At 42.6% G+C, this 144179-nt stretch overlaps 2 protein-coding genes across 2 annotated transcripts; one reads left to right on the forward strand and one right to left on the reverse strand.

Annotated features, from left to right (window-relative positions):
• Positions 1 to 21836: 21836 nt before the first annotated feature.
• On the reverse strand, positions 21837 to 23275 carry LOC119775035 (hyphally regulated cell wall protein 1-like). Its single transcript, XM_038272889.1, has 3 exons — positions 23245 to 23275; positions 22614 to 23126; positions 21837 to 22558 (listed from the first exon to the last, which is right to left on the reverse strand). The coding sequence occupies exons 1-3, from the start codon at positions 23273 to 23275 to the stop codon at positions 21837 to 21839; spliced, it is 1266 nt and encodes a 421-aa protein (XP_038128817.1).
• Positions 23276 to 23649: 374 nt separating this feature from the next.
• Positions 23650 to 94432, forward strand: chrm4a (cholinergic receptor, muscarinic 4a). Its single transcript, XM_038272898.1, has 7 exons — positions 23650 to 23947; positions 46585 to 47183; positions 56294 to 56448; positions 59050 to 59251; positions 65958 to 66041; positions 81776 to 82042; positions 94187 to 94432. Exons 1-7 carry the CDS (start codon positions 23893 to 23895, stop codon positions 94430 to 94432), a joined length of 1608 nt encoding a protein of 535 aa, XP_038128826.1. The 5' UTR covers positions 23650 to 23892.
• The last annotated feature ends 49747 nt before the right edge of the window (positions 94433 to 144179 follow it).

The following is a 144179-nucleotide window of genomic DNA, read 5'->3' on the forward strand; positions in this document are numbered from 1 at the left end:
AAACCCTAAAGAAATGTTTTTAGCTTCTTTTCAGCTTCAATATTTCTTTTAGTTTTAGATTTTTTTTAATATATATAAAGTGCTGAACCCTTTGTAATTTATAGCTGATGTTTTTCCTTAGAATAGACCATTTTTTTCTCTGAGAACCGAAAAGAGTTTTCCTTAAAACTGACAGTTTTTGTGAGAACTGACAATGTTTTGTTTCCTGAGAACTGAATTTTTTGTGAGAAATTACGTTTTTCCTGAGAACTGAAATATTTCCCAGGAACTGCCCATTTTTTTCTCTGACAACCGACAACTTTTTTCCTCAAAACTGACAGTTTTTTCTGAGAGCTGACAGCAATTTTCCTGAGAATTTATGTTATTTTCTGGGAGAACTGACACATTTTTTTTTCCAGAGAACTGATATTTTTCCTCAGGACTGAACTTTTACGCTGAGATCTGGCAGCATATCATCAGAAATTATTATTTTCCTGAAAACTGGAATTTTCCCTGAGAACGTTTTTTCCTAATGCCTGAAAAATACCGTTTTTTTTTCCAGAGCACTGACAGCCACCGATCACTATTGTCCTTTTGCACCTTCAGCGTTATCTAGATGAATTAATTTGCAATAACTTCAGAGGAAACTAAAGTGCTTATCTTTTATTTCCATTCCTTGTTGCACTTTACGGCATCAAAATGTACAGATCCGTGTTTGATATGAGAAGCTTGTAGAATATGCTGGAAAGTTCTGGCTAAAAAACAAAAACCTGAGCTTGAATGATTTAAATTTGGAGTACCGCAAGGTTCAAAGCTCGGCAGTATAAAGTTTTTATACAAATGTGATCATCATCCGTCTCAGAAAACTTACAGTTTTTTCTGTTTTGGTTCCGTATACTGTATGTATTTTTTTTACTAATATTACGTCTATTGTTTAAGTGAATAATTTCTATTCATTTGATTTTATTTATTAATCTTTGTTTTTAATAAATAGACCTATTTGAGCCTTTAATAAAGGGGTGATGCTGACTTCAACATGATCTTTTAATGCATTAATATGACGGATTGTTATAGATCATATTATTAGAGATGTAATTACATCTCTGAACAGTTTTCTGTGATTTTTTTACACTCATGACCAAAGATTTTATTATATCTGGGCTCAGAAACAAGCAGGGAAGCAGATGTGGTGTAAACCCTCTGAATTCCCAGCCTGTCTTATCAACCGTTCCCACATTCAGCCCCTGAAGGCGGAGCCACAGCTGGAGTCCATCGCGCTCCGGACAACCAGAAGCTAAAGCTGTGTTTGGACCAGTTCATGGGTTTAAAGAATGATAGTTTAGGACAAACAGCATGAATAGACTACTATAATAATGTTATATTGCAAAGAATCAACAGAAACACCTAATGGACTTTGAATCAGCTGCTAATCCATTGCAGACATGAAAATCTTCACTTACTTACAGACTTTAACATCTAGCAAACATACGGGAGCAGTATAATAATATAATAATGATAAAAACAATCATTTCCTACACTGAACATCTCATTCATTGAGAATAAATCTTCTGTTTAGGGTCGTTCTGAACCAAGGAGGTGATCTTTCTACACTTTTACTACTAAAGGAGACTTTTTGACATTGTTTGATCCGCGGTACTTTATTCTTCATGGATTAATCTACATGTTTTGCAAAAAGGAAAAAAAAGCATTTTAAGTTTTAACAGAATTTAATCCAGTAAAGGAAAACAGAACATTTAATAACGAGAAAATCAAGCTAATGAGAAAAAAGAGGCCAGTATCAGAATTTAAGAAACTTAGAAAAAATCTCTCTTATTATTTCGGTATTTAGCAAATAATGGATGCTAAAACATTGTAGGGAAATGGTTTTAACGTTTTGTTCGGTCGTTAGCATCCGTTCTTTCTGCTCGTTTTCATCGTTTATCCTGAAATGAGTTCAGTAAATAACTAAATTAAATGAAAATATTATGCAGCATGTTCGCTCTGTCATTTTAAGGCTACGTTCCACTGCAGGCCTTAACGCTCAATTACGATTTTTTTTTTTAAAGAAATCCAATTCTTTTGCATTGCCATTCATATTTCCAAATATATGCGACATGTATGTGATCTCCTGTGGGAACTGCATTCATACAGCTAATGTGTCCCGCATGCGCAGGAGAGGACGCCATGATGTCACAGGCTCTGTGTTTACGGAAGTAAACATGGATGATGGAGCGCATTTAGCGATCTTTCCAAATCCGAAAAATTGCTAAATGCAAATGGACACCAATCGGAAACCATGTTTCCAAGCGATACAAGGCTTTGTCTACATAAAGACTCAAACTCACTGCGGATCCAGACATTTGAATGGAGAAAGCTTCCTGGAGAGGTGGAGAAGCGTCTTCAAATCTTAGAACCAAGTCCAGTGGATTTTTTTTTTTTTTTTTTTTTGAACTTTTACGAAATCTGTGTAGCAAGACGCAGAATAGTGATTAATGGTGTTCAGGTCGAAAGAATGCGACCTGGCCGCATTTGAAAAGATCAGATTCGGATCGGATTCAGGACCACAGAGCCAAGTGGCCTGGATCGCATTGGAAAAAATCGGATCTGTGTTGTTAAAACGGCCATGAAATGATCGGATACAGGTCGCATATTGGCAAAAAAATCAGATATGGGTCACTTCAGGCTGCTGTGTGAACGTAGGCACCATGTTGGAGGTCATGGTTGCTGTAGAATCTGAGTGGGAGGTGAAGCATCAAAACAAACAAAATCCAGAATAAATGTTTCTGTGACTTGATGAAATGAATTCATTCCCAATCTTTCATGTTTTATAATTGGATTAGTTCTGTAATTCAAAAGACGGCAGCAGGACACCTTCTAACCGCCCCTCTAAAGGTTAGAGCTGGGTGAAACAAAACTCCTTTTTTTTTTAAATAGATGTCACTTCAATAAAAAAGGAAAGCTGCTGGAGCAGAAAGGAATGGATTTAATTAGGATGTTTATTGAAGCATTGAAAGGAAACGCTGCAAGACGACTGATTTCCAGGATTTAGTGGCTTTGCTGCTGGGAGGCGGTCTCTGCATATCAAGAACTTAATGTTATGAAAATGTCTCCCGGTTAAAGTAAGACAGTAATACCACATGGAGAGTCAGAGAAAAGGAACTTCATGACCAAAAATAAACTGGCAAACAGAGCCTAATGCCGTCAGTGTTGGAGAGTATGTGATGAAAAATCAGCTGCTCATTTCCATATTTTAATGAAAGCCGCCTCAGTGTAAAATTTTACGCGGCGAGACGAGTTAATTTACCACTATTCAGACATGTGGGCAAACAAAGTGCTTGACAGAAACAGGCGGTAAATGAAAAGAACGACACATTAAGGGATGGAAAATGGAGGGAGGCGGCACCACTGAAATGTTCAACAAGTAAATAATGTTTATTTAGGCGTAATAATATTTACTGGATTCTGTTAAACATTTTGAAGTTTCTCCTTTTAATAAAAACAGAAGAGTTAGTTTTTACTGCCCAGTAGTTGCTCTGTTAGGAAGAATAGAATTCAACTTTATTGTCATTCCACTATCACAAGTACAGAGCAACGGAATGAACTCTTCAACCCCTCCCTTTGGGGAGCAGTGGACTGTCATTGTGCAGCGCCCGGGGAGCAGAGTGGGGTTAAGGGTCTGACTCAGGGACCCAAAGTGGCAGTCTGTGGGAGTGGGGCCAGAACTTAGAACCTCTGGGATGCAAGTGCAATGCTCAACCACTAGGCCTCCCCCTCAGTAAGGCCACCCCTCCCAAAGGCCTCCCCTCCCCTCCCATAGGCCACAACTCCCCTCCCAAAGGCCTCCCCTCCCCTCCCATAGGCCACAACTCCCCTCCCAAAGGCCTCCCCTCCCCTCCCATAGGCCACAACTCCCCTCCCAAAGGCCACAACTCCCCTCCCTAAGGCCTCCCCTCCCTAAAGCCACCACTCCCCTCCCAAAGGCCACAACTCCCCTCCCTAAGGCCACCCCTCCCTAAAGCCACCACTCCCCTCCCTAAGGCCACAACTCCCCTCCCTAAGGCCTCCCCTTCCTAAAGCTACCACTCCCCTCCCAAAGGCCACAACTCCCCTCCCTAAGGCATCCCCTCCTTAAAGCCACAACTCCCCTCCCAAAGGCCTCCCCTTCCTAAAGCCACCACTCCCCTCCCAAAGGCCACAACTCCCCTCCCTAAGGCCTCCCCTTCCTAAAGCCACCACTCCCCTCCCAAAGGCCACAACTCCCCTCCCTAAGGCCTCCCCTTCCTAAAGCCACCACTCCCCTCCCAAAGGCCACAACTCCCCTCCCTAAGGCATCCCCTCCCTAAAGCCACCACTCCCCTCCCAAAGGCCACAACTCCCCTCCCTAAGGCATCCCCTCCTTAAAGCCACAACTCCCCTCCCAAAGGCCACAACTCCCCTCCCTAAGGCCTCCCCTCCCTAAAGCCACCACTCCCCTCCCAAAGGCCACAACTCCCCTCCCTAAGGCCTCCCCTCCCTAAAGCCACCACTCCCCTCCCAAAGGCCACAACTCCCCTCCCTAAGGCCACCCCTCCCTAAAGCCACCACTCCCCTCCCAAAGGCCACAACTCCCCTCCCTAAGGCCTCCCCTTCCTAAAGCTACCACTCCCCTCCCAAAGGCCACAACTCCCCTCCCTAAGGCATCCCCTCCCTAAAGCCACAACTCCCCTCCCAAAGGCCTCCCCTTCCTAAAGCCACCACTCCCCTCCCAAAGGCCACAACTCCCCTCCCTAAGGCCACCCCTCCCTAAAGCCACCACTCCCCTCCCTAAGGCCACAACTCCCCTCCCTAAGGCCTCCCCTTCCTAAAGCTACCACTCCCCTCCCAAAGGCCACAACTCCCCTCCCTAAGGCATCCCCTCCTTAAAGCCACAACTCCCCTCCCAAAGGCCTCCCCTTCCTAAAGCCACCACTCCCCTCCCAAAGGCCACAACTCCCCTCCCTAAGGCCTCCCCTTCCTAAAGCCACCACTCCCCTCCCAAAGGCCACAACTCCCCTCCCTAAGGCCTCCCCTTCCTAAAGCCACCACTCCCCTCCCAAAGGCCACAACTCCCCTCCCTAAGGCATCCCCTCCCTAAAGCCACCACTCCCCTCCCAAAGGCCACAACTCCCCTCCCTAAGGCATCCCCTCCTTAAAGCCACAACTCCCCTCCCAAAGGCCACAACTCCCCTCCCTAAGGCCTCCCCTCCCTAAAGCCACCACTCCCCTCCCAAAGGCCACAACTCCCCTCCCTAAGGCCTCCCCTCCCTAAAGCCACCACTCCCCTCCCAAAGGCCACAACTCCCCTCCCTAAGGCCACCCCTCCCTAAAGCCACCACTCCCCTCCCAAAGGCCACAACTCCCCTCCCTAAGGCCTCCCCTTCCTAAAGCTACCACTCCCCTCCCAAAGGCCACAACTCCCCTCCCTAAGGCATCCCCTCCTTAAAGCCACAACTCCCCTCCCAAAGGCCTCCCCTTCCTAAAGCCACCACTCCCCTCCCAAAGGCCACAACTCCCCTCCCTAAGGCCTCCCCTTCCTAAAGCCACCACTCCCCTCCCAAAGGCCACAACTCCCCTCCCTAAGGCCTCCCCTTCCTAAAGCCACCACTCCCCTCCCAAAGGCCACAACTCCCCTCCCTAAGGCATCCCCTCCCTAAAGCCACCACTCCCCTCCCAAAGGCCACAACTCCCCTCCCTAAGGCATCCCCTCCTTAAAGCCACAACTCCCCTCCCAAAGGCCAAAACTCCCCTCCCTAAGGCTTCCACTCCCCTCCCAAAGGCCACAACTCCCCTCCCTAAGGCCTCCCCTCCTTAAAGCCACCACTCCCCTCCCAAAGGCCACAACTCCCCTCCCTAAGGCCTCCCCTCCCTAAAGCCACCACTCCCCTCCCAAAGGCCACAACTCCCCTCCCAAAGGCCTCCCCTCCTTAAAGCCACCACTCCACTCCCAAAGGCCACAACTCCCCTCCCTAAGGCATCCCCTCCTTAAAGCCACCACTCCCCTCCCAAAGGCCACAACTCCCCTCCCTAAGGCCACAACTCCCCTCCCTAAGGCCACAACTCCCCTCCCTAAGGCATCCCCTCCCTAGAGCCACCGCTCCCCGCCCTAAGGCCACCCCTCCCTAAAGCCACCACTCCCCTCCCAAAGGCCACAACTCCCCTCCCTAAGGCCTCCCCTTCCTAAAGCCACCACTCCCCTCCCAAAGGCCACAACTCCCCTCCCTAAGGCATCCCCTCCCTAAAGCCACCACTCCCCTCCCAAAGGCCACAACTCCCCTCCCTAAGGCATCCCCTCCTTAAAGCCACCACTCCACTCCCAAAGGCCACAACTCCCCTCCCTAAGGCATCCCCTCCTTAAAGCCACCACTCCCCTCACAAAGGCCACAACTCCCCTCCCTAAGGCCACAACTCCCCTCCCTAAGGCCACAACTCCCCTCCCTAAGGCATCCCCTCCCTAAAGCCACCACCCCCCTCCCAAAGGCCACAACTCCCCTTCCTAAGGCCTCCCCTCCCTAAAGCCACCACTCCCCTCCCAAAGGCCACAACTCCCCTCCCTAAGGCATCCCCTCCCTAAAGCCACCACTCCCCTCCCAAAGGCCACCACTCCCCTCCCAAAGGCCACAACTCCCCTCCCTAAGGCCACCCCTCCCTAAAGCCACCACTCCCCTCCCAAAGGCCACAACTCCCCTCCCTAAGGCATCCCCTCCCTAAAGCCACCACTCCCCTCCCAAAGGCCACAACTCCCCTCCCTAAGGCCTCCCCTCCCTAAAGCCACCACTCCCCTCCCAAAGGCCACAACTCCCCTCCCTAAGGCATCCCCTCCTTAAAGCCACCACTCCACTCCCAAAGGCCACAACTCCCCTCCCTAAGGCCTCCCCTCCCTAAAGCCACCACTCCCCTCCCAAAGGCCACAACTCCCCTCCCTAAGGCATCCCCTCCTTAAAGCCACCACTCCACTCCCAAAGGCCACAACTCCCCTCCCTAAGGCATCCCCTCCTTAAAGCCACCACTCCCCTCCCAAAGGCCACAACTCCCCTCCCTAAGGCATCCCCTCCCTAAAGCCACCACCCCCCTCCCAAAGGCCACAACTCCCCTCCCTAAGGCCACCCCTCCCTAAAGCCACCACTCCCCTCCCAAAGGCCACAACTCCCCTCCCTAAGGCCTCCCCTTCCTAAAGCCACCACTCCCCTCCCAAAGGCCACAACTCCCCTCCCTAAGGCCACCCCTCCCTAAAGCCACCACTCCCCTCCCAAAGGCCACAACTCCCCTCCCTAAGGCCTCCCCTCCCTAAAGCCACCACTCCCCTCCCAAAGGCCCATTGTCAAACATTTCCTGCTATATCCTCTTCTTTATTTGAGTGAGTTTGTGAAAATGCAAATTTAGAAGGAAATAGTAGTGTTAGGATTCCAGTCTGTGTGGTTTGTGTTTGTCTTCCTTCCTCCACCAGGTGGCGCCTGGTTCTGGTTCGCCTCCTCACACAACTGCGGAGGATTACCTCATTAACGTAGTGCTCTTTAGCTGCTGACTGCCACTACCTCGACGCCAGAGTGTTTACCAGTTTTGGGAAGTCATCCTGCAAACTGGATGTTTCTGACCTTCTCTCCCCTGGAAGGATCTACTGAGAATCAAACTGAGCTGAGGATTCCAGTTAGTGGTTCTGGTCAACCATTTTCCCCAAGGATCGTTTGGGGCTTTTCTCTGAGCAGGGGATTCATCTCCACAACAACCCGTTGAAGTACCGTAGGAAATCTGAGTGGCAGTCAGCTTCTCCGTTCACCAACGTACAACCACTTTCTGGGTGAACCCTGTCTGCCCTCCGTCGATCTAGACAAACACTGGAACATCCCACACCGACTGGAGTCAATAAGAAACGCCATTTTCTGTAAACGTGAGTCAGTTACCTATTTCTCCTCTTCAAGTTCAAGATTCAAATTTCCCACTGAGCCTGAACTAACCGCAGTGTCTTCTCCTCACTTTCCAGTTCCGGTTGAACAGTGTTCAGAGCTAAACTGGACTCACCTCATCCTTATAAATAAACCTGTTAAATTTTTCCCTGTTCTCTCTGTATTGCTTCTCTGCATGTGGGTCAAAATCATCACAAGTCGGACATTTCTGAGACTAAAATGCAAATTTACAAGAAAAAAACATGAGATTCTAAGCATGTAAATTTAAAAGAAAAATGTAACAAATATACGAGAATAAACGTAAACTTACAAGAAAAGACTTGCAAATTTAAGAGATTATAAAACATGCACATTTTGAAGGAAACAAGTAGCAAATGTAGGTAAATAATAAGGCAAATTCGCGAAAGAAACATGTAAATTTAAGAGATTATTAAAATGCTAATTTACACTCACCGGCCAGTTTATTAGGTACACCTGTCCAACTGCTCGTTAACACTTAATTTCTAAGCAGCCAATCACATGGCGGCAACTCAGTGCATTTAGGCATGTAGACATGGTCAAGACAATCTCCTGCAGTTCAAACCGAGCATCAGTATGGGGAAGAAAGGTGATTTGAGTGACTTTGAATGTGGCATGATTGTTGGTGCCAGAAGGGCTGGTCTGAGTATTTCAGAAACTGCTGATCTACTGGGATTTTCACGCACAACCATCTCTAGGGTTTACAGAGAATGGTCCGAAAAAGAAAAAACATCCAGTGAGCGGCAGTTCTGTGGGCGGAAATGCCTTGTTGATGCCAGAGGTCAGAGGAGAATGGCCAGACTGGTTGGAGCTGATAGAAGGGCAACAGTGACTCAAATAACCACCCGTTACAACCAAGGTGAGCAGAAGAGCATCTCTGAACGCACAGTACGTGGAACTTTGAGGCAGATGGGCTACAGCAGCAGAAGACCACACCGGGTGCCACTCCTTTCAGCTAAGAACAGGAAACTGAGGCTACAATTTGCACAAGCTCATGGAAATTGGACAATAGAAGATTGGAAAAACGTTGCCTGGTCTGATGAGTCTCGATTTCTGCTGCGACATTCGGATGGTAGGGTCAGAATTTGGCGTCTACAACATGAAAGCATGGATCCATCCTGCCTTGTATCAACGGTTCAGGCTGGTGGTGGTGGTGTGGGGAATATTTTCTTGGCACTCTTTGGGCCCCTTGGTACCAATTGAGCATCGTTGCAACGCCACAGCCTACCTGAGTATTGTTGCTGACCATGTCCATCCCTTTATGACCACAATGTACCCAACTTCTGATGGCTACTTTCAGCAGGATAATGCGCCATGTCATAAAGCTGGAATCATCTCAGACTGGTTTCTTGAACATGACAATGAGTTCACTGTACTCAAATGGCCTCCACAGTCACCAGATCTCAATCCAATAGAGCATCTTTGGGATGTGGTGGAACGGGAGATTCGCATCATGGATGTGCAGCCGACAAATCTGCGGCAACTGTGTGATGCCATCATGTCAATATGGACCAAACTCCCCGAGGAATGCTTCCAGCACCTTGTTGAATCTATGCCACGAAGAATTGAGGCAGTTCTGAAGGCAAAAGGGGGTCCAACCCGTTACTAGCATGGGGTACTTAATAAAGTGGCCGGTGAGTGTAAAAGGAAATAGTAGAACATTTGCGAAGCTAAAACTCAAGTTTACAAGAAAAAACATGCAAATTTACAAGATTATGAAAATGCAAATTTAGAAGGAGACAAGTAACAAATGTAGGAGAATAAAAAGGCAAATTCACATATAAAAACATGCACTTCTGTATTTTTCTCTCTCGCTGTTTTATGGTTGAAAACGCAACAGGAAATTACCGTTGAAGATTTGCAGGAGCGAAAAAGGTTTCAATTAAATTTTCAAAATGATTTGATTTGAAATGAGGAGCTTTTAAAAGTGGACATTGTAACAGAGCTCAGATTGGTTCCCTTGTCAAACATGTCCAGCTATATCCTCGTCCTTTTGTCTCCAAAAGAGACTCTAAACAAGGACAATTTTAGCTCTAAACGATGAGGAGAAACAGGCGGAAATGTGAAGGCATGAGATTCCTTTGTGGATCCATTGAATGGATGTCAATAGCAGCAGAGAGATGAAATGTGTGTGTGTGTTTTCCAACCAACAGGCTTACATAAGAAATTCTCGCCATGCCATTATGGGTTGAAGTGGACTGATTTTGGCTCAGCCATTATTCTCTTATACAACCCACTGCAGTGAGAAGGGTCTGGGTGTGTGCATGAGTGTCTCTGCAGACCCAAATTACTCACCTCCTTCTCTGCTAATTCGATTCATTTTGACAACAGGCTTCACATCGCGCTGTTAAATCATCTGCACCACGTTTTTCACTACACCTGCAAATTTTAAGGTTACCAAGTCCTAACAGGGAATTTTATGTTAAAAGATGCTCAGAAATGCATGAAAACAGGCAGTTAATGTGTCACCTTGAATTTAATAAAAGTGCTAAACATGTAATTGTGTTACACTGGAAGAAATGATCCAGAAATAAGTAAATATGTTTTAAATGGAGTGTATTTCCCCTTAATTTGAGCAGTTAAATTCGGTTATTTGCCAACGGAATGAGGATGTTTTACTCTTAAAATAAGATAATTAGATAATATGCACTTGAAATAAGACAATGCAGTTGTTTTTTTCTTATTTTAAATGAAAATAATCTTGATTTAATGAAAAAATATATGTTTTATCTCCTCGATTCAAGAATTAATGCCTTTATTTTAAGAAAAAATGACTTTCTTAAATTAGATTTTTTCTCAACCACACTGAGCCTTCACCTTTAAAATCTAATTATTATTTTTTCTTCCAAATGATTTTATTTAATCGGTCCCAGAACATGTAATCCCTGTCAAATCCTAAATTAACGGCATGATATAGGAATGAAGTTCTATTTCTGTAGACACGCTCGGATCTGGTCGTTAGAACCGGTCTGACTGCATGAAGTAGGTCTTCAAAGTCAAATCATCAAGCTTCAGGCTAAAGGAGACAGTGAGAGCAACGATCCACACAGATAACAGTAAGGGAGAGTTTCACTGCTGAGATCTACATCAACCAACGGGTTCAAATGCACCGCAAACGGTGACGCTCATTAACGGAGCAAATCCTGAAACACCAAAAATATAAACAAAAAAAAAAAACTTTGATTCACCAGTTTATTATCAAAAACGATTTATTGAGATCATCTTTCGTTTTCGCCTCTGCTTTGCAGACATTTTGTTGCCCTTAATCGTTTTTTCAGCAAAGTTTATCTGCTTCTAAAGTCCTTAAACTTTACTTCTTAAACGCTGTTGGGGAAAAATGTTTGTCATTAGTGGCGGCTGGCCACTAGAGAGCGCTAGGGCGCCGCCCTACTCACCCAGTGACCTGCATTAAGACATAAAAACAAATGAAAATCAAATTAAAAAATTTAAAAATAATGTATTTTTAACATGTGCCAGATAAATATTTAACCTTTAATGATGAGTAAAGCTGTATTTACATCATGGGAAATCGCAAAACTCTTTGGTTAAAAGTTGTCCAAGCGCAGCAGCTCCTCTCCTGTACGATGCGTGTTAGGGCTGTTCAAAGATGAAAAAAAAATATTTAAATTTTTGAGTTTAAAATGGCATATTTATGCAAAGAAACACACATTTATGAGTATAAACAAGCACATTTAGACGGAAACAGGTAGCAACATACATACAAACTTACGAGATTTAAAAAACAAACTAATTTGGAAGGAAAAAGTAGGAAATTTATGAGACTAAAATGCAGATTTACAAGATAAAACACAAAAATTTCTGAGATTATAAACATGCTAATTTAGAAGGAAACAGTGGGAAAATAAGTAGGCAAATTAAATGAAAAAAATAAAAAAATTATGAGATTATGAAAATGCAAATTTTGAAGGAAATAGGAAATTTCTGAGACTTAAATGCAAATTTACAGAAAAAAAAACAAATAAACGTGCATATTTAAAAGGAAACAAGCAGCGAATGTGGGAAAATAAATGGGCGAATTCACGAAAAAAACACAAATTTACGAGATGAAAATGCTAATTTAGAAGGAAATAGTAGGAAATTTATGAAATTAAAATGCAAATTTACAAGAAAAAAATAGATGCACATTTTCACATTTACGAGATTCTAAGCATGTAAATTTAGAAGAAAAATGAAGCAAATTAACAAGAATAAACGTGAATTTAGGAGAAAAAAAACTTTTTTACAAGAATATTAAAATGCTAATTTAGATGGAAACAAGTAGCAAATGTAGGAGAATAAATAGCCAAATTAATGAAAACAAACATACAAATTTATGAGATTGTGAAAAAAACAAATTTAGAAGGAAATAGTAGGAAATTTTTGAGATTTAAATGCAAATTTACAGCAAAAAAAAACAAATTTATGAGATTAGAAACATGCATATTTAGAAGGAAACAAGCAGCAAATGTGGGAAAATAAATGGGCAAATTCACGAAAAAAACACAAATTTACAAGATTATGAAAATGCAAATTTAGAAGGAAATATAGATGCACATTTTGACATTTATGAGATTCTAAGCATGTAAATTTAGAAGAAAAAATGAGGCAAATTAACAAGAATAAACGTGAATTTAGGAGAAAAAGCTTTTTTACAAGATTATTAAAATGCAAATTTAGAAAGAAATATCAGGAAATTTCTTAGACTATAATGGAAATTGAAAAGGAAAAACCCGTGCACCTTTACAGGATTCTAAGCATGAAAAAAAACTTGCAAATTTATGAGATTATAAACATGCAAATTTATTGTAATTCATATTTACTTTAAAACTTCCATGAGGAGGTCATTGTTCCGTTTCCTTCTATCGCTAATGCCCCCCAGTTAATGATGCATCTGCTTTATCTCGCATTATTCTGCAAATTTGGTGCTTTTTCTCCTAAATTTGAACGTCTCTTATCAATTTGCTACTTTTTCTGTTATATTAGTGTATAACAGTGATGAAAGTTTTGGTCTAATCAACCTAAGCTTTCGCGTCCCCCATGCAGTACCTCTTTGTAACCCCTAGGGGACCTCCATAGGTGGTGGAGAATGACCGAGCTAAGATCCTGTGGGGCTTCCAGATACAGACGGACCAAATGCTAAAGGCAAACCAACCGGACATTATGGTGGTGGAGAAAAACCAGAGGAAAGCTGTTATGGTTGCCATAGCGATACCAACATCAGGAAAAAAGAAGATGAGAAACTAGAGAAACACCAGGAGCTCAGAGAAAAGCTGGAGGAAACCTGGAAGGTCAAGGCATCAGTGGAACCCGTGGTCATTGGGGGCCTCGGGGCAGTGGCCCCCAGACCGGAGGAGTTACAGCAGAACCCTGGAAATAGATCAGACATCTGGGTCCAGAAGATGCAGTTCACCTGAGTGAAACTGGCCCCCACTACCTTCTTCAAATCAGATGAAACTGGTGTCAATTAACTCGACTCCATTGGTGCTGATTTGGCTTTGAAGATATTAATGAAAGGTTAAAGGTCAAAAGGTCAACCAGCCCCCCCACTTTTATAAAATCACACAAAATCTGTGCCAATCGTTTGTGCTGTTTGTGCCACTATCCTTTTTCTCCAGGTTGAAATTGAATTATTCATAATCATCGGTTAGCAGCTTATAATTTATATGAAATTCCCAGTTTCTGCATGAATAGATGTTCACTGACCTTTGACCTCTACTAACTATTATTATCATCTAAATGATAGCAGTACACATTAAATTGTTTTCTATACAAAAATAAACGTTTTAAAATATAAATTTTGAATCTAAAATATTTAAAATAAACACAGTACAGACCAAAAGTTCGGACACACCTTCTCATTTAAAGAGTTTTCTTTATTTTCACTAGTGTTCTGCCGATGCCATTTTTTGGCCCCGATACCTGGCTGTGCAGTATTGGCCGATACCGATACCACCATTTTAGGGCAGTATTGGGGCCCCGTCCGATACTGGTATCGGTGCAACACTAATTTTCATGACTATGAAATTCGTAGATTCACACTGAAGGCATCAAAACTATGAATGAACACGTGTTGAATTATATGCTTAACAAAAAAGTGTTGAAATACTGAAAATGTGTCTTATATTCCAGGTTCTACAAATTAGCAACCTTTAGCTTTCATTTCGCTCACTCTGGGCGTTTTCTAGATGAGCTTCCAGAGGCCGTCACCTGCAGAGGTGTACAGATACTTCGTTACTGTACTTAAGTACACTTTTTAGGTATCTATACTTTACTCCATTACTTATTTTTCTTCCTACTCCTGACTTCTACTCATTACATTTTCACACCAGTATCTGTTCTTTCTATTCCTTACATGTTTAAAACAAACGCTACTCGTTACTCTTGGCTTCGGTTTAATGCAGAGGTCACAGATTAGCGGATCCAGACCCACCTGCTGTCTAATCTGGACCCAACCTGATTTAAAACATTTATAAATTACTGCATGTTGTCTGACGACAGTCTCTAACTTCACTTGCGCCGCTTCTTCTGTTACCCTGAAATCCACCATCCTCCACTCCACCCCGCTGCGCTCCAGACCTCCTGCAAACAAAGCCTACAGCCTCTGCTGTTCCTCCCGTATCGCTGAGCTCAGACTGATCCTCAGAGCTCGAGGAGAGCATGCGCAATATTATCATTAAATTCATAGGAGCAAAACATGCAGAAATGAACGCTTAATTTAATATGACAGATTAAATAATCCCCAGCAGGATCCAGCAGATGTTCAGTTTCTGATGGAGATGAGAAATCTGCTTCCTGGTCTGTTGAAGGACCAATAGTTTGCATCCAATGTATTAAATAAGCGGTGTTCGTTTTTTGAAATATAGAACAATTATGCTCTAATTTGAAGTTACCGATCTGTTGTTACTATATTTTAATTTGACAAACCGGATCTTCTCGCCGTTGTTTTTCCTGTTTGGTGCAATTGCAATAGTGGATCCTGACATGGCCGGACCGGAGCAGAGCCTGAACCTCAACCTGCTGCTGTGAAGCAGGATTCTGTCAGGAATCCAGTTTGTGTTTTTTCACCACCAGGAGGTGCCCTGTCTTCCCTGCCCCTCCCTGCACACCTGCGGCTCGTTGGATCATTATCTGGAGGAGTATTTGAGCAGTGGACTGTCACTACCTCGACGCCAGGGTGTTTGCCAGTCTTGGGTACTCTAGCCAAGCTGAGTTTAGCTGAGTCTAATCTAGCTTTGTCTTTGCTCTTTGGCAGGAAGCTTTCCTGTGTTACTGGAAACCTGGACCTTCTCCCCCTGGAAGGATAAACAGAGTCACACTGAGCAGGGCAAAACCTCCACATGTTCTGTTCAAGTTCCCATCGGAAATCCCAGTGACAGTCCGCTCCATGACTCCTCCGGGTCCAACGCTAGTCAACCTGCCCGCCCTCCAACGTGTGAACCTGACTCTGGATTCACCACACAGTCTGGATTAACAAGGACTAACAAGGCCCCCCCTCAAACGCGAGTTCCCAACCATGCTAAATATCTTAGCTTCCAAGATTCCCACAGAACCTGAACTAACCTTTGAACTTCCAGTTCCGGGTCACCAGCTCACTGAGTTGCAGATCCACACCTGTAACTCCTTCAATAAACCTGTTTAACTGTTTCCGTGCTCTCTGAGTGGTTTCTCTGCATGTGGGTCAGATTTGTAAAACCGATCATGACAGATTCTCCACCATGAACAGAATCAACAATAAATCTGGATCCAAAATGAGCTCCTTGATATGTGCTTGAGAATGGCTTAGTCTCCATTCAAACCCAGGTTTAAAGCCTTTAAAGCCCACTGCCAACATTAAGACAGAAAACAGAAAGAAAATAACAAACGATCTCAAAGAATTTCTTAGAAATATTCGAGAAAACTGTATCTTTCCATTCATATAGTGGCAACTGGCTGTTTTTATTAAAGGTCACTTTATACTTTTGTACTTTAAGTAGTTTTTGGAGCACATACTTTTTCCCTTTTAGTTGAGTAAAGAGGTCAGGTTGATACTTCAACTTTTACCAGAGTGTTTTTAAACTGCAGGATCTATACTTAAGTAACAAATGTGTGAACTTTTGACACCACTGGTCACCTGAAATGGTTTTCACTTCACAGGTGTCTCCTGTCTGGTTTAATAAGTGGGATTTCTTGCCTTATAAATAGACACATTCTCTTCATGTTGGCTCTGTTTGAATTCCTGGGCTGCGTCCTTAGAAGGCCAGATTTGAAGTACGATTACGTCATAGCGCAGCGCTGAGGTCTGGTCGGATTCCAAGAGTCCTCGTTATGCGGCCTTAAAATGCGTCCTTCTTTTTGCCCGATTTGAAGGACGGGTCCGATGTATCCTTGGTATCCTTCGTTTTCCCAGGATTCATTGCGAGACCAAGCAAGCCATGATCAGAGGAAAGGTTACTTGGCGCCGAACAGTGGTGAAAATTGGAAGTTCAGTTTAATATAATACAAGTCATTTAATAGTTCTGTCTGAGATTAATAAAAATAGTTGTTTTAATGGTTATAGAGTCAGATATGTGGCGGTAATGTTTGTTTTATCTAAAGGTTTTTATCTGTTACTGTGTAAATGGGTTTGGCTGTAATTTAAGGACAGATTCTAATAGATCTGCAGCGTGGGATGATAGGATGATAGGAGTTTAATTTTTTTATTGATATTTTGCACAATATGCTTAACTGTTTTTTGTTGTTTAAAATAAGAGATATATTTTTTATACTTACATTGTTTAGATTTACTTATATCTTATTCTACCCCTTTTATAGAATAGAATAGAATAGAATAGAATAGAATAGAATAGAATAGAATAGAACAGAACAAACTGAGCCTGGTTCTGCTGGAGGTTTCTTCCTGTTCAAAGGGAGTTTTTCCTCTCCACTGTCGCTACAAGCATGCTTAGTGTGAGGGATTGCTGAAGAGTCAATGAGTCGATGCAATCAGCTGGTTTTCCTTAGATAGAAAACTTTGAATCAATCTGACTGGATGATCTGGTGAACTGGAAAGTGACCTGAGATGACAGGATGTGAATTGGAGCTATAGAAATAAACTGAATAGAACTCTGATCCGTCCATCCTTTGTATAGTTCTTGTATCAGTTACCTCCTCTTCCCCTTTTTATTTTATTTGACCTTTTTCCAGTAAGTAGCGCCAGTAAATTATTTACTAATTTTTCCTAATGTATAGAAGATTTCCACCCCAGCATTTTTGGTCTTAGCCAAAGAAGTTATGTTCATAACGTTTGTATTTCCGTAAAAGTTCTGTAAAATGTTTGTATGTTAATGTTAATTGAAAATAAGAATAAAAATACAATAACATAAGCACTTTATTACTTTGTTATTTTTTGTTTTTGGAATTCATATGAATATATATTGGTGTGATACCATAGTATTCATTTAACTGGTTTTTGGTATTCGTCTATTTCAAAGTCCAGCTGCTGTCCAGCCTTCTTTCCTTCAGTCTAGTGACCAACTGAACGCTGCTCTCCATAATCCTGACGGTCTTATATCTGTGGCTTACATTAACTCCTATTCTGCATGGATTCCTTTATATGTTCTGCTCTAAAACTATTTCATCACCTTGTTTCTGATGCCTTCTATTCTGCTGAAGGCATCCGCTGTGTTTTGTTCAGCTAATGACTCAGTTCTAGTTTGTTTTCTTTGGATCTCAGCGAGGTGCCGATGACTCAACATTTGTGTTATGAGAGCAGATTTTATTCTCTGTTGGGTCAGAACACATAGAAGCTGGGTTTTTTTAGGAGATGTTTCTTTTTCTGTAACTTTTCTCATCCTTGAAGTAATGAAAATAGATGCGCATTTATCCAGGTGGCTAGTTTTGTAACCGATTATGAGCTCGGCACTGATTTCTGCTCTGATTACTCATTTCACACACCTGCTTAGCTTCACCCAGTTCCCATTAGCTGCTCATCTGATCCACCTGCATTAGTCTCTATTTAGCCCGCCTTCAGACCAGTCATCAGTGCCAGATTATATGGAGCCATTGGTGAGAATTTCTCTACAGAGAAAATAAGAATGAGAATAAAGTCGTAACATTACCAGAATAAAGTTGTAACATTACGAGAATAAAGTTGTAATATTACGAGAATAAAGTCGTAACATTACCAGAATAAAGTCGTAATATTACCAGAATAAAGTCGTAACATTACCAGAATAAAGTTGTAATATTACCAGAATAAAGTCGTAATATTACTAGAATAAAGTCGTAATATTACCTGAATAAAGTCGTAATATTACCAAAATAAAGCTGTAATATTGTGAGAATAAAGTTGTAACATTACTAGAATAAAGTCGTAATATTACCAGAATAAAGTCGTAATATTACCAGAATAAAGTCGTAACATTACGAGAATAAAGTCGTAATATTACCAGAATAAAGTCATAATATTAACAGAATAAAGTTGTAACATTACGAGAATAAAGTTGTAACATTACGAGAATAAAGTCGTAATATTACCAGAATAAAGTTGTAACATTACGAGAATAAAGTCGTAACATTACCAGAATAAAGTTGTAACATTACTAGAATAAAGTTGTAATATTACCAGAATAAAGTCGTAATATTACGAGAATAAAGTCGTAACATTACCAGAATAAAGTCGTAACATTACGAGAATAAAGTCGTAATATTACCAGAATAAAGTCGTAATATTACTAGAATAAAGTCGTAATATTACCAGAATAAAGTCGTAACATTACGAGAATAAAGTCGTAACATTACCAGAATAAAGTCGTAACATTACGAGAATAAAGTCGTAATATTACCAGAATAAAGTCGTAACATTACGAGAATAAAGTCGTAACATTACCAGAATAAAGTTGTAACATTACGAGAATAAAGTCGTAATATTACGAGAATAAAGTCGTAATATTACCAGAATAAAGTTGTAATATTACCAGAATAAAGTCGTAACATTACCAGAATAAAGTCGTAATATTACCAGAATAAAGTCGTAACATTACGAGAATAAAGTTGTAACATTACCAGAATAAAGTCGTAACATTACCAGAATAAAGTCGTAATATTACCAGAATAAAGTCGTAATATTACCAGAATAAAGTCGTAATATTACCAGAATAAAGTCGTAACATTACTAGAATAAAGTCGTAATATTACCAGAATAAAGTCGTAATATTACCAGAATAAAGTCGTAACATTACGAGAATAAAGTCGTAATATTACCAGAATAAAGACGTAATATTACCAGAATAAAGTCGTAACATTACCAGAATAAAGTTGTAACATTACGAGAATAAAGTCATAATATTACCAGAATAAAGTTGTAACATCAAGAGAATAAAGTTGTAACATTACGAGAATAAAGTTGTAACATTTCTAGAATAAAGTTGTAATATTACCTGAATAAAGTCGTAATATTACCAAAATAAAGCTGTAATATTGTGAGAATAAAGTTGTAACATTACTAGAATAAAGTCGTAATATTACCAGAATAAATTCGTAATATTACCAGAATAAAGTCGTAACATTACTAGAATAAAGTCGTAATATTGCCAAAATAAAGTCGTAATATTACCAGAATAAAGTTGTAACATTACGAGAATAAAGTCGTAACATTACCAGAATAAAGTTGTAATATATTCAGAATAAAGTCGTAACATTACGAGAATAAAGTCGTAACATTATGAGAATAAAGTTGTAATATTACCAGAATAAAGTTCGTAACATTACCAGAATAAAGTTGTAATATTACCAGAATAAAGTCGTAATATTATGAGAATAAAGTCGTAATATTACCAGAATAAAGTCGTAATATTACCAGAATAAAGTTGTAACATTACCAGAATAAAGTCGTAATATTACCAGAATAAAGTCGTAATATTACCAGAATAAAGTCGTAATATTACCAAAATAAAGCTGTAATATTGTGAGAATAAAGTTGTAACATTACTAGAATAAAGTCGTAATATTACCAGAATAAAGTCGTAATATTACCAGAATAAAGTCGTAACATTACCAGAATAAAGTTGTAATATTACCAGAATAAAGTCGTAATATTAACAGAATAAAGTTGTAACATTACGAGAATAAAGTTGTAACATTACGAGAATAAAGTCGTAATATTACTAGAATAAAGTTGTAATATTAAGAGAATAAAGTCGTAATATTACCAGAATAAAGTTGTAACATTGTGAGAATAAAGTTGTAATATTACCTGAATAAAGTCGTAATATTACCAGAATAAAGCTCGTAATATTGTGAGAATAAAGTCGTAACATTACTAGAATAAAGTCGTAATATTACCAGAATAAAGTCGTAATATTACCAGAATAAAGCTGTAATATTGTGAGAATAAAGTTGTAACATTACTAGAATAAAGTCGTAATATTACCAGAATAAAGTCGTAATATTACCAGAATAAAGTCGTAACATTACGAGAATAAAGTCGTAATATTATGAGAATAAAGTTGTAATATTAACAGAATAAAGTTGTAACATTACTAGAATAAAGTTGTAATATTACCTGAATAAAGTCGTAATATTACGAGAATAAAGTCGTAACATTACCAGAATAAAGTTGTAATATTACGAGAATAAAGTTGTAACATTACTAGAATAAAGTTGTAATATTACCAGAATAAAGTCGTAATATTACCAGAATAAAGTCGTAATATTACCAAAATAAAGCTGTAATATTGTGAGAATAAAGTTGTAACATTACTAGAATAAAGTCGTAATATTACCAGAATAAAGTCGTAATATTACCAGAATAAAGTCGTAACATTACTAGAATAAAGTCGTAATATTGCCAAAATAAAGTCGTAATATTAACAGAATAAAGTTGTAACATTACGAGAATAAAGTCGTAATATTACCAGAATAAAGTCGTAATATTACCAGAATAAAGTCGTAACATTACCAGAATAAAGTTGTAACATTACCAGAATAAAGTCGTAATATTACCAGAATAAAGTTGTAACATTACGAGAATAAAGTTGTAACATTACGAGAATAAAGTCGTAATATTACCAGAATAAAGTTGTAATATTACCAGAATAAAGTCGTAATATTACCAGAATAAAGTCGTAATATTACCAGAATAAAGTCGTAATATTACCAGAATAAAGTCGTAATATTACCAGAATAAAGCTGTAATATTGTGAGAATAAAGTTGTAACATTACTAGAATAAAGTCTTTACATTACGAGACAGAAAATCTTAATATTACGAGAAAAAAGCCGTAAAATTAAGAGAATAAAGTCGTAACATTACGAGAATACAGTTGAACTTTTTTTCTTATAATGTTACGATTTTATTCTCCTAATTTGACAACTATTCGCATAATGTTACGACTTTATTCTCATCATTTTACAATTTTTTTCCTCCTAATACTATGACTTTATTATCAAAACAAAAACATAAAAAAATCTCTAACCTGGCCCTAATACTCCATCATAGTCTCGAACCAACAACCTCAGCACTGAAAGTCAATGCTCTACAGCTGATGCCACCAACATTGATAGCGGTTCAACAAACAGCAATGCTAGCAAAACTAAAGCTTTCGGAACCACCTCCTAATGCGATAATTTTTTATCACGGTATCCAGGCGTCATTAATTTTGCCCCCTCCCCTAAATGAATCACGCCTCCACACGCCCTCCATTACTGACACGCCTGGAAGCCATGGATCATCTCATATTATCACTCCCTTCTAGCCTCCTCTATTCACACCTGCTCCCAATCTACTAATTAGCCTGGTCTTTGTTCCGTCTCCCATGTATACACCTCATCTTCAGTCACTGTTGGCTTTTTCCTCCTCTATTGTTTTGTTGTCATCTCCTTGCTGTGTTCACCCTGATGTTACTGGATGTTGTTTTGGTTCTCAGTATTTTGTATTTCTGATTTTTTTGCCTTGGACGTCTAATTAAAACCTTTGCCCCCTAACTGCTGCCCGGGTCCTCACTGCTGCCCGCCCCCTCACTGCTGCCCGGGTCCTCACTGCTGCCCGCCCCCTCACTGCTGCCCGGGTCCTCACTGCTGCCCGGGTCCTCACTGCTGCCCGGGTCCTCACTGCTGCCCGCCCCCTCACTGCTGCCCGGGTCCTCACTGCTGCCCGCCCCTCACTGCTGCCCGGGTCCTCACTGCTGCCCGCCCCCTCACTGCTGCCCGGGTCCTCACTGCTGCCCGGGTCCTCACTGCTGCCCGGGTCCTCACTGCTGCCCGCCCCCTCACTGCTGCCCGGGTCCTCACTGCTGCCCGCCCCCTCACTGCTGCCCGGGTCCTCACTGCTGCCCGGGTCCTCACTGCTGCCCGCCCCCTCACTGCTGCCCGGGTCCTCACTGCTGCCCGCCCCCTCACTGCTGCCCGGGTCCTCACTGCTGCCCGGGTCCTCACTGCTGCCCGCCCCCTCACTGCTGCCCGGGTCCTCACTGCTGCCCGGGTCCTCACTGCTGCCCGGGTCCTCACTGCTGCCCGCCCCCTCACTGCTGCCCGGGTCCTCACTGCTGCCCGCCCCCTCACTGCTGCCCGGGTCCTCACTGCTGCCCGGGTCCTCACTGCTGCCCGCCCCCTCACTGCTGCCCGGGTCCTCACTGCTGCCCGCCCCCTCACTGCTGCCCGGGTCCTCACTGCTGCCCGCCCCCCTCACTGCTGCCCGGGTCCTCACTGCTGCCCGGGTCCTCACTGCTGCCCGCCCCCTCACTGCTGCCCGGGTCCTCACTGCTGCCCGCCCCCTCACTGCTGCCCGGGTCCTCACTGCTGCCCGGGTCCTCACTGCTGCCCGCCCCCTCACTGCTGCCCGGGTCCTCACTGCTGCCCGCCCCCTCACTGCTGCCCGGGTCCTCACTGCTGCCCGGGTCCTCACTGCTGCCCGCCCCCTCACTGCTGCCCGGGTCCTCACTGCTGCCCGGGTCCTCACTGCTGCCCGGGTCCTCACTGCTGCCCGCCCCCTCACTGCTGCCCGGGTCCTCACTGCTGCCCGCCCCCCTCACTGCTGCCCGGGTCCTCACTGCTGCCCGGGTCCTCACTGCTGCCCGCCCCCTCACTGCTGCCCGGGTCCTCACTGCTGCCCGCCCCCTCACTGCTGCCCGGGTCCTCACTGCTGCCCGCCCCCTCACTGCTGCCCGGGTCCTCACTGCTGCCCGGGTCCTCACTGCTGCCCGCCCCCTCACTGCTGCCCGGGTCCTCAGAAAGCTCCACCTAACCTTGACAATAACTGAAAACAGAAGGAAAAGGATCCCACCACCATGATCACCTGTATCACATCTATATGCTGTATTTCTGAGCTGGGGGAGACTTCCGGTGTGTTTTAAATCTTTGGACATCTCCCCCACCTGCAGCTTTATCTATAAATGTTTTCTCCATGTTTTAAAGTTTCCGTCCTTCAGGGGGTTTGCATGAATTTAAAGGAGATTGGATCTTATAGCCAGAGGGGAGGTGAGGGAGTATTAAACCGGCGCGCGCGGGCTCAGCTTTCCCCAGTCTGCTGTGATCTGGTAGAAAACTGCTTTCCACTCAGTTTGTTGTGAATGTTTGGGCTGGAGGCGCGCAGAGCGCTCCTGACTCTGGCTGAAAAGCAGCAATTCCCTGGAGGTTGCGCATCAATATTGGGACATTTCCTACCAGCAGCCGCGCAGATGATTGTTTTAAAAGCAAAAGAGTGAGGCATGAAGGATTGGCAGGAGAAAATGACATCATAACTCCCTCTCTCTTTCGCTCCGTATCAGAGGTGCGTGCGGTGCGGTGCGGTGCGCACGGATGGAATGGAGCGGATCTCTCACGGAGATCACAGCGCTGCGGTTTCATTAGACGGGAAAAAGGAGTCAGAGTGAATCAGGAGGAAAAGCTTTGAGATTATCTGCTGGGTTTCCAGAGGATCCAGGAGGAGCGGAGAGGAGCAGAGAGGAGAGGAGAGGAGAGGAGCGGAGCGGAGCGGCAGGAGCGTCAATCTGTGGGAGAAACTTCGCTGTTTGCCATGAACCATGAGTAATGAGAGCAGCGAAGTTGGAGGCTTCCAGCCTCTCTGGAACTTTAACGGTGAGTTCAGATCATCTTTACTGGAAAAGTTCATGGAGAGAAAAGTCCCCCCCCCCCATTATATTATGATATATTAATATAGATGCATGAAGTGAAATTTATCTTCATTTAGGTTTAATTAAAATCCTGTCTTATTAGGTCGATATACATTCAGAATTTGACTTTTGACTTAATTTAAGTTAAAAATAACAGTTTTTCTATTAAAATCTGAGTTAGAACTCGAGAAAAACGGATCAGTTCAGCTGTAAAAATGTTTTTTATTTATTTAGAAAAAAATATTTAGCAGACAGATTTAGCATCATTTTCAGTGAGAAAGGCTGATTCCCTCCATGGCAGGTGCAATACAGGGGGCAACGGGGGCCAGTGCCCCTGTAGATCATGTCCTGGCATGAAGGAATCAAAGAAGGAATCAAAGAAGGAACGACCCAAGGAAGGACAAAAGAGGAAGGAAGGAATCAAGGAAGGAAGGAACCAAGGAAGGAACAACCCAAGGAAGGAAGAAACCAAGGAAGGAAGGAACCAAGGAAGGAATGACCAAAGGAAAGAAGAAAGAGGAAGGAAGGAATCAAGGAAGAAAGGAATCAAAGAAGGAACAACCCAAGGAAGGAAGGAAGGAATCAAAGAAGGAACGACCCAAGGAAGGACAAAAGAGGAAGTAAGGAATCAAGGAAGGAAAGAAACAAGGAAGGAACAACCCAAGGAAGGAAGAAAGAGGAAGGAAGGAACCAAGGAAGGAAGGAACCAAGGAAGGAAGGACCCAAGGAAGGAAGGAAAACATTTTTTACAGCTGAATTGATCAGTTTTTCAATTTCATATTTCAGATTCAGATTTTATCGAAAAACTGTCATTTTATTTAAATTAAGTCAAAAATATGTAAAATTCCTAAATTCTGAATGTATATTGACCTAAAAAGACAGAATTTTAATTAAACCTAATCCAGCTATATTAATGTATTTGAATCCCTTATCCTGTTTTTTATTTCATGCTTTTCTGTTCCCCCATGAAAACACACCGGCCCCCTCCTGGCCCCCCCCTGGCCCCCTCCTGGCCCCCCCCTGGCCCCCTCCTGGCCCCCCCCTGGCCCCCCCCTGGCCCCCTCCTGGCCCCCTCCTGGCCCCCCCCCCCGGCCCCCTCCTGGCCCCCTCCTGGCCCCTGGAACATTTGGTCTAGGACCGCCACTGCATGGGAAGATAACAAAAAAAAAATGTCCAGTTGTGGGGGGTTTAAAGGCACACCCTAAAATCGGATGGATTTTCTGTGTCCAACCACGTCATTGTGGTAAAAACAGATGATCTAATTTGTTAAAATGAGAAAAAATCAACAACTTGGTCACTTTGACCAAAATGTTGGTTAATAATTGTAATAATCAACGATTTGAGCCGAAAACCCTTCAGCTGCATCTGACGCCGCTGTCACTGCTAACGTGACATGGGATTTATTACTAGTTAATACGGATGCTGCTAGTTAATACAGATGCTACTAGTTCATACTGATGCTACTAGTTAATACTGATGCTAATAGGTCATACTGATGCTACTAGTTAACGCTGATGCTACTAGTTAATACTGATGCTGCTAGTTAACACTGATGCTACTAGTTAATACTGATCAAAGCCAGGATTAACGTGCTGTACATGAACACATCACTGGAATTGTTTTCTGGTTCCAGAACTCCCAGTCAGAGAATGAAACCATCAGCCACCATTTTGTTTCATTCAGGAGTTTTTAGACGTCTGCGCCGTCGGACTGATATTTCTGTTCTTCAAAACCCTGATTTATGCAATTAGACAGATTTAGCAGAAAACATTCAAGGTTTTATACAGAAATAACTAATTTATGCCTGTAAATGATCTGGTTTACCTTTCATTTGTCAACAAGTTAAATGATTACTCTAATAAAAAAGGAAAACTTTAGAATTTTCTGTGGATTATTTGGATTTCAAGGGTTAATTGGTTGATCTGTAACCGATATATTGGTTAATAAATAGATTAGATTGGATGTTTTTCCAACTGATCTGACTTTTTAAAGTTTTATTGTTACTAAATCCAACGATATAATCAATTATTGATGTCAAACAGGTGTAAAGGCCTTAGATGAGGAGCTGGTTTTATTGTTATTCTCAATCATCTGAACATTAAACTCTGGATAAAATTATTCCATGTTCAGAAAAGCTCTAGACTTTATTCACAGCACCAGGGGGAGGGAGGTCCTTCCTTACTCCCTCAGTTCCTTCCTTACTCCCTCAGTTCCTTCCTTACTCCCTCAGTTCCTTCCTTACTCCCTCAGTTCCTTCCTTACTCCCTCATCCTTCCTTTCTCCCTCATCCTTCCTTACTCCCTCATCCTTCCTTACTCCCTCGTCCTTCCTTCCCTCGGTTCCTTCCTTACTCCCTCATCCTTCCTTACTCCCTCGTCCTTCCTTCCCTCGGTTCCTTCCTTACTCCCTCAGTTCCTTCCTTACTCCCTCATCCTTCCTTCCCTCGGGTCCTTCCTTACTCCCTCATCCTTCCTTTCTCCCTCATCCTTCCTTACTCCCTCATCCTTCCTTACTCCCTCATCCTTCCTTACTCCCTCGTCCTTCCTTCCCTCGGTTCCTTCCTTACTCCCTCAGTTCCTTCCTTACTCCCTCATCCTTCCTTACTCCCTCATCCTTCCTTCCCTCGGTTCCTTCCTTACTCCCTCATCCTTCCTTCCCTCGGTTCCTTCCTTACTCCCTCGTCCTTCCTTCCCTCGGTTCCTTCCTTACTCCCTCGTCCTTCCTTCCTTCGGTTCCTTCCTTACTCCCTCATCCTTGCTTCCCTCGGTCCCTTCCTTACTCCCTCATCCTTCCTTACTCCCTCATCCTTCCTTACTCCCTCATCCTTCCTTACTCCCTCATCCTTCCTTTCTCCCTCATCCTTCCTTACTCCCTCATCCTTCCTTTCTCCCTCATCCTTCCTTACTCCCTCATCCTTCCTTACTCCCTCGTCCTTCCTTCCCTCGGTTCCTTCCTTACTCCCTCATCCTTCCTTACTCCCTCGTCCTTCCTTCCCTCGGTTCCTTCCTTACTCCCTCAGTTCCTTCCTTACTCCCTCATCCTTCCTTCCCTCGGGTCCTTCCTTACTCCCTCATCCTTCCTTACTCCCTCATCCTTCCTTTCTCCCTCATCCTTCCTTACTCCCTCATCCTTCCTTACTCCCTCATCCTTCCTTCCCTCGGTTCCTTCCTTACTCCCTCATCCTTCCTTCCCTCGGTTCCTTCCTTACTCCCTCGTCCTTCCTTCCCTCGGTTCCTTCCTTACTCCCTCATCCTTCCTTACTCCCTCATCCTTCCTTTCTCCCTCATCCTTCCTTTCTCCCTCATCCTTCCTTTCTCCCTCATCCTTCCTTACTCCCTCATCCTTCCTTACTCCCTCATCCTTCCTTTCTCCCTCATCCTTCCTTACTCCCTCATCCTTCCTTACTTCCTCATCCTTCCTTCCCTCGGTTCTTTCCTTACTCCCTCATCCTTCCTTCCCTCGGTTCCTTCCTTACTCCCTCGTCCTTCCTTCCCTCGGTTCCTTCCTTCCTTCCTCCCTTCCTATTCGTCATATTCTGATGGATTCTCTCTTGGATCCTTTAAATGTTTTTCTGGATAAAATGCGAATTATCGTCTTTCTATTACGATGGGAAAATATCTGCATCCTCTGTGGAAGATACAGTCTGTTGGTAAAAAGCCTAAATATTGTAATTTTCTTTCCTTTTTCCAAATGTTATAAATCGTTAAATATAAAGGCACGTCTCTGCGTGTTAATGGATGCAGATAAGTGCTGCAGTCGGTTTCTAACTCGTGTCGCTTTAGTTGATATTTTCTGCTCTTTCTTGGGGCTGAAGTGTTAAACCTCAGAGCTTAAACTCAGATTAAATCTGACTCCCCATCCTGAGCCTACGGTAGTTAGATAGATAATCCCAACTAGAGCAGAATGTTGAATATATGGATGTAAATGATGAGCTGAGGTCCACTCAGCTTCCCAGGAGTCTGTTGACATGATGGAGGAGAACATGAAGCTGGTGAACTCCTGGTGCTCTGAGGAGATAAGAGGAGAGAAATGAGCTTCCTTACTCCTTCATCCTTTTCACAATCAGAGCTCAAACAGCTTCTGTGTTCATTTGTCACCCGTCTCTAATCCGCCTGCTGTGCTGCCTGCTCCTCCGATGCTGAGGCCCAGGAGTGGATGTGGGTTTTAGTGACGGAGCCTTTTAAACACAATCTGGGCTCCTGATTATTAAACTATTTGTTTTAATTTAATGGATTTTTAGGTTTTCTTTGTTTTGGTGCGAAAACAACAGGAAACTTTCACTCAGAGTTTTAGGGAGTTTAAATTCTAGTTCCCGTTAGACTCCTTAGATCTAAGAGGAACCTGTAGGTTTAATGGTTCTGGGGAACCTAAAGAAACCGAAGAACCTGAAGAACCTGAAGAGCCTGAAGAACCTAAAGAAACCGAAGAACCTGAAGAACCTGAAGAACCTGAAGAGCCTGAAGAACCTAAAGAACCTGAAGAACCTGAAGAACCCGAAGAACCTGAAAAATTAAACATTCTAAACTGCCAAAGTTTTGGGGAATCTTCCTTCCTTCCTTGGTTTCTTCCTTCCTTGGGTTCTTCCTTGGTTCCTACCTTCCTTCTTTCTGTCCTTCCTTCTTCCTCTTTCTGGGTTCCTTCTTTCCTTCCTTGGTTCCTTCCTTCCTTCCTTGGTTCCTTCCTTCCTTGGTTACTTACTTCCTTCCTCCTTTCCTTCCTTGATTCCCTCCTTCTTTCTTCCTTGGGTTCTTCCTTTGTTCCTTCCTTCCTCCTTTCTTTCCTTCCTTACTTCCTTGGTTCCTTCCTTCCTTCTTCCTCTTCCTTGGTTCCTTCCTTGGTTCCTTCTTTCCTTTCTTCCTTCTTCCTCTACCATGGTTCCTTCCTTCCTTCTTCCTCTACATTGGTTCCTTCCTTGCTTCTTTCTCTACCTTGGTTCCTTCCTTCCTTCTTCCTCTACCTTGGTTCCTTCCTTCCTTCTTCCTCTACCTTGGTTCCTTCCTTCTTTCTTCCTCTACCTTGGTTCCTTCCTTCCTTCTTCCTCTACCTTGGTTCCTTCCTTCCTTCTTCCTCTACCTTGATTCCTTCCTTCTTTCTTCCTCTACCTTGGTTCCTTCCTTCCTTCTTCCTCTACCTTGGTTCCTTCCTTCCTTCTTCCTCTACCTTGGTTCCTTCCTTGGTTCCTTCTTTCCTTCCTTCCTTCTTCCTCTACCTTGGTTCCTTCCTCCCTTCTTCCTCTTCCTTGGTTCCTTCCTTGGTTCCTTCTTTCCTTTCTTCCTTCTTCCTCTACCATGGTTCCTTTCTTCCTTCTTCCTCTACCTTGGTTCCTTCCTTCCTTCTTTCTCTACCTTGGTTCCTTCCTTCCTTCTTCCTCTACCTTGGTTCCTTCCTTCCTTCTTCCTCTACCTTGGTTCCTCCTTCTTTCTTCCTCTACCTTGGTTCCTTCCTTCCTTCTTCCTCTACCTTGGTTCCTTCCTTCCTTCTTCCTCTACCTTGGTTCCTTCCTTCTTTCTTCCTCTACCTTGGTTCCTTCCTTCCTTCTTCCTCTACCTTGGTTCCTTCCTTCCTTCTTCCTCTACCTTGGTTCCTTCCTTCTTTCTTCCTCTACCTTGGTTCCTTCCTTCCTTCTTCCTCTACCTTGGTTCCTTCCTTCCTTCTTCCTCTACCTTGGTTCCTTCCTTTCTTCTTCCTCTACCATGGTTCCTTCCTCCCTTCTTCCTCTACCTTGGTTCCTTCCTTCCTTCTTCCTCTACCTTGGTTTCTTCCTCCCTTCTTCCTCTACCTTGGTTCCTTCCTTCCTTCTTCCTCTACCTTGGTTCCTTCCTTCCTTCTTCCTCTACCTTGGTTTCTTCCTTCCTTCTTCCTCTACCTTGGTTCCTTCCTCCCTTCTTCCTCTACCTTGGTTCCTTCCTTCCTTCTTCCTCTACCTTGGTTCCTTCCTTCCTTCTTCCTCTACCTTGGTTTCTTCCTCCCTTCTTCCTCTACCTTGGTTCCTTCCTCCCTTCTTCCTCTACCTTGGTTCCTTCCTTCCTTCTTCCTCTACCTTGGTTTCTTCCTTCCTTCTTCCTCTACCTTGGTTCCTTCCTTCCTTCTTCCTCTACCTTGGTTTCTTCCTTCCTTCTTCCTCTACCTTGGTTCCTTCCTTCTTTCTTCCTCTATCTTGGTTCCTTCCTGCCTTGGTTCCTTCCTTCCTTCCTTCCTGCCTTGGTTCCTTCCTTCCTTCCTTCCTGCCTTGGTTCCTTCCTTCCTTCCTTCCTTCCTTCCTTCCTTTCTTCCTTCCTTCTTCCTCTACCTTGGTTCCTTCCTCCCTTCTTCCTCTACCTTGGTTCCTTCCTCCCTTCTTCCTCTACCTTGGTTCCTTCCTTCCTTCTTCCTCTACCTTGGTTTCTTCCTTCCTTCTTCCTCTACCTTGGTTCCTTCCTTCCTTCTTCCTCTACCTTGGTTCCTTCCTTCCTTCTTCCTCTACCTTGGTTTCTTTCTTCCTTCTTCCTCTACCTTGGTTCCTTCCTTCTTTCTTCCTCTATCTTGGTTCCTTCCTGCCTTGGTTCCTTCCTGCCTTGGTTCCTTCCTTCCTTCCTTCCTTCCTTCCTGCCTCTTCTCTTCTCTAAATCCCGTTAGGGTGATACGGCCTAACTGTAGATCTTGATTATTAGATTACTGTAATCATCCTCCTCAGCTTGATTGTTACAGATGAGACTTCGAACCAGGAGCTCATTTAAATGATGAAGCTAATTATTGACTGTGTGAAACTTGTTGTCCTGAAATGGCAGTTTTTCTATAACCTCACATCCTATCATGCTTTTAAATGAGAAACCAAGATGAAGTATGGAAAGCCAAAAGGTTCAATAACAGCTGATTTCTGACATGTAGGCTGTTAGCTCGTTATCTTTGCCTTTCAATCTGTCTCTCATAGTTCACACATTGAGATTGATTGATTGATTTTATTGATCTCACAGTGGATAAATTTACTCGTTACATCAGCTTAAATAGTCAAAGAAGAAGAAGAAAAAGGTTCCTGGGATATATAAAGTATACGCAGTGCGTCCACCTATGACAGCGCGTTCTTAACCAGCATGTTAAGAACAGCCAATGGAAACAAGCAGATAAGGATCATTATACAGGGTTATTGTGTAGCGTGTTTACACGGGTATTAACCCTGTAAAGTAAACCTGTATAATGATCCTACTTGGAAAGAACAGCCAATGAGAAACAAGCAACGACCATCAGTGGCTCAATGGGTCATAATCACATGAAATCATAAAAAGTCGACATTTTTTTTCACACGCTCTCAACATGTAAACTACGAAGGATGAAGGATTGAAAGGTGAAGAAAACACGTTACTAACGCACAAAAAACGCATTCTCGACGTATAAGAAATCAGGTGTTATCAAAGCATTTGGCTTTACGTAATGAAGCCCACATGTTTCATCGATCATCTTCTGACAAAAAGCGAATAAAAAAATCAGGTTTTGCTAACTATTAAGAACGATTTTAGGTTTGATAGCGTAACATATTTTCCACGTATGTCGCCATTTGTTACGGAGGAAGCTGCATCGTCAGCATATGTGTGAAATATGGAAAGTTTGTGGCGATTGATTTTAATTTCAATCTGAAAAAAAAGGGCAGAGACTACAGCCCAGGGGAACGCCGTTATACATTATTTCCAACAGGAACGTCTCCGCATTTATCTCGATGCATTTTTATAATGCGTAATTCAAACCACTCTTTGTTTAAATGTTGATCTTTTAAGTGAATAAAGAACCAATCCCTGAATATAATGAGCATTGAAACCAGAATACCGATTTGTTGAAATGATGCCAATTAAAAATTACTTCTATAAACCTTTATAAAAAGCTAACAGCTAATTTAAACCATAAACTTTGCTCCAATGTGAATTTGATGCATGAAATAAGGTAAAATACCACCTCAGCTTTCACCCCTAGGGGCCCCCATCCTCCATAACGGGGCCCTAAACATTAGAATGACTAAAAAATAAAAGCTTCCAGATGGGGAGACGACGCAGAGAGAAGCATGGAAAGATTGAGATCTCTGGAGCTCGGAACATCTGCTGCTTCATGTTTCGCTGCTCGTTTCAAATCTTAATGCTTTTCCTTCCAGACGGCAGAAACGTTTTCTTCATTGGTCGCTGGACTGAGTCGGTGCTTTGACAAACAGAACCCAGCGGCAGCTGCTGCTTGTCTTTGTTCATGTTTTAAGGGTGCAAAGACATAAAGAAATAACAAGTGTTAGTTTTTATAAAGACTGCATGCTGCTAGAAACACCAACAGTTGTTCAGAACACGAGAAAAATTTCAATAAAAGGAAACTGGTGCAGATCTAATGCAAGAAGAGGAACTCGTTTAGAGCTTTGATGTTTGTTCTTTTTAATGTTTTCTTCATTACAGTTTAAAGGTAATAAAAAGCAAAAATGTCTGCATTACATCAGAGCGATGAGTTGCCTTTAAACAAAAAAGAATTGAAAGGTTTGATTTGCTGCCATGTTTGTCTGAAGCGTCCTCTACATGACCCTGACTTAGAGGCCGTTTCCTGTTCACTAGAACGCGACTTTTGTTCTCACCAAATATGTTCTTGACTAGAACCCAGTAAAGTCTGGACTCGGGGAGAACGCTGCATAAATCTGGGTCAGAACAGAAGCGGTTACCCTCGGAGGTCCGCTGGTCGCCACGGTCCTCTCAACATCTGAACTTTTTTCTTTTATTCCGCACTAAATCAGTAAATGTTCCATATAGTGAAGCTTAAAGTCTCATCTTCTTGCCTCAAATGATCTTAAAACGTTCTTTTAGAAAAGAGAACTTTTAACCGCTAACCTGGAAGCTGCTGCAGTGCATGCTGGGACAGCTGTCAGTCTGGAGAACAGACAAGTCTGCTCTGATGCATGCTGGGTAAAGAGGGAGGGGCCAGACTAACATCCGGTGACTTGGTTCGTTCTCGGTCTTGGAAATTGGAGCAGTACTAATGCTGAACATTTCAGCAGGACACGACAATGCACACGTACGGAGATTGAGAAACGTCCAGAGTGTCCACTGACCTCTGACCTCTCTGTGGTCGACCTTTAACCTCTGCCGCTGTTTTTAGAAAATGCTAACCCCTTCATGTATCTGAATAGTAGAATAACAGGCTTATCTAAATAATTTGCCTGTCTTAATAACTACATTTTCGGAGAATCTTTTAAAGAATTTTCTAAAAAAAAATGTAATTTACAAACTTTTCCTCCTTTCTTCTAATTTTTGGTCAAAGTACATTTTATATTGGGGAAAAAAAGTATTCAACTATTCACTCCAGTTAAATAAACGATAAACGGAGATCGATGGATTTCACTCAGTCAGCACTTTATTTTTATCTTTGCAAAGAGAGAACAGTTCATCATAAGGTAATCAGCCCTGTTCTGCCTGAGCAGCGTTCGTTCCTCCTTTCTTACAATAATGGAGAGTAGTCAGAGTCAAACTAATTACAAACACTTTAGTTAAACAGTAAAATGTTATGAATAAACCTGAGAAAGAATCTGGTTTGTTATGGAAGAAAGAATGTCTGGTCTACAAACACCATCCTGCAGGGAATGCTGCGGCCTTCAAGGTGAAACAGACTTAGTAAATAGTGTAAATCAATATAAGAAATAAGAGAAATCTACATTTTCCAACCACAACTTTAAAATATAATTCTTTCCAGATAATCTCCTTTCAATATTCTATGAGGTTCTCCATTTTCTCCATTCCCACAGCCTGAGACTCCATAACCCTGCCTTCTTTTTCCTCCTAATCTATCAAAGTTAATTGCTGCTAATTATATTTTCACATCAGGCTGCAGCAAAGATTAGAGGAAAAGAATGATTTTATGTCTCCAACAGTTTTAGGAAACGTCTTCTAACCGGATTCTCATTTTACTTTTGGACTATGAATCCCCTCTTAGACCATGATGGGGTTTCACTGTGGATCCCTACATCTTATCAGCTTCCACAACCATTTAAAAGCTCCACTTTTCAAAGCTGTTTCTCCTTCCAGATATTGAACAAATACGAGTGAAACATTCAGGTCCGTTGATACCGGATCGGAGCGTGATCCAAACCTCTGTAGGTTCTAAAGCTGCGTTCACAACAGACTTGTTTTCTGCATCGCAGCGTCTGATTTACATGAAAAGTCTATGGGGGGCGACCTCGAGAGGTCCAGCGGTGCATCCGAGCATCGGAAGCAGTGCAAAACAGCTGATATTTCTCTCCAGGATGGAGTCCCAGCCAAACAGGAACAGACCAGATGAAGCTACTATGAGAAAAAGCAGAGAGAGCAGAACGTTAGAGATTGAACTAACAGATTCTGCAGAGTGGGAGAATAGAGATAGAATGAAGCAGAATGATGAAAAAGGGGTCCCTATGTCCTCCAGCAGTCTAAGCCTATAGCAGCAGAACTATAGAGATAGAATGAAGCGGGATGATGATAAAGGGGTCCCTTTGTCCTCCAGTAGGACGGCCTTACGTAAACACATCACCAGGATGATTGACAGTTAGGAGGACCAATTTTTTAGATGATCCACCCTGAAATAAAAGATTGTCCTCTATATCTTTAAGTTGAAGGAAAGGTTTGAAACGGGCCTGTAGTTCTGCAGGATTATGTTTTGATCCCAATGCTAAGAACTGAGGTTAGCATCTAGGTTAGCTTCTCCTAGAAGCAGCTTCTTCGGCCAACTCTATATAGAGCGGGGACTATATAGTGGACCTTGTAGGGAACTCAGTTAACTGACCGTTCAGATGGATGATCACTGCTTTTTGCTCTCTGTTGGTAACGTAACGCCGCCTTCACGGCGCGGTGTCTGCGCCATCTCAGTGATTAGTCGCCTAATGATGGCTAACCGGACGAGCACATAGGACAACCTTATATTTTACGTAAACATGTCACCAGAATGATTTACAATTACACTGGGAAAACAATCTAGAAATAAGTCAGATGATTTGCCAATTGAATTTTTACTCTTAAAAATAAGATATTTAGATAAAATGCACTTGAAATAAGTGGTTCAGAGGATCTCCATCTGAAGTTAAGTTATTTTCTCTGTGATATCTCTGTATCTAAGTAACTCTAACTGACTACTTTAAAACATAGCACCTTCTGCTGCACTTTTCTACTGAGCACTTGTCAGTTTCACACGGTTTTATTTCTGATAGCAAGAAGTAGCTAGCCTAGGCTAGCGCTAGCTTAGCATTGCTATGGCTTCTCTCTCTCCCTCCCTTGACTCTTTTCCAACTCTTCCTTCTTCCTCTCCTCTCTCCTGCTCTCTGTGTCAGATGTTCAGTTATTCCTCTGCCTCCTTTAGTGATAATGGGATGTGTAATAAGTGTAGTATTTTTGTAGCTTTGGAGGCGAGGGTGTCAGAGTTAGAATCCAGGCTTCAGGCTGTTGAAGTAGGCCCCCCACGTAGCTGTCCTCCAAAAGTGCCTGAGCAGCCAGGCGATTGGGTAACTGTACGCAGAAAGCGTAGTCGTGGATCTCTGCCCACTGGTCACCACCAACCCGTTCACGTTTCTAACCGGTTTTCCCCACTCAGTGACACACCCACTGAGAAGCCCACTCTGGTGATTGGCAGCTCCATAGTCAGAAACGTGGCATTAGAGACACCAGGGACCATAGTCAAATGTTTGCCGGGGGCCAGAACGGGCGACATCAAATCCTACCTGAAACTACTGGCTAAGGATAAGGTTAAATACAGTAAGATTGTTATTCACGCTGGTGGTAATGACACCCGGTTACGCCGATCGGAGGTCACTAAAATTAGTGTTGCTTCGGTGTGTAAGTTTGCCAAAAAAATGTCGGACTCCGTAATTTTCTCTGGTCCCCTCCCTGATCTGACAAGTGATGACATGTTTAGCCGCATGTCGTCATTCAATCGCTGGTTGTCTAGGTGGTGCCCTGAAAACAACGTGGGCTACATTAATAATTGGCAATCCTTTTGGGGAAAGCCTGGTCTGATTCGGAGAGACGGCATCCATCCCACTTTGGATGGTGCAGCTCTTCTTTCTAGGAATCTGGCCACATTTATTAGTCCTCCAAAACCCTGACCACCCAGGGTGCAGACCAGGAAGCAGAGTTGTAGTTTAACACACATCTCTGCAGCTTCTCTACTGTTACCCACTCTTTACTCCATCCAGACAGTGTCTTGCCCACGACCAAAATCTAATAAATTAGCAAAGATTCCCAAAGGAGTAAATCATGATAATCTAATTAAAATCAAAATAACTCCAATTGGGGAAAAAGTTAAAACAATTAAATGCGGTCTGTTTAACATAAGATCGCTTTCCTCTAAAAGTCTACTAGTTAATGACTTGATTTGTGATAATCACATTGACTTGTTTTGCCTTACAGAAACCTGGCTGCAGCAAGAGGATTATGTGAGCATAAATGAGGCAACTCCTTCAAGCTATTTAAATTTTCACATCCCCAGAAGTTCTGGGCGAGGAGGAGGAGTAGCAACAATCTTCGAGTCTGACTTACTGATTACTCCCAAAACAATTAATTCCTACAACTCTTTTGAACACTTAACCCTTAATTTCCCTGATCCAAATTTCAAGGCAAGAAAACCTCTTCTTTTTGTAACTTTGTATCGTCCACCAGGTCCTTACTCTGAATTTTTAGATGAGTTTTCAGAGTTCCTTTCTGATTTGGTATTAAATACTGACAGGGTCATCATAGTGGGAGATTTTAACATCCATGCTGACATTGAAGGCGATAGCTTAAGAGCAGCCTTTAATGCTATCTTAGACACTATTGGCTTTGTTCAAAATGTGAATAGTCCCACGCATTCTCATCTTCATACTTTGGATCTTGTGCTGACATACGGCATAGAATGTGAAGAAATAACAGTATTTCCTCACAACCCTGTCCTCTCTGACCACTTTCTAATAACCTTCAGGATTACTTTAACAGAGTTCTCCTCCCCCAAAAGAAGGTTCAATTTTAGTAGATCTTTATCAGATAGTGCAGTTATAAATTTTAAAGAATCTGCTTCACTTTCTCTCTGCTCTGTGTCACTGAGCAGTGCTGCAGAGTGCAAAAGCTTAGCTTATTCCCCTTCACAGGTTGATGATTTTGTTGAGGGGGTTGCTAGTTCTCTGCGTATTGCCTTAGACAACGCAGCTCCTTTGAAAATGAAAACCGTTAAAAATAGAAAGCTTGCTCCTTGGTTTAATGCAGAGCTGCGTACTTTGAAGCAAAATGCTAGGAAACTGGAGAGAAAATATCGCTCCACAGGCCTGCGAGAGTCCTTCCTAGTCTGGAAAAATGGTTTACTGCTGTATAAGAGGACCCTTTGTAAAGCAAGAGCAGCATACTTCTCCTCATTAATAGAGGAGAATAAGAATAATCCTAGATTTCTTTTTAATACAGTTGCCAAACTCACCCAGAGCCATAGCTCTGTTGAACCGTCCCTTCCACCTGCTCTTAGCAGCAATGATTTTATGGGATTCTTTATAAATAAGATTGATCTTATTAAAAATAAGATCATAAGCACTCCTCTATCCGCGATTGTACCTGAGGTAGTCATGGAATCTGAACCGGGTTTAGACTGCTTTGATCCAGTTGAACTCTCTGAATTAGCAAAATTATTGTCTTCATCTAAGCCTTCAACTTGTATGTTAGATCCAGTTCCAACCAGGTTATTTAAGGAGGTATTCCCTTTGATCTCCTCCTCCATTTTAGATGTGATTAATCTATCTCTGTTACAGGGATATGTACCTAAAGCTTTTAAGATTGCTGTAATTAAACCTCTGCTTAAGAAACCGTCTCTTGACCCAGATGACTTGGTCAATTATAGACCTATATCCAATCTTCCTTTCTTATCCAAAATTCTTGAGAAAGTAGTTGCCAAACAAGTTTGCGATCACTTCCACCATAATGAACTTTTTGAAGAGTTTCAGTCTGGCTTTAGAGCTCATCATAGCACTGAAACAGCTCTGGTGAAAGTCACTAATGATATTCTCATGGCCTCAGATAATGGACTTGTATCTGTGCTCGTCCTGTTGGATCTTAGTGCTGCATTTGATACAGTTGACCATAATATTCTTTTAGAAAGACTTGAATATTTTGTTGGAATTAAAGGAACAGCACTAGACTGGTTTAAATCTTATCTATCTGATCGAATTCAGTTTGTTCATGTTAATGATAGATCTTCAACACGCTCAAAGGTTACCTGTGGAGTACCACAGGGATCAGTGCTAGGACCAATTCTCTTTACTTTATACATGCTCCCAATTGGTAGAATTATTAGACAGCATGGGATTAATTTCCACTGTTATGCTGATGATACCCAGCTATATCTGTCTATAAATCCAGATGAAGCTAACCCATTACATAGATTACAGGCATGTCTTGAAGACATAAAAACCTGGATGACTCTTAATTTTCTGCTTCTGAATGCAGACAAAACAGAAGTTATAGTCTTTGGACCAGAGTCTCTGAAAAAGAAACTGATTAGCCAGTCACTTCATTTGGATGGGATTAAACTGATTTCAGATAATAAAGTAAAAAATCTTGGTGTTATTTTTGATCAGGACCTGTCATTTAAATCCCATATCAAAGAGGTTTCTAGAATTTCCTTCTTTCATCTGAGGAACATTGCAAAAATTAGAAATATCCTGTCCAGGGGTGATGCTGAGAAACTAGTCCATGCATTTGTTACTTCAAGGCTGGACTATTGTAATTCTTTACTATCAGGAAGTCCACAAACTGTAGTTAAAAGCCTTCAGCTGATCCAAAATGCTGCAGCCAGAGTTCTAATGAAAATGAAAAAGAGAGATCATATCTCTCCTATCCTGGCTTCTCTTCATTGGCTTCCTGTTAAATCAAGAATAGAATTTAAAATCCTCCTTCTCACATATAAAGCCTTAAATGGCCAAGCTCCATCTTATATCAGAGATCTGATTGTTCCTTATGTTCCTAACAGAGCACTTCGCTCTCAATCTGCAGGTTTACTAGTGGTTCCTAGAATTTCTAAAAGTAGAATGGGAGGCAGATCTTTTAGTTATCAGGCTCCTCTCCTGTGGAACCAACTACCAGTTTTAGTCCGTGAGGCAGACACCCTGTCTACTTTTAAGGCTAGGCTTAAAACTTTCATTTTTGATAAAGCTTATAGTTAGGGTGGCTCAGGTTATCCTGAGCTATCTCTATAGTTATGCTGCTATAGGCTTAGACTTTTGGAGGACATAGGGACCCCCATTTCATCATTCTGCTTCATTCTCTCTCTGTTCTCCTATTCTGCAGAATCTGTTAGTTCAATCTCTAACCTTCTGCTCTCTCTGCTTTTCCTCAGAGTAGCTTTGCCTCGTCTGTTCCTGTTTGTCTGTGACGTCATCCTGGAAAAAAACATCAGCTGTGCTGCTTCTATCAACACCCTTGTTAATAGATGTTGGAGATCGGCCTGTTTTCCAGTGTGGTCCTGTTTCTCTGACCGTGACTGAGTGGATGTGCTCTCTTCGTCCTCTGGCATGGGAGCTGCCTTGGAACTCGTCTGCCTGGCTGTGTGTTTCCTGGACGGGGCCGCCTTTTACAGCTGCTTTTTGTATCTCTGCTTCTGTCTCCTTGAACCCCAGTGGGCCTCGGCAGATGGCCGCTCACACTGAGCCTGGTTCTGCTGGAGGTTTCTTCCTGTTAAAAGGGAGTTTTTCCTCTCCACTGTCGCTACAAGCATGCTTAGTGTGGGGGATTGTATTTGAGTCAATGAGTCAATGCAATCAACTGGTTTTCCTTAGATAGAAAACTTTGTATCAATTTGACTGTATGATCTGGTTGAACTGTAAAGTGCCTTGAGATGACGTGTGTTGTGAATTTGGCGCTATATAAATAAACTGAATTGAAATTGAATTGAATTGAAATAAGACAATGCAGTTGTGTTTCCTTATTTTATATGTAAATTGTCTTGTTCCATTGGCAATTTATCTCCTTTAACTTCTCAATTCAAGAAAAAATGTATTTATTTTAAGAAAAAAATTACTTATCTAGATTTAGATTTTTTCCATTGAGGACCACTTATTTAGACGATCCACCCGGAAATAAAACATAATAATCAATTCGTTTAAGGAGTGACTGTGGGAGGAAAATGGTTACGCCTTCCTTTAAATATCCAGCAGTTCTATAGTTCAGTTATTAAAGCAAATCCAGCCTTTTTTTAAGCTTAAACACCAGAGAAGTGTCTCTCCTCTGCATAGAAACTCCTATTAATCAGATGGTTGGCTTTTTATTAGCGGGTATTAAGAGTCTACTGTCACGTCTCCTGCTGCCTTTTCAGGCTCCCGTTGTTGCCCCCGCACTGATTCCTCAGCAGCAGTTCATCATAACGCCCCCCCCCCCCCCCCCCACAGGCTTAGAGAGGAGGCTCTTGGCATGATGGGGGCATCGCTTCTTCTGCCGCCCTGCTCTCCCCTGATGCTCCCGTCGCTCCGGTGCAGGATGGATCTGCACTCATCGCGCCACATGACCTGTTTCCATTGTTCTGGGGGGGAGGGGGGGCTTTTTGTCATGAGGTACTTAGATAAGTAGTTTTCTTCAAGGCTATAAAGGGATTCGACCGTTTCATTGACTTCTGCTGTGATGCTGTGAGTGGAAATGATCTTGGAACAAATAATTAAGGCCTTGGTTTCTCATTTTTCTCTGAATCAAAAACATTTCTTCTGGTGATTATTCTGTTCAGTTAAGCAGAATTCCTCACTGCTGGGTTTCATAAAACACTTGAACATTTATTTAAATAGTTTCCCTTTATGTTGACTTCCCTGAAACAACATGAACAGTAAAAAAAGACTTTGTCTCATTCAGATTTGCTGGTTTTTGCTATTTTTTTTTGCTATAGCACTAATGGAATCAGACTAAAATATCCCATGGATAAACCTAACCTGACCCTGCGCTGCAAAAAATGTAAATCTAAATAAGTAATTTTCTCTTAAAATTTGTGATTTTTTTTTTTTAAGTGAGAGACTTTGCCAATGACACATGACAAGTTTAATTTAAAATACAAAAAAACAATTGCATTGTCTTACACTGCAAAAAATAATAATCTCAATAAGTCTTTTTTTTCTTAAAATAAGTGCATTTTTTCTTGAATTAAGGATGTAAGTGAGACACTTTGCCAATGGAACAAGACAATTAACATTTAAAATAAGAAAAAACAATTACATTGTCTTATTTAAAGTGCATATTTTCTAATTATCCTATTTTAAGAGTAGAAATACTCATTCCATTGGCAAATCATCTTATTTACATACTCACATTAAGGGTAAATACACTTAATTTAAGACATTTTTACACATTTTTGGAACGTTTTTGCAGTGTATTTTCAGTGCACATTATCGAATTATCTTAAGAGTAAAAAAATCCCATTCCATATGCAAAACATATTATTTACCTACTCAAATTAAGGGTAAATACACTTAATTTAAGAAAATTTTTACTTATTTCTAGATCGTTTTTGCAGTGTGTTTGGAAATCTAAGTCATATAACGAAATAATGGTGATATTTATGGTGCAAACACACTACAAATACATGAAATATTGAAATATTAAACAAAAGTACTCCTTTCTCAGTCTTCTGTGTTCCAAAACCAAACATGTACTAAACTATATGAATATTTACAGTAAAACAAATGAGACAAAATAGAACAAAAAATATCTTAAAGCCTAGATTAAAACGAGAGTTAACTTAATCTGCTGTTGCAGCGGCTGAAAATGATCAGAAAATATAAAAACTGGTCAAAAAGTATTTCTTACTGCCTCCCATCTTCACTCCTCGAGGGCTGCAACTAAAATCTAGATTAATCGATTAATAACGGTACAGCCAAAGGATAAAGCATATTGATAGATTAAAAGTTTTTCTAATCTTACATGCAAAATCGTCATTTTCGACTCATTGACTCTTCAGCAATCCCTCACTCTAAGCATGCTTGTAGCGACAGTGGAGAGGAAAAACTCCCTTTGAACAGGAAGAAACCTCCAGCAGAACCAGGCTCAGTGTGAGCGGCCATCTGCTGAGGCCCACTGGGGTTCAAGGAGACAGAAGCAGACATAGAAAAAGAAGCATAGATAAAAAAGGCAACTGTCAACCAGCTCCACAGGCGGCCCCGTCCAGGAAACACACAGCCAGGCAGACGAGCTCCGAGCCAGCTCCCATGTCAGAGGATGAAGAGAGCACATCCAGTTAGTCACAGTCAGAGAAACAGGACTACACTGGAAAACAGGCCAAGCTCCAACATCTAGAAACAAAGGTGTTGATGGCAGCAGCACAGCTGATATTTCTCTCCAGGATGGAGTCACAGCCAAACAGGAACAGACCAGATGAAGCTACTATGAGAAAAAGCAGAGAGAGCAGAAGGTTAGAGATTGAACTAACAGATTCTGCAGAGTGGGAGAACAGAGATAGAATGAAGCAGAATCATGAAAAAGGGGTCCCTATGTCCTCCAGCAGTCTAAGCCTATAGCAGCAGAGCTATAGAGATAGCTCAGGATAACCTGAGCCACTCTAACTCTGTTTTAAACCTAGCCTTACATCTCTCTTATATCTTGTTTTCACCGAGGGGCGCGGTCCAGGTCTCTCTGCCAATCAGTATCTCCACCCTAACTGAACCAAACCGTTATTCTGTGGAGCAGCCTCAGAGGTAGGAACATAAACGCCACCTGGTTTGGTTGTAGGGATCTGTTGGGACGATGGAAACTCTCAAAATGTCGAAAGTGACTGAACCACTCAGTGGAACCAAGGCACTGGGGATGTTTAGTGCAGGTGAAGAACACTGGAAAAATGATCTAGAAATAAGTTAAAAGTTCTGAAATTAAAGCTACAGTGTGTAATAATTACAGGTATATAAAGTCAGAAATTTAATATATTATACATAACTATGTTATTTATCATCACCTATGAGCTCAGCCTTTTAACCTTAATATTTGCGTTGCCTTAGAATTCGTTATTTATAATTACATAGGAGCGGGTCTCGCAGCCATGGAGGCTGACATCTTTGCGCTACGGCAGCGCAGAGGCAACAAACTAGCGATTGCGAGATCGCCCATTTCGCTCGAAAATAACTACGGCAAGTTGAGAGAGATGAACTGAGACGGTACTGAACAGTAGATGGCAGTATTATGCCTGAGAAGCGTTTAGTCTGCCTGAAACCAAAGAAGAAGAAGAAGCAGGTATACTGCGCCTCAGTAACAAGAAAGGTGAACAAGGCGGCAGGCGTGAGGGACTTTGCAAACTGTTTGGCCAAACATCAGACGAATGGAGGATCATGTCTACTCTGTATCACAACGAAAAGCGGCGGACACCGAACCCCCGTCATCTAAGAAGCGGAAACACGACGAGAATAAACGCAAGCGTGACAAGAAACGGCAAAAAACACGGATCAACATTGGCACGGCATTTACACGATGGAAGTCACTGATGGAGGAAAAAGGTTTTCAAAGTGACGCTCAAGTTGCCAGTTTTCTCTTGGACAGGTAATTAATCCTACACACACAATTGTCTAATATCACTGCAGTTTTTGGAGTACAGGATGCTCAGACCTGTCTAAAACAATAACATGCTGCGTGATGATGCTGTTCCTCTCCAGTATACTTATTCAGCAACGTCCCTGACGTTTCACAGGTAATGATTCAGTAATTTTCTGTAAAATAATTTTCTGGATATATACCTCGGTTACTTCTCTCCGGCTCCTTTGGAGATCTTCAAGCCTTTCCTCCTCTGCTCTCATCCCGCTGGCACCCCTCTCTCGCCTGGCCCTAGCTCCACGGCCTCCCTGCCTTCGCCCTCGCCCTCGCCCTCTTCCTCTTTCTCGCCTTGTAACCCCCGTGCCACCAAAATGACTTGGACTCTGTAAACGGGGAATATATATTCTTCCAGCGAACACAATCTCGCTGTTAAACTAATGACTACAATTACTTCGTCTGTTTATATCACCATGCAAAGCAGCTCACCAAAACGTCACAACGACGTAGAAAAAATAACGGGTATATTTATTATCTAAAGTCTACATGAAATCTATACCCTACACAGACTAATGAAATACTATCTGTAAAATTATCTATGTAAACCTGTCTAAAACACTGTCAGGGCGACAGTGGCGTTGGATGTAGGAGTTTGCCCTGTAATCGAAGGGTTGATGGTTCAAGCCCCGACTCCGACTTTCATTGTCGTTGTGTCCTTGGGCAAGACACTTCACCTGCATTGTCTACTGATGGTGGTCAGAGGGTGGCGCCAGTGTACGGCAGCCTCGCTTCTGTCAGTGAACCCCAGGGCAGCTGTGGCTACAATGTAGCTTGCCACCATCAGTGTGTGAGTGTGTGTGTGAATGGGTGAATGAATGTAGTGTAAAGCGCTTTGGTCAAGTCTCCTAACTTGAATAAAGGCGCTATATAAGTACAGGACATTTACCTTTTAAACAAACCTCATCACTTGAGAAGGTAGGTGATGCGGACGTCGTGGAAGACATTTTGTCCCGTAACGCTCGCCGTACTGTTGGGGGGGAGAAGCGGTGGGGGGGGAGATGTTCATCTTGCTGCGGTCTGCAGTCTGACCGCTAGATGTCGCTGAAAATTACACACTGTAGCTTTAAATGTATTTACCCTTAATTTGAGTTGGTAAATCAGATAGTTTGCCAATGGAATGAGTATTTTTTCTCTTAAAATAAGACAATTAGATAAACTGCACTTGAAATAAGACAATGCAATTGTTTTTTCCTATATTAAATGAAAATTCTCTCGTTCCATTTGTAAATAGTCTCTTTTACCTCCTTAATCCAAGAACAAATGCACTTATTTTAAGAAAAAATGACTGATCTAGATTTTGATCTTCTCCGGTTTACCAGACTATCAGCATCTTCAGCTCATTTTAACAATTACTTTGCTAATTGATTAATCTGTCAACATTTTTTTTGACTAATCACTTAAGAATCGGAAAGCGAAAGGTTCCTTAAAGAAGATTTTTTTACAGAAATAAACCAGATGAAACTAAGACTTCTCGACATGTGGAGTTTTGGATAGGGATTGGATAGATAGGAGAAAAAGTAGTTTTTCAATCTGAAATGCAAAATATTCATGTATCTTTTCAGAATCTTGGTAAAGTGACTCCTCTAATTGGGTCGCTCTGTCAGCTAAAGGCATGTTTGCTAACAAGTAATTAATTACTATTTCAGTTGATGATTATTTCAAAAAATCGATTAATTTGATACATTTTTTCAGACATATTAAAGTCAAATCTTTATTTTTTTATATAAATATCAGGATTTCATATTGTTTTCTAGAATAAGCTGTTTTTTTTCCAGGTTTATTGCATAAACTTGTCCAGTGGGCGTTTCCTGTTGTTGTCGGTGCGCCTCAAAGCACTCTGCGGTTATTTTAGCGGTATGCTGAAGGACATTGTCCATCTAGAAGCTGCGTTTGTGTCCAGGCTGTGACTCTGTGACTGATATCCTGAGTGACAACATACAATAGAGAGAGTGAACATAGAAAACAGTAAAATCAGAAAGGATACAAAGAAACTCAAGAATGAAATTGTCACTCCACTGCTAGATATTAAAAGCCAGCCTGAATGGATATGTCTTGAGTTTGGAGCTAAAAAGAGCGATATCTGTCATGATTCTGCTTTGTCTGGACTGTGTTTTCTAGCTTATTGGTTTTATTTCCAATTAGTGTCATTGTATTTGTTTTCTTGGTTGCATTTCAGTTCTTATGTATTTCTTATTTACTCTCTGCTGCCCCCTTGTGCCAGGTTTCGTTCCCCTGAGATCTCTTCTAGATCCTTCTGTCCACACCTGCTCCCAATCTGTTGATTACTCCATTCTTTGTTCTGTTTTGCGTTTATACTCCTCCACTGGTTGCTTGATTCTCTTCATTCCTTCATTCATGCACAGCACAATATTTTTAATATTTTTACAGGTCAAACTCTACGACAAACCTGCAGGGTCTAAAAGTTCACAGCAATGTTTGTTCTTACACTATACGGCCCGACGCTCTGCTGCGATCTATTAGTATCTGTTATGTGGATATGTTACTGTTTTAATGCCTGCTTACTTGCGGTTTCAAACATCCAAGTCATACTGAAAATGCTACTTCAGAGTACTGTTGTTGATTAGCTAGGGGCTAATGTCGCTAATCACCACTTATGTTGACGATTGATACATCCAACCGTTAAATCATTTTATGCTAGGCTAATTGTGTATAGATGCACCACCATAGCAAGTTAGCAGTAGGTAGCATTAGCTTCCTGCTTCCTTCGGTTTATTCCCGTATTGATAGCTCTAGCCGCTCACAACCTTTCTCGTCAATCTTCTTTCCACCGAGTCTAACACCAAGAACAATGAACAAAGCTGGTTGTTGTTGTGTTCCATCAACGAACCACATCTTATCGGACTGTACGGCCATATTGCTAGAGATGTTTCTCCATTACGATAGAAAATGAATCAATCCGAAGTGAGCTGACATTAATTGAACAGATCCATGAGGCACATTGGGTGGTTTAGTGAAATGGGGTTTGTGTGTTTGGGGCTCTCCTGGTTAACTTCTTGGCTGTTTTACTGAAGCGTATGGAAATACAAGAATCCTCCTGATTCACCTTCTTTATTTCTTCCTTCAGGGTCGTTGGACAACAACTCAGCCGACCTGTTCTCCAACATCACCTGCAATGAGTCCAGCAACAGTTCAACCTCCTGCTCTCTTTCTGACAGCGACGTTTGGGCCAGGAGTCCGTATAAAACTCTGGAGATGTTTTTTATCGCTCTGGTGACGGGATCTCTGAGCTTTGTGACTGTAACCGGAAACATATTGGTCATGCTGTCCATAAAGGTCAACCGCCACCTACAGACGGTCAACAACTACTTTCTGTTTTCACTGGCCTGTGCTGACCTGATCATCGGCGTTTTCAGCATGAATTTGTACACAGTCTACATCATCGTGGGCTACTGGCCGCTGGGGCCGGTAGTCTGCGACCTGTGGCTCGCTCTAGATTACGTCGTCTCAAACGCCTCTGTGATGAACTTGTTGATCATAAGCTTTGATCGCTACTTCTGCGTGACCAAGCCGCTGTCGTACCCCACCAGAAGGACAACCAAGATGGCGGGGTTAATGATCGCCGCGGCGTGGATCCTGTCATTCATCCTATGGGCTCCGGCCATCTTGTTTTGGCAGTTCATTGTTGGAGAGCGAACTGTGCCACCCGGAGAATGCTACATTCAGGTAAATTACAGCAGACATATTTCAAGCTTGTGCTTCTTATTGTTAAAAGTTTGAAATTAAACAAAAGTCTAACTCAGAAGGAATCCCTGGAATCTCTCTAGCTCCTCCTTTGCGTCTCCCTGGAGCTTTTAAAAAATGTATGAAAATTGATTTTTTTTATTTTTTTATTTTAATATGATGTGCAGGAGATAAAACAAACATTAGTTATGTTTTCAAATGTTGTAAAAATTTGTATAATAAAGTCTTAAAATACGGTAATTAGATAATATGCGCTCGAAATAAGACAATGCAGTTGTGTTTTCTTATTTTAAATGTAAACTGTCTTTTTCCATGGTAAAGTTTCACACTTACCTCCTCAATTAAAAAAAAAATGCACTTAATTTAAGAAAAAAAGGACTTATTGAAATTTCAATTTTTTTCAGTGTATGTCCTCCAGCAGTCTAAGCCTATAGCAGCAGAACTATAGAGATAGGATGAAGCAGAATGATGAAAAAGGGGTCCCTATGTCCTCCAGCAGTCTAAGCCTATAGCAGCAGAACTATAGAGATAGCTCAGGATAACCTGAGCCACTCTAACTAGAAGCTTTATCAAAAAGGAAAGTTTTAAGCCTAGCCTTAAAATTAGACAGGGTGTCTGCCTCACGGACTAAAACTGGTAGTTGGTTCCACAGGAGAGGAGCCTGAGAACTAAAAGATCTGCCTCCCATTCTACTTTTAGAAATTCTAGGAACCACTAGTAAACCTGCAGATTGAGAGCGAAGTGCTCTGTTAGGAACATAAGGAACAATCAGATCTCTGATATCAGATGGAGCTTGGCCATTTAAGGCTTTATATGTGAGAAGGAGGATTTTAAAATTCCTGATTACAATCTGCACCTCATGACTATCGATGAAGATTTAACTGTAGAGAAACTACCAAATCAAAACTCCAGGTTTTGGTTGAGCTGTTTCTTCTGCAGCTACTGCTATGTTTTATTGTTATTTCTGAAGAAAACACAAATAAATGATGTGCTTGATGTGCATCTGTTTCTGGATTTAGACTTCAAAAAAATTCTGACTCTCAGCTCAAACTGCTTCAGTGCATGCTGAAAACCAGAGCATGAAGACGCCAACAGAATGAGAATCAGTATTATTGCCCAAACAAGGGATTTCATGTGCTTACAGTGTGTAAGATGAGTATTGAAGATTTCACCATTTTCAATAGCACCCATATATCAACATCTAAACACAGTTAAAATTTATTATTTTTTTATTATTATAAAAAATTATTATTATTATTATTTTTTTTTAATTAAAATTAAAAATTTATTCACAACTCATTTCATCTCAAGGTACTTTATAGAGTTGATCAAATCCTAACATTCTGACAGATTGATTGAATCCAGTCTGTTACTTAATGTGTCACAATCAAGCAGACGATCTCTGAGCTGGTTTTCAAAAAGGATGAATGAGAGAACATCCAGGTAGCTGCTGCCTACTTCAGGATGGTTTCATAGTTAGAAATGGGCCAGAGTGAGATTCTATGACCTGGAAAAACAGAGAGCATAAGTTGGCTGCTCTTTGGTTGGTCCTTGGCTGCTCTTTGGTTGGTCCTTTGCTGGTCTTTGGCTGGTCCTTCTCTGGTCCTTAGTTGGTCCTTGTTTGGTCTTTGGTTGGTCCTTGGCTGGTCCTTGGCCTGGTCTTTGGTTGGTCCTTGGCTGGTCCTTGGCCTGGTCTTTGGTTGGTCCTTGGCTGGTCTTTGGTTGGTCCTTGGCTGCTCTTTGGTTGGTCCTTTGCTGGTCTTTGGCTGGTCCTTAGTTGGTCCTTGTCTGGTCTTTGGTTGGTCCTTGGCTGGTCCTTGGCCTGGTCTTTGGTTGGTCCTTGGCTGGTCTTTGGTTGGTCCTTGGCTGCTCTTTGGTTGGTCCTTTGCTGGTCTTTGGCTGGTCCTTAGTTGGTCCTTGTCTGGTCTTTGGTTGGTCCTTGGCTGGTCCTTGGCCTGGTCTTTGGTTGGTCCTTGTCTGGTCTTTGGTTGGTCCTTGGCTGGTCCTTGTCTGGTCTTTGGTTGGTCCTTGGCTGGTATTTGGTTGGTCCTTGGCTGGCCCTTAGTTGGTCCTTGGCTGCTCCTTGGTTGGTCCTTGGCTGGTCCTTGGTTGGTCCTTTGCTGGTCTTTGGCTGGTCCTTAGTTGGTCCTTGGCTGCTCTTTGGTTGGTCCTTGGTTGGTCCTTTGCTGGTCTTTGGCTGGTCCTTGGCTGGTCCTTTGCTGGTCCTTGGCTGGTATTTGGTTGGTCCTTGGCTGGCCCTTAGTTGGTCCTTGGCTGCTCCTTGGTTGGTCCTTGGCTGGTCCTTAGTTGGTCCTTTGCTGGTCTTTGGCTGGTCCTTAGTTGGTCCTTGGCTGCTCCTTGGTTGGTCCTTGGCTGGTCCTTAGTTGGCCCTTTGCTGGTCTTTGGCTGGCCCTTAGTTGGTCCTTGGTTGGTCCTTTAATGGTCTTTGGCTGGTCCTTCTCTGGTCTTTAGTTGGTCCTTATCTGGTCTTTGGTTGGTCCTTGTCTGGTCCTTGGCCTGGTCTTTGGTTGGTCCTTGGCTGGTCCTTGGCTGGTCCTTGGCTGGTCCTTGGCCTGGTCTTTGGTTGTACCTTGGCTAGTCCTTGGCTGGTATTTGGTTGGTCCTTGGCTGGCCCTTAGTTGGTCCTTGGCTGCTCCTTGGTTGGTCCTTGGCTGCTCCTTGGTTGGTCCTTGGCTGGTCCTTAGTTGGTCCTTTGCTGGTCTTTGGCTGGTCCTTAGTTGGTCCTTGGCTGCTCTTTGGTTGGTCCTTGGCTGGTCCTTGGTTGGTCCTTGGCTGGTCCTTAGTTGGTCCTTTGCTGGTATTTGGCTGGTCCTTAGTTGGTCCTTGGCTGCTCCTTGGTTGGTCCTTGGCTGGTCCTTGGTTGGTCCTTGGCTGGTCCTTGGTTGGTCCTTGGCTGGTCCTTGGTTGGTCCTTGGCTGGTCCTTAGTTGGTCCTTTGCTGGTCTTTGGCTGGTCCTTAGTTGGTCCTTGGCTGCTCTTTGGTTGGTCCTTGGCTGGTCCTTGGTTGGTCCTTGGCTGGTCCTTGGTTGGTCCTTGGCTGGTCCTTAGTTGGTCCTTTGCTGGTATTTGGCTGATCCTTAGTTGGTCCTTGGCTGCTCCTTGGTTGGTCCTTGGCTGGTCCTTGGTTGGTCCTTGGCTGGTCCTTAGTTGGTCCTTTGCTGGTCTTTGGCTGGTCCTTAGTTGGTCCTTGGCTGCTCTTTGGTTGGTCCTTGGCTGGTCCTTGGTTGGTCCTTGGCTGGTCCTTGGTTGGTCCTTGGCTGGTCCTTAGTTGGTCCTTTGCTGGTATTTGGCTGGTCCTTAGTTGGTCCTTGGCTGCTCCTTGGTTGGTCCTTGGCTGGTCCTTGGTTGGTCCTTGGCTGGTCCTTAGTTGGTCCTTTGCTGGTCTTTGGCCGGTCCTTAGTTGGTCCTTGGCTGCTCTTTGGTTGGTCCTTGGGTGGTCCTTTGCTGGTCTTTGGCTGGTCCTTGTCTGGTCCTTGGTTGGTCCTTTGCTGGTCCTTGGCTGGTCCTTGGTTGGTCCTTTGCTGGTCCTTGGCTGGTCCTTGGTTGGTCCTTTGCTGGTCCTTGGCTGGTCCCTTACAATTCCTTTTTAAACACCTAAAATATTCTTTGTGTCATGATTTGTGGACATTAAGATCTAAAGAGCAGCATTATCTCAGACCCTGTAATTCAGTGAAATGGTGGAGTCAAGAGTAAAAAAATCTTCACACCCAGGAGAAGGCCAGTGGCTGGAAGTTGCAGGGGATTTTGCTGCCATTGGGCTTTTGACTGGCCCTGCGATGGACTGGAGGCCTTCTCAGGGTGGACCCCGCCTCTCGCCCATTGACAGCTGGAGATAGGCACCAGCACCCCTCGTGACCTCACTTGAGATTAAGTGTGTTGAAGGATGGATGGACTGATGGGCGTTTGACTTGGAAGGGCCACTTTGAATGGCTGCTACTGTAGCTTATACTGTATGTCTATACCATGGTGTCACACCATCCCATAATCCCATAATGTTGAGGAGAAACCCTCACAACTGTGCAGGCTAAGCTTCCTTCCAGGATATAGTAGAGCATCAGGCCCGAACGTGTAAAACTGACAAGAACTAGGGTGCAGATCTGCAACTGATGATGCTAATTCACTTGGGGTGGCAAACATACAGAGTTCCTGTTTCAATATCAGGCTTATCTGAGCTAGACCTGGCCTGGTCTGGTAACTAAAGTTACAAAATGTGGACCATATTCATTCTAGAATCCTAACGCAGATTTGTACCACAAGTTTAAATATAACCTAAAATAAAAGCAACATTTGTGGCTTACGAAGCTTTAATTCAGTGTAAAACAAAATAAATTCTACAAAGCTAAGAAACTGAAAACACACAATGATAAACTTTACATAAGAACCTTAATATCAAAACCCCCTCATTACTGGGTTCTATTTAAGGCCCAATAAGAGTAAGTTAGTTTAGGAACTCATGCTTACATTTAGTGGTAAAACATGTGGTCACCCATTTGGTTCAACAAGTTTTAACCTCTTAAAATCTGGTTAAATAGTTACCAATATAGACATGTTAGACATCGTTGGAAAGCTTACATTCTTCAGAAGGGAACCACCAAGATCATTTTATGGACACAGCGAGCACCAAGGAACAATTACCACAGATATAGCAGCATGTCAACATGTAAACAAACAAAGCAGCCCCAGCTACATCCATTTGAAGGCGTCCAGAAGCTGTTTTATAAATCCAATCTTCGTGTAAGAGTGAAAGACCCAGCTGACTCTGGATCAGTGCGTTCAGTTCGAAGCTGTTTTTGTTATATACACTGATTCTGAAAAAAAGTGGAAAATAATTTCTTCATAAATGTTCTGTGGCCATTAAAATGTTTCAGTGTTATTCTATGGGTCAAATAGTTGAGTAAAAGTATTTGGTACATTTAGAGAGATTTGGAGATGCTGGTAACTCCAAAAGTTCAAACCCCCACAGCTCTGGAACTGTTGTAGCTAGAGGTCTGACATTTTCTGCATTTTTGGTTGACATTACGTAGAACACATTTTATACAATGAGACCTTCCTTTTCTCTAGCATGTCTTTATTACTGCTGTTCAAGGAAGAATTATTATTTCCGAGAATAAAAAACAACAACTTTGAGTCATGTTTGAACTGATGCAGCTTAGGCTGTGTTTTACTCACCCTATTTTCATTTTATATATTCAGAAACTACGTAGAAGCTGTTAGCTTACAAATGATGTAATTTGGGCTTATAGTTCCTAGGTTATTTGTTTTTCAATTTGGATATGCAACATAGGTGAGGATTACTTCAAATTAGGTGGGTGTTATTAAAGACGAGACCAGCATCCCTCCACTAAAGGCATATGCTAGCAAAGGGAACGGCAGGCGTGTGGTATGATAACGCCACAAATCCAAGGGTCACTCCTTTGCAGACAGTGTGGTCAAAATATTTGCTAGTTTCATAAAGAGCACGAGTAAATTCACAGAAATGTGTCCACTGTCCTTTTTTTCAGTTAAAACAATGAACACCAATGAATAACTTCGTCCAAAGATCCAAGTGGAGAATATGTTTCCTCGGACATCTCAGCAGATGGTTTAGACCGTCGGCTGGTTCTCGCTAACACCATGTTTATCAATCAGCAGTCTGTGGAAAACTGGAGGGGAAACCAGGTTGTTTTTAGGGCGTGAAATGAATCAGTGTGTGTTAAAAGCAAACATCCTTCTCCCACACACTGACCCTTTTTTACAAAAACAAATCTAGACAGACACAAACATCCGGTTTTTAATAACAAAGACAAAGAAGCGCCACAAGGTGAACTGAATGCATGTCTGACTGTTAGAAGAGTTTGATGCAGCAACTTGTTGCTGAACTTTTTCTGAACTTTCCTCCATTTTCTTTTCCTGATGTTATTTCAACAGTAGCTTGATCTCACACAGAACCACTGACAGGTCTTTATTTGGATAAAACAACAAAAAATGCAACCAGGTGTCGTGGCCCATGGTTCTGTCAACAGCCAATAAAATGTAGTTTAGAATTGCAGAGCTACAGAATATAGAATGGTGTTATGGGGCGCTGTTTATAAAGTAAAGCAGTCAAAAATTAGGAGCAATATTTATGGTTTTATGGCGTGCTTTAAGAGAAAAATAAGGGGCTTATTTTTTTTCTCAAGTATTTTTTTCACTATGTCGTTCCTTCACTAAGTTAAATAAATATTTCATTTGGAGCAAAATATTTAGTTTGCAAATTAAATGTTTAGTTTTTAAATAAGTTAGTTTTGCTCGTAGTTGTGATTCAACAGCAGGATTTGCCAATGACCACCTGACGACGGCCGACTGAATTTCAAACATGTTTGATTTCCTCCTGACCTCCTGAAGGGGAGGTTATCGTGAGAGGCTGATTGCCCCTCGTTATTCCCTGTATACCACACGACGCACAATCAGGCTGAAACTCGGCCCGATCCAAAAATATTCTCGTACGACTCGAAAATCGGCGCGAAAAGGGCCAAAAGTCGTACAGCGTATCCCCGGCTTTAACTGATGTACCTGATTTGAAACAATTTTCCGACAGACAGACCGTAAATAACAGTTTAGAGGAGCAGAGGGAATCAATAATGTTGATGTATGTAGGAAGGTGTCACCTTAGGTTTGTGGAAACTGCTAAATTGGACAATTAAGCCTCTTTCCCATTGAAAAAATAGCAGGTTAACATGTGTTTTCCAAATAATTGATCAACCCGCTAACGAATGGCATTTAGCTCACTTGCCACTGGTAGAAAAAGCTGGTCTGACCCCTCGCTGACAGCTGCATGGCCTCTATGCCCCCACCGCTGTGTGTCTGGTGACACCGTCATGTCATGTGCGCCAAAAATCAGGGAAGTAAACAATGAAGAGCAACGTGGAAGGAAGCCAGGGCATAGTCAGTGAGCTTCATTGATTCTCTCTATTATCTGCCTGAATCCCTCTCACCAGAGCTGCTCCGTGTTTATCGAACTGAAACAGTTGTTTCAGATTGTTAGATCAGAAGCAACTGGTGCGGTGTGTTGAGCAACAGCAGATCCAGAAGATCCTTCCTGCCTACAGCTATCAATATCTACAGCAACTGCTTGAGGAAAACATTTAGGGATTTTAAACTGATTATTGTTTTATTTAATGACAAAAAATTCTGATCAATTAACGTAACTCATATGTTCCCTTTCCTCAGGGTTATTATTTTTATTTATTTTTTTCACAGATTAAGATGTTGCATGTACTATGATTGTGTGGTGATTTGTAAACAGAAGTGTTTTTCTAAGGAGTCACTGAAACTACGGAGCCCCAGAACTGACATGGGAGAAAAAAGAGATACAGCGTACGCACAAAATACTAATTTGTTTCCACGAAATATCAATTTGTTACCAAAAAAGATTAATTTCTTCCCACAAAATATGAATTTTTTACCATGTAATATAAATTTGTTCCCACAAAATATGAATTTTTTTCAACTTTGTCGAAACGAAAAACAATGTAAATTTGATTTTTAAAGCTTTAAAAAAGTGGTATAAAAAAATCAATTTACAAAACCTCCCGTCCACCCCCCTCCATTTACCAAAACAATCCAGCAGCAACACCTGCTGTTATTTTATTTACTCAAACTAATGGGAGGATCCAATGATAAACGACTTTAATCCAAACAATTCCAAATATAATAAATAAATTACAAACTTTGGTTCGAAATTAACTTAAAGGAATAGTACACCCAAAACATGATTAGCCTTCATTTTCTACTCACCTCCATGCTGAACAACACTCTGGAGTACCTTTTTGATATCTCAAATGCATCTGGAGATCTGGGAGGCTTCTTGCTGTCTGCTGACATTCAAATAATGGAGGTCTATGGCGACCCAGGCAGAAAGGTCCATAAAAGTCCACAAAAAACGTGTCAATATTCCTCCATACTCCTCGTCCAATGTATTCCAAGTGTCCTGAGTGGGTAGCATCCAGAATTTACTCGAAACGAAGTCATTTAGAATGTTTTTAGAGCATAAACAGTAGTGTATAGGATTTCCTAAAAGCGCGTTCACGAGCCTACGGAAACCGCGGCAGACCAAACCAGATGAAAGTGCGCATTCAGCTCGGCAAAGAACTCATGCTCTTCCTCAACACTGAAGTCCTCAGACATTTTTCTTTCGTTGTTTCTTTCTTTGCACAGGTAAACAGCACATTTCTTCTTCTACGCTTGCATTATTGGCAGAGCAGACGCTGAATGCGCACTTTCATCTGGTTTGGTCTGCCGGCTTCCGTAGACTCTAGAACGCGCTTTTAGGAAATCCTATACACTACTGTTTATGCTCTAAAAACATTCTAAATGACTTCGTTTCGAGTAAATTATGGACGCTACCCACTCAGGACACTTGGAATACATTGGACGAGCAGTATGGAGGAATATTGACACGTTTTCTGTGGACTTTTATGGACCTTTCTGTCTCGGGCGCCATAGACCTCCATTATTTGAATGTCAGCAGACAGCAAGAAGCCTCCCAGATCTCCAGATGCATTTGAGATATCAAAAAAGTACTCCAGAGTGTTGTTCAGCATGGGGGTGAGTAGAAAATGAAGGCTAATCATGTTTTGGGTGTACTTTTCCTTTAAATATATTTTACATATCAAACGAAAAAAAAAAAAAAACTAAATTGGTAAAATTACAAACTACAGGAAATTAGGATAAATGGCCACATCAGGAATATCTCCTTTATCACCAGCAACCATTTTTATTCTTTTTTTTAATTACATAACTTCAAACACAATTTTTTTTAATAGTTTAAATTGTTTGTGTTATTTTTAAATTTTAGAGAAAGGGGATATGGAAACAGGTTTTTATTGTCAGAGTCTAAATTTTCTTAAAAACGTGATGGAAATGCAATAAAATGCTAATTTATACCGAACCAACTCACCAACTGCAGTCCAAATGTGGAAACTCTGCTTTGAAAAGTAGAAAATTTGATTTGACATCTTGTGAATAAAGACAAAAAAAATTATATTGAACTTGAATTGCTGCTTGTGTTTATCTTAAAGTGAAATATTTTCCTTCTCTTGTTTCCGTTCCCAGTTCCTGTCTAACCCCGCGGTGACCTTTGGGACGGCCATAGCCGCCTTCTACCTGCCCGTCGTCATCATGACCGTCTTATACATCAACATCTCCCTGGCTTCCAGGAGCAGAGTCTCCAAACACAAACCTGAGAAGAAAGAGAAGAAGGGAATAAAGTAAGATTCTTCGCTGAATTAAACATCAAACATCTGTGAAATATCTCCCGGACAGAAGAACGTTATTAATTCAAGCTAGGCTCAAAGAAAAACAACACATCTTCTGTTTTTTCTTTTCTTTTCCTGTTATACGTCAGTAATGGTTACCTGGACACACTTTTTTTTAAAAGTTTTTTTTGTTGTTTTGTTCATGAAGAAGTTTAGATATTTAGTAAACTCTCCTTTTAACTTTAGGACCATGCAGCACATGCTGGGTGTCAGAAAATGGCGCAACTCTTGCCGTATGTTTATACACAGGGTGCATGAAGGGTTTGCTGACAGGTTACCAAAATAATGCCGGTGAAGATTCTCGGTCATCCAGGTCAGAGTCACTCCAGAAAAAGTTAAAATCAATCCACTGGACTTTGTTTCCAAGTTTAAAGACGTTTCTCTTCCATCCAGGAAGCTTTTTCATTTCAAAATGTCAGAAACTGGGAAACAAAGTCCAGTGGATTGTTTTTTTTTTTTTTTTTTACTTTTTTTGGATGAGTAGATGAAAAATAGTTTTGTCTTAGAAAACATGCAAATTGACCAAGAACAAGGTCCAGCCCTTTGGAATGGGTCACTGGTTTCTTTCTAAGAAGGTAAGTAATTATTCATACAGCGCCTTTCACAGACATAGAGGTCATAAAGTGTTTCACAAAATTACAAAACAAATAAAAATTAATTTACAGTCACCAAAGGTCAAAACAACCCTTAATGTACAAGAATTAAAATGCTTTCTTAATCAAATTGGTTTTCAGCTCCCTCTTTAAAACATCAACAACAAACATCAACCCTTAGGAATCTCAGTCGTTTGGCTTCTTTTGTTAGTGTTCAATGGTTCATACCTGTCTATGTCTCTGAAAGGGGAGTCAAATAAAGTGTTTGTAAAAACTGTCCCAAAAAGACTAAAAACTGTCAGGGTTCTGCCCTCTGTTTTACTTTATTTTCAGTTTCTTTGTAGTTGTTTTCTAGCAAAGTTTTGTTCTTGTGTTTGTTTCTTTTCCCCTTGGCTCCCTTCTAGATGCTTCCATCCACACCTGTTCCTTATCAGCTCGTTAGTCCAGTCTTTGTTCTGTCTACCATATATACTCTCCCTGTTGCAGACATCCCAAGTCTCCCGGAAGTTTCGGGAATCTCCCTGATATAAATAGCTGTTCAAGGATGCCTGCGAGTCGAATAAATTATTGTGGAGTTTTTTTAATGCGGGTGAGATCGAGCAGGCAGTAATTCATGCATCATGTGAGGATTAGAACTACTTCGATTGCACAGGAACAACAACAGAGAGCTGGATATGTGGGGAGGAGGTTGCTGGTGAAACTTGTGCAGCGTTTCTGTCCAAAGCAATGCTCTGATCCAGCGTTCCAGACGACTGGTTGATCAGAGCTGATTGGATCAGTTCCATAAGTTTCTCTGGTTCCTCTCTGGCAGTCACCTAGTTACCACTCAAAGCTGTGCATCCTGGGAAACGGCAGAGGGTCAATCCTCCAGGAAAAAAACAAAATATAGGACTAACTTTACAGCAGAATATACTAAAGTATATCCACGTCTAGTGAAGGGGAGGAACAGTGGCGGATCTGGACCAAATGGACCAGGGGGCCAGGAGGGGGGCAGCGTGTTTTCATGGGGGCCCAGAAAAGCAGGAAATAAAAAACAGGGCAAGAGATTCAAATATATTAAGAGAGCTGCATGAAGGGACATTTATTTTCAATTAGGTTCAATAAAAATTCTGTTTCTTATGAGGTCAATATACATTTAGGAATTTTACATATTTTTGGCTTAATCTAAGTTAAAACTACTGTTTTCTATAAAATTTGAATTAGAACTCAAGAAAAACTGTTAAATTCATCTGTAAAAATTAGAGCATTTTTTTTATTTGTTGTTAAATAAAAAATTTAGCGATGAAAACTGGGATCCTATCTCAGTACCACTGAATCTATCACCTTATTGTTTTTGAATAATTAGTAAAACAGAATTCGTAAAGTAAAAGAATGAAATAGATCCAAAGGACCAATCAGTAACCATGTCTGTTCCAGTGCAGATCATCATTAGAATTTATTTTAAGTACCATAAGCATCTCCCTGAAATGAGTTTCAGGAACTTGGGGTGTCTGCTGTGCAGTTCCTCAGTGCTGGTTCCTCATCTTTTCCTGCCTCATTATGTTTTCTCTGATGTCTCCTAGATTCTGTTTTTTTCTGTATTCCTTTTTTGAATTTCTGCCTCAGTTGCCTGTGAGTCCTTCATTAAATCAACAAAGTTGCAGATACCGTGTCAGGTAACACGCACCTGGCCTGTGACGGACATTTTTATCCCAGAAAGTTCTTGGTAGGTTTAGTGTGTGGTAGCGTATTGACTAGTGTTGGTCTAGGTGGAGGGGGTCAGGGTTAGGGTAAAGGATGCCGTTAGCGTTAGTTTCGTAGTTCGCAGTTTGTGTTCCTGCCCTCCAACAGCCAAGCATCTCGTGCATCAGCATCCCACCCAGAGGGGGCGTGGCCAGGGGTTCATTTTTGATGAGTTGGGAGTGGGACTACTTTGACATATGTCATATTTAAACAATTAATGTTGATTTTTTTTTTCCAGGACTCCCAACATCATAAAGAGTCACCTGATAAAACAAAACAACAACAATGACACCAGCCCTCAAGCGAGCCCTCGCTCCACCCCCAAGGCCAGCCTGGACTCAACCACCACAGCGCTGGATGGCATAAAGAATGGCAGAGTGGAGGAGCAAAAACCCTCCCAGCCGGAAGCCGCGGGACATCCCAGTCCAAGACTCGCACAGGTACTGACCTGCAGCCATCTTCTCTTTTCATCTCTGCGCTCTGAAAAACCATTAACTATAACCCTTTTTATCTTAAAAGTAGTAAAAAAGATTTACTGACTGTTCTTGAAGGTTTAATATGCAATATTAATTGGAATCCATGTTGCTGGTAAAGGTTTTCAGTCATCCAGGTCATAGCCATTCCAAAAAAGTAAAAAAAACACAACCCACTGGACTTTGTTTCCAAGTTTGGAGAAACCAAACAACCTCTTTACAGACGCATTGCTCAACACAGGAGAGCGCCCTCTTCTGGACAAGACTACAGTACATCTACGCCTTAGGGACAAAGGACATTCTTTGGTGGACCAGAATTATCACATTTTTGTCAAAGAAGACAGGTGGTTGAGAGGGGCGTGAAGGAAATGGCGCAACGAAACAACAATAGGCCTGTAAGCAACATCATCTGGGTGGGCCCCATATGAAGTACAACACCTGATAAAGGTTCAGGATACAGCAACAGTTCCATAAATCGGCCAAGATGATACAATTATGCAATTCTCAGTAGTATATTCAGTAGTATATTCAGTAGTATATTCAATAAAATCAAGTAAAATCATTACTTCTAAGAACAGGTAGAATGGACGGTTCAACAGAGCTATGGCTCTGGGTGAGTTTGGCATCTGGATTAAAAAGAAATCTAGGATTATTCTTATTCTCCTCTATTAATGAGGAGAAGTATGCTGCTCTTGCTTTACAAAGGCTCCTCTTATACAGCAGGAAACTATTTTTCCAGACTAGGAAGGATTCCTGAATGCCTGTGGAGCGATATTTTCTCTCCAGTTTCCTAGCATTTTGCTTCAACACATCACACACGGAAAAATAGTGACCATTGGTGACATGGGACAAAGGAGCACAGGTCGGATTCGAACCCGGGTCGGCCGTGCCGAGCACTAAGGCCTCCTTACATGGGTCGTGCATGCTAACTGCTGTTTCACCTGCACGCCCTCGCTTTTCAGCAGATGTCCAATAATAAATAAATAGATAAATAACAACCAAAGTTCTTCCGGTCATAGAACATCCGACAACAGCTAGAAGAGCTATTTCTACGTGTGGCGACTTTAAGCAGCAGATTTAGAGTTTCTATGCTTAAACAAGTATCATATCTATAAGTATATATCATAATAGGTGCAGTGCGTTTGTTAGGCTAATCTCTATGCTTTCAGGTTCTAATAAATGTTAAATGTTCATTTCTTGTTACAGTATGTTGCAAATTTGACCTTTCTGCAGATGATCGTTTTTATAGATATATAAAATAGAAATAGATATTTTTCCTTACCCACTTGGCTGCATTTACCTCTCTTTCACTTGCTGACGGAAAAAAGATTTATTCTATTGTATTCTATTCTGTACTATTCTATTCTGTTCTATTTTGCTCTATTCTGTTCTGTTCTATTCTATTCTTCGCTGTTCTATACTGTTCTGTTCTATTCTATTTTATAACGTACAGTTCTATTCTATACTGTTCTATTCTATTCTGTGCTGTTCTTTCCTTTCTCGTTCTAATCTATAATGTTCAGTTCTATTCTTTTCTAATCTATTCTATAATGTTCTGTTCTTTTATTTTCTATACTGTTCTATTCTATTCTGTTCTATACTGTTCTATTCTATTCTATTCTATACTGTTCTATTCTATTCTATTCTATACTGTTCTATACGATTCTATTCTATTCTATAATGTTCTATTTTATTTATACTGTTCTTTTCTATTCTATACTGTTCTATTCTATTTATACTGTTCTATTCTATTTTATACTGTTCTTTTCTATTCTATACTGTTCTATTCTATTCTATACTGTTCTGTTCTATTCTATTTTATAATGTTCTTTTCTATTCTATAATGTTCTATTCTATTCTATAATGTTCTATTTTATTTATACTGTTCTATTCTATTCTATACTGTTCAGTTCTATTCTATTTTATAATGTTCTTTTCTATTCTATACTGTTCTATTCTATTTATACTGTTCTATTCTATTTTATACTGTTCTTTTCTATTCTATACTGTTCTATTCTATTCTATACTGTTCTGTTCTATTCTATTTTATAATGTTCTTTTCTATTCTATAATGTTCTATTCTATTCTATAATGTTCTATTCTATTCTATAATGTTCTATTCTATTTTATAATGTTCTTTTCTATTCTATAATGTTCTATTCTATTCTATAATGTTCTATTCTAAACTGTTCTATTCTATTTTATACTGTTCTATTCTATTCTATACTGTTCTATTCTATTCTATACTGTTCTATTCTATTCTATACTGTTCTATTCTATTCTATAATGTTCTATTCTATACTGTTCTATTCTATACTGTTCTATTCTATTCTATTCTATACTGTTCTATTATATTTATAGTGTTCTATTCTATTCTATACTGCTCTATTCTATGCTGTTCTGTTCTATTCTATTCTGTTCTATTCTATTCTGTTCTATTCTATTCTGTTCTATTCTATTCTATACTGTTCTATTCTATTCTATACTGTTCTATTCTATACTGTTCTATTCTATTCTATACTGTTCTATTCTATGCTGTTCTTTTCTATTTATGCTGTTCTAATCTATGCGTTTCGGCGCCTTAAGCATTAGGAAAACCACACCCTACTAAAGCTGATGGACAGGTTTCCATGGCAACATGCAGAACCTCTCTTTTCCTTTTTGTGCATGCGGAACATTACGTGTCTAAATGATTGTCAGTGTTGTTGTTTTGTTATGAAAGATCAACGGCCCCCAGCCTACATCTTCACCTTTACCTTCTGTTCCAGCTCCAGCAGCAGCTCTGCTGCAGAAATGTTTATGCAACACCAAATTACAGTTATGTTCAAAATAATAACTCTCCTGCAAAAAGTGAACATTCTTATGGTGCGGTACATGCTAATGCAATGGGGTCACCCTACTTTAAATCAAAAACTGGGGCAGATTATATCTCATTTGTAATCAGTCTGCAAAAGCTGTAGAAAAATGAATAAATTCAAATAAAGAGCAGCGTCTCAATTTTCCTTCAAGAGAAAACACATCATTTTATAAAGTGGGAAATGCTTGAAGATGAAGCTTTTCTCTGAATTCATGAACTAAATTCATGAGCTGAACTCAATCTAACATACATTACTGTAAAACAGGTAGATCTAAAGAAAAAAGTAGGTCTAAATAACTATTTCTTTCTTCAAATAAGTGCATTTGTTCTTAAATTGAGGGCTTAAGTGAGAAACTTTGCCAAAGGAACAAGACAATCTACATTGAAAATAAGAAAAAAACTATTGGATATCTTATTTCTTATTTGCCGATCAAGAACAAAAGATTGTCCCTACTGTGAAACATGGGGATGGCCCTGTTATGCTCTGGGCTGCTCAATTAAGGGTAAATACACTTCATTAAAATTTTTTTTTTATTATTTCTAGATCATATTTGCTGTGAAGTTGAAGGCTTATGCTAAGATCTTCAATTCTAATTTCTTTTTTTTGCGTAGCCATTCTCAATTTCAAATATATGCGACTTGTATGTGATCTCCTGTGTGAACTGCATTCATACGATGCAAGTGTCCCAAATGTGCAGTAGACGACGCAATTGTTTTTCTTCCCACTTCCGCAGTATAGTGACCTTTGTCGGGTATTAATGTTGTCCAGGTCGGATGAATTTGCCTGGCCATTCAGACGCACGTCACATTTGAAAACATCGGACATTCATCGGATTCAGGACCACAGAGCCAAGTGGCCTGGGTCGCATTGGGAAAAATCGTATCTGTGTTGTTCAGACAGCCATGAAAAGATTGGATACAGGTCGCATATGGTCCAAAAAAAAATCGCATTTGAGTCATTTCACGCTGCTGTGTGAGCGTAGCCTTATGCTGCGTTCACACCGGGGGCAGCAAAAGCAGCAAAATCGTGTCTGCTGCTTCATTTTTGCTGCTTGTACCAGTGAATTCTGACGCGCGTCTGAAGCAGCTTTGCTGCTCTCGCTGCGCGGTCCAAAAGTGGCTCTGACGCGCGTTGGGCGGAGCTTCACTATCCTTTCTCTGCCTTGCAGCTATATTTGCTGTGATCAGTGGGAATAAAGTAGTTTTAATATGTTTTTAAGTGAGAAAATACACCTGAAAACTTCATCAGTGGAGTCAGTTCATCCAGATTACAATCCTGCCTCCCAATGTTATTTCTGTCGGAGCCGCTCAGACCCCCACATACCGGCGGTGCGCCGACAGAAGGAATCCATTAATCAGCAGCCTCTGGTCGGGTCGCCTCCTCGCGGTTTACCGCGGTGGCTGGTAGGTGTTTTTCATCTAAATAATCCGATCTGCAGGCACCAGAATAATAAAAGCGAACATATTCTGCCGGCAGATGTATATATTTTAAATTAATTATGCTTTAATAAACTGTTTAAGAGAAGTGATCAGAGCAGTCTGTGTCATCAGCGCTGTGTCTCTCTCCCAGCCAGCTCCCAGATCAGCTTCTCTGATTGGTTGACGCGGCGCGTCGAGCAGCAAAAATTCAATTTTTCCATCTCGAGCAGCAACGCGTTTGCGGCGCGTCACGCGCGTCAGATGCCAAAACGCGCCCGACGCGCTGCTTCAGCTGCTCAGACGCGCTGCGCTTGCTGCTCGAAACGCGCCGCGGGACCTTTTGCTGCGCCTTGACGCGCGTCAACCATTGACTTTGCATGTAAACTCGCTGCTTCTGTCGCGCCAGCTGCCCCCGGTGTGAACGCAGCATCAGATGAAAACAATGGTTTTGCTAACTCTGAAAGTTTACCTGATCAAAGCAGTCTAAACCCGGTTCAGTTTCCATGTTTACATCAGACTAGGTTGGTCTTTGGCTGGTCTTTGGCTGATGCTAAGCTGGCCCTTGGCTGGTCCTTGGCTTGTCCTTGGCTGGTCCTTGGTTGGTCACTGGCTGGTCCTTGGTTGGTCCTTGGCTTGTCCTTGGCTGGTCCTTGGTTGGTCCTTGACAGGTCTTTGGTTGGTTCTTGGGTGGTCCTTGACAGGTCCTTGATTGGTGCTCAGCTGGACCTTGGCTGGTCCTTGGCTTGTACTTGGCTGGCCCTTGGTTGGTCATTGCCTGGTCAATGGTTGGTCACTGGCTGGTCCTTGGTTGGTCCTTGGCTGGTCCTTGGTTGGTCCTTGGCTGGCCCCATGGTTGGTCACAGGCTGGTCCTTGGTTGGTCCTTGGATGGTCCTTGGTTGGTCACTGGCTGGTCCTTGGCTGGTTCTTGACAGGTCCTTGGCTGGTCCTTGGTGGTTCCTTGGCTGGTCTTTGGCTGGTCCTTGATTGGTCCTTGATTGGTCCTTGGCTGGTCCTTGGCTGGTTTCTTGACAGGTCCTTGGTTGATATTCAGCTGGCCCTTGGGTGGTCCTTGGCCGGTCTTTGGCTGGCCCTTGGTTGGTGCTCAGCTGGCCCTTAGCTGGTCCTTAGTTGGTCCTTGGCTGATTCTTGACAAGTCCTTGGTTGGTGCTCAGCTGGCCCTTAGCTGGTCCTTAGTTGGTCCTTGGCTGGTTCTTGACAGGTCCTTGGTTGGTGTTCAGCTGGCCCTTGGCTGGTCCTTGGCCAGTCTTTGGCTGGTCCTTGGCTGGCCCTCGGCTGATCCTTAGCTGGCCCTTGGCTGGCCCTTAGTTGGTGCTCAGCTGGCCCTTGGCTGGTTCTTAGTTGGACCTTGGCTGGTCCTTGGCCAGTCTTTGGCTGGTCCTTGCTGGCCCTCGGCTGATCCTTGGCTGGCCTTTGGTTGGTGCTCAGCTGGCCCTTGGCTGGCCTTTGGTTGGTGCTCAGCTGGCCCTTGGCTGGTCCTTAGTTGGTCCTTGACAGGTCCTTGGTTGGTGCTCAGCTGATCCTTGGCTGGCCTTTGGTTGGTGCTCAGCTGGCCCTTGGCTGGTCCTTAGTTGGTCCTTGACAGGTCCTTGGTTGGTGCTCAGCTGATCCTTGGCTGGCCTTTGGTTGGTGCTCAGCTGGCCCTTGGCTGGTTCTTAGTTGGACCTTGGCTGGTCCTTGGCCGGTCTTTGGCTGGTCCTTGGCTGGCCCTCGGCTGATCCTTGGCTGGTCCTTGGCTGGCCCTTGGTTGGTCCTTGACAGGTCCTTGGTTGGTGCTCAGCTGATCCTTGGCTGGCCTTTGGTTGGTGCTCAGCTGATCCTTGGCTGGCCTTTGGTTGGTGCTCAGCTGATCCTTGGCTGGCCTTTGGTTGGTGCTCAGCTGGCCCTTGGCTGGTTCTTAGTTGGACCTTGGCTGGTCCTTGGCCGGTCTTTGGCTGATCCTTGGCTGGTCCTTGGCTGGCCCTTGGTTGGTCCTTGGCTGGTTCTTGGCCGGTCCTTGGCTGGTCGTCTTCAGTTCCTTTTTAAACATCAATATTTGTACTAAAATATTCTTTCTGTCATGGATTGTGGACATTAAGATCTAAAGAGCAGCGCCATCTCCTGGTCAGACCCTGTAAGTCAGTTAAAGGGTGGAGTCAGTGTAAAAAAAATATTCAGGCCAGTGGCTGGAAGTTGGAGGGGATTTTGCTGGCATTGGGCTTTTGACTGAAAAGGGCCATTTTGAATGACTGCTACTGTAGCTGCTTGATAAACAGAAATCGTGAAAGATGTTTTTCACTGCTAACTTCATCTTCCATCAAATTAAAGAAGACAGACTGCTTTCAGGCCTGTATTTATTACATAACTGAATTTGAATTTGTGCCCACTCTTTTGTACAGGAGGAAAAAGAGAGCTCCAACGACTCGTCGACTGCGTTTATCCCTCCAGCCGAACCAAAGGTCAACAGTGAGGTGACGTCTGAGGTTTGTTTCCTATTTTTACCTAACGTTTTTCCGCTATACCTCGCCTAGATCATGTTGGACACCCTTGAATGCAGAACCATTTTAGTTCTTTGTGGCAAAGCTTCCGCCTTGGCAACAAAACAGATATTTCAATCTGAAAAACTCAGAGAGAGAAAGATGCAATTAGAAGAGTTTATTGATACGATAGTTTGAACTTTGGCGCTCAGGCCTTGGCAGGAAACATAAACGCTGATTTATACTTTAATGCAGATAAACTGATGTATGAGAATAAGGATATTCCCTCCGGGCCTGAAACTGGTGGTGGAGTTTAGATAGGTGAAGTTTGGTTAATCCATAGAGGCTGGTATACAGGGTGATGCTTGAGTTAGATGTCACTGAATGAACAAAGTTTGCATAAACTGTCCATGAAGACCAAGCATGAAGCGACTGTGGAGAGAAAAAACTCCCCTTTGGGAAGAAATCTCTGGCAGAACCAGGCTCAACATGGCGGTCTTCTGCCGGACCGTTTAAAGTGACAGGGAACTCCATGAAAGTCTGGAGGGAGTACACACTGGAGGTGAGGTTGAAGGAGCATCGAGGAGGAGTCGGATGAGCTTACTACAATGGTGGAGAAGGGGTTGGAGGTGGGTTGTCTGAATCAAAGTCCGACATAGGAGCGACGGATCTTGCGCTTGTTGAAGAGCAGGCCTAGAGATGATTTGGAGTGGCTTTAAGTAGAGTGCTGGAGGATGATTGGGCATCGAGGAAAGTGGCTTGAAGCGGGTTGGCTGCGTCAGAGGCGGATCAGCCTCAGATTGAATGGAAGTAATCAGAGTTTCTTCAGTTGAATTTCCGCCTTAGCTTCATATTTATACACGTGAACAAAAATGTCAGCAAAAAACACAGAAATAACTTAAATCTGACACAATTAATGATAACCAAACATTCTAAATGATGGTTCCCCTAGAATTCAGTTAAATTCTATTCAGTTTATTTCTATAGTATCAATTCACAACATGTCATCTCAAGGCACTTAACAGTTCACCAGATCATCCAGTCAAATTAGAAAAGACTTAATAGGTTTAGCACACTTGTTGGGCTAATCCAGTCAACTAATAGCTAACTAATAAATGTATTTCTTGTTACAGTATGTTGCAAATGTGGCCTTTCTGCAGATTATTCTAATCCATTGTTTTTAAAGATATATATTTTTTTCCTCTCCCACTTTGGTGCATATACCTCCATTTCACTTTCTGCTGGAAACAAAAGTGACTTCCTCATTCCGGCTCAAAAAAAGTCTATTCTATTCTAGTCTATTCTATTCTATTCTGCTCCAATGAACACAGTCAGATTAAACAAAAAATTAAATCAACATTTTGCCAAATAAAACAATCAAACCTCCATCAGAGGCAGCGGTACTTCACACACGGCTAAGCAGAGAGAGGGCTGCTGGAGACGGGCTAACGTTAGCCCCGGCCGCTGCAGAGGGGCTAACGGTAGCCCCGTCTGCAGCAGACGGGGCTAACGGTAGCCCCGGCTGCTGCAGACGGGCTAACGGTAGCCCCGGCTGCTGCAGACGGGCTAACGTTAGCCCCGGCCGCTGCAGACGGGCTAACGGTAGCCCCGGCCGCTGCAGACGGGCTAACGGTAGCCCCGGCCGCTGCAGACGGGCTAACGGTAGCCCCGGCTGCTGCAGACGGGCTGACGGTAGCCCCGGCTGCTGCAGACGGGCTGACGGTAGCCCCGGCTGCTGCAGACGGGCTGACGGTAGCCCCGGCTACTGCAGATGGGTTAACGTTAACCCCGGCTGCTGCAGATGCGCTAACGTTAGCCCCGGTTGCTACGGACGGGCTAACGTGAGCCCTGGCCGCTGCGGACGGGCTAACGTGGGCCCTGGCCGCTGCGGACGGGCTAACGTGAGCCCTGGCTGCTGCGGACGGGCTAACGTTAGCCCTGGCTGCTGCGGACGGGCTAACGTGAGCCCTGGCCGCTGCGGATGGGCTGCCGTTAGCCCGTCCGCAGCGGCCAGGGCTCACGTTAGCCCGTCTGTAGCAGCCGGGGCTAACGTTAGCGCATCTGCAGCGGCCGGGGCTACCGTTAGCCCGTCCGCAGCAGCCAGGGCTAACGTGAGCCCTGGCCGCTGCGGATGGGCTGCCGTTAGCAATACATGAGATCTCGTTCTCAAATTAACTAAACAAAAGGAAAACATAGGTTGGGAAGTTTTACTACTGCTAACCTTTTTTTTTTTTTTTTTTAACCTGTTTTACGTGCTTAATTTGTTTTTTATCTTCCAAGAGGTTACCCAAATATGGTCAGTTTCAGCTGAACTTGGTCTGTAAGCCTATTTCTGTGCTTCCTTCTGGGTGTCTGATTACCCTGACCTTTAAACCTGCTGATGGATCACTGCCGTTCTTTTAATTTCCATTTTCACTGCCTTATAGAATGGAGTAAAATACTTACATTCAGAAACAGTCAAGAAAAAGTGAAAGGTCAGCTGTGCGAAGCACTTAAAAAGGAGCCATGCCCACATAAATTCTAATAAACTGTAAATGTTATTGTTATTTTTCCAGGCTTGTCTAAAACCCAGCATGAACACAGTAACAGGCAGGAGGATTACAGGAGGAAACAAAAAGCCGAGGAAATGGCGGATCTGTTTGAGTGATGTATGCAAATGCTTTTTAAATGAATGCACATTTATGCAGAGAAGTAAAACACGACTTTTAACTTTCAGACTCTGAAATTTGCATGTGAGGACGGTCGGATTGTAACTCTTCTAGCCAGTGACATAAAATGATGCAGTAGGGAACGTTTTCTTTTAATCAGTCTGTAAAACAAAACAAGGCGTTCTCTTTGTTTTTGCAAAGTGATATTTAAATCCATTAGAACTTTTGGGTTTATTTTTAGTTTTACAAAAACCCTAAATCTGATGCGTTCTTCAGTTTTCCAAAGGAAACTGATTAGAAATCCTCCTTTTGTTTTCCTTGTATAAAACGTATCAACAGCAATTGTCTGATATTGTCGCTGGTTTTAGTGTTGAAAGATGTAAAGAATCCACTCAGTGGTCTGTGATATAAAATACACTTTTCAATCGTCGTAGACAAAATGAATCATAATAACCGATATAAAAGTGCCATATTAGAGTCCTAACTTAAATCTGATGCAGAACCTCTGAAATGGAGCTAAAGCTTATGGTGATGGCAGGGAGGCCTCCCAAACCCAGAGACCTGGAGCTTTTAACCAAACAAAAAGCTCAGAAATATCAAAAATTATAAAGCTGCTGAGTAGTTATCGTTTATGGCTCTAAATGAATTTTTTTTAGGTCAGAAGCTCAGAACGTAGAACCCAGAAATGATGCAGACGGATCAGGGTGGTTTCAAAACAATTGTTTATTAAATAAACTCGTCAGCAGGGACAGGTTCTCTGGATTCTCTGCAGAGTCTGGACCCCAGGTTAGTGACTTCAGGACTCAGACGGGAAGCGATAATGAGCATGTAAGTCACTAACCAGGGAAGGTTCAGTCTGAGTCCAGCCTTTTGGCAAATAAATGCTGCAGTTTCCAAATAAATTGTTTATTTGTTTCCAAATAAATCTTGGAAACAAAGTCCTGAGGATTTATTTATTTTCTTTTACTCTTTTGGAATCATGATAATAATAGTTTTCTATTTTTTCTATTACTTTGTAATTGTGCTTTTGTATCTCGTACTTTTACCTCATCCTTTGGAATACGTATAATTTCATTTGTTACGAGTGGTGGTTCATATTTACTATTTCTTGTCTAAATATTTTGAAGGGGTTTGGAAAACTTTGGAGAAAGTTTGTTATTGTCTGTGTGGTTATTGTTGTGTGTTTTATACTGTCTGTACAGAACTGCGTTGTGTTTTTGTAACTTGTGTGTTGTTTCATGGACCCCCTCAAAAACAACATGGCGCACCTCAAGGGACATTCCATTAATAAACAAATAGAATTAAAAAGTCTTGATAGATATCTGATTAATTTCCTGTTGCAGCCAAACGTTTTAATCATAAAGCTTCCAAAGGATATAAATACTATAAAACATTGTTTTGCTTTTTAATTAGATTTTAAGAAACCTAACAAACTAGAAGAAGAACATCTGACTATGTCGAGCAGGAATCCCAGGTGAGACGTCTGGAGCAGGAGAAGAGGGAAGCATGAAAATTACAGGCAGATGTTCTCGTTACAGCAAAAGGAAAGAGAAAGCTGTTTTTTTACTGTTTAAAATAAGGTAAAAATGTTTATTTGGTGAACAGGATATACGGCAGTGTGTCATCAGACTATGCCCAACTGATGTAAATAATAGACCGTATTGATCCAGTAGAATGGCTACACAACAAAAATGATCTAGAAATTAGTAAAAATGTCTTAAATTACAGTAGCAGCCTTTCAAAATAGGCCTTCTCAGTCAAACGCCTGCCGAAACGCAGCCAACTCCCCTGCAACTTCCAGCAAAATCCTCTACATGATCCCCAACATATTTTTTTACTCTGACCCCACCCTTCACTGAATAACAGGGTCTGACCAGGAGATGGCGCTTCTCTGTAGATCTTAATGTCCACAAATCATGACAGAAAGAATATTTTAGTACAAAGATTGATGTTTAAAAAGGAATTGCAGCGGACCAGCCAAGGACCGGCCAATGGCGGGTTGATGATCAGCCAAGGGCTAGCAGAGGACCAACCTAGGGCCAACCAAGAACCAGCCGAGGGCCAGACAAGGGCACAAGCAAGGGCTAGCTGAGGACCGACCAAGGATCATCCAAGGACCATCTGAGGGCCTTTCAGGGGCCAACCAACGGCCAGCCGATGACTGGACAAGGACCGGCCGAGGGCCAACCAAGGACCAGCCAGGGACCAATAAAAAAAAGTATACATATAACCAGAGATGGCAAAAGTACTCACTTTCCGTACTTGAGTAAAAGTAGAGATACTTGTGTTAAAAAATACTCTGGTAAAAGTGGAAGTACTGATTAAACTTCTTTACTCAAGTAAAAGTAACAAAGTACAGGCTTGTAAATTTCCTTAAAGTATAAAAGTAAAAGTAGAAACCACTTTTTTCATGCCGTTGCCTACATTTTAAATGGATGTCTGCCAATAGGACTAGATCTCCGTTGTGTTCATTTTCAATCATCTCGTCATCCATGCTACTATGCTAACGCCACCGCCACCAAGCTGCAATGATTTGCCGCCAATGAATACCGCCGAATCTGTCGATTCATCTTGTAGTGGTGCGTCAAATGCAACGTAGATTCCCATCCAATTAGATTGAATTTGGTATTGATGACGTGAAAAATAATAACGGTAACTCCATTGAAATGATTCAAAACTAAAGTAACGAGCCAATTTTTTAAAATGTAAGGAGTAGAAAGTACAGATATTTGTGTAAAAATGTAAGGAGTAGAAGTAAAAAGTCGCCATAAAAATAAGTAGTAAAGTAAAAATATCAGAAAAATCTACTTGAGTACAGTAACAAAGTATTTGTACTTCGTTACTTCCCATCTCTGCATATAACATATGAACTCTGCAGTCAAAAACAGATCTAAACAGGTATGTTTTGAACCGAACTTTAAAGAGTATCAGATCGTTGATGGCTCCTAACCTAAGAGGCAGTATGTTGCAGAGAAGAGGACCAGCTACTGAAAAAGAACAATCACCCCAATATTTACGTTTGGTCCTCCAGCAGGTGTTGTCCTGCTGACTGCAACCCTCCACTGGGCTGATTCACATAAATAAGAAGGTGCAAGTCCATGAACTGGGTTAAAAACAAACACTAAGAGTTTAAAATTTAGGGTAAAGTCGCTCATATTCAGAATTCAAACTTCTGAAAGTTCTTTAAATATGAAATGATTCCATCCTGTTCAATAAATGATCAGTGTTTTTAATTCAGAGTCATTTTCATCTGAATGTGCTTTACTGGAGGCATCCATGTTTGTCAAAGAACACTACTGCCACCTACTGGTTAGTGACGTCACGGTGCGGTATCGGCTGTTGATCAAGTCCCAGTGCTGTATCTGGTGTTTGTCACAACGCGCTATTATCCAAGTCATCTTCAAAACATTCTTCTTCCAAATGTTGGCTGCATATTACGGGTTTTTACTAGAAGTTCGATGGCCTGCGATGTAGTTATTATTCACTTCACTTTAAACGACTCCTTGTTTTGCAGTGGAGTCATTTGAAACGCTGGTCCTATAACGTCATTGGCTTTAGATACTGAACAGATGTGGAATGTTATCAGTATTCTGCGGGCGATTTAACTGGTTTACTAAAAACAGACAGGTTAGAAATGCTTCCTAAATGACTAACCCTGACCCAGAGGAAGGTTGCCGGGGGTGACACTCCTAAAAGCAGAAAAGCATCCATCAGAAGATCATTTATGACGTTTGGCGTGTCTTAGACCTGATGATTCACAGTTTGAAAGGCAGTTTTTAAGCTTTAAATGGGAAAGAAAACATTTGAGCTTTAATAAGGATAAAATTGTGTTTCTCTACCTCAGACATCATTTACCTCAGAAATGGGCCGCAGGCTGCTTCCATATTGATTCTGTTGGTTAGACTGTAAGAAAAGGTGAAAATTGTCTTTATTTTCAGCAGTGAAATAGAAATAGTGATCGTCAGAGAGGGTGAATTTTTAGATTGAAGAAAATGTATCAGAAAAATTGATACAGAATCAGGGTTAAACAGCAAATGGATTTTATTTTACAACTTTTTAATTTCAGATGCAAAACAATATCAGCCTGAATCATAGAGGCTTTGATTCATTAGTCTTTATTGTGGAATGTTCAAAAAGGTTTATCTACCTGCTTATATTGGAGTTTTTATTCCCGATATTTATCTTTTTGGCTGTTATCAGGCCAACTTCCAACCTCAGTACCAGATCATTGCATCTCTAGTAAGAACTACTGCGGACAAAAGACTTTGTTTCTATTGTTTCATATATTAATTTATCCTATTTCCTCTCTATAAAAGTTTTCACTCAGCCTGTTTCACCTTGAAGGCCACACCATTCCCTGCAGGATGGTGTTTGTAGAGCAGGCAGAGCTTCTTCCATAACAAACCAGATTCTTTCTCAAGGTTTATTCATAACATGTTACTGTTAAGCAAAGTGTCTGTAATTAGTTACTAATTAGTTAGTATAAAAATAAAGTTCAGACTGAGTGAAATCCATTGATCTCCATTTATTTAACTGGAGCAAATGGTTGAATACTTTTTTCCCACTGAACTACTTACCTTTACTTTAATGATATTCCTTTGAAATATTGATAGTCCTGCTGCTCTGCCCACTTTCTCTTCACTGGCCTATGCTGTTGGCTGTCCGTGCCTGGCTGAACTATTGGCATTTAGAATTAACTAGCTGTTCTCCACTCCAGCTCAGGTCAGAGGTCACTGGTGACATGTTACAAGTGATGTCATGATCACTGGGTCCAAACTCTTGAGCAAATTGCCTTCTAACTGTTATAACAAGACTACTTAGATTGTTTAAAGGCCTGGCTTTAAACCTATTTAGGCTCACTTTTCACGTCCAGGAACACGGTGTCATTTTTTAAAACTTTGTTTTATTTTCTTTTGTTTCACTTTGTTTTCCATTATGTTTTTTTTTAGTTTAATATGGAGGAAAAGGTTAGAATTCTGACTTAAATCTCAAATCAGAGAATAATATCAGGATTCTGAGAAAAAGCCAAGATTCTGAGATTAAAGTCGGAATTCTAAGAAAAAAATGTAGACTTCAGAGAAAAAATTCAGAATTCTGACTTTTTCTCAGAATTCTCAGATTAAAGTCGGAAATTTAAGAAAAAAATGTAGACTTTAGAGAAAAAATTCAGAATTCCGAGATTAGTGAGAATTCTGAGAAAAAGCCAAGATTCTCAGATTACAGTCGGAATTCTAAGAAAAAAAATGTAGACTTCAGGGAAAAAATTCAGAATTCTGACTTTTTCTCAGAATTCTCAGATTAAAGTCGGAATTCTAAGAAAAAAATGTAGACTTCAGAGAAAAAATTCAGAATTCTGACTTTTTCTCAGAATTCTCAGATTAAAGTCGGAAATTTAAGAAAAAAATGTAGACTTTAGAGAAAAAATTCAGAATTCCGAGATTAGTGAGAATTCTTAGAAAAAGCCAAGATTCTCAGATTACAGTCGGAATTCTAAGAAAAAAAATGTAGACTTCAGGGAAAAAATTCAGAATTCTGACTTTTTCTCAGAATTCTCAGATTAAAGTCGGAATTCTAAGAAAAAAAATGTAGACTTCAGGGAAAAAATTCAGAATTCTGACTTTTTCTCAGAATTCTCAGATTAAAGTCGGAATTCTAAGAAAAAAATGTAGACTTCAGGGAAAAAATTCAGAATTCTGACTTTTTCTCAGAATTCTCAGATTAAAGTCGGAATTCTGGGAAAAAAGTCAAAATTCATATTTCTTTACTTGTATGTATTTAAATGTCTTTTAAAAAAAAAGGAAACCAGTGAGCAAAACTCCAATTTAGGAAAAAAAGATTTCTGATGGTTCCTCATCAGGTTCTGATGAGATGCAGAAAATCTGCAGTTTTTCAATTTAATCAGAGCAAAAATGCATGTTTGACTGCAGAGATTATTCAAATGTGTTAAACTGTTAGACATCAAACCCCCCCCCCCCCCCCCCCCCCCCCCCAAAAAAAGGCTTAGTTTCATGCATCTAATGGCCTCCATAACCGGTTTGCTTCACCATCGCCGAGCGGTCATGTGTTCTGTGGTTAAACATTCTGATTTATACTTTCTATATTTATTTTACAGATATGATCTAACCTATTTTAATAATATCTAGTTAGCAGCATCTCAGCGATGCACAGTCTCTGCTGTATTGTCTGCAGAAAGGATATCAGTGCTGATGTGATGGGAGTCCACACTGACTGCAAATCGTGTTTTATGCTGATTTGTTGGTATTTTTCTCCTATAAAAAATGTTTCCTGGAAGAAATCTTGTTGACACACAATCAAACAGCTAATATTATTTTATTTTGTTTCATTTTAATGTCTCAGTAAACAGGAATTCTTCATTTATTGCTGTTCTCTCCACTTCTAGCAATGAAGTCATCAATAAAGTGTTGCAATATTCAAATTGAGTTTGAGTTCCTAAATCTAACAATAATTTAGACATTATATCATTATATCCATTATATTCATTTTATGGATCCTCCACAGACAGGAGTAGCGGGGCAAAATGAACTGAAGTAAGGTTTAATTTGATGAGTTATAGAAAGTGGGGATCACTCTCTGTTGGTGGAAGGATGAATCATTTGTTGTGAGGCGTATCTGTCCTGTTTTAGGTTAATTTGTTATTTGTTAAGGAGTGTTATCAGTAGATGATCCGCCTGCATCATAAGGTCTTTCTGTTAGACTCTAGCCTGCGGTTGGTTCCTGTCCATGCTAGCCTGGCTTCAGTCACTGCGTCCCAGGGAAGCTGTGGCTGTAATCCTGCTATGATCAGTTTATGACGGAGTACATGAACATTTGAACATTTATCATTTAATCTTTTCTATCTTGCTCTCCTGAGTATTTCACTGACCTGGACTATAACAGACTTCCACCTACAGTAGTCCTTGGTTTGTCATTGGTTGGTCCTTGGCTGATCCTTGGTTGGTCCTTGGCTGGTCCTTGACTGGTCCTTTGCTGGTCCTTGGATGGTCATTGGTTGGTCCTTAGTTTGTCCTTGGTTGGTCCTTGGATGGTCCTTTACTGGTCCTTGGATGGTCCTTTACTGGTCATTGATTGGTCCTTGATTGGTCCTTGGTTGGTCCTTGGTTGGTCCTTGGCTGGTCATTGGTTGGTCCTTGGTTGGTCCTTGGATGGTCCTTGGATGGTCCTTGGCTGGTCCTTGGTTGGTCCTTGGCTGGTCATTGGTTGGTCCTTGACTGGTCCATGGATGGTCCTTGACTGGTCCTTGGCTGGTCATTGGTTGGTCCTTGGCTGGTCATTGGTTGGTCCTTGGCTGGTACTTGGCTGGTCCTTGGTTTGTCATTGGCTGGGTCTTGGCTGGTCATTGGTTGGTCCTTGACTGGTCCTTTGCTGGTCCTTGGATGGTCATTGTTGGGTCCTTGGTTTGTCATTGGTTGGTCCTTGGTTTGTCATTGGCTGGGTCTTGGCTGGTCATTGGTTGGTCCTTGGTTTGTCCTTGGTTGGTCCTTGATTGGTCTATAGCTGGTCCTTGGCTGGTCATTGGTTGGTCCTTGACTGGTCCATGGATGGTCCTTGACTGGTCCTTGGCTGGTCCTTGGCTGGTCATTGGTTGGTCCTTGGTTTGTCATTGGCTGGATCTTGGCTGGTCATTGGTTGGTCCTTGGCTGGTCATTGGTTGGTCCTTGGCTGGTCATTGGTTGGTCCTTGGTTTGTCATTGGCTGGGTCTTGGCTGGTCATTGGTTGGTCCTTGGCTGGTCATTGGTAGGTCCTTGGTTTTTCATTGGCTGGGTCTTGGCTGGTCATTGGTTGGTCCTTGGCTGGTCATTGGTTGGTCCTTGATTTGTCATTGGCTGGGTCTTGGCTGGTCATTGGTTGGTCCTTGGCTGGTCATTGGTTGGTCCTTGGTTTGTCATTGGCTGGGTCTTGGCTGGTCATTGGTTGGTCCTTGGCTGGTCATTGGTTGGTCCTTGGTTTGTCATTGGCTGGTTCTTGGCTGGTCATTGGTTGGTCCTTGGCTGGTCATTGGTTGGTCCTTGGTTTGTCATTGGCTGGGTCTTGGCTGGTCATTGGTTGGTCCTTGGCTGGTCATTGGTTGGTCCTTGGTTTGTCATTGGCTGGGTCTTGGCTGGTCATTGGTTGGTCCTTGGCTGGTCATTGGTTGGTCCTTGGTTTGTCATTGGCTGGGTCTTGGCTGGTCATTGGTTGGTCCTTGGCTGGTCATTGGTTGGTCCTTGGTTTGTCATTGGCTGGGTCTTGGCTGGTCATTGGTTGGTCCTTGGCTGGTCATTGGTTGGTCCTTGGCTGGTCATTGGTTGGTCCTTGGCTGGGTCTTGGCTGGTCATTGGTTGGTCCTTGGCTGGTCCTTGGTTGGTCGTTGCCTTGTCCCCTACAATTCCTTTTTAAACATCTGTAATATTCTTCCTGTCATGGTTTGTGGACATTAAGATCTAAAGAGCAGCAGACCTGTGCAGGGGGGTGCACAGGTCTGGAGCGTTTGCATGACAAAAGATCCCAGAAATAAATGCCCCTATTTGGTTTGAGTGCTCTGACTTGGCTAAACTGTAAACAGCTAAAGTCTCTTCAGTAGCATCTTTCTTTTTTTTTTTTTTTTTTTTAGGTCAATGCAGGCCTTTTACACCAGAATCCATCTCCTTCCTCTGCAGTGTGAAAGCCTAGCTCTACTGTTTATAGATATTTCTCTTACTGACACTCTGGCTCGTTATTTTCTGAGAAAACGGCGACGCTTTGCCTCGTTAGCAACAACTCTATGGTTTTTGGCTGTTGTGATAGATGGTAAACAAGCCACGATATCAAACACGCCCAAAATGTTGGTAGAAATGTAGCGTAAAGATCTGTTTTCAGTGGAATATAAAAACAAAATAATTATGACCATTTCTATTCAGTTTATTTCTATAGCTCCAATTCACATCATGTAATTTTCCAGATCAACCAGATCATCCAGTCAGATTGATTCAAAGTTTTCTATCTAAGGAAAACCAGCTGATTGCATCGACTCATTGACTCTTCAGCAATCCCTCACACTAAGCATGCTTGTAGCGACAGTGGAGAGGAAAAACTCCCTTTGAACAGGAAGAAACCTCCAGCAGAACCAGGCAAAGGGTTGCAGATTAACCCCAACCCAACCCAAGCAAAGTAAAACTAAAAAAATCACTTTAATATCACATCTTAAATTAAAAAAAAAATCATTTATAGCGGAATAAAGTTTATACACAACTCAACTGTGAAATTAATGCATAGAGACAACTAATGCTTAGCATGATGCAAAGTTACACTTAAAATATGCTCAAAAAATGCTAGGACTATAGCGTCTTATTTTTTCGGCAACTTCTTCAGACCTAAAAAAAATCAGATTGCCTCCTAGAAATATTTTACAGACATCAGCATTTTATAAAAGCATGAAACCTCAGAGATTTTAATAACACAGGATAACAGAGACATGGCTTCCAGCGTACATTTGGGCTCTCTCTTTCGTAGCCCGGAAGAAGCAGGAATTCCTGAGCTTCACCAACAACCTGCTGCATCCCTGCCGGCTGTGCAGGAGGCTCCCATTCTTCATCCTCTGCATCCTCAGTAAACGTCCTACATGTGTTCCATTCTGCTTCCTTTTTGCAGCCTGTTTCATGTGAACGGGGGGGCTGAAAGCGCCCTCCCTCATTTACAGCTTCCAAAAGTCAAGGAGCCCTGAAACAGCTCATTCTGTAAGGAGCCCAAAATAGGTGAAAGTGAGGAGATGAGATCTCATTATCTGAGATTGATTTCTGGGTAAGAGACGTAATGAACATTTCTGCTCATAGACATATCCTAAATGTTTAACAGCAGGGAGGATGCGTCTCCTTTAGCCGGGTGCAGATTCATGCTCTCTGGATCCTTTCTGTTGCTTTTTTTTACTGAGCTGCTGTCGGTTTCCTCAGATGAACTGCTTGCTTTGCTTCTGCTTCTTTTCTTTTTTTACTACAATCCTGTCGGATTAAGACCTTGTAGCTCTGAGCTGCTCGCTCTTGTTTGCTCAGCTACTCTTCAAACTGTCTGTCAGCTGCTCCAACACACACGAAGGTTTATTCAGTGCAAATGTTTGCATTTCAATGGTTCCTCTTCAGTTTCCTGATGATCTCTGATGCTGGGGTTCTTCCTCCACCTTAATGAAGACGCCTGTGAGAAGATATGAGGATGCTTTCCAACCATACACACTCTGTGAAGCAGTGAGGTCCAGGATTAAAGCTCTAATGTCTAAGCAGGATCTAGAAAAACTCATCCATGCATTTATCATAACAGAGTCTTCATAGGTTTGCCAATAAAGTTCGACAGCTGCAGCTGATCAAACACGCTGCTACCTGTCTTCTCTCCCTACTGATCTATTGCGTTCTACTGTAGTTCTACTGTAATTCTACTGTAGTTCTACTGTAGTTCTACTGCGTTCTACTGTTCGCACCACATTTATTATTCTGTGCTGCACTGAACCGTTCCATACAGTAGCAGCCATTCAAAATGGCCGTTCCATGTCAAAAGCCAAAATGGCAGCAAAATCCCCTCCAACTTCCAGCCACTGGCCTTCTCCTGGGTGTGAATAATTTTCTACTCTGACTCCACCCTTTCACTGAATTACAGGGTCTGACCAGGAGATGGCGCTGCTCTTTAGATCTTATTGTCCACAAACCATGACAGAAAGAATAGTTTAGATGTTTAAAAAGGAATTTTAGGGAATAAGCCAAAGACCAACCAAGGACCAGCCAAGGACCAATCAAGGACCAGCCAAGTACCAACCAAGTACCAGTCAAGGACCAACCAAGGACCAGCCAAGGACCAATCAAGGACCAGCCAAGTACCAACCAAGTACCAGTCAAGGACCAACCAAGGACCAGCCAAGGACCAACCAAGGACCAGCTAAGGACCAATCAAGGACCAGCCAAGTACCAGCCAAGGACCAGTCAAGGACCAATCAAGGACCAGCCAAGGACCAACCAAGGACCAATCAAGGACCAACCAAGGACCAATCAAGGACCAATCAAGGACCAGCCAAGGACCAGCCAAGGACCAGAAAAGGACCAACCAAGGACCAGCCAAGGACCAGCCAAGGACCAGTCAAGGACCAACCAAGGACCAGCCAAGGACCAGCCAAGGACCAACCAAGTACCAGAAAAGGACCAACCAAGTACCAGAAAAGGACCAACCAAGGACCAGCCAAGGACCAGCCAAGGACCAGTCAAGGACCAACCAAGGACCAGCCAAGGACCAGCCAAGGACCAGCTAAGGACCAACCAAGTACCAGCCAAGGACCAACCAAGGACCAGCCAAGGACCAATCAAGGACCAGCCAAGTACCAACCAAGTACCAGTCAAGGACCAACCAAGGACCAGCCAAGGACCAATCAAGGACCAGCCAAGTACCAACCAAGTACCAGTCAAGGACCAACCAAGGACCAGCCAAGGACCAACCAAGGACCAGCCAAGGACCAATCAAGGACCAGCCAAGTACCAACCAAGTACCAGTCAAGGACCAATCAAGGACCAGCCAAGGACCAACCAAGGACCAATCAAGGACCAACCAAGGACCAATCAAGGACCAATCAAGGACCAGCCAAGGACCAACCAAGGACCAGCCAAGGGCCAGAAAAGGACCAACCAAGTACCAGTCAAGGACCAATCAAGGACCAGCCAAGGACCAGCCAAGGACCAACCAAGTACCAGAAAAGGACCAACCAAGGACCAGCCAAGGACCAACCAAGTACCAGCCAAGGACTAACCAAGGACTAGCCAAGGACCAACCAAGTACCAGCCAAGGACCAACCAAGGACCAACCAAGGACCAGCCAAGGACCAGCAAAGCACCAGCCAAGGACCAGCAAAGCACCAGCCAAGGACCAACCAAGGACCAGCCAAGGACCAACCAAGGACCAGCCAAGGACCAACTAAGGACCAGCCAAGGACCAACCAAGGACCAGCCAAGGACCAACCAAGGACCAACCAAGGACCAGCCAAGGACCAGCCAAGGACCAGCCAAGGACCAACCAAGGACCAGCCAAGGACCAGCCAAGGACCAGCCAAGGACCAGCCAAGGACCAGCCAAGGACCAACCAAGGACCAGCCAAGGACCAACCAAGGACCAGCCAAGGACCAGCCAAGGACCAGCCAAGGACCAACCAAGGACCAGCCAAGGACCAACCAAGGACCAGCCAAGGACCAACCAAGGACTAGCCAAGGACCAACCAAGGACCAACCAAGGACCAACCAAGGACCAACCAAGGACCAGCCAAGGACCAACCAAGGACCAGCCAAGGACCAGCCAATGGCTACTACTTTATCAATGCCATTTGCTCCTTAACTTTAAACTGGTTTTCCTTTTCTTCTACATTGTTTATATTCTTGATCACTGCTGCTCTTCATAAATAGAAATATTTATTTCAGCTGTTCATTCACTGTTGAAAAACTGTATGCATTGACATTTCATTTCGTATACACTCTGTATATACAGAGAACACTGCGACCTCTGGTTGCCTGGCTTCATAATGTCCCTTTGGCCACTGTGCCTCCAGATCTACAACAATGATAGCTGCTGATCTCGTCAGGTGCAAAAATTATTTTTAAGGCTCAAAAAGGACAAAGTAAACACTGCTGCGATAAATGCTTGCTGTATATAACATATAACATATAGTTCATAGTGTTTTTATTGCATAGTCAGTGACTGGATCTCGTTTTAATACATTTCTATTTTTTATTTACAGGTGGGGATTTGTTCCACTGTGTTAGCAACCATTCCAACATTAGCACACATTCCAACCTTTTTATGTGCCTCCTGTTTTCAACTATTTCAAATTATAGGATGTTTATTTTGAGATCACTCCACATAGGGTGCCTTTTTCAGTCTTATGAACTTTATATAATGAGTGTTTACATGTTTTTGAAATGTTTTTATTGCTCTTGACCTTAAGCTTTTAGAATGGAAAGAGAGTAAAGAACTCGATATAAACGGTTTTAATTAATAATATAATGTTTTTATCAATTTAAAAGCTTTGTATGGCTTCATCTTTTAGACCTTGTGTTGAGAAGATCTGCTACTAAAACTCCTCCCTTTTGAATACAGGGCGCTGCAACCAATCCAGTTGTCACGACAACATCCAACTCTGCCATCCCCAAGATGAACGCATCTTCGAGGTGGTCCAAGATAAAGATCGTAACGAAGCAGGCGGGCGACGAATGCATCACGGCTATCGAGATCGTCCCACCAGTGGAGGGAGCGGAGAGGCGTTCCATCCCAATTAGCCGACCCAGAACCGTGGCGAGAAAGTTTGCGAGCATCGCAAGAAGCCAAGTCAAGAGGAAAAGACAGATGGCTGCCAGAGAAAAGAAAGTAAGTCTTTACACTGAGCAAGCATGTGTCAAAAACTGCTCAAACTGCATCTTTACATGCACTGCATTTGGAAGAAACCAACGTTTGTTTGGCAAAATACCAGAAAAAAAATACTGAAAACTTCTTTAAAAAACAACAAAAAGTAAATTTAACTTTTAAAGTAACCCTTTTGAGTTAGTGATGTAGTGTTACAAGATTCTCACAACAGTTTGCTAGAATTTTGACCCATTCCTTTTGACAGAACTGGTGGAACTTGGTCTGATTTGTTGGCCTCCTTATTCCCGTAGCTCAGAATAAGGCTGTAAACTCTAGACTTTACAACTTGGATGAATTTCTCAGACTTCAAGCTTCCATCTTCTTAATAATGTTGTAAAAAACTTGGTCTACCAGTTTAGATCGTGCCTCTCTTATCACCTTTACCTTTTGTCCAAGGACGATAACAGCACTGTTCAGCCAGGACAACAATTCCCCCTAACGAACCCACTTTCAGAGACATAGACAGGTATCTGGTATTACGGGCTAATAAAGAACCAACAGCCCGTTCTTAAGGGGTGGACCCGTTCTATCGGTTCACTTTCTATGTTTTCTAAGCCAAAACAAGTCTTTGCTTTTGGTCAACTCTATAAAAACTGGAACTTCCTGACATTTTGAATTGAAGAACCTTCCTGCATGGGAAAAGAAATCTTCAAACTTGGAAACAAAGTCCAGTGGATTATTTTTTAACTTCCCCACATTTCTTTAGCATAAAAATGTTTTATTTATGCATTTATTTATACTTTTACCCAATGTGTGAATGGTGTTTAACAGACTTTTAGAGTAGTGGGTGAAGTTACTAAGGATGTTGCATATCTGAGCAGTAACTGACTATGGAAGGTGACATATCTGTGAAGATATCAACCAGGCCTATGGAGGACCAACTCTGCCATATCTAAAAAATAATACATAAATAAATAAATGCTCAATAAATAAATAAGCATACAATTAATCCCCCCCCCCCCAAAAAAAGATAAACAAATAAATGTAGGTAGAAATTAAATTATACAGTAAGACATAAATGTATATCCATCCATTCATTTTCTAAAAAGGTTAGACAGAAGGTGACCCTCTAAGCCACGCCCCCTGCTCATTTGCATAATGAGGCAGAAATGCAGACAGAAATATAAAAACAACAAGCAGAAATAAATAGCATTGAAGGAATTAATAGGGTAAAAAAATAAGAAGGAAAAATAAAACAGACAAAAATATTGTATCTTTAATTTAATTGCTACCTACATTTATTTGTTTATTGTATTTTGGGGGCAGTTAATTGTATGCTCATTTACTTATTGAGCATTAATTTATTTATGTATTTATTTAGAAATATGGCAGAGTTGGTCCTCCATACAGGTCATGGTCGAGCTTTAAAGGTTAAATTTAGGCTAGTTGTTGTGAAATTTTCTAGAAGATGTTTCTCCTCTCATCCAACAGGCTCCTTCAGGTCTTACTAGTGCTGGGGAGCAGAGAGGTTAATGTACTGGAAGTGGAACAAAGAATTATTGGCATGGGGGGGTTGTTAGGGGGTCTGATGGATTAACCCTAACGCTAACCCTTCGGTCACATCCATCATTGAAGTGTGAGTCAGTTGAGGGGGGGTGAGAGGTGTATTATATGGGTATTGCTCCTCTGTGGAGAGATGGTTCTTCCAGGTTAACAAAGATGGCTTCCTTATCCCCTCTGTCAAACCATCTGTCTTCCTTGGTCAGAATATGGAGGTTGTTGTCCTCGACCGAGTGTCCTTTAGCCTTCAGGTTAGAGTCCTATCCTGAGGAGTTGGTCCTCCCGTGTTGAGCCATGCTCCTGTGCAGCGGTTTAGTAAAGGTCTGAACGGCATAAACCAGGCTGTCGGGCTGGTTTCTGGGTGTCTTGTCTTTGGGGGGAAGCAGTTTTTGTCTCAGGGGGGTTGCCGGGTTTGAAGTGCACTGGGATCCGGCGCTGGTTGGAAATCCTCCAGACTCCAGCAACCAACAGAATGACGATGTTCCTTCGCTTTTCTTCCCTCTCAGCAGAGCTTTTCTTCTTGGTTTTTAGAAAAGCCCATCTGGGATAACCACAGTTGTTCAGGGATGTCCTGATGTGTCCTGTTCTCTCCTCCTTCCTCTGTTGGTGGTGGAATGGTTCCTGCTCGTGTCTGCAGGGTTCTGATGACGCCTAGTTTGTGTTCCAGTGGGTGGTGTGAGTCAAAACAGAGGTACTGGTCCATGTGTGTGGGTTTCCTGTCTTCCATGATGTGAACCTGCAAACCAGGAAGGCAAGGCTGTCATCTTTCTACGGAGGAGGATTAGGGCCACTGGAAAAAAAAAAAAAAGTTAACTGATCTTTAACATTTATTTCAGTTTAACATGAGAAAAAGTTAGAATTCTGACTTTAATCTGAGAATTCCAACTTTAATCTCAGAATTCTGACTTTAATCTCCGAATTCCGACTTTAATTTCAGAATTCCGACTTTAATCTCAGAATTCTGACTTTAATCTCCGAATTCCGACTTTAATTTCAGAATTCCGACTTTAATCTCAGAATTCCGACTTTAATCTCCGAATTCTGACTTTAATCTCAGAATTCTGACTTTAATCTCCGAATTCTGACTTTAATCTGAGAATTCTGACTTTAATCTCAGAATTCTGACTTTAATCTCAGAATTCCAACTTTAATTTCAGAATTCCGACTTTAATCTCAGAATTCCGACTTTAATCTCCGAATTCAGACTTTAATCTCCGAATTCTGACTTTAATCTCCGAATTCTGACTTTAATCTCAGAATTCCGACTTTAATCTCAGAATTCTGACTTTAATCTCAGAATTCTGACTTTAATCTCAGAATTCCGACTTTAATCTCAGAATTCTGACTTTAATCTCAGAATTCCAACTTTAATCTCAGAATTCTGAATTTAATCTCAGAATTCCAACTTTAATCTCAGAATTCCGACTTTAATCTGAGAATTCCGACTTTAATCTGAGAATTCTGACTTTAACCTCAGAATTCCGACTTTAATCTCAGAATTCTGACTTTGATCTCTGAATTCTGACCTTCATCTCAGAATTCCGACTTTAATCTCAGAATTCCAACTTTAATCTCACAATTCTGACTTTAATCTCACAATTCTGACTTTAATCTCAGAATTCTGACTTTAATCTCAGAATTCCGACTTTAATCTCAGAATTCCGACTTTAATCTCACAATTCTGACTTTAATCTCAGAATTCTGACTTTAATCTCAGAATTCCGACTTTAATCTCAGAATTCCGACTTTAATCTCAGAACTCCGACTTTAATCTGAGAATTGTGGATCTTAATGTAGATGGGCTCCATCAAGGCAGAGATGTGGAGCTCTCAGCTTCAATGATAAAGATGTGAGTTATTTGGGAGGAACAGGAACACATTGGTGGAAAATGATGGAATTAGGCGACTTTTTCCGTCCCTGAGGATCCCTGCTGATTCTGTTTGATTAATGGAAGAGCAGAAGGTGATTAAAACAAGAGAGCTAGTCTCTAAAACTGACATGGATACGGCTGGATGCTAACATGTTTGTTAGCTGTCAGAATTCAGTCAGAATTTTAAGATTAAAGTCAGAATTCTGACTTTGTTCTCATATTCTACTGAAATAAAATTTAAAGATCAGTTAACTTTTTTTATTTTTTCAGTGGCCCTTATCTTCTTCCGTATCTTTCTCATCTTCCCAGGTGACCTTGATGTTTCTGTCCGCTGTGCTGATGCGGTCTGTGAACGCGGTGACATCCTTGGTCTTTATTCTGACCCATGGATCTGAACCAGTACCTGGGTTCTTTTCCCATGTCGAGTCTAGAGCTCTGCTTTCAAATTCCTCCATGTATGAGTTCACCACTATGGAAGGGCATTATTGCTTTAAAATGTTTTTCATACTGTTGTAAAGCTTTTAAAAGAAAAAAATAAAAAAAAATGCTGGTAGAACACTGAATATCAAATTGGTGTTATTCAACTAGAGCCACTCGGGGTCCATAGAGACATTAAGTCTTTAGCAGAGCAGTGCGCCGTATAAACACTTATGAAGACAGAGCTTATAATTATCCAGAAGTTCTGTCCATATAATTAGTTCTATGAAGCAGTGAGTGTAATTTCCTGCATAAATACAGCTAGTAGGCTAAATGAAGCATGGAGCTCTGCTCACTTAGGCCAGAAAAATTACCTTTTATTCCCAGCACGCCTCAAAGAAATGTGTTTTGTGAATTGACCGGAGTGGTTATGACCCATGCTGCTATGTTTGAGAAATAAATCATAGCTAACATGGAACAGTAGCTTCCTCTTAGCGGTTAGCTTAAGACCAGTTGATAAAGAGAAACCAGTAAAGGACAAACATCCCAATAGTAGCTAAACGCATGTAACCTTTCAGTGTCAGTCTTCACTTTTTTGCAAGATACTCCACATTATAGTGACAAAGTATCTAAAGACATATAAATACCTGTCATGATTCTGCCCTCTTTAATTTGTTTAAGCTTTTGAGTTTTTCAGTTACACTTTGATTTATGTCATTCTGTCTTTTATTTTTTCATTGATTTCATTCACATTTTGTGTCATCCTAGTTATTTTGTGGTTGTATATTTTTTGTTTACACCCTTGTGCCACTCTTCTTCCCCCTAGTTCCCTTCTAGTTCCTTCTGTCCACACCTGCTCCCAATCAGTTGATTACTCCATTCATTGTTCTGTTTACCATATCTCCTCTCCTGCAGCTACTCTTTGCTGAATTCTCCTCATTCCTTCAGGTTTATTCCTCTCTAGTGTCTCCTAGTTTTTGGTTCCTGAGTTCATTGTCGATCAGTTCTGGATTATGGATTCTGTATTTTTACTTCTTCATTAAATTTAGCAAGAAATCATCATGGCCTTTTTGGCTCTGCATTTAGGTCCTCAACCTGTATCCACTAATCCTGACATAAACATGATTGACTTAAATCTGATGCTGTTCATGAACGAGATGCGTTCTGTAGCCCAAAACGGACGGTTCTGGTAGGAAATGAGCAAAACCAGTCCTGAAAGGCCGCTCAGCGAGGAAGAAGTCAATATCAGAAAGTAACATAAATGACTACTTCAATGATATTTTGTGGAGATCTAACCTGTGGTCGAGTGAGGGTTAATTTTGATTATTTTTTCTTTAAAATAAAAAGTCATTGAAAGTAGAGAAGCAGCAGCATCATGGTTAGGAAGGCTTCTGCTGCAGTCCTGATCTGAGACCCAGAGGACATTGGTATGATGAGCTGGAAAGTTTTGTGCCAAAACTGACAATTTGAAAGGCTTTTTAATTAAAAAATTTAAAGAAAAACCTTAAAAAAACGCCAGAAAAAATTCTCCTTTGTTTCGGTTCCTGTGTTCCTTGATCACTTATTTTGGATTTTTCACTATGTCATTCATCCATTTATAAAAATCTTTGTTAAATAAATATTTAGTTTGGGGCTAAATATTTAGTATGCAAAATAAATATTTAGTTTGTGAAATTAAATTGGCCAATCATAGATCAACGGTCATCTGTCAATCCAATTTTTTCGGTCATAGCATCTTGATTGATGTCACAGCTAATATACGCAACGGTTGAAATCAGAATCCTTTCCTTTCCCACTGAGTTGCGTCCCAGTGTTCACGGGGATGGACGTCTGTGTCTTCGGCAGGCGTAGAGCTAACAGAACTGGCAGCGTTGCGAGGCAAGGGCTCAAACATGTACGGCTGGAAGCCTTCTACACCAAACCAAGCTTCTGCCGCCCTGGCGTCCTCTTCCACAACATCTTCGTCCGCTTTCCTCCTCTAAATAAAAAATGGATGACGGAGCGGACTCATCCACGACCTCCGACACTAAACTCTCCTCCTCTTGCATGTTTCCGCTGTACATAGCGTTCCTTGACAGCGTCGTTTCTAAGTCACCAATTTAGTGCTACTTGGTCCCAATGGAATTTCCCATTGGGAACCTGCTAGCACTAAGCTGCTAACTGGTTAGCAAGATGCTTCCTGGACAGCAACAAAAACCAATCACATTCACTTTATTCACTCGTGTAAAGTCTGGCACCACTCAGGAGGATTTAGAAATGCAACGGTTAGAACGGCCGCTTCGCTACGACTTTAAACCGTCACTCTACCGGGGTCTCTCTGGAAAACTGCCTTACCCTGGGGATTGTCTTCCTACTGCGTTTTTGTAAGAAAAATGTTAAAAGCAGAATAGTCTAAAATATGAGTATTTATAATGTTTCTCACCTTCGTAAATGGGCCACTTTTGTTTAGTGAGTTCGTAGAAGATTTAACCAAATATCTTGCTGTTTTTTGGTGAATGTAAGACATTGATTGTGGTTCTTTTGGGTTCTGGGAACTGCACTACCATGGAGGCCATGCTGTTTGCCCTCTGACCTTAAGGCCGGTGGATCTGTAGACGTAGTTCTTGGTTGTTCTTTTACCTCCTTCATGTGTCGTTGATGAACTGCTGCAGTAATTTTAGTCTAATTTTCATGTTTTCTTAGACTCACTGTGATTCCATCTCCAAGCCTTAGAAAAAGCTCTTTGACTGTGTTTTGTTCACAGCGCTATCCGTCCCTCTATTAAAGTTGGATTCAAGCACAAATATCTGCAGAACGAGGTGTCATCACACCCGTTTTCAGATAAAAACAAGTTGTTTAGCAACAGAAAGGACATTGTTCAGTAATTCTCTGCCATTTGCCATCGAAGACAGTTGGCAACAGAGGGCATGAAGAAGGTCTGCTTGTATCATGCCAGGAAGAAAATAACAGTGGTGCTACAGTCTGTCCGTCGGTGGCCCGGCCATCTGTGTTGACTAATAGCTTGTTTCAGGAGAAGGTGGATGGTTTGCTCGTTTTGGCTCAGATGTTTTCTCTCACATCAAGTTTTCCATTAAAGTGTCGGTTTTTGTCTCTGTGAGCGAGTTTCCATTTGGATTCTGCTTCCCTTAACCTGTCGTTAGATATTCGTTTTGTAATAACCGTTGGATGTCTGTTGGTCCTGTGGACAAACGGGGATGTTCCCATCAGCTTAAGCCTGGTTTGTGATCTCGCAGTTAACGCAGATATCTTGGGGGTTTTCTTTGGTGGTCTGACCGCCATTATGGGAAACGACTCGTGAAGATGGAGCAGCTAGAAGAGCGAGGTGAGAACGCTGGGAGCCTTTTTCCTCCTGGTTCCCTGCTCTTTTTGGCCCTCATGTCCCTCCGTTGTCGGACAAACTTGTCCCCACATCCTCACCGCCTCGGCCGTATCTAGACCCACAGCTAGGTTATGATTGGCCCTCTGGCGTTGTGGCGTGGAATAAAAGAGCAGACCACGCTTCAATATTGGGAATAAATCAAAAATATCTGCGTCAAACCTGCGACACACTGCTGGGGGAGTATAACCAGCCCCTTAGCCCTCGACTGGCCGACCCGGGTTCGAATCTGACCTGCGGTCCTTTCCGCATGTCTCTCCCCCTCTCTCATACCCCCTTTTCTGTCAGCCTACTGAAAAAAACAATCCACTAGTGCCGTGAAAACTTAAAAAAAGAAAAACAAATCTGTAGGTATTGAAAAAACTACATCCAACTATTGATAATCAACATTTACTTTCCTATTTCTATAAATATATTTATGAAAAAGTGCTATTCACTTTTTTTTCTGAAGCCAAACAGCAAAGTCGTATCATCAGATTCTTCTCTAATAATGAAAGTTCTCCTTTTGAGAAGTTGCATTATGCTCCCATAAGGCACTGACTTACGAAACGTGTGAAGTGTGTAAGAACGGCTGGTCCCACACCTGGAACTCTGGAGACAATGGCTGATACACACCTGCAGGAGACGGGAGGGATTGTGCTGCAGGCTGAGCTCACGGCGGCACAGCACAGCAATATTTTCCTGATTTCTATCAACAAAAGAACATCTGTGTGGTGTTATCACGCCGCCGATCCATCACGCTGCTGCAGACGCTCTTTTAGGAGGTCTAGCGTGAATGCATGCATTAACAGACTGTATTGCTTCCGCCCCCTCTTCATATAGTGTTTTCCACTGTTTTTTTGTGTTTTGCATTTTTCATTCAGACTGTGCATAAAGGAAAGCACAGCCTTAATCTCACTGACAGAAAGAGAGGGAATTGCTTTGCAGCTAATCTTCCGGGGCTGGTTGTCACTGCAGCGCTGCCCTCTGGGCTCCATAAACCCACCACTCTACAAATGCTCATATTTCTATTTTTAACATGTTTGGAGTTCAGCTAAAGCAGATTTTTTTTATTGAGTTTTCCATCAGTCAGTTTTTCAGTTCTATTCCTGTTTGTGTTAATGCTCATATTACAAATCTTAGAGTAAAAGAAATCTTTTCAAGAATGAGCAAATAAACAGAAATAAAAACCCTATCTACATATTTTAGATCCTTCTAGAGTGATGGTGACGGTGAAAACCTCCCTGCAAAGCGCTAACGACCCATCAGGGACGAGCCCAGCTCCATCCAAGGCTGGAACTCTAAGCCAACAAAAGCGAACGTCCCAAAATGGACGCTTCTGGTAGGAAATGAGTGAAACCAGTCCTGAAAGGCTGCTCGGCGAGGAAGAAGTCAATATCTGAAAGTAACATAAAATACCACTTCAATGTTTTACAAAACCTTGAGTCTTTAGGGATTTGATCCTGTTTATTTAATAATTCTTTAGACAATTTCTTTTTTGTCTAAGATTTTTAAAATGAGAATGAAACCAATGCAATATTTTTGATTTAGAAATGTGGGCCTACTTAAGGTCGGCAAACTGTTTCTCTAAAGCTAAGTTGTTTTGCTTTTTCTTTTTTTTCTTTTTTATAGATTTTTTCCTTTCATTTTTCCATTAAAGTTAAATCGGAGGCAAAAAGTTTTTTTTTTTCAAAACAGGATTTTTTAATTTGGAAACTGAAAAATATTATTTAAACTGGAAACAAAAGATTTAAATCTAAAAGAAAACTGCCTTCAGATTAAATTTCTACAGAAATGCTACCCAGTATGGAGTCAAACTGTAGCCATGAATTTCTTTAAAAAAAAAAATAATTTTAAAGGAAAAATAAATGTATTTTGCAGTTGGAAATTGCTGACTTCTACATGGAGGCGGGACTTAGGTGACATGAGTTCTGAATTTGGTGACTGACAGCTTTGGATCCATAGACATTGTATTCTGAGTTGATGCATTCAGGAACTGTGGGAAGTAAAAAAAATTATAGAAAAAAAAATCATAGAAAAAAATCATTAAAGCATCATGTTATTCTATGTCTATAGAATTGACTATAGAATGTCTCAATATAAATTTTCCGGTCATCAGACCTCGCTCTTGTGTCATCTAAGCCCGCCCCCATGCTGAGAGGCCAGCAGCTTGAAAAAAAAAAAAAAAAAGTTTCTTAAAAAAAATTTTTTTTTACTTCAAATATACATATTTATATTTTTTTGTCAGTTTTCAAAAATATTTTTGTTTCAAATCTTTTTCTTTTTGGTTTAATATACTTAAAAAATATATATATTTTTTTATATATATTTTTCTAAGTTTCTTTTGTTTTCAATTTTCAGATTATTTTAGTTTTTTTCTTTTTTAGTTTTAGTTTTTGTTCCCCAGTTTCCAAAACATATATATATTTTTTTCAAATCTTTTCTTCCTTATGGTTTCAAAAAAGTTTCACTTTCCAGTTTGTTTCTGATTATTGTAGTTTGTTTTCTTTTTCAGTTTCAAACATGTTTTTTTTTTTTTCAATTTAAAAAATATTTTTCAGTTTCAGATTATTTTATTTTTTTCTTTCAGTTTAAAAAAAAAATCTTTTTTCTTCTTTTTGGTTTCAAAAACACTTCTCAGTTTTACTGTTTCAGTTTCATATGTTTTTTTTATATATATTTTTTTTGTTTCAAATCCTTTCTTCACAGTTTAAAAAATAGTTTTTAGTTTCAGACATTTTTTTTTGTTACACTTTTTTATTGTTTTCTTTTATGGCCCCTTTGTAGCTCCATACTTTACTTTGGTCAGTATGTTTGGAAGTCTTTGAACAACCTTAGCAGCCATTATTAACCAAATAAATAGAAATAAACTCTATAATATTATTTTCTGCAACATAACCCCCCCCCCTGCTGGACGGACTCCTCAGGCTGGAAAGCAGAACCTGCTGCTTCTGTTTTTGCTTTGCTCGTTAGCTCCCAGGTGCTTCATCTGGATCTGAAATCTGTCAAAGTGAATCCTGGATGAATCTAAATGACTCCATGTGCAACTGAAAGCCTCCCTCTGGCTGCTGCCCGTCCTTTTTAACCCTTTGTTGCTGTTTCTCTCCACCAGGCGGGTATTTTAGGCATTTAAACGCGTCTTTGCAGCAGCAGGCTGTAGTCTGGCAGTTAGAGCTGGAAGTGAAAACAGGTTATTTGCAGTCATGTAAAAACTGCTCCCTGAAATAGACGTCTTTCTTTCTTTCTCTCTCTCTGTGTACTTGAATAATTCATACTTTTCTGTTGGAAGTGAATGCCTTTGGAAACGCTTGTATTTGCTACAAGGACATAACGGCATTCACTGCTTTTCACTTCTGTTTTATTTATGTAACACCGAGTCGTGCATCCTCCCAGAGCTTTTACTAGCTGCTCTTCACACGTACGGCTGAAACCAGAGATTTAAAAAAACATTTAATCAGACTCAACTTTCCCTGCTTAAGGTCGGTTGGGACTATTAAAGTGATTTTTATTGCTAGAGACGAGAGTATTGAAATAATTTTTTGCCACTTTTTTAAAGACTTTCTTGAACTTTTTGAATTTAAACATTTTAGAACTGTTAATTTTTGTCAAAACCTCAGATTACTGATGTCTTCTAGGACAGAGATCAGCAGAAGTCTCCCTCAGCATGATGCTGCCACCTCTCTGTCTTAGATGCTTAAGCTTCCAATCTTTTATAAGTAAAACCGATCAAAATGAACCCTACGTCTATTTTAGGTCATATCTCCATACTAAAGGTTCTTCTTCCTCGCAGAGCGGCCTTTCAGGACTGGTTTCGCTCATTTCCTACCAGAACCGTCTATTTTGGGACACAGAACACATCTCGTTCACGAACAGCATCACATTAAGGTCCATCATGTTTATTTTAGGATTAGTGGATACTTGTTGCAGAGCTGAAGAGGAAGAGAAGATGTATTGCAAACTTTAATGAAGAAATACAGAATCCATAATCGAGAACTGATCAGTATCCAAAATCTAGAAGAAACTAGTGACACCGTCAACTTTTAAGGGCTTAAAACTTTCCTTTTACTGGTGACACCCTGTCTACTTTTAAGGCTAGGCTTAAAACTTTCCTTTTTGATAAAGCTTCTAGTTAGAGTGGCTCAGGTTATCCTGAGCTATCTCTATAGTTCTGCTGCTATAGGCTTAGACTGCTGGAGGACATAGGGACCCCTTTTTCATCATTCTGCTTCATTCTATCTCTATTCTGCCACTCTGCAGAATCTGTTAGTTCAATCTCTATCCTCTCCACCCTGGAGAGAAACATCAGCTGTGCTGCTGCCATATACATCTTTTGTTTATAGATGTTGGAGCTTGGCCTGTGTTTCAGTGTAGTCCTGTTTCTCTTCTGTTTCTGTCTCTTTCCGTATCTCTGCTTCTGTCTCCTTGAACCCCAGTGGGCCTCAGCAGATGGCCGCTCACACTGAGCCTGGTTCTGCTGGAGGTTTCTTCCTGTTCAAAGGGAGTTTTTCCTCTCCACTGTCGCTACAAGCATGCTTAGTGTGAGGGATTGCTGAAGAGTCAATGAGTCGATGCAATCAGCTGGTTTTCCTTAAATAGAAAACTTTGAATCAATCTGACTGGATGATCTGGTTGAACTGGAAAGTGACCTGAGATGACATGATGTGAATTGGAGCTATAGAAATAAACTGAATAGAATTGTTTCTTCAGGATTGACTTTGACTTTGAACCCAAATATGAACTGGAGTTGGTCAGGTCCCTCAATCCTCCTCCTGATGCAGTATAATGATGATATCATCAATGTGTTCCCATCTGATCTTCATCATTAGCAGGACTTTTCTAAAGTGTAGAAAGGAGTGCATGTAAGATTGCAGTTTCAGCTGCATCCAAAATGTTTAAATAAAACAAAAAAAACAAATGCGATGTTTTATAAAAGAAATTCTGCTCCACTTTTCTCCTTTCTGTGCAGGTAACCAAGACCATCTTCGCCATCCTCCTGGCTTTCATCATTACGTGGACGCCTTATAATGTCATGGTGCTGATATCCACCTTCTGTCAGTCCTGCGTGCCTGACACGGTGTGGGCCATCGGCTACTGGCTGTGTTATGTCAACTCCACCATCAACCCAGCGTGTTACGCACTGTGCAACGCCACCTTCAAGAAGACTTTCAAAAACCTGCTGCTGTGCCAGTATAAAAATATAGGTACAAGATGAAGAAGATGGAGGGCGGGAGGGGGACTGGAGGGGAGGGGAAGGGAAGCGCCGTGCAGAAGGTGAGTGGCTGCTGGTTATGGTGTGAAACGGGGGAAACATCCATATTTTCTGGGCGCAGCTGATTCAGGGTGGAAAAACGGGAAACATGGCTGTAAATGAAGCTTAACCAGATAAACCTGAACAGGAGCAGATCGACTCGACCCGCCGTCTTTTCAGAAACCTTTCCGACTGCATGCCACAAATCCAAGTTTTTCATATAACGTAAAGCTTATTATATGGAAGCAGCGAGAGCGGTCATATGGGTAATTGGCCGCTGGCTGTGTTCTGACACTTTTAGCTATTAACCCAGACAGATGTAGTCGGTGCAGCATCGTTAAACAAAAGAATAAAAAGTTCGGCTTGATCCAGAACTGCTCTGATCTCATGGAGGCCTCAAGATAAATAAATAACAGTGGAGATAAAAAATGTTAGCTGGAAACATGCTGGGGGGCGGTGGCAATTAGCTTGGCCAGCTCAGGTGGATGATTCAGATACTAGAAAAAAACAGAGAGAGTCCAATTTTCTCTAAAATAAACATAAAAAACTCTCTGGTTCAGTTTAACTCCTGGTCAGAAAGCTGTTCTCACTTCTTCTCTTTCTGCTAACCAGGCGCTAGGTACGCTTAAGCTAATGCTAACATCTAGTTAGTGCTAAATTTTGGTTAGCATTAGCAAATATTTATTCCACCCGTCCAAAAAAGGAAAGCAGCAACCTCAAATGTTCATATTTTCTAAAGTTAAAAACACAGCAGAACATCATCAGCAGTGAATGAAATCCAAACATTATGATGCTGTTAGCTAGAGAACCTGGATGCGCTCTCCGCCATTTTGCTTCTCTTTGGAGTTAGCGAGGGACTAAACGCTGAGTAGGAGCTGTTAACGTTGACGCGTAAAAGCAGGACCATCCGATTTATAATCATAGACTGAAGAACATCACAGACTATGGAGGAGTATTAGGGCAACGCTTGAGATTTTTATTTCTATTTCGAGAATAAAGTCCTAAGACTACAAGAATAAGACATAAAATTCCAAGAATAAAGTTTTAATCTCATTAGAATAAAGTCATAAAATTCCAAGAATAAAGTTGTAAAATTAAGAGAATAAAGTCCCAACGAGAATAGTCATAAAATGATGCTGATTGGTGCAGCTGGTCGGCGATCATCTGCTAGTCGGAACGCGAAGCGTTCTTATTGAAACGGTTTGTAGTATTATGACCTCATTCTCGTAACATTACGACTTTATTCTCGTAAAGTTACAAATTTATTCTCATAATGTTACAACCTTATTCTCGTAATATAACAACTTTATTCTTGAAATGTTACAACGTTTTTCTCGTAATACAACAACTTTGTTCTTGTAATGTTACGACTTTATTCTCAAAATAAAAAGAATAAAAAAAAATCTCTAGCCTGGCCCTAATAAGATGCCTTCAGTCATTAGCATTGGTATATTTTAGAGCTTTCTAGCTGACATAATGAATTATGCATTTTTGCGCATTTACGTTTGCTCCCACGATGAAAAGCTGTTCACGTTTATTTTAGGTTTTTTGTTGTTTTTTGTTTTTCACTTTAATCTGAGAAACGTAATATCCATAAGTCATTCCTCAGCTAACGTCTGACATGACTTCATCTTGCTATTCCTGTTGGTGCAGAATCCTTTCACATCTTAATCAGAAGTACATTTTGGTATATTGAGGACGTTTCAAAATAAAATATTTATATATTATATGTTATTTTCAGTCGAATTAAGACATTTACTCTGCAAACCTTTCAAAATAAAAGGTGTTTCATGGATGTGTTAGTAGCTTTGAGCGTTAGGAACAGCACATTAATTACTCTATTTTATTTTGTTTTATTTATTTGGAAACATGCAACCATCATCCAGTAACTTTGTTAGAAGAACAGGCGTTAACGAGACCATTCATTAATTCATCAAGAGAGAAACAAAGTAAAATTATGACATTTATTGTGTTTTCCTTTGGAATCAACCAAACTTTTAGGAAATTTACTTTTCAAAATAAAGCCAACTGTCCTGTTTTGCTTTCATAAAGAAATTTTGGCTCGTTTGCTTGTTTGATTGTTGATCAAGTAGAACGTGAATCAGTTCAAGTTTAGGTTCTAAATGAAGGTAAAGGTTTGGATCTTTTCCTGATTTTGTTTTTTTAGACGGTTGCTCCGCCCCTTAGCTTCCTCTGGACTGTTAAGTACGAAGTGGGCTTAGTTCGCAGTCTTACTGCGAGCTTTTGGAAATATAAAGCATTATTTTGATCACGTTATTGCTCTGCACGTCACACTACCTTTAAAAGGTGCATTTACCTCATTCTGGTCATAGCCGTGTAGCTCGGATGGGAAGAGAACATTCTGTTCAATATTTCCACATGTCTGATGCTGTATTAATTTTAATGAACTCATTTTATTCATCCCCACTAATCAAATGATGTCCCGGAGAATCGTTCATTATTTTATATTAATCTGGTAACAGCACAGCAATGTCCACAGACTCACATAAAAAAATGTGCTTCTTTAAAACCATTAGGAGCTAAAATAAAGTCATTGATTTTCTTTTTAAAGCTTTCTAATTGTTAACCATGTAATGACGGAGAGACTCTTTCATACAGCGTATAGATTCACGTGTCTCCAAATGTACAGACTTATCTTCCCGATCCTTCATGATTTAATAATTAAACTACCACCTTTAATAAATCAGTCTGTATCTCAGGGTGTAATGGCTTTATAGTATTTCACCATAAAGAAAAAGCATCAAAACCTTTCTGTAAGCAGAACAGGGGAACGTTTTTCTGTAGTTGTAATTGATGTCTGCTCTCAGTGGGAATTTGTTTTTTGTATTTTTCAAATCTGACAGGTTTTTATTAGTATGATGCAGTAATCCCTCCAGAGCAGCGAGTTATCAAGCTAACTCGTTATTTTTTACCCTTTCTTTTATGACAGGGTGAAGGGGGGGGGCATGGCTAAGAAAGGAGGACGTAGACTTGGAATTAAAATCACTATCTGCCAAATGTTCTCATAGAATCTAAAAAGAGAGAGAATTACTTGCAGGTTTTTTATTGAGTCCATAATAGAGTAAATGCTGTAAAATGAGGCTATGCTGGTGAAGATTCTCTGTCTTCCAGATCACAGTGGTTCCAAAAAAGTTAAAATCAATCCACCTGACTTTGTTTCCAAGTTTGAAGACGTTTCTCTTCCCATCCAGGAAGAATTTTAATTCAAAATGTCAGAAATAGTGTTGAGTTCTAGGTTTTAGAGCTTGGACCACAAACATTGTCCACCCCTCTGGAATGGGCGTTGTTTGGCTTCTTTGTTAGCCTCCATTACCCAGTACTGGTCTATGTCTCTGGAAGGGGGTTGTTAGGGGGAATTGTTGGCCTGGCTGAACCAGCGAGGTGTTCACCTGTAGGGGGGTGGAGGTTAGGTTAGAGTAAAAAGAGGCTGAAATGTTGCAGATTTTCACTCAACAATATTTACAGCTCACTCTAACTTTAGATTGCAACCTTTAATTAAAAAGATGTAATGAATTTGTGCGCAGATAAATATATTAGAGGCATAAGCAAGTCTAGGTCAATCGAATCCAAAAGCTTTTTGCGTTTTTGGTAGTGAAATAAAATCATTACTTCTCATCACAAACCTAGAGAGAGTTGTTCTTCTCGAGAAAAACTCAAACCAGGCCTGTAAAAATGTTTACATTACAGAACAAAGCAAATTGGACATCGTTTCTAAAAATATTCCCGGTTGGACATAGGTAAAGGCGGCGCCCCCTCCTGCTGCCATCCTGTGATCATGCCGCTTTCCAATCCGGTGACAAAACATTCAAGTAAACTTTTTTGACTTTAACTTTTACTTTGACAAAACTCTGTTCTTTAAGCCACATGAGAGACGGGGGGGATCTGGAGTCAACAAGTCTTCTTCATGTCAAGTCTTTGTTCAGGTGAGTCTGATCTCCACAGGTTAATCCACTCTGCAGATCGGACTCATCTGGTTCAGTGTCTGGGCAGAACACACACATGTTTAAAGCTTCTTTTCCACTGAAAAATAGCAGGTTCACTCGTGTTTTTTAAACATGGGTCGATCCGCTAACTATCGCGTTTGGCTTCCTTTTCCGTTGGCAAAAAAGTTGGGTCTCACCCTTGGATGGGAAGCTAGGTGTTTGGTGACACCACCACGCTGGGCTAGTGTTGATGATGTCACCAGCATGACAGAAATCAGGGAAGTAAACAATGGAGAGCAACACTGAAGGAAGCCAGGGCGTAGTCAGTGTGCTGTATTGTTTCTCTCTATTATCTGTCTGAATCCCTCTCACCAGAGCTGCTCCACGTTTATCCAATGTAAACAGAGTTGGTTCTGCTTGTTAGATCAGAAGCGACTGGCACGGTTTTACGAAGGTTTGGAAGAATATTTGGTCCTTATTTGTGAGATAAAATATTTTGGGTGTGCCTTTTCTCTGTCTAAATAGGGGTGATTGTTTAGTGATTGTGTTGGGATTTTTGTAAGGTATAAATGTATGTACTAAGGTTGCCTCAGTCAGAGCCTATCTCTACGTCTGAGGACGCTAAATAAATGTGAATCTTCTTTCTTGCGAGAAACGCCTCTTTTTCAGCTCCGTAACTTCAGAAAGGACAGCAGATTATTTTAAGTTTCCTCTTAGAAGTAAATGGTTTCTGTATCCACAGGAAAAACAGATGCTAATGTTTTATTTGCTTATCCAAGACTGAAAACAGCAGCTTCAGTCTAATTTTATTAATTATGATGAAACATTTGCAAAGACTATTTCTTCCTTATTTAAAACATGTAACTGCTCTAACATGTGGAATGGGTAGTTTAGTGTCTCCCACAGTTTCTCGTTCCAGCGAGTGTTACTTTAACTTAAATGGTTACAAACCAGCATGGTTTGATAACGGCCATTTTCTGACCCAGGAAGACAAATGGTTTGAGAGAAGGGTTAAGGAAGCCAGGACATAGTCAGTGTGCTTTATTTCTCTCTATTATCTGTCTGAATCCCTCTCCCCAGAGCTGTTTCGCGTTTATCCAATGTCAATGGTATTCAATGGTATCACATCATTTAGCAGGTGGACTGGGCTCTGGTGTTCCCACGGCATGCCGATCAGAGCCGCGGTGATTTTAAAGCGGGTCGCTTGCCGAGTTGTTTGACCCGGATAGACATGCGTCAGTGAGCTGTTCCCACTGCCACTAAAAGCCATCCATTAACTAGAAAGGGGTAATAGAGATGACTCCAGATCTCCCGTCTCTGTGCCTTATTTACGTGATAAAAATGGACCAAAGGTTTATAGAAACGCCCCTAATGATCCAAGATTCATTCGTTTCACTTCTTAGAAAATGTATCCCCCCCTTCTGTTTGTCTACCTTTGGATGTTTTCTGCACAATCGGCTCGTTTTGTTCTCGGATCTCTGCTGTTACTGTCCAGTTCTTGTTTTCTTTTAACTTTCAAATTTTAATGAAACATGACAGTAATAGGAAGTTGTTTTTATCACTTTTAGAAGAAGGAACTAAAAAGTGGAGGAAAAAAAGCCGTTCCCTCTAAGGAAGCCCTTTGTCTTTAGGCTCCTCTTAGTTTGGCTGCTCCCCACTCAGGCTGAAACCCTAATTAGAAGATCCAGTCTGGTAAAGGTTCTCTCCACGTCGAAGCTCAACAGCTGAGCTGATGAGTTTGACAGTGATGATTTTCAGTCAGAGCATAACAGCAGATGGCTGCAGACTGCCGTCTGTCTTTGAAACAAAGGCGGATTTGTCTCCCAGGAGAGATCAGTTCCAGCTGCCGGAGATCCATTGAAGTATTTCATTCTCACAGGGTAACTCAGCTTATATAACTGGGTGATGGGTTCAGGGGGGGGAACACAAGCTTTCACTTTTTAAAAAAAGGGAATGAGCCGAAGTCGAGAATGATGACTACAGACGTCTAAAGAGATAAGGAGGATTTCCAGGCAGGTGGATTATGGAGCAATTCAGCATCTTAACCCCTTAAACCCAGAAGGAGCAAATTTGGCCTGAAATTACATATTTGAATAAAAGTAATTAGTAACTATAAATTGGAAATACCATTGTATTATGACAGAAAGGCATTAAGGAATAACACCTTAAAGGCTGATTGAAACTGTGGATGAACCCTTAAGCTTTATAGATCCACATCTTGACTAGAACTCAAGCTAATCTGGACTGAATCAGTTGAAGCATGTTTGTTCCACAAAGGTTTTAGTGAACAGTGTGCAGGAGGAAATGGGATTTTGGGGGCCAAATTGTGCCAAATGTATTTTTCCGCTCATAAAAGTGAATCTGGTCAGATAAATATGCTGATTTCCATTATTGGAGACCTTCTGCATGAGGCAAAGCCTTTGCTCCTCAGATTTAGCCGTTGGTTCATTGAAATTTACCAATAAAATCACCAAACTGAATAGAAAAAAACTGCTGTTGCATTACTCCCACAGAGTCAAACGTCTCAGGTGGAATTTTAAATCTAATTCTATTTGTTTACACAGCTATAAAACAAAAAGTTTTTCAGGAAAAATAATTTTGAAATTTTAAATAGTTTTGAATTTTGAGATGTGTGGATGAAACACCATGTGACTGAGTTTTGGCCATTTCTATAAATAGATGAACATGCACAGGTGTCAGTTGGGCCCTGTACCTGGCCCACCGGGCTTAAGGGGTTAAAAATTCCAGCAGCTAAACAGAAATGAAGATTACTGAGCTTTAATCCAACATTTGTCAGATTTAGAGGGGCGGTTGGGAGGAAAGAGAAACTCTAAGAACAAAGAAGCAGTCAACCAGAAAGCATGGATCTTATTGGTTGCCATTTCCTAGGTTCTCCAGTCTTAGGCCTTGTTTTTGAGGGGTAGGGAGTCCCAAATGTTTTATGAAGGGCAGCAGATTATTTTGAGTTTCCTTTTAGAAGTTAATAGTCTTTGTCTCTGCTTGAAAAACAGATGCTAATGTTTTGTAGTGTAGTAGTTGCCTTGGACCTTTCTGAACATGTGCAGCAAATGGACTGATGCAATGTGGTGGACACTGAAGGGGGGGGCTGAGACACACTTAAAGGGGTCATAGAAGTTTCCATTGTCATAGATGAGTGGGTGAAATGGACGTACAGAGAAGTTCAAACCCCATCAACACCTCCTTTCTCTGCAAATCTCACTATTCTAAACTTCCACCATAAAACTGGTGAATCCAAATGAAACCTAGAGTTTATCCAATGGGGACCACACATTGGATACCACTATGTGCTGCACTGTAGTCCACCAAAATCCTGGACAATTGAAATTTCCCCCGGGCATTCTTTTAGGTATGAAAAGTAAGACATGTCCTGGACAATGAGGACGTATGGTCCCCCTACAATGTCAACAAATTGATGTTTCAGTGAGTGAGTGCTTGTTGCTATGATGCATCTTCGCTCAGCAGCTTGTAAACCAACCAATCAGAGCACAGCTCATCTAAATATTCATGATCAAACCATAAAAGGAAGCAAACCTGTGGTTTCATTCTAGGGCTTTTAACCAGGCTGCATTAGGGCTCATAGAACAGCTAATATGCCATTTTCAGACCAACCAATGTTACACACCCTATTAGAGACCTGAAGGACCAAATACCCTATAGAATCATTCTATCACCCTATTAGAGACCTGAAGGACCAGATACCCTATAGAATCATTCTATCACCCTATTAGAGACCTGAAGGACCAGATACCCTATAGAATCATTCTATCACCCTATTAGAGACCTGAAGGACCAGATACCCTATAGAATCATTCTATCACCCTATTAGAGACCTGAGGGACCAGATACCCAATAGAATCATTCTATCGCCCTATTACAGACCTGAAGGACCAGATACCCTATAGAATCATTCTATCACCCTATTAGAGACCTGGAGGACCAGATACCCTATAGAATCATTCTATCACCCTATTAGAGACCTGAAGGACCAGATACCCTATAGAATCATTCTATCACCCTATTAGAGACCTGGAGGACCAGATACCCTATAGAATCATTCTATCACCCTATTAGAGACCTGAAGGACCAGATACCTTATAGAATCATTCTATCACCCTATTCAGAGACCTGAAGGACCAGATACCCTATAGAATCATTCTATCACCCTATTAGAGACCTGAAGGACCAGATACCCTATAGAATCATTCTATCACCCTATTAGAGACCTGAAGGACCAGATACCCTATAGAATCATTCTATCACCCTATTAGAGACCTGAAGGACCTGATACCCTATAGAATCATTCTATCACCCTATTAGAGACCTGAAGGACCAGATACCCTATAGAATCATTCTATCACCCTATTAGAGACCTGAAGGACCAGATACCCTATAGAATCATTCTATCACCCTATTAGAGACCTGAAGGACCAGATACCCTATAGAATCATTCTATCGCCCTATTAGAGACCTGAAGGACCAGATACCCTATAGAATCATTCTATCACCCTATTAGAGACCTGAGGGACCAGATACCCTATATAATCATTCTATCGCCCTATTACAGACCTGAAGGACCAGATACCCTATAGAATCATTCTATCACCCTATTAGAGACCTGGAGGACCAGATACCCTATAGAATCATTCTATCACCCTATTAGAGACCTGAAGGACCAGATACCCTATAGAATCATTCTATCACCCTATTAGAGACCTGGAGGACCAGATACCCTATAGAATCATTCTATCACCCTATTAGAGACCTGAAGGACCAGATACCTTATAGAATCATTCTATCACCCTATTCAGAGACCTGAAGGACCAGATACCCTATAGAATCATTCTATCACCCTATTAGAGACCTGAAGGACCAGATACCCTATAGAATCATTCTATCACCCTATTAGAGACCTGAAGGACCAGATACCCTATAGAATCATTCTATCACCCTATTAGAGACCTGAAGGACCAGATACCTTATAGAATCATTCTATCACCCTATTCAGAGACCTGAAGGACCAGATACCCTATAGAATAATTCTATCACCCTATTAGAGACCTGAAGGACCAGATACCCTATAGAATCATTCTATCACCCTATTAGAGACCTGAAGGACCAGATACCCTATAGAATCATTCTATCACCCCTTTGATATTATAACCGTGGGGGGCGGGGTATATGTTGGTGCTATGGTGGTTAGCATAGCTGCCCTCCTAGCAGTTGACCCAGGTTTGATTCCCAGCCAATGCACCAACTATGGTAGGCTCAAAATGGTAGAATTCAGTAAGAAGAACATTTGAAACGATTCATCCGATTTTGTCCTCCAGAGGGGGGGGATCCAACAAGTTGAATTCCAACAGCTGTCTAAAACAATACTTCACAAGTCCAGCTCTTCTTCATCACAATCTCAGCCTTTCCCCCAATATGGCCGTCTATTTGAACCCTATTTGTACCTTCCTGAACCCTGATGGATGTGAATGTTTGTGTGTCTGTTTGGTCTCTGATTTTTCTAAATGTGTATGAGCGGTTTTTCCTGTTTTTGCCAAGATCTCTTGGCTCAAAAGTTATCCCACCTGCAGGTCATCAGTTAAATATCTTGTTTTTGCTAAGATTCATACGTGACCTCCAGCATGTTACTAATGTGGATAAAAGAAATAGGCCTTGATAATTACTAATATAATTTAGTAACTTCTGCAAAGTTTTCTATATAATATAAATACTGGTGAACTGAAGTCAGGCGAATGATTTCCCTAATATGGCTGGAATCATAAGGAGCTGAGTGTGGTGCATTCCCTTTAATCCTCCATAAACCTTTCAGTGCAGCACAGCAAACACATGGATATGAGGGGAATCCAACGGCACACAGAAAACCTGCTTCTAACACAAGCCCTGGCTTTGTCTTCTCGTCAGCTTGATTCAGGGACATGCTGGAGGTTTACTTTCCTCTCTGGCTTTATTTCCAGTGATTGGGTGAATCAATAACTAGTGAGACAGTTATTTAAGGTTTTCATGCTTCAGTAAGGAAGTTATATGCCTTTTTTTCATTTTTTTTTTGGCCTACTTTAATATTTAAGATTTCTAAGAAAATGTAAATAATGTCTGTGTGCGTATCGATCCTTGAGTCCAGTCTGTATGTTGTTCTATTTGTCGAAATTACCAGATTCCCACCGTTACATCCGTCTACGACTCACTTTCCATTAGTTGTAAGCCACAATACCATGGGTCACATGATCCACCTCGCTTTAAACCCCCAATTTAAACCCACCGGCTAGCAAAAATAAGCATTATGTAAATGTCTTTAGAGAGTTTCTCTGGAAAAGGAAAGGGCTTAAGAGGAGCCTGGAAACCTCAAAAGAAAGACGTCTGCCTTTAAGAAAAAGTACCAGGAATCCTGGTTGAAATATGGAAATTTTTTTTATTTTGGTTTTATCTGCTACAGATTGGAACATGAAAATATTTTCTGTCTTCAAACCAGCTCATGGAGACCTCATCCAGACTGTTTTTGACGTTAGTGTCTCATTTAAATGGTAAAAGTGCTAGCCTTATTTGGAACATTAAAGGTCTTGGACATGATTGCAATCATTGTTCCTCCAATCACGCTCCGCCAATACGCAGAGTGGTTGGCAGTTTTGAGCTAAGGGTCTTGCTAAATGGATATGTGACAAGAGGAAATGGAACCAACAACCTCCTGATTGCATCATCACTTTACCCTGTGACCTATAGTGGCCCAGTGGACTGTACACTCATCTGGGTTTAGATGATTTGAAGCTGCTTTCCGATATAAAGGAATGTTTTATTGCATTCATCTTTCTGTCAATCCATCAATCCATCTATCCATCCATCCATCCATCCATCCACCAACCATCCATCCATCCATCCATCCACCAACCATCCATCCATCCATCCATCCATCCATTCATCCATCCATCCATTCATCCATCCATCCATTCATCCATCCATCCACCAACCATCCATCCATCCATCCATCCATCCATCCATCCATCCATCCATCCATCCATCCATCCACCAACCATCCATCCATCCATCCATCCATCCATCCATCCATCCATCCATCCATCCATCCATCCATCCATCCATCCATCCATCCATCCCCAACAGTAGAGGGGATCTCTCATGGCATTGTCCTGCTTCTCTGATCAACGCCATTCTTGTCCAGCGTGTCGTCTCTTGGGGGTTGTCCATGTCTTGGTAGATCAAAGGTGTGTCCATCCATCCATCTGTACAGTATGTCCATCCATCCATCCATCTATCCATCCATCCATCCATCCATCCATCCATCCATCCATCCATCCATCCATCCATCCATCTGTACAGTATGTCCATCCATCTGTCCATCCATCCATCTATCCATCCATCTATCCATCCATCCATCCATCCATCCATCCATCCATCCATCCATCCATCCATCCATCCATCCATCCATCCATCCATCCATCCATCCATCCATCCATCCATCCATCCATCCATCCATCCATCCCCAACAGTAGGGATCTCTCATGGCATTGTCCTGCTTCTCTGATTAACGCCGTTCTTGTCCAGCTTGTCGTCTCTTGGGGGTCGTCCATGTCTTGGTAGATCAAAGGTGTGTCCATCTTCTCTCCATGTCTAAATGATGGACTGATCATGTCTCCATCACTTCGTCCCTGACCTCAGTGTCCCCCTCCACCTTCATGATGCTGTTAAATGACGAACGTTCTCTGGGGTCAGAAACAGAACAGTGCCGTCTCTGCTTTCCCTCTGGTCCACATTTCTAACCATCACATTCCGAGACGCTTCGGTTTGACGGTAAGGTGCTCAGCCAGCCCACAGAACAACTTATGATTTCAGCTCATTTGCCATCGAAGAAGAAAGCTGATGCAAAGAAATGACAGAGAGGGGAGGGGGGGAATTAGGGAAATGCAGCGAAGAGAAAGAGAAAGTAGGGCAGGAACCAAAGAGGCACAACAGGAATCCTTTATTCGCTTCTAGTCTGTCAGCTCCAGATGGAAACACAATAAAAATGAAAATGAAACCAACAGGCTGGAGTTCAGGCCTCACCGGTCGCATGCGGACCTATACTGGGCTCAGTTCAATGAACATTCATCTTCATAAGGAACAAAAAGGATTTTTTATGTAACTAAGGGTTACCCAGATCCAGATACCGGGGGGGTTCCCTTCATTAACGCCCCCCACAGCTCAGCGATGCACGGCTCTGTTTTTCAAAGCGACTATAACCTTCGGTTTGCCTGATTCCTGATTCTGTCCCTGCTGAGCTTCTGATCTTATCACTTAAGACAAAACCCAGACTTCCTGTTCTGTTTCTCTTTCTGCTTTCACTGATGCCGTGAAGAAGGCTGGAGAGCAGTGTGGACTTCACAGCTTGATTGAACCGTCAAAGGTGACGGTTTGCATCAGGGGACAAAGTATCCATACCATTCTGGCCTTATGGGAACTAAAGATCACTCCTGAATAAATAGACTTAGACGGATTTATTTTGTCATTTTGTATACACTAGTGTGTACAAAATGACATTTCGTTTAAAACAGCTCTAGACAGGATTGATTTTCCTCTAGAAGAAACTGGTTTCTTGGATGTTCTCCCTGAGGATGCGTGGGCTCTCTCTGGGTACTCTGGCTTCCTCCCATTTGGCTTCTCTAAATTCTCCTTAGGTGTGAGTGGGAACTCCCATTGATAGATGGAGATAGGCACCAGCACCCCTTGCAACTGCGCTTGGAACAAAGCGTGTCAGAAAATGAATGGATGGAAACTGGTGTTAGCATTGGATAAACATAGTTTAGCTTTAGCATTGGATAAATATTCTTTCGCATAGGATAAATATTCTTTCACATTGGATAAATATTATTTCGCATTGGATCAATATTCTTTCGCATAGGATAAATATTCTTTCACATTGGATAAATATTATTTCGCATTGGATAAATATTCTTTCGCATTGGATAGATATGCTTTAGCATTGGATAAATATTCTTTTGCATTGGATAAATATGCTTAAGCATTGGATAGATATGCTTTAGCATTAGATAAATATTCTTTCGCATAGGATAAATATTCTTTCGCATTGGATAGTGTTAAGGAAGAAAATATTCTAAATAGTTAACTTTGGAAAAAGGTTGGGTGTTTCTCTTCCTCTCCCAGGTGCGCTCAGCGAGCTGCGTGTGGCCCCCAAGGAAAACCAGCAAGATATGCGAACGTCACAGAATCACAGAATTTAATCCAACAAAAAACAGCTTATGAGTTAACAACAAAACTGCAGAACAACAGAAACATACATTCAGTTACCTGAGGTAAAGAAAAATAGAAAAAGAGAGGCAAAGACGCGTCTTTGGAGAGAGCTGGTGCAAAAGCAAAAAAGTGGCAGCTATCTGAATTTTTGCCCCTGTGCCCAAAATTTTATAATGTAGATAAGTCCTTCCCTTTAGTATAAGGTCGTCCAGCTTGACCAATTGGAAGCTACTTTGGACACTCAGAAAAACTAATTTACGGCCGGGCCCCCCACTAGATTCTAAGGTCATCTGGCTGTCATGAGATAAAGTTTAACAGAATCGATGTGGAATGTTGAGGGCCCCTTTCCTGCCATAAATCTCAAGAACAAACTTAAATTCAGTATTTTGGTTCAGGGAAAGGTTATCTTCACAGCTCAATCTTGCTCTTTTGCACCATTCCACCCCAAAAGATTGAATCCTGCCTTAAACCACATAGAATCAACAGAACATAAAATACAATTCCTTTTTCTCACATATAAAACATAATATTCAATCTAACATATTCAATTACCCCATTAAACCTATATCCTGAGCAATTTTCTAATAGTAAACAAAACATTTTCATTCAAACAATTTCAATTTGATTCTGATATTCACACAGATAGTACAACTTTCAATTAAAAAACATGATATTAATACTTAGAAAAATGTCTTAAAAACTAAATGTTAATGTTTTAACATTCTACATTTTATTCAGTATTACAGCATCTCAGATGTTTATTCTGGAAGACCTTTGATCTTCTGTAACCCAAGGAGACCTCTCCCCTGAGGCTCAACTGTTATTCACCCCCCAGGAGATACTCATTTTAAGGCCTCCTGTGCTTTGAATACTTACCCATTAGTAGTTTTAAATCATTAACACAGCCTTGTTCAAAATTCAGAAATATGGTCAAAATGAAAGTGTTCAACATACCTTTTACACACGCCATAAGATTAACTGTTTTAAAAACTAAAATAATCATTTTTCTTTAACAGTCCCCGTTTTGAGGTCTGAGACACACAGACCTCACAAATCGAATTGATTAAGCCTTCTAATAGAGGAACCAAAACACTATTTAGTATACTAAGAAACTAAAACATTATCCTAATTATATAACAGTCCCCGTTTATTAAACAGAACCTACCAGCTCCACAACCCCCTCATCAGCAGCACCGCGAAAAAGCATCTGATAGGGAGACGGAGCAGACGGGCCACTGCTTCCCTTCTCAATTGAAACTGTAATAAGCCTAATGATAAGCGACCGGATGCACGGTACACAACAGCATCCACAGGTGACCACTATGGCTACAAAAGTAGCCACAGAAACTAGCAGTGACATGACGATCCCTTTCCATTTACCAAACATAGTAGAAAACCACCTGTCCAAACCACCATTAATACCCGAATTTTCATGCATAGATTTACTCAAAATTCTCAAACCTTCTAACGCTCTAGTGACAGATCCATCAGGGGCTGTATTATTAGGTATAAACGTACAGCAGCTGTCTTGGAACATAAAGCAGACCCCTCCTTTTTCAGCCAAAAGCATGTCCAGGGCCATCCGATTTTGAATTGTCATTAAAGAAGTGGGGGGAATGGTCCTTCAAACCCCAAAACACACCCCTGGTCAGATTTGTAGCCTCAAAAGTTTAAAGGGGACATAATTAACCCTATAACATTTTTATTCGGGGTTTTTAGGAAAGGAAACTGTACCACAGGTAAATTCTAAAACCCTGTGCAATTTGACCCCCAAATTTTATATTGTCCGGAACCCCTCTCGGCACACCGATGGCTCGATAAAGTGGAGAATTATAGTCAAATCAAATGCAGTATCCAATGTTATGACGCACCTTGCTTATTTTTGGGTCATAATTAAAACCCCGGGCCCCCGGCCCTACAGGATCAATCTTTCTCCTAAACCCCCAAAAGCACGCGGGCGAGTATACACTACTCGCGTCTTGGAGGAATTCGCACTATAATCTATCACCCCCACAAAAATAAAAAAAGCCCCAGCTCTGGCCCTTTCCCCCGATTCGGTTGCTATCAAAGGGGAACACTACACAACACTAGGAACTGCCCAAAATTGAAATCAGGCTCAAGATGAGTAAAAATTAAAACAGACATACAACCCGTACCCCTTATCCGGGAAGAAAAGTTCCCGTTTGAGTTAGTTTTTAATCGGATATTTTGTGGCAAAACAGTACTTTCATGGATTCGCCTCGTGTTAATTACATGCAAAAAAAACCCCACATCCCCCAAGTGAAGGGGGAGGTTCCGTATAAAGAGAGGTCTACGTTCAATGCAATGCATTTCCATATGTTTTATAGCTGTTTGAACCACCCCCAATTAAACCAAAAATTTTTTCCCTTATACCCATCACGTTTGAATGATGTCCAATGGGGTTTGGCTGCAGTGTAGTCAATTTTACCCCAATATGACAGGAACCTCAACCCCCACTTCTTCCTCTTGGGGCCTATAGATTAATTTTAAAAATTTCCCGAGTGGATCTTTCTCATAAATTTGAAGCCCCCAAATTAAAAAAACAGCTGAATCCCCCGGATATTTTTTAAAGAAAGCATTATGCATTGAGGAAAGGGTTAACACAAGAGGATTTTGACCTTCGCTGGAAAATTTTCCCTATGCCCCCTGTTTTTTGTTACCTTGTTTTTTTGTGACATATTTATAAGATAAGGGGACCCCAAAACTTGACCCCACCATCTGAAAGCCGAATTCCAAGGGGACCAAATGTCGAACCCCATTCTCCTGATAATAAATGTCGTGAAAAGTGAATCTCCACAAAAATACAAAGGAGTCTTCTCCCAGGATGAGGAAAATCGCCCAGCAGCGACGAGTTACCTACACAGGTCAATTTGGAAATCAGTAAAAAGTCCCCCAAAACTAAAATTTCAATTCAATTCCATATTTTTAGTGGGGCCTTATCAAAGGAGATTCAAAAAAGCTTACACGAGCAGTCAATTTCCACCAGAGTCCCGTCAACAAAAATCGGTCGGAAATCAGATGTTGATGAATTTAGTCCGCTGGTAGCCCTCCTAAAGCCCAACTCCCCAGCAGAATGTCCGAAAAATACACATAGCAAAGCTTCCACTGCAAGATATGTTTTTAAGCTAACTCCTTATCTGCAAAAATTTTTATATCACCTGATAAACCAAAAATTTTTAACCATAAAAAAACTAAAACCAAAAAAACATTTTCCTTATCAAATATGAAAAATCAAAAAAACCAGTTATCTGAAAGAGAACAAACCAAATAGGATTTAGCCAGAATTGAAAAAAAAAAATAAAAATAACATAAGATATCCAAAATTACAAAAAAATGCCAGCAGACTGAAAAGAAATTTCACCAAAAAAAAACTACATTTGTCAAAAAAAAACAATAACAACCCCAAAAAAATCCCTAAAAAACAAAAAAAAAATTACAAATGCTTTTTTTTTTTTTTCACAATTCAAAAATTAAGAATTTGGGTTGGCTCTATGCTCTTTCAAAGCCCTCCAAAAATGAATATGAATTCTTCGAAAGGGAAAACCCCAAAAAAAATAGCGCAAAAAGAAACGAAGTTTCTTAAAAGTTTGCAAAAAACGAAAACCCCAATAAAAAGAAGATAAGTTAATGATGATTTTGTACCCTGATCTTCCCGTGTTCCCCTCCGGGTTGTAAACCTCGGTTTTCCACCTGGGGTTCCTTTTGCTCACTGAAATTTTTGGGTATTTTGCCAATTTAACGTGAGTTTAAGGAGGGGGGGAAAATCCCTTTTCAATGGAAGGAAAACCAGAACAGGATTATTGTGCCTGTCTGGGCCTTTTTAAACCCTTGGATTTCAGGGAAAATGAAGAAATTTAGCAGGAACCCCGCTACACTTCTCCCCGGGAAAGCAGATCCTCCTCCACGTTGGGATGTGCCTGCAGACCTCCTACCCCAGGTTGAACTGGATTCCCTGTTTTTTTGTACCCGTGCGTTGTGGCCCCTCAGCTGCTGTGCCTGATCCAAGGGAAACCAGGGGTTTTTTTCCCTTGTGAGGGACGCATGGATGCCCTGCCCAACTCGGTATGGCCCCGGTGAAGCGAGGTTAGCCCACTTTCTTTTGTGCCTTCAGGCGCACCCACCCGTTTTCCTGGAACTGCTCCCGGCCTGGACTTTCCCTTTTTGTTGTCTGGAAATTTTGTGAATTCTGCTGCCGGGGCCCTGTAACTAAATGAAAAAAATCTTTATGAGATAAATGTCAAGTTCCCCTTTCCATCCTATCGGGGGTAGAGGCCTGGAAACACCCGCCCCTGTCGGGACTCATATGGAAAGGGAACCCGTTGATTGGTTAATAACATTCGGACAGACATCAAAGAATAGGCAAAGTTTCCCCCCAAATTTTTAATTTGGTTGTGCCTACTTTACCAATTTTTGTTTAAAATAGTTTGGTTTAATTCTAAAAACCTTACCCTTTTTTGGGGGATGATATATGTAGAATGAATGTTTCAACCGAGCATTGCTACTTTCTGCAGTTTGGTTCCAAAATGGTCCCTTGTCTGTTTACCTTTCGGGGTTTCCATGGGTGGGATGAAATTTGATCAGACTTTTTTATAAAGTTTTATTCCTTTTTTTTTGCTGGCCACGCCTCGGGCCAGCCGGGGTATGCACAACCACATTAATACATACCTGTACCCTTAAGGGGTTATATTCGTAAAAAAATAAAATTTCCTTCCCGGGTTTTTGGTAGTGAAAGGGGAAAACCCCCTTTGGTGGTCTGTGTTGGTTTTGATTGTGTTGTCCACAAATTTCACATTTTTTCACATGATCTTGCCATGCCCCTCAAAATTTGGATGCCCCGGTTGGGGGGCCCCCCTGAGCCGGGGTTTGGCGGTTTTTTGGGGTTTAAATTTTTTTTGTTGGGGGGGTTGTTCCCGGTGACGTTTTGGGGCCCCCGGGAGGTTTTTGGTTTTTTTTCCATCTGTAACGCCCTTTTAAAAGGTCAAAGTCCCTTTTTAGGGCCCTTCCCCCCCCCCGGGGTTTTCCTGGAACCCTTGGATTTTTTAAATTTTCCCCTTGCAATTTAAAAAGAAAGGGGCCCAGATTAACCCCCGTTTTTTTCTTTTCTTTTATTTTTTTTGGGCCCGGGTCGTTTTTAACCTTTAAGCAACTAAATCCACTTTTCCCATTTCCCAAGGCTGAATCACTGTATGATTTTTTCCCCCCAAACCTTCAGTATTTTTTGGGCCTCAACCTCGCTTTCACTTTTGCTCTCTGTGGATTGGGCACCCTGTAACCTTTCTGCCTTTAAAAAACCCGAAACTCACTGGGCCCACATCTTCCACTACAGCATATGCTGCTCTCAATCCTTCCCGGTCATTTTTAAAACACAACTTTTGTGTAAAAATTTTTCCCTCTTTTCCCCCCAAAGGAGAAATTGTAGGTCAGGGCCCCTTTTTTTTTCTTTTTTTTTGTACAACTCCCCACAGTTTTGGGTGTCCTTTTTGCATCCTGTCAAACCATATTCACTCCCTTTTGGGACAAAAGTTTTTATTAGGTGATTCCCAAATTTTGCTCAATTTTTGTTTTCTCAAAAGTTTTCAATGTAAGTGTTGTGAATTTACATATGCTACACACTGTTGATGTCATAACTGCAATGGATGACCCACACAATGTTTGCTGTTTTTTTGAATCTTTTTTTCCTACCGCTGCATGTCTTGTACATGCGGGTGCTTTTCTCCATAGGGTTAACATTGCACTGAAAATTTGGGGGAAATTTTCCTTCACCCCCTTTTTTCTGAAACAAAATGCATTAACGGCGCTCTGTTACGAACATCCAAAATAACTTGAATTAGTCAGGAAAGGCCCAATGCCCCTGAGCAGCCAATTGTTGTTTCAAGAAATGAAAAACTTTTGCTCCAATTTGTCCAATTCAGGCAGGCTAGATTTCGAATCCCATGCTCTCTATAACGCCCGAATGGCCGTAAGTCCCGTTAGTTAGGAAGTAAAAACCCCACTATTTCCAAATCGTCCAAAAAGAAGACAACATCTCCTTCACAGTCATGGTTTGGGGTGATTCAAAATAGCAGATTTAGACTGGAGCATCTGAGTGCCTGTCCCAGTGAAATCCGTCCCAAAAAAGGGAAAAATTTTTTCCTTTCAATTTGCATTTTTGATTGCTGACTTTAAAACCCCTGTCAGCGAGATTTGGGAAAAAGCTCGTGTGGCTTCAAACCCGACTCCAACGTTTTTCTGCCAATGAGGGCAAACAACATACTGAATCAAGGTCACACCCCTTGGTAAACACAGTCCCTAATGCTGTTTCAAAAGATTAAAAAACCCCGGGGGAGAAAACAAAACCCTTTTCGACACGTTATTCCCGCTGCTGACCTCTGTAGGGGAAGAAAACAAATTCACATTCCTCGCCAACGGGAGACAAAAAAAGCGTTTGCAAGGTCCCACATGAAAAAGTTTGGGGGGGATCAAGGTTAGTTTGCAACATGGGGATTAGGGACAGGCACCGTTAGGGGGCAATAAAACGAATTGATCGCCCCAAATCATGTGCCATGCGGTATTTACCCTGTCCCCTTCTTTTTCCCCAGGTAAAAAAGGGGTGTTCCAGGAGGAGTGGAAGTTCTAGCACACCTGCCTCTAAAGACCCCCAATAGTTTCTGTATCCCCTCCTTGCCCCCGCTTTTGAGAAACTGTGACCTCCAAAATAGGGGACCCCGGGTTTTAAAATCAAAGGTGGGCAGGGTGTGACATAACAAGCCCCCCATCGTGGGACCTTAAACCCACAAACACCCGGCAAAAGAAGAAAACTTGGCACAGTTGGATTCCCGTCAACCCCTTCCCTGGGGCCTAGGGGAAATTGAACATTCCCAAAATTAAGAGTCCCACGCCGAACCCTTTTATTTTGTACTGTTTGAGAAGGGGAGAAGGAAGGTGGGCAAAATATTCTGCCGTTGAAACTGCAAGAGAGGTTTTACCACGCCCCCAAAATTTCCCTGGCCATGGCCAGGGTGCAGAGCCAAAGAAAAATTGGAATGCCCCTCAAGCCTTTTATACCCCGGCAACTGATCCTGATCGATTAACCCCCAGCACAAAACCTCCGGTGCCACATAAATGTCCTGTGAAAACCGTCAAATCTTTACACAAATCAGCTCAAAAATTCCCGGAACCCTTCATTTTTGGTTTGGTCATAAAAACAAAGTTCGTGAGGAAGACAGGAGTCGGCCATAAAGGGGCAAGTGCTGGACCAGGTTTTTCCAAAACAGAAACAGGGCAGGTCCCGCATGGCCGTTCTCTGGGTGTAAAAACCCCATATATGTACCAGAAACTCCCCCAGATTGTGGGCAAAAATTGCCATGTTTTATTACTTTGGGAAAAGGATGGGAAGATCCTCGGAAAAAATGACAAGTAGTCCCCAAGGGCCGCACAAAAATGTTGCCCCCCAAACATCAACAAATCTCTCCCCCAAAAGTTTACGGGGATAGGGGGAACACAAAAGGATGTGTACTTTTGTCTGCCCAAACTGTGTGAAAGGTGTTTTGGATAGGGAAGTTTGTTTCCCCCAGAAAAAACCAACCACGATATTTCGATCAGAAAGTTTTTGCAAAGGAAGGAAACTTATGGTGGAATATGTTGCCCCGATCCCAAAAAGGCAAATTTTTCCACAACCACACATCAAACAGGGGATCTCCCAAAGCTCCCTAGCAGGGTTTTTCAGGGGTGTGTCACTTCTCCAGTTGGGGGAAATGGCCTCGGTTTCGGAAGCAAGCCGCATTGGGGTTCTGTGGCGTCAGGTCCGGGCCTCACCTCTTGGGCAGATGTTGTGAGGGCACTGCTGAACCCAGTGACCCTCTTGCCCCAATAAAAAACACTTGTCTCTGCGTCTCAAGCCTCGCCACCCCTTTTTTCGCACACCCGACCAGCGGCCGCTTTTCCCTCTTCTCCCACGCCACCCCGGAAAAAAAACTGCCAACGTGGAGGAAATACATGTGGGACCAGGTTGTGCTACTGCCCAGGGGCCGGAGGAACAGGGAAATAATGGGGAATGCCGCTGTTACATAGCCTTGACCCCTTCGGTCCCCGTTTTATAAGATGAAGCTTTTGTCTGGCTTCACTTAACTGAAGCCTCAGTAATTGTTTCTTAAAATCCTCCTGCTCCTTCTCTGCCTCTCTCTCCTCATCCTGAGAAATCTGCAAATTATGCAACAAATGCAACTCCCATTTCGCATGTTTACAACCTTTCAACTCCGGGTTTTTTCTCATCAAGGCAGCGACAGAGGGAGGGACACCATCCAAAACAGCTTGACGGAAATGTTCCCTCATTAATGTAGCACCAGTTGGATGAACCCCAGTTTGCCGTCTCCAGATGTCTAGGGCTTTATCTAAAAATATTTTTGGGTGCTCTTTGGAGTCCCATAAAAATTTAGGAATAAGTGAAAGAGACACAGGGGGAAACATGTCCCTCAGGGCCGCACCCACAGGAGTCAGAACAGCTGAAAGAGGCGTATGGTCAGGCTGATTTGTAGTTCCAGCAGACAGTTCAACATCACGACAATTTGTTGTTGTTGTTGAACGACTTAAAATAGCTCTGAAATCTCCCAAAGCTAAGGTTAACCCTCCTGTTAGGGAATCCAACGCCTGTAACCAAGGAATAGCACCATCCACCAGAGAGGGTAACTTATCAATAAGGGTCTGCAAATCCCCAAAGGAGAAAGGCTTATATCTCTGACCCTGTTGTGTTACTAATAAGGGCATAACGTGATTAGATGAGCTCTCAGAATGTACTGATGTAGCCTCTGAATGACTCGATAAAGTAGAAATGCATGTGGTCAAATCATCAATATCACGCCGCAGACTCTCCTCCATTTGCAAAAAGCGCTCAGGAAAAGAATCTACGCCAGAGGGGGCAACCACAAACTGAGGTGTGTCAATGTCACAAGGGGAGGGACTAGCCTCCCTACTCTGCAGATCAATTAGATTGGTCCCATCCCCATGCAACCTAGGGGTGGAGGTAAACCTCACAGCGCCCCTCACGTGTGGGTGAAAAGATGAGGAGTGTCCTAGAGAAGGCGGAGCTTCCTCTCCAAGACGTCCCACCAGTTTCATATCCATGCTCAGTTGCACCTCCCCCTGTTCCTCCTCCTTAGAGGAAGGGGCTAAGGTGGGGGCGGTGCTGCATGGTTGATGTGTAATACGAGTCATACTTGGTAAAGTCGCAGAAGGAGGCAGGGAAAAACAGAGTTTTTTCACGCTGGACGCGATCTGCCATAGGAAGACTATCAGAAACAGGGCAAAAATGTATAAGGGATGTCGGGGATAGAGTCGTTGACTCGGGTGCCTCCTTTACCGGTGGAGCACCAGAAACAATCGGAGGAGGAGCTCCCACAATATCCCATTCTGCCGTACCCATACGAACATCCAAAACTGGATACAATCCCGTGTAAAAGGGATTGGTATTATTATATGGAGGCGGGAGTGGAGCATCAGATGGACTATGTAGCTGTTTAGGTTGTTCAGAACACACCTCCGGACGATCTACCCGAGCGTGAAATGAGTCCGAAGTCTGTGTAACTGACCCCTTTTTATAAAGGTGATCCGTTCCCTGCCAACCCACCAGAAGGTTAGCCCACAACTGTCTAGCTTTTTAATTAGTCTTTTCTTGCCAAACAGACTAGCTTCATCCTTCTGTAATCGCACTGCATCCCTGACAGCTAAGGCTTGTTTTAAACAATCATTCAAAATCAAACCCAAAGGCTTTGTCGCAGTAAGAAGTTCGTTCTGTTTGCGAACCGCATTTTCCAACATGATTTTCAAATCAACCGCCTTCAGATGAAGCGAAGCCAAACCAAGCTGCTGATCATAAATACCAATTAAGTCATCAATCTGTTCCCACGGACCTAAACCATAGGAATGGCCAATAACATCTTTTTGCAACTCGGAGTCCATCCTATCGTTACAATAAAAATGCGGCAAAAATCAACTCAAATCAGCACAAACAGCGGTTTTCAGCGTTCCACTCAGCAATCCGCACACAGACACACACACACAGAGCTCTGCAGATTCAGACACCACACACCACAGCAGCAGTCTCAAAAATTGCCACAAACATAGAAATACAGACAACACAAAACACAGTGTCAGACAAGCGGAAAAGACAGAGAACAAAAAATAAAAATTAAAAATTAGGCGCCGGCTACAAAATATATATGATGCATCAATCTCAGTCCCTCACTTCAGACCTGGGTCAAGCTCGAGGCGAAAATAAGCCTCAATTTAGTTTATTCGATCAATCAATCCACCCAGTGACAAAAGGTTTTTTCTTTTCCAGCTGGGGAGAGCGATTTAACCCTTATTAAATCAAATAATTTATCTTAGTCCTTTATACTATAAGCAACCCGATTAAGGGTGCCAAACAAAGGTGATCCAACCTGCTATTAGTCCTTTATTTTCCACGAGTGATACAACTCGGTCCAATTAACCCAAATAATTATAAGTCCACTGGAGATGAGTCGAAATCTCCGGGCTGATACAAGCCCCTGCTAATTAATACACAGACACCCGAAATTCTTTTTTAGAGGCACAGGGATTGCTCCTCAGGGTAAAGAATAAATTAATCTTTATTAATTAATCAATTAATTAATTAATCAATCAATAAAACCTTCTTTTAAAAAACCCAGCTTAAGTCAGAGTTAACGTAAAGGCTCTGTTTGAACTAGCCACAGTTCCCTGTAATGTGTATTTATCCAAATCCTTAAACAACCGACTCTTTTAAGAGAGATTCTATCTATTTCTGCAGCTTCTGAATTCTGTGAGGCCGCACACAGCAAATCAGCCCCGGTCCGACCACACGGCGCTTCAGACAACTAAAAAATAATCAAATACGGTCTTACCACACCGAAGCGTCGGGCCGAGACGGATCAATCAGGACCAAACAGCCGCTCGCCGAGACTCCAGAACCGGCACGAGCCCCCAATTTGTTAAGGAAGAAAATATTCTAAATAGTTAACTTTGGAAAAAGGTTGGGTGTTTCTCTTCCTCTCCCAGGTGCGCTCAGCGAGCTGCGTGTGGCCCCCAAGGAAAACCAGCAAGATATGCGAACGTCACAGAATCACAGAATTTAATCCAACAAAAAACAGCTTATGAGTTAACAACAAAACTGCAGAACAACAGAAACATACATTCAGTTACCTGAGGTAGAGAAAAATAGAAAAGAGAGGCAAAGACGCGTCTTTGGAGAGAGCTGGTGCAAAAGCAAAAAAGTGGCAGCTATCTGAATTTTTGCCCCTGTGCCCAAAATTTTATAATGTAGATAAGTCCTTCCCTTTAGTATAAGGTCGTCCAGCTTGACCAATTGGAAGCTACTTTGGACACTCAGAAAAACTAATTTACGGCCGGGCCCCCCACTAGATTCTAAGGTCATCTGGCTGTCATGAGATAAAGTTTAACAGAATCGATGTGGAATGTTGAGGGCCCCTTTCCTGCCATAAATCTCAAGAACAAACTTAAATTCAGTATTTTGGTTCAGGGAAAGGTTATCTTCACAGCTCAATCTTGCTCTTTTGCACCATTCCACCCCAAAAGATTGAATCCTGCCTTAAACCACATAGAATCAACAGAACATAAAATACAATTCCTTTTTCTCACATATAAAACATAATATTCAATCTAACATATTCAATTACCCCATTAAACCTATATCCTGAGCAATTTTCTAATAGTAAACAAAACATTTTCATTCAAACAATTTCAATTTGATTCTGATATTCACACAGATAGTACAACTTTCAATTAAAAAACATGATATTAATACTTAGAAAAATGTCTTAAAAACTAAATGTTAATGTTTTAACATTCTACATTTTATTCAGTATTACAGCATCTCAGATGTTTATTCTGGAAGACCTTTGATCTTCTGTAACCCAAGGAGACCTCTCCCCTGAGGCTCAACTGTTATTCACCCCCCAGGAGATACTCATTTTAAGGCCTCCTGTGCTTTGAATACTTACCCATTAGTAGTTTTAAATCATTAACACAGCCTTGTTCAAAATTCAGAAATATGGTCAAAATGAAAGTGTTCAACATACCTTTTACACACGCCATAAGATTAACTGTTTTAAAAACTAAAATAATCATTTTTCTTTAACAATAGATATGCTTTAGCATTGGATAAATATTCTTTCGCATAGGACAAATATTCTTTCGCATAGGATAAATATGCTTTAGCATTGGATAGATATGCTTTAGCATTGGATAAATATTCTTTCGCATAGGATAAAAATTCTTTCGCATTGGATAAATATTATTTCGCATTGGATAAATATTATTTCGCATTGGATAGATATGCTTTAGCATTAGATAAATATTCTTTCACATTGGATAAATATGCTTTAGCATTGGATAAATATTCTTTCGCATTGGATAAATATTCTTTCGCATTGGATCAATATTCTTTCGCATTGGATAAATATGCTTTACCATTGGATAAACATGGTTTAGCATTGGATAAACTGGAGTTTCCATTGGATAGCCTGGTGTTAGCATTCAAAAAGCATGCTTTAACACTGGATAAACTGGTGTTAGCACTGGATAAACATGCTTTAGCATTAGATTACCTGGAGTTTCCATTGGATAGGCTGGCATTAGCACTGGATAGGCTGCTTTTAGCAATGGATTTACTGGCGTTAGCATTGGATAAGCTGGCATTAGTACTAAATAAACTGGAGTTTTCATAGGATAGGCTGCCGTTAGCATTTGAAACCATGCTTCCACAGCAATAAACACACGAAGCTAGTTAATGATTGAAGCCTTCGAATCAGAAACTGGCACCATTACCGTGCAGTAGCAACAGTGATGGATGGAGCAGCCAAACATTTTACTCAAGAAAGACTAATCCTGTTGGATTTTAATTATAACTCTAACAAATCCATTCATCCATCTGTCGTTGTGTCTGTCTATCTATGTGGTCGATACTTTTTTTTCTGCATAATTCAGCCATAAATGAACAGGATGGCCTTGAAGTTGACGTAGGCTGGTGAAAGTGGAAACAGGAGGAATCCTGATGATGTGAGGGACTCAGAGGAGGGCCACTGGTGACGGCCTTCTTAAAGAGCTTCTGGGCAGGAAAGCGGAGAGCTGATGACGATTAGATGAAGGGGTATAGCCGATCAAGGACCCCTGATGCTTCTGGGATGGTTCGGGATATTACATCCAACGTAAGAGCTTCTCTTAGTGCAGACAGTTAATGTTTTTCTTTTCTCTACAGCTGGAAGAAATGAGAAAACCTGCATGTTCCTCTTAGATGTCTTGGGTTATGGATGTTTAACTTCATTTTAAATAGTGCTGGAAAACAAATAATTGGAAATGACGTAAATAACTTATAAAACCCTTTCATAAAGTGAATTAAATGTTGTAAAATCATGTAAAATTGGCCTATTCAATTCAATTCAGTTTATTTCTATAGCGCCAATTCACATCATGTCATCGCAGGTCACTTTCCAGTTCACCAGATCATCCAGTCAGATTGATTCAAAGTTTTCTATCTAAGGAAAACCAGCTGATTGCATCGACTCATTGACTCTTCAGCAATCCCTCACACTAAGCATGCTTGTAGCGACAGTGGAGAGGAAAAACTCCCTTTCAACAGGAAGAAACCTCCAGCAGAACCAGGCTCACTGTGAGCGGCCATCTGCTGAGGCCCACTGGGGTTCAAGGAGACAGAAGCAGACATAGAAAAAGAAGCATAGATACAAAAGGCAACTGTCAACCAGCTCCACAGGCGGCCCCGTCCAGGAAACACACAGCCAGGTAGACAAGCTCCGAGCCAGCTCCCATGTCAGAGGATGAAGAGAGCACATCCAGTTAGTCACAGTCAGAGAAACAGGACTACACTGGAAAACAGGCCAAGCTCCAACATCTAGAAACAAAGGTGTTGATGGCAGCAGCACAGCTGATATTTCTCTCCAGGATGGAGTCACAGCCAAACAGGAACAGACCAGATGAAGCTACTATGAGAAAAAGCAGAGAGAGCAGAAGGTTAGAGATTGAACTAATAGATTCTGCAGAGTGGGAGAATAGAGATAGAATGAAGCAGAATGATGAAAAAGGGGTCCCTATGTCCTCCAGCAGTCTAAGCCTATAGCAGCAGAACTATAGAGATAACTCAGGATAACCTGAGCCACTCTAACTAGAAGCTTTATCAAAAAGGAAAGTTTTAAGCCTAGCCTTAAAGGTAGACAGGGTGTCTGCCTCAAGGACTAAAACTGGTAGTTGGTTCCACAGGAGAGGAGCCTGAGAACTAAAAGATCTGCCTCCCATTCTACTTTTAGAAATTCTAGGAACCACTAGTAAACCTGCAGATTGAGAGCGAAGTGCTCTGTTAGGAACATAAGGAACAATCAGATGCCTATTTAGGCAGAAAAGAAGAGACATTCAACTTAAACCTAATGGATTTTTTTTATTCATGTAAACCCAGAATATGTCTTTATTTCATAAACCACAAACCCTCAGGTCGATTTTCTCTGAAGAACAGTGGAATCGCATGTCAAAGCTAAAGCTAGCTTATTAGTTTCCCTGTCTGACAACACGATGTGTTCATTTTAAATGCTTTCTTAGTGTTTTTTTAAACTCTACATCCCTGTTTCACAGCGTCTGCGGTGAGGCTATGCTGTATTATTCAGCGACAGGAACAGAGGCTTCTCTCTATCGCAATAATTGGCACAAAGTTCTGCAAGAACATCAGAAAAATCCAGGAAATTAAAAGCTTGACATGGATTTCAGCGGGACCCCCAGCTCAGTGTGTCATCAGTGGGTTAAAAAAACCTGCACCCAGATGGAGGCTCATTAATTTTTGCTGAGATCCCTTGTCATAACGTTGTGTGCCACGGAGACGGGCCCCTCTGTGGGAGATATACTCCTTTCATTCCCTCCGCCGCTCACTTTCCATATTAATGACATACAGCTTTACAGAACTAGGCTGCAACAGAAAAGGCTTCACTGCATTTACCTTGCAGACGCGCTAATGTGCATGTGAGCTTTAGCTGGCTTTGGAAAGAACTTTGCAGGTTTTTGTTCAGGGCTACAAAGTGGAATGACAAAACATGAGAATCCGGACAGAATTATTGTTCAGAGGAACCAAAGGAGATGACTTAAAGGGTGTAAAGATGTGTGTTTTATTCTCACCATTACATGTTTATTTTAGCTTCCAAGCTAAGGGCTAATTATAGCTGAAACTCTTTGGCTAGCAGGTTAGACTCTACCCAATCAAACTCCTCCAAGTCCCATTGATACATTTTAGATCATAAAAAATGTTAAATACCAAACAAAGAGCAGTTTTTAACTGATTATTGAATTCATTCAGACACAAAAGCTAATGTAGCTAACTGTGGCTGCTTCTCAATCTGTGTACTTGTGCGTTCTCGTGTCCTCGTGAAATGTCACCATCCTCAGCCCTAGCACTGTTCTAATTCACCAGAACAGCAGACCGAGAACGCACAAAGTCCGCGGCTGTTGTTCTGGCCCCTCCCTCATTACCCAGCATGCATCAGAGCAGAGCTGTCCGTTCGTCAGACTGACAGCTGTCCCAGCATGCACTGCGGCAGCAGCAGCTTCCAGGTTAGCGCTCACAGAGCTCAGAGGATTAAGTTAAAAGTTCTCTTTTCTGTTGCTGTTGTTCAGTTAAAGTATGTTTTTTAGATCATTTGAGAGAGAAAATTAAACTTTAAGCTTCACTATATGGAACATTTACTGATTTAGTGCGTAAAAAAAGAAAGTTCTGATCTTGATAGTACCGCGGCAACCAGTGGAGCTCTGAGGATAACGGCAGCCAGGGCTAACGCTACATTGTCTTCAGCTTTCATACTCCCCATGGCTTTCTCCCGCTCTACCTTCATTTCTGGCTAACTGGCTAAGTACACAAATAGAAAACACAGTTGTTGACAATTTTTTCAAATCCTCTTTTAAGAGTGACAGTCATTTATTTCCAATTTTCACTGTATTTAGGTGTATAATTTACAAGACGTTACTGGAAGTTTATACTGTAATTGCGAACCCTCACCAGCAGGGGTTGTTGCTCATCCAAGATGTATTTTTTTCTGCGTAGTTACACATTTTTTTAGACGCTTCTTTGGGTATTTACCCTTCCTATTGGAAAAGGGGAGGTTTGTTTATGGCCTAGTCAAAGTCTGGATCCAGATACTGTTCCTGTATCAGGCTTGATTATAACTCAGAGCTGAGAGAGGCTGAAGATACTGAGCGACTATGTCACGCTAAAGAGGAAGCCACCTTTGAAAACTGCCGGCCGTTTTCATACAGGAAAGCTTCATTTGATGGTTAAATGTGTCGCATCAGCTGAAATGTTTTAGTTGGTACCAAAAAAAAGCTTTTTACAGCGCAGTGTTTATTCAGCTTACGTCCCTACAGTCCTGAACACGCCCGATCTCGTCTTATCTTGGAAGCTAAGCAGGGCTGGGCCTGGTTACTAGTTGAATGGGAGACCACCTGGGGATACCAGCGGCTGTATATGGTATATACTATAGGTTAATGAAGATAAGAAGTATGCAAAGTAGAGCTATAATCAGAAGGTTTGAGTTCAGCTCTGGGAGAAGGTGTGCTTAAAAAGACTCCACACAGTGTTTACAGTAGCAGCCATTCAAAATGTCCCCACTTTCCTTGATGGGTCCTTGGTTGGTCCCCTTCAATTCCTTTTTAAACATCAATCTTTGTACTAAAACATTCCTTCTGTCATGGTTTGTGGACATTAAGATCTAAAGAGAAGCGCCATCTTCTGGTCAGACCCTGTAATTCAGTGAAAGAGCAGAGTCAAAGTAAAAATTATGCAAGTGGGGGGTCATTCCAGGAGCTGGAAGTGAGCTACCATTCGGCTGGCGTTTGACTAGAACAAGTCCAAAAACATCACTGTTGGATTAATTGGCTCCTCTAATTTCTCTGCAGCTGTGTGTCACAATGAGCTTGACGCAGACATTTTTGATTTATGCGCAATTTTGAGCGTGGTCTGATCTATACGCTGTGGGTCTAGAAACGACCTGGTGGTCCAGGGTGCCCCAGGAGCACCATATCGATACGGCGGTGAGGACGTGGGGGTGAGTTTGTCCAACAACGGAAGGACTCGAGGGCCAAAAAGAGCGGGGATCCAGGTGGAAAAAGGTTCCCAGCGTTCTTGCGCACCTCGCTCTTCTAGCTGGTCAAACTTCACGAGTTGTTTTTTGCAATTTCGGTCATAAAAACAAAACAAGCCGGCCTCCTGTCTGCGGCGCTGTCTGCGGTCAGTTACAATTTGGGAGAGGGGCAGCAGAGCGTCTGAGGTGGGGGCGGGGACGTCTTTTCGTTCGCTGCGACATCTACACAGACGACCTAGTTTCAAAGTATAAATCAGCCTTTAGGTGTGAGTATAAGTGTGAATGTTGTTTGTCCCTGCGATGGACTGACCTGTCCAGGGTGGACCCCCCACGTCTCGCCCATAGAGAGATAAAGCATGACGGAGGAAATGGACGGTGTTTATCCATCATCCTGATGGGATGAGCAAACAGAAGCATCTCATTGAAACGCAGATCTTTCCCTTTGACTCCTGCAGACACTGTTTTCATGGCAGTCTGTCACAATCTGAAAGTCGAATGAAAGGAAAGAAACCTTTTTTTATCAACACTTAGTCTCATTGGTTCACAGGACCACGTCCACAGCACTTCCTGCCAGTCAGTGGACACGTTGACAGAGGATCCTGGAGGTGATAGACAGCTGAGAGACGGCTGGGTGGAAAGGTACACAGCATTAGCATCCACCATAGCGTCTGACTGGAATTCATCTCAATCAGATGTTGGACTCTTTTTGGCATTATTATTTTACTCCCATAAGGTAAAATGTATAGAGTATCTCACATCTGTCTGCTGGGGAATCCTCCTCCACCTTTTATTTCTTATTCTCTGCTGCATCCAGAACTCCTCTGTGAGAAAACTTCTCCATCCAGACCCATTCCAGCCATCTAAACCAGTTTTTATTATTTGTGCTTGCTAGCGATGATAAGAAATGGTACAGGTACCTGTGTCTTTATCTAAACTATCTACATTTATCCAGCTATAGATTCATTTTAAAAGAAGGTGGACAACCTTGGATTAAGCTAAGACTTTGTTTTAGAAGTAAGTTCCCTTTAGGGTTACGGATTCCTCTTCGCCATTAGATTGATGTCAGACAGTTACCTTATCCTGGCCTCAGAAGATGGGCCACCATAAAAAGTCCATGGTTTACCCACTGACCCTACTAACCACAGATGAGAAGAGTAATTTGGAGTCCATCGGTGTTGGGTCGTTTTCAGACCCACTGCCAAACTGTCATCCATCCATCATCTGACACGCTTGTCCCAATTGGGTCACGAGGGGTGCTGGTGTCTATCTCTAGCTGTCTACGGGCGAGAGGTGGGTACACCCCTGACAGGTCACCAGTCCATCGCAGGGAAACACAGAGACAAATAGGACATACAACCATTCACACTCACACCTAAGGCGAATCTAGAGTAGCCATTTAACCTAACAGTCATGTTTTTGGACTGTGGGAGGAAGCCGGAGTACCCGGAGAGAACCCACGCATGCTCAGGGAGAACTTGCAAACTCCATACAGAAAGACCCCGGTCCGGGAATCAAACCCAGAACTTTCAGTGCTACCCACTGCGCCACTGAGCAGTGCGCCAAACTGTCATTCATCTCATAAATGATTGAGAAGATAGTCGGTTGACGGACTTTCTAGAACCAGGTGTTACGGGCTTTAGATCTTTATAGAGTTTTTTATTAGATCTTTTTGGGGACTAATCCTAGTAACCATGCAATTCTTGTGCTTTTAGACTGAACCCGCTGGTGTCTTAGTCTCTCCTATGATGTAAAGGACAATTATCAGTGCTGTGGTTCGGCCCTCTAAAGCCCTATTTACCCTACCCCTCTGAAAACCGATCCATGCCAAGCTGGGTTCCTTTACAACTAGTGTGCGCCGATGCCGTTTTTTGGCCCCGATACCGATACCTGGCTGTGCAGTATCGGCCGATACCGATCCCATCTGTTTCAAATTGATGTGTCTGTGTATATATGAAGAACTGCATACTACTTGGATGTAAAATAATGTCCATCAAGGCTTTGTCAAGCTGCTGCCTACCTTTGAGAAGCAGGAAAAAGACTAAAACAAAGTGAAACCAGTAGAACTTTTTATTGTCTACCTGGAATGGGTGATGATAGTTGAAGAAACATTTGGCTCTAAACATGGAATCGGTGCCCTATTGGTTGGTACTCGCCAATACCGATACCACCATTTTACTGCTAGTACTCAACGTAAATGCTGATGTCATTTACGTTGAGCTGCAATAAATGCTAAACTCTCTGCAGGTTCTTGTCTTTGTCGTCCGCTCTATTCAGCTGGCTTTGGAAACACACGGCGAGAAGGTGGGGGCCGGGTGGTGAGGGTTACTAGTTACTAACTAGTTACTTTTATTGTGGAGTAACTCAGTTAATAACTCAGTTACTTTTTGGGAGAAGTAACTAATAACTATAACTGATTACTTTTTCAAGGTAACGTGCCCAACACTGGCAGAGACTAACAAAACTAAGTTTGTGTTGTTAGACTGTTAGGGTGGGCTGTGCCTCAGTGTCCTGTCACGCAAACATTCATGGACTAGCCTAGAGCCGCTAGTGGCCGCTAGGAAGGCTAATCGGTGAATATGCTAACTGCATTCAGGCAAGGACCTACTTCCTGGTACTAGCTTTCTCCTAGCTGCCAGAACGGTTAGGATTGAGCCTTATTGTGTTTAGACTTCTGATTAAGGAATTATCTCTTTCACTTTTAAGCTTTTATCAAATCAAAATAATATTGGTTAATCCAAAACGACCCAAACTTTGTCTAAATAATCTCAGACAGTTGATCTATTAAGATCTATCTGATCTATTAATCTATTTCCATATCTACTTAAAGGTGGTATTCTTTAATTATTTATCTTTTTCTTTACAGAAGAAAAAGGTTTGTGGATTTATTAGGTTGATCATTTGATCGACATTATGTGTATAAATCTGTTCTCTCCCTTCATATTTATCTGTAGCATGCATTCACACACATCTATGTCCCTCTCTCTTATCAAACCTCTTTATAACAGAGAATTAATGTCGTATAAACAAACCCATTCTGCAGATGAATGTTAAACCTGGCCCACCCTCAGAAGCACAATCCCCTTTTGTCCTTTTTAAGTAGCTGATAATGACTCTTCTTTAAGAACCAGAGTATTAAATCTTATAATCACTTGCCCTACTTCCCATTTTCCATCTCTGATGTGTTCTCTGCCTTCAGATAAGGCTAATTAGTAATGACAATTGATTTATTGTGTTGAACAAAGATAAAAACCCTTTAAAGCCAACCTGAAAACAGAGGGTTCACCTTCATTTCATTTCTTTCAATCTGATCCAGTCGTTTGGGGATGATTGTACTCAACAAGAGCTGATCTAGTTCAACATGTCTACATTCAGGGATAGTGGAAACTGGCAGCACATGAAGGTGTTGGAACCCATAGTTATTAGTTTGTTTATCACCAAGTGAAAATTGGTTGTAAAGACGACAATTTACGTCCAAACGACGTTTACATGTGGTTGGAAAGGGAAAGGTGAAAAGCCGTAATGTTCAGATCGCTGAAAAATAGCAAGTATAAATAATAATAATGATATAAAAATAATAAATAATATAAAAAATGCTCAAATAGACATTTTAAAGGTCCTTTTTCTGCAACTTTTTCTAAGCAACATCCATAAGGTTTGGACCTTAATTAGCTTCTTTTGAGCTCTATTAAATTATTTTCTTATCTATCCACACCATTTGTGTTGAATTGGCGGATCAGCTGCTGTTTTAGTCTCTTTAACCCTTAATTTAAGCTCCAGAAAATCATGAGGACTTGATGCCTAGACTGCTCAATTAATTAAACTAAACCCTTAGTTTAAATGTTAATAAATAAAAACAGCAGCCTGCAGAGTTTCTGAAGAACTGATTAGCTGTTAAAGCCTCACAGGTGTAACTACAGGCAGAATGAGTCACCCTCATGTAAACAGGCCCAGATAAAATATATATTCCCAACGGAAAGGTCAGTCCATTCTCAGAATCTAATTAATTTCAGCTGTTTTTATCCAGCCTCACATGATAAGGAACATGAGTGATATTCTGAGAAGGTAAACACACTTCATTCAAAGACAGTTATGTAAATGCAGCCTTTTAATTTCATACAAATCAGTCTGAATTATATCCCAATTATAATCCAAATAAATCTGCAAATACGCGTTTGTTTGTGTAGACAATCTGTGAGGTAGAGAAACTAAGCTAGGAGATAACGAGGCAATCCACGGGGCCGAACATGAACACAACGAGAGAGAACGAGAGAAACGTTCATCTCAGCGGTAAAAGGTAGACACAAACTGAACCTAACGATGTTTGGTTATTTAATGTCTCTATCTCAGCCAGAGGCCGATAATCAGCCTGAATAACTGCCAGGTAGAAAGTCGATAGATTATTGATTAGTCCTCGCTGACTCTCTCTATCTGCTCTGGTTCTAGATGCTGCACTGACTCGTCAAGTAGAGCTTTTTTTTACATTTCATAATTTGTGGGAAATAGTTTTAGTTTGTGTATAACGCAGAAACAAAGAAAATCTGCGTAGATCTGCTCAGCCTGCCTGGTGGGAGCCTCTCTATAAGCAGTCAGTGTGATTTAAATGGGATGGGGTTAGGAAGAGCGATGCAGCCGGCGTGTTCAGGCCTTCAGCCAATCACAGCTGTTCGCCTTATCAAACTGTACAGCCAATACGCCATTACCTATAGACACAATAAAGGGGCGGGTTTAAACACCCTGCTGGGTGTTCAAATGTACATTTCTTGTGCATGGCTGTAAATAAACCACACAGGGTGAATATTACAGCGATTTTCCTCGCATAAGAAGTCGTTCCAAAGAGATGGTCGTCGTGTTTCCCTTAAAATATATACAGATGTATTTATCTCTATGTACAGGAGCATGGACTTTTAAGGTCATATACGTGAATTTAAGTCATTTTCTGTCCAAATATCAGTCAAAGTGGCTTCAGGTTATCATGAACTCAAAGACCAAATGAAGGACGGGATCTGTATGATGTATATCTATGCTGAAGAGAAGTAAAACTCTAATATTTTGTCCTATTAATGTATCATGTATGATGGTAAATATCTGCATATGCTTTGAATTATATTTGCAATTGTGTTCCTGTGCTCGATTCCAGCAGAGTGTCTTTAAAAAAGGGTAAATCAACACTTTTTCTGTCTTTGTTGAAACCAGATCTTATTACGGACGTCGTGATTTTAGTTTCGTTTCCGTGTCCCTGAAGTCACAGCATAGAGGGTGGAGCTGAGTTTTACTGTTTTACTCTGAACCTAACATCTAATACGTCACACAAAAGACGTTAAATCTGAGTCATTTGCACCGATTTTAACCCTCTATGGTCACAGTGGAGGTTGAACATTTACCATCGATCGCCTGTGAGCGTTTTTTATAACAAAGAACGAATGAAAATGACACCGGTAAAATTGTTACTGATCTAGACATGTTAGAAATCGTAGGAAAGCTTACATTCTCCACAATTCTGTGAAAGAAAAACAATCTTATTGGAATTGCCTAATTTTTAACACAGAATTTTAAACACTGAGTTTTTATCTGGTAAAAATGTGCCTGCCAAAAATTCAGATGCAAAATTTAGCTGCAAAAAATTAAGATGCAAAGAAATTTCAGTTGCAAAAAAATTCAGCTGCAAAAAAAATTCAGCTGCAAAAAATTCAGCTGCAAAAAATTCAGCTGCAAAAAAATTCAGTTACAAAAAAATTCAGTTACAAAAAAATTCAGCTGAAAAAAAATTCAGTTACAAAAAAATTCAGTTACAAAAAAATTCAGCTGAAAAAAAATTCAGTTGCAAAAAATTCAGCTGCAAAAAAATTCAGTTACAAAAAAATTCAGTTACAAAAAAATTCAGTTACAAAAAAATTCAGCTGAAAAAAAATTCAGTTACAAAAAAATTCAGCTGCAAAAAAATTCAGTTACAAAAAAATGCAGTTACAAAAAAATTCAGCTGAAAAAAAATTCAGTTGCAAAAAAATTCGGCTGAAAAAAATTCAGCTGCTAAAAAATTCTGTTGCAAAAATTCGACTGCGAAAAATTTGACTACAATAATCCAGCTGCAAAAGATTCAGCTAGAAAAAAAAATCAGCTGCAAATAATTATAAAGTAATAACTTCTTCAGCATGTCAAAATGTAAACATTAAAAAGCAGCCACAACAACATACTTTTGAAGGCTTCCAGAAGCCGTTTTATCGTCCAATCTTTAATTGTTTATAATTTATTCATAAGGGCCCACAGATTAAAAGTAATCCAGAATATTCATTATTAAAATATTCCACGATGAGAAAATTTCCACATTACATCCGCCAGAAAAGTTAGCTGGTCATAAGTAATGTTTAGCATCTTGCTAATAAGAATTACTTTCTCCAACGTTTGTCTGCGATGTTTGGTGTGTTTCTTTTCATCACCTTCTTACCTACAAGACAAAAGTCTCTGCATCTTTGTACGACTCGATTTTAGTCAGGGACAGTCCATGAAGTCTCACTAGCGCTCCCTGCCTGTCAGCCAATGACGCAGTGAGTAGAGTGATATTACGCCTCATAGAGTCCTGCTGTGATTGGTTTAGACCACCTGGGCTGTTTGGTTTGGTAGCCAATGAAATAAGGTTTCAAATGGCTGGGTTATATAAAGCTGCTTAAAGCTCACACTATTTAAATCAGAAACTAGAAGCTGTTAGCTGTTTATCATGTCATCAGTTACTTGCTTTTCCATTTGTGTATGTGGAACAGGTCAGTATACTTCAAAATGAGGCGGGTTTTAAGAGTTATAGTATGTATTAGTATTATTTTACTATAAATTGATAAGTAAAACTGTCAGGGATTATTTTCCTGTTAATTTACACTCATTTAGAACTGGAAAAACGATCTAGAAATAAATAAAAATGTCTTAAATTAAGTTCTTCATTTACCTCCTCAATTCAAAGAAAAATGAACTTAATTTGAGAGAAAATTATTTTAGATTTAAATTGTTGGCAGTGTGCAGGTGTATTCGGCCTTAATTTGAGCAGGTAAATAACATTATCTGCCAATAGAATTATTCTATTTTAAATTATTAATTGTCTCACTTACCTCCTCAATTCAAGAAAAAATGACCGCTTTAGATTTACATTTTTTGCAGTGTGGAGGTGTATTCAGCCTTAATTTGAGCAGGTAAATAAGATGAAGATGAAGTAGGTCTGCTCATTAAAAGGGATAATTAGACATTCTGGTTACAGTAAGGTAACCATGGGCAACTTTTTGTAGAAGCATGCAAAAATAAGGGGAAATTCACATATTTTAAGTAAAGTGTGGAGAAATAACAGGAGCAGTGAGTTCAGTTTGTCTTTATGCAGCTGGAGTTTTATTTAAATGACTTTACACTGCAAAAACAATCTAACAATGAGTAATAATTTATTAAAAATAAGAGTATTTAACCTTAATTTGAGTAAATAAATAAGATGATTAGCAGTGGAAAATAAGACAATTAGACTTCAAATTAGACGATGCAATTTCTTTTCTTAGTTTAAATGTAAATCATCTTGTTCTGTCTTCTTATTTTGAAAAAACCCTACTTATTTAGATTTTAATTTTATGCAGTGAACAATAGACCTTCTGGAATTTAGAAAAAGCATTTCTTAAACTGCTAAACGGACAGTCCCTCTGTGACCAGGTGGACAGACTGGACTGTTTCAGGCGGATCTAGATGATTGCAGAGCTTCTAACGTCTGACACGTTCCTCCTCAGTCAGTCGCTGAGGCGTCTGACTTCACAGATCTGCTGTCTATCGCTGGGATCGTCTCTATCAGGAGACAGTCTATAAATGTGGCTCTATAGTGGAATTATCAGGCTCTTTATTGGATAAAAAAGAGAAATACTTTTCATACCAGGAGATTCTTCCAGGAGGAAAGGACAGACCTGTACAATAACGAAAACATCTCATTGACAGCAATATTTTTATGTTTTTATATAGATATGACTTTATCCAGAGCTCAGATTCCTCCATCTGACTGGAATAAAACCATTGGCACCAGTTCAAACCTGTGAGAGGCCGTTAAATGGGGAACTCTGGGTGTCTGAGGGCCCCAGTCTGCAGCGGGCTCCTATAGGGTTAGGTGACCATCAAAGAGGAGGAATAAGATCAGCTGTGATGCAATCAGCTGCAAGAGGGAGGAGAACATGTAGAAGATGGAGAGAAAAAGAGAAACTAATCCCCCTTCATTGGTTCTCACGATTATCTATTTAAATATCAGCTCAGATGCATCACAAGTGGTTTTCTACTATTTCAGTTGCAACAGGAACTTTTATTAAAGTAATACCAAACACTCAAATATTAGAAGGGATAGAAAAACTAATGATGGTTATTGGTCCTATGTGACCCCTAACCCTAATTTAGGACGTTTAGGTTAAAAGGACCTATAAACAGGCCGAATTTGATCTTTATGTCCTTTTATTTAAACAAACATGTTATCCTTACACCAAATGCTAATGTATGCTACCGCATTTTCCAGACTATAGAGCGCTGCTCTCTAAATATTTACTTAACCTGTAGGGGGAGCTCTAGATATCGCCCCTAAAGTTGGGGTGAAGAAGAATGCTAGCTCCCGTTAGCTTGTTGGCTCCCAGAAGTAAGAGCTTCTACTGAGCGATGGGGCTTTATTGGCTCTTTCTTTAAGCTCCCATTGGTTCAGCAGCTTCAATGCGGCAAATAAATGTCAAAATGTACGAAATTGGGACATTTGTTCTCCATGTTGTCTGCTGCTAGCATGTGCTAAATGAAAGTTAGCCCCTTCTTTGATATCCAACAAGAAAAATCCACGTAAAAAAGCCTCATGGTTCAAAGCGTGGGGGAAAAAACAGCTAACCCGCTTTAACCACTAACCCTAGCCTAACCCTAACCCGCTAACCTTAGCCTAACCCTATTCCTACACCTAACCTGCTAACCTTAGCCTAACCCTAGCCTAACCCTAGCCAAACCCGCTAACCGTAGCCTAACCCTAGCTTAACCCCAGCCTAACCCTAACCCGCTAACCCTAGCCTAACCCCAGCCTAACCCTAGCCTAACCCTAACCCGCTAACCTTAGCCTAACCCTAGCCTAACCCTAGTCTAACCCTAGCCTAACCCTAATAACCATATTCTGGCAGAAGAAGGTTTTAGCAGCATTGCTACTCTTTTCTTTTAAATGTTTTTCTTCCTTTCCAGCATCTAAAGTTTTCTCCAACCAAAAACAATCTAGGTTTTATTTAACTGTCAGAATGAATAGATTCTTTGTTGCTAATGATTTTTTTTTTTGGTCCAGGTCGAGTGTTTCTTCTTATTTTCCAAACAAAGTGTGGTTGATTTACCCTTAAAAACAGTACAGCCTCTTTGTACTCAGGTCCTTCACTTGGTTTGGTTTTTAATGTCGGCTTTTGGAGAAATAAAATCCCTGTTGTGAAGTTTTTTTTTGTCTGTGTAATATCTTATAGCTGTTTATATATTCTCTAAGTATTTCAATTTAAAAAGAGTGTTTAAATAAAGAAATAAATCATTTTCAAAGGTACAGCAAGCAGCTGGAGTTTGTTTTTCACAATATCTGCAAAACACCAGTTTGACATAAAACTATGATGCAAATAAACTCTTGATGTGAAACAATGATGTCTTTGCCTCTTTTTGCATGCTTATAAAATGAAACTGGAAAAGTGCTTAATCAGGATAAAGGAGCAGTGCCGGCATGTTAGCAGGGTTTGGATTAAAGCTTTGGTTCAGAGACAACAAGCTGTTTTAAATCATTCTTTATCTTCTGCAAAGTTTCAGAGCAGCTATGCATCGTGTAGATGAGCATCGTCATCGTAAATCAATGAACTTTGCACAACATCAATCCATCCCTCTGAGTCGCATCATCGCTCTAATCTTATCTAATCTGGGCTTATCTGCATCCCTCAATAGTAAATGTGAAATGTAATATTAGACTATGCCTTTCTCAGCAAAAAAAGGAGTAATCTTAGAGAAAACCTTGAACCAGTGTCTATGCTGGATTGTTAGGAGTAGAGATGACAGAGAGCAGTTTCCTCCTCACTCTAGACAACTCTAGATCTATAGATAATCTGCCCTCTAAGGTGCTTCAGGCTCCTTCATGCTGTGAATAGAAGACAGCTGTTGTTTATCTGGGCAGTGAAAGATTATTAACCTAACAGGGAAGGTCCTTCATGAACTGAAGGTGTTTTCCTCTAAATGTCTGAGTGTCAGAAAGTTCTTTATGCCGGGGTGGGATGGTTCCAAGGGAGAGTGTGTGTGTTTGTTATTTATATTTATATTTAATATTTTCTTATTTATTATCTCTACTTCTTAATAAATCAGTGCCCCAGGCCCCGCAGATCCACAGTGGGGCACGGGCCCCTGTGAAAAGGGTCTGCCAACGCCGATGGTGGTGTGGGAATAAACAGATAACGTCTTTTTTGTTGTTGTTGTTGTTGTTTTTTTTACAGAAGCAGATTATTTTGGAAGCAGGAAGGCATCAAGTTCTGACTCACATGTAAAATAATCCAAATTCACAGATTTGTCCTGTTTGAATTTGGACAGACTTTAGCTCTTTATTGGACCCCGGAGGATTGGAACAGGACCTCCCGTGTCTCCTGGTGGGATCCTGGCAGGAGGTAAGAGTTAGAAATACGCAATTTAACTTCTAGTTAATAAGTGTGGCAGGGGGGATTGCTTTCCTGCTTTCTTACAGGAATAGTGTTTGAATAAGAAGTTAGTGCTGAAGGGCAGCAGCTGATGCTGAGCTAAGCTACTGTAGAATCCCAGCTGCTTCTCTAACTGGTTGTATTTTCCTCCGCTGAGGAACTGGTCCCTGAAATAGAGCTTAGTGAGAATTTGACCCCAAGGCCCCTCAGTGGGCACCCCTCGCCTCTTCATGGGTCCCAAGCGCCGGCCCCCAAGGCTCCTACTGCAGAGTCAATGGCCCGAAGGCTGCAGAGTCACCGGCCCCCAAGGCTCCTGCTGCAGAGTCGCCGGCCCCAAAGGCTGCAGAGTCACCGGCCCCCAAGGCTCCTGCTGCAGAGTCGCCGGCCCCCAAGGCTGCAGACACACCGGACCCCAAGGCTCCTGCTGCAGAGTCACTGGCCCCCAAGGCTGCAGAGTCGCCGGCCCCCAAGGCTCCTGCTGCAGAGTCGCCGGCCCCCAAGGCTGCAGAGACACCGGACCCCAAGGCTCCTGCTGCAGAGTCACTTGCCCCCAAGGCTGCAGAGTCGCCGGCCCCCAAGGCTGCAGAGTCGCCGGACCCCAAAGCTCCTGCTGCAGAGTCGCCGGCCCCCAAGGCTGCAGAGTCGCCGGACCCCAAAGCTCCTGCTGCAGAGTCGCCGGCCCCCAAGGCTGCAGAGTCACAGGCCCCCAAGGCTCCTGCTGCAGAGTCACTGGCCCCCAAGGCTGCAGAGTCGCCGGCCCCCAAGGCTGCAGAGTCGCCGGACCCCAAGGCTGCAGAGTCGCCGGCCCCAAAGGCTGCAGAGTCACCGGCCCCGAAGGCTCATGCTGCAGAGTCGCCGGCCCCCAAGGCTGCAGAGTCGCCGGACCCCAAGGCTCCTGCTGCAGAGTCGCCGGCCCCAAAGGCTGCAGACACACCGGACCCCAAGGCTCCTGCTGCAGAGTCACTGGCCCCCAAGGCTGCAGAGTCGCCGGCCCCCAAGGCTCCTGCTGCAGAGTCGCCGGCCCCCAAGGCTCCTGCTGCAGAGTCAATGGCCCCAAAGGCTGCAGAGTCACGGCCCCCAAGGCTCCTGCTGCAGAGTCGCCGGCCCCAAAGGCTGCAGAGTCACCGGCCCCCAAGGCTCCTGCTGCAGAGTCGCCGGCCCCCAAGGCTGCAGACACACCGGACCCCAAGGCTCCTGCTGCAGAGTCACTGGCCCCCAAGGCTGCAGAGTCGCCGGCCCCCAAGGCTCCTGCTGCAGAGTCGCCGGCCCCCAAGGCTGCAGAGACACCGGACCCCAAGGCTCCTGCTGCAGAGTCACTTGCCCCCAAGGCTGCAGAGTCGCCGGCCCCCAAGGCTGCAGAGTCGCCGGACCCCAAAGCTCCTGCTGCAGAGTCGCCGGCCCCAAAGGCTGCAGAGTCACAGGCCCCCAAGGCTCCTGCTGCAGAGTCACTGGCCCCCAAGGCTGCAGAGTCGCCGGCCCCCAAGGCTGCAGAGTCACCGGACCCCAAGGCTCATGCTGCAGAGTCGCCGGCCCCAAAGGCTGCAGAGTCACCGGCCCCCAAGGCTGCAGAGTCGCCGGACCCCAAGGCTCCTGCTGCAGGGTCGCCGGTGCCCCCAAGGCTGCAGAGTCGCCGGCCCCAAAGGCTGCAGAGTCACCGGCCCCCAAGGCTCCTGCTGCAGAGTCGCCGGCCCCCAAGGCTGCAGAGACACTGGACCCCAAGGCTCCTGCTGCAGAGTCACTGGCCCCCAAGGCTGCAGAGTCGCCGGCCCCCAAGGCTGCAGAGTCGCCGGACCCCAAGGCTCCTGCTGCAGAGTCGCCGGCCCCCAAGGCTGCAGAGTCGCCGGCCCCCAAGGCTCCTGCTGCAGAGTCGCCGGCCCCCAAGGCTGCAGAGACACCGGACCCCAAGGCTCCTGCTGCAGAGTCACTTGCCCCCAAGGCTGCAGAGTCGCCGGCCCCCAAGGCTGCAGAGTCGCCGGACCCCAAAGCTCCTGCTGCAGAGTCGCCGGCCCCAAAGGCTGCAGAGTCACAGGCCCCCAAGGCTCCTGCTGCAGAGTCACTGGCCCCCAAGGCTGCAGAGTCGCCGGCCCCCAAGGCCGCAGAGTCGCCGGACCCCAAGGCTCCTGCTGCAGAGTCGCCGGCCCCAAAGGCTGCAGACACACCGGACCCCAAGGCTCCTGCTGCAGAGTCACTGGCCCCCAAGGCTGCAGAGTCGCCGGCCCCCAAGGCTCCTGCTGCAGAGTCGCCGGCCCCCAAGGCTCCTGCTGCAGAGTCAATGGCCCCAAAGGCTGCAGAGTCACCGGCCCCCAAGGCTCCTGCTGCAGAGTCGCCGGCCCCAAAGGCTGCAGAGTCACCGGCCCCCAAGGCTCCTGCTGCAGAGTCGCCGGCCCCCAAGGCTGCAGACACACCGGACCCCAAGGCTCCTGCTGCAGAGTCACTGGCCCCCAAGGCTGCAGAGTCGCCGGCCCCCAAGGCTCCTGCTGCAGAGTCGCCGGCCCCCAAGGCTGCAGAGACACCGGACCCCAAGGCTCCTGCTGCAGAGTCACTTGCCCCCAAGGCTGCAGAGTCACCGGCCCCCAAGGCTGCAGAGTCGCCGGACCCCAAAGCTCCTGCTGCAGAGTCGCCGGCCCCAAAGGCTGCAGAGTCACAGGCCCCCAAGGCTCCTGCTGCAGAGTCACTGGCCCCCAAGGCTGCAGAGACGCCGGCCCCCAAGGCTGCAGAGTCGCCGGACCCCAAGGCTCATGCTGCAGAGTCGCCGGCCCCAAAGGCTGCAGAGTCACCGGCCCCCAAGGCTGCAGAGTCGCCGGACCCCAAGGCTCCTGCTGCAGGGTCGCCGGTGCCCCCAAGGCTGCAGAGTCGCCGGCCCCAAAGGCTGCAGAGTCACCGGCCCCCAAGGCTCCTGCTGCAGAGTCGCCGGCCCCCAAGGCTGCAGAGACACTGGACCCCAAGGCTCCTGCTGCAGAGTCACTGGCCCCCAAGGCTGCAGAGTCGCCGGCCCCCAAGGCTGCAGAGTCGCCGGACCCCAAGGCTCCTGCTGCAGAGTCGCCGGCCCCAAAGGCTGCAGACACACCGGACCCCAAGGCTCCTGCTGCAGAGTCACTGGCCCCCAAGGCTGCAGAGTCGCCGGCCCCCAAGGCTCCTGCTGCAGAGTCGCCGGCCCCCAAGGCTGCAGAGACACCGGACCCCAAGGCTCCTGCTGCAGAGTCACTTGCCCCCAAGGCTGCAGAGTCGCCGGCCCCCAAGGCTGCAGAGTCGCCGGACCCCAAAGCTCCTGCTGCAGAGTCGCCGGCCCCAAAGGCTGCAGAGTCACAGGCCCCCAAGGCTCCTGCTGCAGAGTCACTGGCCCCCAAGGCTGCAGAGTCGCCGGCCCCCAAGGCTGCAGAGTCGCCGGACCCCAAGGCTCCTGCTGCAGAGTCGCCGGCCCCAAAGGCTGCAGAGTCACCGGCCCCCAAGGCTGCAGAGTCGCCGGACCCCAAGGCTCCTGCTGCAGGGTCGCCGGTGCCCCCAAGGCTGCAGAGTCACTGGCCCCCAAGGCTGCAGAGTCGCCGGCCCCCAAGGCTCCTGCTGCAGAGTCGCCGGCCCCCAAGGCTGCAGAGACACCGGACCCCAAGGCTCCTGCTGCAGAGTCACTTGCCCCCAAGGCTGCAGAGTCGCCGGCCCCCAAGGCTGCAGAGTCGCCGGACCCCAAAGCTCCTGCTGCAGAGTCGCCGGCCCCAAAGGCTGCAGAGTCACAGGCCCCCAAGGCTCCTGCTGCAGAGTCACTGGCCCCCAAGGCTGCAGAGTCGCCGGCCCCCAAGGCTGCAGAGTCGCCGGACCCCAAGGCTCATGCTGCAGAGTCGCCGGCCCCAAAGGCTGCAGAGTCACCGGCCCCCAAGGCTGCAGAGTCGCCGGACCCCAAGGCTCCTGCTGCAGGGTCGCCGGTGCCCCCAAGGCTGCAGAGTCGCCGGCCCCAAAGGCTGCAGAGTCACCGGCCCCCAAGGCTCCTGCTGCAGAGTCGCCGGCCCCCAAGGCTGCAGAGACACTGGACCCCAAGGCTCCTGCTGCAGAGTCACTGGCCCCCAAGGCTGCAGAGTCGCCGGCCCCCAAGGCTGCAGAGTCGCCGGACCCCAAGGCTCCTGCTGCAGAGTCGCCGGCCCCAAAGGCTGCAGACACACCGGACCCCAAGGCTCCTGCTGCAGAGTCACTGGCCCCCAAGGCTGCAGAGTCGCCGGCCCCCAAGGCTCCTGCTGCAGAGTCGCCGGCCCCCAAGGCTGCAGAGACACCGGACCCCAAGGCTCCTGCTGCAGAGTCACTTGCCCCCAAGGCTGCAGAGTCGCCGGCCCCCAAGGCTGCAGAGTCGCCGGACCCCAAAGCTCCTGCTGCAGAGTCGCCGGCCCCAAAGGCTGCAGAGTCACAGGCCCCCAAGGCTCCTGCTGCAGAGTCACTGGCCCCCAAGGCTGCAGAGTCGCCGGCCCCCAAGGCTGCAGAGTCGCCGGACCCCAAGGCTCCTGCTGCAGAGTCGCCGGCCCCAAAGGCTACAGAGTCACCGGCCCCCAAGGCTGCAGAGTCGCCGGACCCCAAGGCTCCTGCTGCAGGGTCGCCGGTGCCCCCAAGGCTGCAGAGTCGCTGGCCCCAAAGGCTGCAGAGTCACCGGCCCCCAAGGCTCCTGCTGCAGAGTCGCCGGCCCCCAAGGCTGCAGAGACACTGGACCCCAAGGCTCCTGCTGCAGAGTCACTGGCCCCCAAGGCTGCAGAGTCGCCGGCCCCCAAGGCTGCAGAGTCGCCGGCCCCCAAGGCTCCTGCTGCAGGGTCGCCGGCGCCCCCAAGGCTGCAGAGTCGCCAGCCCCCAAGGCTCCTGCTGCAGAGTTGCCGGCCCCAAAGGCTGCAGAGTCACCGGCCCCCAAGGCTCCTGCTGCAGAGTCGCCGGCCCCCAAGGCTGCAGAGTCACCGGCCCCCAAGGCTCCTGCTGCAGAGTCACTGGCCCCTAAGGCTGCAGATTCGCCGGCCCCCAAGGCTGCAGAGTCGCCGGACCCCAAGGCTCCTGCTGCAGGGTCGCCGGCGCCCCCAAGGCTGCAGAGTCGCCGGCCCCCAAGGCTCCTGCTGCAGAGTCGCCGGCCCCAAAGGCTGCAGAGTCACCGGCCCCCTAGGCTCCTGCTGCAGAGTCGCCGGCCCCCAAGGCTGCAGAGACACCGGACCCCCAGGCTCCTGCTGCAGAGTCACTGGCCCCCAAGGCTGCAGAGTCACCGGCCCCCAAGGCTGCAGAGTCGCCGGCCCCCAAGGCTGCAGAGACATCGGACCCCAAGGCTCCTGCTGCAGAGTCGCTGGCCCCCAAGGCTGCAGAGTCACCGGCCGCCAAGGCTCCTACTGCAGAGTCGCTGGCCCCCAAGGCTGCAGACACACCGGACCCCAAGGCTGCAGAGTCGCTGGCCCCCAAGGCTGCAGAGTCGCTGGCCCCCAAGGCTGCAGAGTCGCTGGCCCCCAAGGCTGCAGAGTCGCTGGCCCCCAAGGCTGCAGAGTCGCTGGCCCCCAAGGCTGCAGACACACCGGACCCCAAGGCTGCAGAGTCGCTGGCCCCCAAGGCTGCAGAGTCGCTGGTCTCCAAGGCTGCAGAGTCGCTGGCCCCCAAGGCTGCAGAGTCGCCGGCCCCCAAGGCTCCTGCTGCAGAGTCGCTGGCCCCCAAGGCTGCAGAGTCGCCAGCCCCCAAGGCTCCTGCTGCAGAGTCGCTGGCCCCCAAGGCTGCAGAGTCGCCGGCCCCCAAGGCTCCTGCTGCAGAGTCGCTAGCTCCCAAGGCTGCTACTGCAGAGACGCTGGCCCCCAAGGCTCAAGCAGCAGAGACGCCGGCCCCCAACACTTCACACCCATAAGTAGAGGTAATGCAGCCTGATGATATTTACACGCATCAAATAGCGTTCCCCCCACATGTAAAGCAGGGGGAACGCTATCTGACGGTGTTTATACGCCCATCAGATACCGTTCCCCCCACATGTAAAGCAGGGGGAACGGTATCTGATGGGGTTTATAGGCCCGTCAGATAGCGTTCCCCCCTGATGTCATTTAGGTTGAGTTGCAATAAATGCTAAACTCTCTGCAGGTTCTTGTCTTTGTCGTCCGCTCTATTCAGCTGGCTTTGGAAACACACGGCGAGAAGGTGGGGGCCGGGTGGTGAGGGTTACGGGGGCAAGAAACGCAAAAGTAATGCAATAGTTACTTTTACTAGTAACTAGTTACTTTAATTGTGGAGTAACTCAGTTAGTAACTGAGTTACTTTTTGGGAGAAGTAACTAGTAACTAATTACTTTTTCAGAGTAACGTGCCCAACACTGACAGAGACGCCGTCCCCAAAGGCTGCTGCTGCAGAGACGGAGAGATTTTACCTTGACTTCAGCCTTTGAGGGAAACAATTGAAACGTAAGTTTGGTTTTTGTGAAACTGTGACTTTGTTCGACTTCTGGAGGTATAATGTTTCCCTTCTAGGCTAAGAATCCCTTTGAATCCTTCAAAAAATGATCGCAGAGAGCTTTCCAGCTGTCTAGTCTGAGCTCTGGCTATTTAATCCCAGTTGATCGGAAAATAAGAAACGAACGGCCGACACCTGAGGCCATCCACCTGGTTCCAACAGTTTTCCGCTGGTAAATCTCAATGTCTGCCTCAGCAGAAAATCATAATGACTATTTGGCTAAAAAATGTTCCTCTGTCAGATGCTCCTCCATCAGCTCCACTTTGTAATCTAAATCTTAATAAGTCATATTTTTCTTAAAATAAGTGCATTTTTTCTTGAAGTGAGGATGTACATGAGACTGTTTGCCAAAGGAACGAGATAATTTACATTTAAAACAAGACAAAGTAACTGCTTTGAAACTATGACTGTTTTGAAACTAGCAACTGCTTTGTCTTATTTTAAATGTAAATTATCTAATTATCTTATTTTAAGAGTAAAAACACTAATTCCATTGGAAAAGTATCTCCTTCACCTTCTCAAACTGAGGGCAAATACACTTCAATTAAGACATTTTGACTTATTTCTGGATTGTTTTTGTAGACATGAGGTTTACACCAGACAAAGAAGAAAAGTAACAAGTTCTATTGGGGCTGCAGAGAAATCTCTATTTTTCCACAAAGCTTTTATTTTCCTGCAGGATACTTTCTCAGCATCCATCTGACTTGTCCGTCTGCAAAAGGAACTACTGTAGTTTTAATGTGGCAAAATTAGACTTTCATTAGATGGAAATACCTAAAAAAAAAACATATAATAAAAAAATCTGTGGATTCTGTCACCCTTTGATGGTGGGGAAAAATGAACACCATTAACCGCCATTAATTTCATGTATTATCCGGTTTTAAAATGTGTAATCATCTGTCGATACATTTCTGGTTTCTGTTATCTATTGAGGCGAGCTCTACGTCTGGAAAACAGAGATAGCCCCTCTCGCTGGCACTTCTGTGCCGACGTCAGGCGGTAACCATAGCGACGCACACAGAAACTACACACCTAATTTATTCCGGTGCAGGATTCCAATGAAACGGAGCCCGGAGATCAGAACAGGAGAGCTGACCTAGATAGGGAGGAGCTGGGAGAACAAAAGTGACGCTGCTGATGGACGGCGGCCTTAATGGCCGGTTTGGTTGGAGATAATTGGTGTTCAGGTGTTCACCAACAGGTTTTTCTGATAGACGTTGCCAGAAGAGACCAAGAACTACTGGGAGAGGAAAGTTTTGGTGCACATTTAAAGGTGTGGAGCACAGAAAGCATGAAACTGTAATAAGAACAGGAACAATGTGGAAAATGTGTAAGCAGGACTGTTCATTCCTCAGCTCTGCTGAATAATGGAAGCTAGGACTGGACAAGAGGGAAAATAAGGCTGGCTTATTCTCTCTATAATGAAAAGTGTTTTTAACAGGGCAAATTGGCATTTCTGATCACCTGCATATCCATTAAAAATGGAGACCCCCTGGCCAGAACTCTCACCTACAGCTTGAATAATCTGGCACTGATGGCTGGCACCAAACTGTTTAAATAGGCACTGGAACAGGTGGATCTGATGAATGATAACTAAAAGTGGGCGGAGGCAGACAGGTGGATGAAATAAACCAATAATCCAGTCATCAGTGCAAAGATCATGACACAAGCTGTGGTTAAGGTCGCCCTTTCTTTCCTGTGTTTTTCGGCTCTCCTAGCCGCCATCATTACGAACTCTGATTGGTTGGTGTGATTGTGGAGGCAAGCGCCGCCTTAAGGAGGGCATGGAAAGCCAAAGAGCAGGACATTTTAGTATAATATGAGACTTTTAATGGCATAATCTGGTTCATACTGAGCACTTTTAGGACCCCATGGTTGCTAATCTGCCACATTGATGGAACTGAATTCAAACAATCAAAGCAGGCGGCGTTTTAAAGATGCTCTGGCTTCATATTTCTAAACCTCCTCTGGTTTCTGAGAGGCTCCAGCAGATTCAGCTGGATGGCTCCACAGATCCCAGTGAGGCTGACTACCTGACAGACCGCTGAAGGGTCGGTGGTCAGCAGCAGAGGAGGCACCACAGGGGGCCCCACTCTGACAGCTCTTCTTCACCCTCAGACTTCCAGATTAACTCTGAGCTCTTTCAACCACAGGACCAGGCGCGCTGTGACATTATCTCAAGTTATCTGAATGGGAGAAAAACTAAACAATATGGAAACAGAATAATTAAGAAATGCATTTTCCCAACCTGATTATATACCAG

This window comes from Cyprinodon tularosa, unplaced genomic scaffold, assembly GCF_016077235.1.
Source record: "Cyprinodon tularosa strain WSP-4 unplaced genomic scaffold, ASM1607723v1 ctg846, whole genome shotgun sequence".
NCBI classification, from domain to species: domain Eukaryota; kingdom Metazoa; phylum Chordata; class Actinopteri; order Cyprinodontiformes; family Cyprinodontidae; genus Cyprinodon; species Cyprinodon tularosa.

Coding starts and splice junctions, on each gene's coding strand:
- LOC119775035 (XM_038272889.1), bottom strand. CDS start 23,275: ATGGAGAAAACATTTATAGATAAAGCTGCAG. Junction 23,127..23,244: donor ATTTATAGATAAAGCTGCAG/GTGGGGGAGATG, acceptor TTCTGTTTTCAG/TTATTGTCAAGGTTAGGTGG. Junction 22,559..22,613: donor CAGTGAGGACCCGGGCAGCA/GTGAGGGGGCGG, acceptor CCCGGGCAGCAG/TGAGGGGGGCGGGCAGCAGT.
- chrm4a (XM_038272898.1), top strand. CDS start 23,893: ATGAGTAATGAGAGCAGCGAAGTTGGAGGCTTCCAGCCTCTCTGGAAC. Junction 56,449..59,049: donor AAAGAGAAGAAGGGAATAAA/GTAAGATTCTTC, acceptor TTTTTTTTCCAG/GACTCCCAACATCATAAAGA. Junction 82,043..94,186: donor TGGCTGCCAGAGAAAAGAAA/GTAAGTCTTTAC, acceptor CTTTCTGTGCAG/GTAACCAAGACCATCTTCGC.